At 42.8% G+C, this 127803-nt stretch overlaps 4 protein-coding genes across 7 annotated transcripts; 3 read left to right on the top strand and 1 right to left on the bottom strand.

The window, feature by feature from the left end:
* Positions 1-966: 966 nt before the first annotated feature.
* Positions 967-12354, top strand: DONSON (DNA replication fork stabilization factor DONSON; the record flags this gene model as incomplete). The annotated part of the gene is made up of 10 exons (XM_080696261.1): positions 967-1251; positions 1758-1838; positions 4181-4384; positions 6055-6233; positions 7657-7835; positions 9266-9341; positions 9454-9558; positions 10155-10353; positions 11113-11325; positions 12217-12354. The coding sequence occupies 10 exons, from the start codon at positions 967-969 to the stop codon at positions 12352-12354; spliced, it is 1659 nt and encodes a 552-aa protein (XP_080552387.1).
* A 1909-nt stretch (positions 12355-14263) lies between these two features.
* SON (SON DNA and RNA binding protein) lies at positions 14264-51547 on the bottom strand (the record flags this gene model as incomplete). 4 transcript variants are annotated; one of them, XM_080696125.1, is made up of 12 exons in its annotated part: positions 14264-14422; positions 15125-15240; positions 15349-15420; positions 18533-18680; positions 22647-22763; positions 24663-24773; positions 32679-32867; positions 33094-33240; positions 35159-35319; positions 37257-43205; positions 47055-47221; positions 51471-51547. In XM_080696125.1, the coding sequence occupies 12 exons, from the start codon at positions 51545-51547 to the stop codon at positions 14264-14266; spliced, it is 7413 nt and encodes a 2470-aa protein (XP_080552251.1). The 4 variants fall into 4 exon arrangements, with proteins under 4 accessions (XP_080552251.1, XP_080552252.1, XP_080552254.1 ...); XM_080696126.1 differs by having other exon boundaries at positions 14416-14475; XM_080696128.1 differs by lacking the exon at positions 37257-43205 and having other exon boundaries at positions 14416-14475.
* Positions 51534-91061, top strand: GART (phosphoribosylglycinamide formyltransferase, phosphoribosylglycinamide synthetase, phosphoribosylaminoimidazole synthetase; the record flags this gene model as incomplete). Its single annotated transcript, XM_080696130.1, has 22 exons — positions 51534-51658; positions 55605-55806; positions 57358-57453; positions 58734-58908; positions 60578-60689; positions 63213-63281; positions 67164-67289; positions 71054-71141; positions 71604-71689; positions 71873-72041; positions 75291-75522; positions 80177-80271; positions 80829-80938; positions 81492-81690; positions 83530-83781; positions 84230-84382; positions 85322-85528; positions 86416-86553; positions 88837-88967; positions 89575-89716; positions 90661-90776; positions 90870-91061. The coding sequence occupies exons 2-22, from the start codon at positions 55662-55664 to the stop codon at positions 91059-91061; spliced, it is 3033 nt and encodes a 1010-aa protein (XP_080552256.1). The 5' UTR covers positions 51534-51658; positions 55605-55661.
* Positions 91062-115104: 24043 nt separating this feature from the next.
* Positions 115105-116238, top strand: DNAJC28 (DnaJ heat shock protein family (Hsp40) member C28; the record flags this gene model as incomplete). The annotated part of the gene is made up of 1 exon (XM_080696456.1): positions 115105-116238. The coding sequence occupies one exon, from the start codon at positions 115105-115107 to the stop codon at positions 116236-116238; it is 1134 nt and encodes a 377-aa protein (XP_080552582.1).
* Between the last annotated feature and the right edge of the window lie 11565 nt (positions 116239-127803).

Below are 127803 nucleotides of genomic sequence, written 5' to 3' on the forward strand. Positions count from 1 at the left end.
CTTCCCCAGAAGCTACACTATTTAGTCTACTGGTAAATCTGTTCCAGGCCTTCTTATACTTTTCAAAATAACTATATATCAACCCCATTTTTAACATCTTTTTTCCTTTGCTGCCATAATTTACGCATTTGAGTACTTTTTCAGGTCTCAAAGGATCTAGTTCATAAGCACTTAAGTTTGTTTTGAAATAGTCATTCCTTCGAAGTTTCTCCTGGACAAGGAGCACAGGAACTTGCCCAATGGCAACTGCAGGGCACTTGCCTGGAGGGTTGGGGACGTCAGGCATTGGGAAAGGGGGACTTCCCTCGAAGTGTGCTGATTTCCGAGTTCTCCACTGGGGGTACGCTGGGTGGCCTAAGCCTATCACCACCTCTGGACCTGTCACTGCAAGTGATGTTTGCTTCATACAAGAGCCGTAACCCCGGTGATCACATCCTTGCTGCACACTTAAGTAGCGTTCAACCATTGCTGTGACCGACATGGCAGTGTACACCGGCGCCCTGGACCACGTGCCTCCCATCGTGGCGGCACCTCAAAACAGTACAGCCCAGAACTAGGCAGGAGCGCCAGGGTTAGCCCCAGCACCGCACTGCCAGAGTCCTCCGCGAGCCCAGGACGCCGCCGGGGGCGGGGCCTCGCGGGCAGCCCACTGCGCACGCTCGGCGGAGGCGGAGCCGGCTGGGCGGGGCCTCGCGGGCGGCCCACTGCGCACGCTCGGCCGGGGCGGGGCCTCGCGGGCGGCCCACTGCGCACGCTCGGCCGGGGCGGGGCCTCGCGGGCGGCCCACTGCGCACGCTCGGCCGGGGCGGGGCCGGCGGGGCGGGGCCTCGCGGGCGGCCCACTGCGCACGCTCGGCCGGGGCGGGGCCGGCGGGGCGGGGCCCTCGGTGCGGCGCCACGTTGAGGGCGGGGCCGGCGCGCGCGGGAAGTGCTTGTGGGCGGCCGGTCGTCCCGGCTCCCGCGCGTCATGGCCCTGCCGGTCCCCGGCTACTCGCCCAGCTTCAAAAGGCCGCCGGAGATCCTGCGGCTCCGGCGGAAAAGGGCCCGGAGCCAGGGGCCCGCCGCCTCCGCGTCCCGCGAGCTGCCCCCGGAGCCCGCGCCGCGCCGCGCCGCGCTGGCGGCCGGGCTGCCCCTGCGCCCCTTCCCCGCGGCGGCCGGCAGAGGCGGCGGCGGCCCGGCGCCGCGGAACCCCTTCGCGCGTCTGGACAACCGGCCGCGGGCCCCGGCGGAGCGCCCCGAGGCGCGGGCCGCGGTGAGTGTCCGGCCTGCCGGCCGCGGTGGCTCTGCGGCGGAACCGGCCGCGAGTCAGGGACGGGAGGTCTGCGGTCGGGGCGAGGAAGTGGGCGCAAGAAAGCCCGAAAATCCTGAGAAATCCCGGCCTCGTGCAACTTTGACGGGTAAAGGTACAAGAACCTGCGTTCCCACCGTGATTATACCTCCCTTAGCAGCCGAACTCGGGATAGGAGAATGTGGAGAATAAAATCAGACTACTAACATTTTCTTTACTATATGACTTTTTATGTCTTTTGCGCCAGAGTTTATGCATCAGTTAAATGTGCAAAGCTCTGGCTTTTTATCCCCTTGATGTTGATATTAAAGTTAAGACACAAAGCCAGAGCGAAACACTGATGCGTTTGATTTGTTCGAGTATAAATTTGAGTACACTGACATTTACTGAGAAACTCGCATACCAGGTAAAGCACTGTATACGTTTAAAGCAAACGTTATTTAAGTTTAAAAGGACTTTTTTAACCTCAGTTTTTAGATTCTAAACAAGAAAATGATTTGCAATGGGAAGAGTCATTACCAGAAAAGACAACAGTTGCAGAACTACTCGAGGTAATTTAAAATATCATTAGAATGTATAAGATTGAAAGTGATCATGTCTACCAGCGTTGAAAGCATGGCACAAGTCAAAGTAAAGAACTTGGGAAAGGATGCCTAAGCATAGCAGGTGTGGGTCATGCTTCTGCCCCCAGCGTTTTTAACACTTCTTTAGGTGGTAACTTCTCTAGCCCATCCCTCAGTAGGCAGCCCTCCAGTTTCAGCTGCTTTTTTAACTTATGCCTATAATAAATCTTCAAAACAAATCCCCAAATTACCGCCACAGATTGGCATAGCACTGAACCTCCCTGTCCCCTCCCTAGCTCCCACAAGTACTTTTGTTGTGATTGTTTCATGAATTGGGAAATTATTCCAATGGGAGCAGGCCAGAAAAGCTCCCTGAGAGCCGGCTTGGTGGCGCACGCTTGTAATCCCCTCGCTTGGGAGGCAGAGACAGGAGGATCCGCAGGTTAAGAGACCCTGTTTCCAAAAATAAAAAAATAGGTCTGGGAGTGTAGCCCGGAGGTAGAATGGCTTCCAGGAACCCCAGTACCACCAAAAAGAAAAGAAAAGGTCCCTGAGATACAATCTCCCTTCTTCACATGCTTGATTTTTGTGTGATATTACCTTTTAATGTGGATGATACTGACTTGAAGGACAACAAATCAGATTAAGTATAAATTTTATTTTTATATTTGTGTGGTACTGCCTCAGAGCTATACCCCCAGCTTTTTTTTTTTTTTTTAATTTTATTATTTTTTGGTGGCACTGGGGATTGAACCCAGGGACATTCTACCTCTGAGCTACACCCTCAGCCCTATTTTTTTATTTTAAAACAGGGTTTTAGCCAGGCGTGGTGGCGCACGCTTGTAATCCCTGCACTTGGGAGGCGGAGACAGGAGGATAGTGCAGGTTCGAAGCCAGCCATGCTGGCTTAAGAGACCCTGTTTCCAAATAAAACTATAAAATAGGTCTGGGAGTATAGCCCGGAGTTAGAAGGGCTTCCAGGAACCCCAGTACCACAAAATAAATAAATAAATAAATAAATAAATAAATAAATAAATACAGGGTTTACTAGGTTGATGAGAGTTGCACTACTTGCTGAGACTGCTCCTTTTGCAGTCTCCCAAATACAGAGATTACAAGCATGTGCCACCATGCCCAGCTCCATTTATATTATTAATTATTATTATTACTATTTATTTTTATTTTTTGGTGGTACTGGGGTTCCTGGAATCCCTTCTACCTCCCGGCTACACTTCCAGACCTATTTTTATATTTTTGTTTGGAAACAGGGTCTCTTAAGCCAGCCACGCTTTGAACCAGCTTGATCCTCCTGTCTCCGCCTCCCAAGCGCGAGGATGACAAGCGTGCGCCACCACGCCTGGCTTTATTTTATATTTTTAAGCAAGGTCTTGCTAAGCTGCTCAGGACCTCACTAAATTGCTGAGGCGGACTCAAACCTGCTGTCTTCCTGTCCCAGCATCTCGAGTACTGGGATTACAAACCGTGGGCCAGCAAATGTTTAAGGTCAGCAAATGCCCCCCACGCGCCCCCCCCGCCCCAGTACTGGAGATTGAACCCAGAATGCAAGCAATATAGCATTTCCAAGTTACATCCTCAGTCCAAGAAACAGGGTCTCACTAGGCTGCTGAGAACCTCACTAAATGGCTTAGTCTGTCTTTGAACCTGTAATCCTTCTGTCTAACCTCCCAAGTGCTGGGATTACAAGCATGGACCACCATACCCAGCTTTGCAAGTGCTTTAATTATGGCCTCTAAGGAGCCCACCTAAAATACTTGCAGAAGCAGCTTAGCCTCCTAATTTTAGAGGGATTAAAAGATACTTTTTAAAATATGGGGAAGATGTCTACTGTGATAGCAACATATATAGTACTTTAAAGAACTATAAAAAGTAAAAAGTAAGCTGTGCCTTTTTCCAACACCAAATTTTAGCTTCTCAGAGGTAACTACTGTTAATACTCTTATTTAGCTCCTTTTAGACATTTCCAGTGTATAATGTATTTTTTATACTATTTATTAGCCGGGAGTGATGGCACAAACTTGTAATCGTAGTACTTGAGAGGCTGAGACAGGAGGATCGCAGGTTCGCGGCCAGCCTCAGCTACTTAGTGAGGCTCTCTGCAACTTAGACCCTATTTCAAAATAAAGAATAAAAAATGGGCCTGGGGGTGTAGCCAGAATGCCCCTGGGTTCAGACCAGTACAGAAAAAAAAAAGGTTATTTATTATAGTTTATGTAATTTTAACATTTCAGTAAGCATGTTACCTAATAAAACCTTTAGATGGGAGGTTTTTCTTGAAACTACTAATTTTTGTGTTCTTTGTTTTCTAAAAGACTCCACATATATCATTCTTGGAATCAGATACTCCTTCCTCAGAAAGTACTGAGTTACCTGTGGACTGGAGTATTAAAACTCGACTCCTTTTCACCTCTTCTCAACCGTTTACCTGGGCAGATCATTTAAAAGCACAAGAGGAGGCTCAAGGTCTTGTCCAACATTGTAGAGCAACAGAAGTTACTTTGCCTCGAAGTATAAAGGTAATTCTGAAGTAAAATAACTTTTAACATAAAATTAAGTGTAAAATGCTCCTCTGTGTTACATTTAGAGACCAGTACTGACCATCAGTGGTGTGGGCAGCAATTGTTTGTGCTAAACCATTCTTTTCTAAGGATTTTTTTTTTTAAACTAGGGGTGGAATGCAGGGGCTTTCTACCTCCAGGCTATACTCCCAGACCTATTTTATATTTATTTGGAAACAGGGTCTCACTAAGTAGCTGAGGCTGGCTTCGAACCTGTGCGATCCTACTGTCTCAGCCTCCCAAGCGCGGGGATTACAAGCGTACGCCACCACGCCCAGCTTTTTCTAAGAATTTTTGAAAAAGGAAATGGAAAGCAGTTGACTAGGATTACAAGAGAATATGGACCTTACTTTTTTTCTCATATGGGATATACTCTGCTTTTTGTTTATGTTTGGGGAAATTTGTATTGTTTTTGTTTTGGGGTGGGTAGAGTGAGAGTGTGTGTGTGCGTGTGCGTGTGTGTGTGGGGGGGGGTTGAATAGGGATGTTCTTTCTCTGAACTATACCACTAGGCCTATTTTATTTTTTATTATGAAACAGAATCTCACTAAGTTGCAGGCAGCCCTGCTAAGTTGCTGAGGCTGGCCTCAAACTTTTGATCCACCTGTCTCAGCCTCCCAAGTACCAGGAGTACAGTTGAATGCCATCACACCAGGCTTCTGCTTTTTAATATGCACTGATTCTTGCTACCTGAATGAACAATGGTCTTTTGTATTTAGTAGAGTTAATGAGTTCCAGAATGGTTTTAGAGAAATACAGCTTCATTACTTTGAAACATCTCATCAACTCAAAGTAGGTGCAAAAGGGTTACTAAATGAGACCATGGTGTATCTTTTTCAGTATCAGCAGGATGATTTGTCATTTGCAATATCAAGGTTTGTTTACTTGATGTTTTTGAAACATATTTGGTTGGGGATGAGGTTCAACAAAATTATACACACATAAGCACACACTTCTCCTGAAGAAAGTCTTTGTGGGCTTGGTATAACATACCGGTAATCCTGGTATTTGGGAGGCTGAGATAAGAGGATCACAAGCTTGAGGCCAGCCTTAACAACTTTGAAACACTGTTTCAAAAATAAAATGGGGCTGGGGGCATAGCTCAGTGTAGAACACCCCTAGGTTCAATCCCTAGTGCCACAAGAAAAAAAATCAGAAAGACAGTCTTTGTCCTTAAGGCTAATAGAGACAGGAAATTGTCCCCATCTGTGTCTTCCTTCTTTTTTTTTTTTTTTTTCCTGGTGCTGGGGATGGAACCCAGAGGCTTTTAAAACTTCAGGCTACACTCCCAGACCTATTTTCTATATTTTATTTGGAAACAGGGTCTCACTAAGTAGCTGGCTTCGAACCTGTGCGATCCCCCTGTCTCAGCCTCCCAAGCGCGGGGATTACAAGCGTGCGCCACCACGCCCGGCTCTGTGTTCCTTCTGATACATGGTTTAACAGACTAACTGCTGACCATATAGGCTATCCCAAACAAGGATAAGCTACATCTAGCTCCTTGACTGTTGTTAATGTTTTCCAATAAAAAGCAGTACAGATTATTAGATTAATGTTTAGTACCCTCAGTCTCTTTAATCTGTGCCTCTCATGGGTCACAATCACCTGCTCTTCCCTCTGGACTTTAGGATCCCAAGCTGTCCACTGAGCTCCGTTGTGCCTTCCAGCAGAGCCTTGTATATTGGCTCCACCCTGCCATGTCTTGGCTACCACTGTTCCCTCGAATTGGAGCTGATAGAAAATTTGCTGGAAAGACAAGCCCTTGGTCACATGATGAGACCCTGCAACACGTGTTAATGAGTGATTGGTAAGATGAGTACAAAACCCCTGCAGTCCAGTGATGAGTTTTCGTGTTAGTGGTATCCTCTCCTAATTGTGCTTGTGACATGGAAATGTAAAGGATAGAAGGATCTCTTTGTCCTCAACTTTATCAGAAGTAATAACCAATATTTAAACTGTTTGGTCTTCTTTCTAAGCTCTTAACACTTTATTAATGTGAAGTGTGTGTATGTATTAGAAAAATATAAACAGGTGTGATTCTTTTAATGTTACTTATGTGAGGGAATAACTTATGTTATTCCTTTCTTATCATAAGGTACCCAGAGACAGTCAGCAACCAATTATAAGTTAAATTTTGTTGTAAGAAAATAAATAAGTGTTTAAGTCGTGTACACTATTAAGTATTGAGAAGTCATCAGCAAATCTCTACTACTAATTTTGATCCTTTAAAGCCAAGTTTACATAACTACAAAAATTCAAACCAGGCTGGGCACGATTGTAATCCCAATACTTGAGAGACTGAGACAGGAGGAGTTCAGGTTCAGGCCAACTTCAGCAGTTTAGGCCCTCCACAACTTAATGAGACTGTTTCAGAGTAAGAAATAAAACAGGGCTAGGGCTATAGCTTGGTGGTAGAATACCCCTGAGTTCAACCCCAACACCAAAGAAATTTTAAAATGTTTAAACCCACAACCAGTCATGGTGGCGCATGCTTGTAATCCCAGCATTTGGGAGGCTGAGACAAGAGGATTGCAGGTTCACAGCCAGCCTCAGCTACTTAGTGAGGCCCTCTGCAACTTAGTGAAACCCTGTTTCCAAATAAAGAATTAAAAAACTAGGGCTGGTAATGTAGCTCAAAGGTAGAATGCCTCTGGGTTCCATCCCCAGTATCAAAAAAAAATAAAAAGTTCATGCTGGGCATGGTGGCACATGCTTGTAATTCCATCATTTGGGAGGCTGAAACAGGAGGATCACAGTTGCAGGACAGCCTGGGCTACTTAGGCCCTCTGCAACGCAGTGAGACCTGGTTTCAAAACAAAAAATAAAAAATAGGGCTGGGGGTGTAGCTCCGAGGTAGAAGGCCTCTGGGTTCCATCCCCAGTACCACAAAAAAAAAAAAAAGGTCAAACCAGTATTTGAAACATTTGTTATTTTTGTTGTTGTTAAGCATGTCAGGGGCATTCTGCCTCTGAGCTACACCACAGCTCTAATTTTTATTCTTTATTTTGAAACAGGTTCTGAGTTGCAGAGGGCCTCAGTAGCTGAGGTTGTCCACAAACTGCAATCCTCCTGTCTCAGCTTCCCAAATGCTAGGATTACCAGAGAGTGCCACCATGCCCAGCCTTATGTTGTGTTTTAAACCAGATATCATGCTGAATTATACAAAATTACATTTTAAATATTTGAGTTAAATGTTTAATAATACCTAAAAACATCTTTTTGCCTCCTAGGTCTGTGAGCTTTACTTCTCTATATAACCTGCTGAAGACAAAACTTTGCCCCTATTTTTATGTATGTACCTATCAGTTTACTGTCCTGTTCCGAGCAGCAGGCTTAGCAGGAAGTGATGTGATAACAGCTCTCATCTCTCCTACAACAAGAGGTTTAAGAGAAGCTATGAAAAATGAAGGTAAAAGTTTAGGTTTAAAGTATGGATAATTACTTTATTAAAGACTTGCCTTAATAACTAAAAGTTGAGGGGGTTTTGTTTTGTGGGTCTCAGGATGGAACCCAGCGCCATTCGACCTCCGAGCTACGCCCCCTGCCCTATTTTTTAGTCTGTATTTTGAAACAGGGTCTCACTAAGTAGCAGCTGAGGCTGTCCGCGAACCTGTGATCTTCCAGTCTTAGCCCCCCAAATGCTGGAATTATAAGCGTGTGCCACCATGCCTGGCTAGAGTTGAGTTCTTTTACCAGATGATCACCACCATTATTTTAAGAAATTCATTTTTTCTATAGTTGGTTGTCTCTTTTTTTTTTTTTTTTTGTACTTGGGGTGGAACCCAGGGTCTTTTCTACCCCTGGGCTATACTCCCAGACCTATTTTACATGAAAACAGGGTCTCACTACGTTGCTGAGAGCCTCACTAAGTAGCTGAGGCTGGCTTCCAACCTGTGCGATCCTCCTGTCTCAGCCTCCCAAGTACTAGGATTACAAGCGTGCATCATCAACGCTGGCCTGAAATAATTTCTTCTTTTTTTGTTGTTTGTGGTACTGGGGTTGGAACCCAGGGGCTTTTCTACCTCCAGGCTATACTCCTAGACATATTTTATTTGGAAACAGGGTCTCATTAAATTGCTGAGAGCCTCACTAAGTAGCTGAGACTGGCTTCCAACCTGTGCGATTCTCCTGTCTCAGCCTCCCAAATGCTGGGATTACAAGCCTGCACCACCACGCCTGGCAGTTGGCTGTCTCTTACACATTAAGTTGATGGTGTTCTCTTCTCTAATTTCGAAAGTAAGATACAAAATAGGCCACTAAGTCAATACCTGAGGATACCGTTTTAGAAAATCTTTTGTAGAGTCGGGTGTGGTGGTGCTCGCTTGTAATCCCAGCATTTGGGAGGCTGAAGCAAGAGGTTCACAGACAGCCTCTACTGCCTAGTGAGGCCCTCTGCCACTCAGTGAGACCCTGTTTCAAAATGAAGAATAAAAAATAGGGCTAGGTGCGTAGCTTGGAGGTAGAATGCCTCTGGGTTCCATCCTCAATACTGCAAAAAGAAAAAAATCTTTTTAGGTAGTGCAATTACCTACTCCCCAAGTAACATAATTTTCAAATTGAGTCAGTTCATTGGTGGATATAAGTGGTTGCATTCAGCACATTTCCAGAAAGTGAATGTAGAATATAGCATAACTTATGAAACAGTATCACATGTAGTGAGATGTATTGTTTCCTAAATTTTTTGTTTCAAGGATGTGTATGTGTATGTTTGTGGACTACTGTTAAGAAAGTATGAAGACTACATTAATAGACAAGTGTAAAAACTCACTAAAAATTTCATATACTGTTAAAGGAGGACATTCTGGTTACTTTTAAAAATGTGTTGTTTTTCTCATGTAGGTATTGAATTTTCTTTGCCTTTAATAGAAGAAAACTGCCATAAGAAGAGAGAATATGGAACAAGCTTGGGACAGGAGTATGTGGTTGAAATAACTTTTTACATGGTCCAGTGACTTATGGATTTGGTGAAATTGATTCCTAAAAGTAGCAGGCTTGTGAAATGGGCACTCACTATAGCAATTTTCTAGGGATCAAGCAGTCAGTGATGAGGATGAAGAGGAAAGTTTTTCTTGGCTGGAAGAGATGGGAGTTCAAGATAAAATTAAAAAGCCAGATGTGCTTTCTCTCAAGCTGTATCCTTTCAAGTTACTGTTAACAAGAATGAACTTTCAGTTAAGTACAGTAATATCGGTGGTTTTAAGATCCTATTAAAATTCTCCATCATAGCCAGGCATGCTTGTAATCCCAGTCCTTGGGAGGCTAAGACAAGAGGATCACAGGTTCACAGCCAGCCTCAGCAACTTTTGAGGCTGTCTGAAACTTAGTAAGACTCCATTTCCAACTAAAAGTAGATCAGAGGGTGTAGCTCAGAGGCAGAGTGCCCCTGGGTTCAATCCCCGGTACCACAAAAAAAGAATCTGCTATGATATTAAATAACAAATACCTAAGTATCAATAGGTTGTGAAATATTGAACTGTTTCTAAGTGAAAGCATTCCTTCCTATATTGGTTAACTTTGCCACTTGGGGTTAGGTAATGAATTCGTTTTTGCTCGTTGTCAGTTTCTAGCAATTGCCAAGTGTTCAACATTTTTTTTCATACTTCTGAGTACAGTGAGTGATGGCAGCACTTTCGTTGTTTTGAGAAAAAGATTCTGGGCGATTCAGACTCAAGATTATCTTCCCCACCAGTGTGGGATTTGTTGCCATTTCCTTGATGGGCGTTTTCAGTCGTAAAGAGAAGCATGAAGTGCAGATGGATCACAGGCCTGAGTCTGTGGTGCTGGTGAAAGGAATCAGCACCTTTACGCTGCTCAATTTCCTCATCAGCTGCAAGAGTCTAGTTGCTACCTCGGGGGCACAGGCAGGGCTGCCACCGACCCTTCTGTCCCCTGTAGCTTTCCGAGGTGCCACCATGCAGATGCTTAAGGTAATTCAAGGAAATTTTGCGTTTCACTAATCGCCAAAACCTAGATTTTAAAGAAGTCCTTTATATTTTAGATAGGATGAATTCTTGATTTTAAAAAATTAACTCCCAGTATTTTTATACTTACTGTTTTAGTTTTGCTTTCAGTTTAAAGACATCTTTGATGTAACACAATTATATCAGAGAAACTGTGTGAAAATATATGGTTATGAGATTCCTTTTACTTGAACTATTTGAAAATGTTTATTCAATAAACCGTAATTGGCAACAAGAGCAGCTTAGTGTTAATTTCCTTCTTGCCAATTACAGAGTGTTGATTGATCTCATTTTGTTTTTATTTATTTACCAATGCAAGAACATTTCCAGAATACTCTTTACAGATCTCAAACTGGATCACTGATAAATAAAAAGAATAGCTATGTATCTGTATGGGTAAATATACATGACATATATGCTGTTAATGGCTATAAAAATGATTGTTTAGTTTTCCCAGTCCTCCATATTGACAGCCTAATACTAAATTAGATGCTATGTAAAAAAATGTACTTAAACCTAAAATCTCATTATGTGGAAAGGATACTGGTGATAACTGAGAATTTACTATGCAGTTTTACTCATATATTTTGTTGATGTCTTAGGAATGACTTTTCAATAAATATAAAAGGAAGCCTACATGAGAATGTAGTGAACACATTTTTAGCTAAGGGACAAAAGCTTGAGAAATGTAGATTATAATTTTTTTTTCTTTAACTTTTCGTGAAGGCACGAAGTGTAAATGTAAAGACACAAGCTCTTTCTGGATACAAAGACCAATTTAGTTTGGAGATTACGGGTCCAGTCATGCCTCATGCTGTACATTCTATGACCACACTACTCAGATCTTCACAGAGCGGGTCATTTTCCGCAGGACTGTATCCCCATGAGCCAACTGCTGTATTTAATATCTGCCCACCAGTGGATAAAATACTGGATAAAGTAAGTATTCACCTCTAAACACTTGTGTGGTGCTCAAGATTGAACCAGTCTTCCTCTGAGCTACATTCCCAGCCCCATTTCGTTATTTATTTTGAAACAGGGTCTTACTGAGTTGTCAAAGGCCTCACTAAGTGGCTGAGGCTGGCTATGAACTTGTGATACTTATGCTGTCTCAGCCTCCCAAGTACTAGGATTACAGGTGTGCACCACCATTCCCAGCTCTAAACAGTGTTTTAGTCGCTAGTTTCCACTGAGTAGCTGAAGGAAGTCATGTATGTTGAGCTGAATTTGCTAATTTTATCAATTATGAGGACGGAATATCTCTAAATTGTATATGTATGGTCAGTGTTATAAGTTCAAGTTAATTATTCCAGTAACAATGACTAAGAACTTTCATTACGCTCTCACATCCAAAGCTTACTGTGATTCCTTTATGGAAGCATGGGTATTTATTCAACTATATTTGACTTTAGTTTTAAACATACTTAGATTTGAGTGTTATAAACCTTGGGAACTGACAATATAGTTTGCTACTTCTAAAAACTATGTTAGGATGTCACCTTTTTTTTTGTGGTACTGGGGGTGAAAGCCAGGGGCCTTCTACCTCAGGGCTACACTCACAGACCTCTATTATATTTTATTTGGAAACAGGGTCTCACTAAGTTGTTGAAAGTCTAAATAGCCAAGGCTGGCTTTGAACCTGTGCCATCCTTGTCTCAGCCTCTCAAGTGCAGGGATTATAAGCGTGTGCCACCAGGCCCAGCTAGGATCAGCTTCATTATATGTAAATTACATAAATGTACCAGTTATTTTGTCAGTCTTCAGGGTTATTACTAAGAATTGAGTGTTCAAATACTAATGTGCTTTTTATTTTTATACCCATTTCCATAGGAGGCTGTTCATAAGGAGCTTACTAACTGCGGATTGCACCCTAAAGCCCTGGAGCAGCTTAGTCAAATGCCATTACTGGGGAAATCATCTTTACGAAATGTGGAAATGAATGACTACATATGTAACTGGAGATCCTGAACACCAAAGTAAGCCTAAAAGGAATCTTTGCGGAAAATATCCTCCTAGCAAGGAAGTCCAAGATTCTAATACCTTGGGTTTAAAGTTCATTTTGAAAGCTAAAGAAAGGAGTACACTTTAAAATACTGCAATGTTTATAAACATTGGTTTTACATTACATTTTATTATATGCACTGAGTAATCGCATTATGGTTTTAAATTGACATTTTGATTTTACTGTTTCATGCGATTTCAGATATAAATTTTTTAAAACCCAAGATAACGTGAATGAGAATTCTATTTCCCTACAGTCCACTTGTAAACTGAGTAGAAAATGAAATTAAAGTCAATGTTTCCTTACCAATGAGAAATTGAGTCTAAACCTGTAGCACTTATTTCATAGCATTTGGTGTCAGGGCAAAATATTACTTTAATAATTTGCCTGACACTACGTGCAGGTCCTTCTTTTGTAAAAGTAGACCCAAGTGTGGTGGCACATGCTTGTAATACCAGTACTTGGGAAGCTGAGACAAAACTCAGCTGAGGCTGGGTTCATGGACAGCCTTAGCTACTTAGACCCTATTTCAAAAATAAATCATAATAAATAGGGCTGGTGGTGGAGCTCAGAGGTAGAATGCCTTTGGGTTCAATCCCCAACACCACCAACACACACACACACACACACACACACGTAGAAAATAAGTGTAGGCAATACCTACGGAGCTGATATTGGTGACGTTTGTACCTTAGCCTACTTCATACTGATTTATAATTCCTCTATTCCCAAATAGACTTAAGGGTATTTTGTACTCCATAGTGGAAGAGTGTTGTGTGCACACCCGTCATGAAAAGGTACTATTTAATGTTCGTGTGTGTGTGTGTGTGTGTGTGTGTGTGTGTGTGTGTGTGTGTAAAATCGGTATTTTTTTTTTAATAAAGGTGCTTTAAAAATGAAAGCATTGAGTAAAGAAATAATAGTATTAGTGAAGACTTGTGTTTACTTTATGATCTAGAAAATAAAACACCACATTTATTCCAGAGAAGTTTGTATTTGGGCCTTAAGCTTTTGAAAATAAAGTTTAGAGACATAGCATATGAATACCACTGTAATACACATGAAATATTCTATCAGACCCTAAAAATTAACATAAATTTAAACTTTCTCATAGTCAACAAAATAGTGGCTGGTTGCCAATTTTATTAGATAAGTTGGTTACAGCATTTTAATTATCATTTACGTCTATCTAGGTGTAGCTGAAATTCAAAATGCACATCAAAGTAAAACTATATCACAACTCAAGCCATACTAATGTACTTGGTCTCTGCAGGAGAATTCTAGTCAGACTTTATTTGACTCCCTTCTATGACCCAAGTGGCTTTACTGGGAATGCAGGACTTAGTGCTGATCATCACAACATCCACTTTTCTTTTTATAACCTCTATAAAATTTTAAGGGGAGATGGTGGCCATTAGCCCTGTGGAACAGATCTTGCTTGATTACCTCAATAACACTGGCCCAGTATCTGTCCAGCAGAACCCACTGTGAAATAGTACAAGGTGCACAGCCCTTCACTGATTACAGGCAAGTGTTACAGCAGCCTAGCCATAAGGAAGGGGAGTTACATCATAGTACAAAATACAGTATAAAAGCGTTTTTAACATTCCACACTGAAGATTACGGATGCCTTCAAACAACTGTTTGGATGTTAGCCACTTCAACAAATACATCACTAAGGTAAACAATATAAACATACCAAAACCCTGTATGGTTAAATACAATTTTCATGGTACAAAAATCAAAGCCTGGAGATGTTTGTACAGATTGCTTTTTACACAATGTCTTAAATTGCCAAATATTTACAACATTAAGGAGGAAATACATTGTGATGCGGAGTAAAATTATCTGAAATGATTAATATAAAACCTCAATCTATCTACGTGAGGCACTCCTGAAGCAAGTGGCATTAGCCATGAGGTCCTTTGGTACAAGGCCCATTGCTTGAAGAACCACAGTAGCTGCTGTGGCTTTAGCATGCTTCTTATTAGGGCTGGCAAAGCTGGGCTGGTAAGCGCTTCCATTTATCAATACCTATTCAAGAAAAACATACAATTGGGCTGGTAAGGGCTTCCATTTCTCAATACCTATTCAAGAAAAACATACAATAAGAACAGCATCAAACTTTAATATCTATTAGCTTTGTAAAACTATATTACCCATACTATGTAAATTAAATTAATCTCAGCCCAAAAGCAGCAAGTAATTTGCTGCTCAAATTAAGTTTTCCAAAGTGAAACATATAATAAAAATTCATATTCGCCCTAAATTAACCCCCACACTGCATTAGAAAATAGCAACTTTTTTTTTTTTTTTTTTTTTTGGGTGGTTGTACTGGGGGTGGAACCCAGGGGCTTTCTACCTCTGGATTATATACTCCCAGACCTATTTTATATTGGAAACAGGGTCTCACTAAGTTGCTGAGAGCCTCATTAAGTAGCTGAGGCTGGCTTCACACCTGCGCGATCCTCCTGTCTCAGCCTCCCATGCACTGGGATTACAAGCGTGCGCCACCACGCCCGGCTTCCAATTATTTTAAACAGAGTATTCACAGGTCTTATTAAAAAGCACCTTCAATGCTTGAAAATCCCACTACCCACACACACACACACATATATATATATATATATAAACCCATCCCTCCCTCTCCCACTGTATTGTGCTTCTCCCTCACCCTCTGATATTATGCCATCAAATTAATAAACATATACAAATAGTACAGAAATTCATATTTACCCTAAATAGAAAATGTTTGCGATGGTCAGGGCCACTATCATGGACCAAAAGAAATTCAGGTGGTTGCCACCTTCTCTTATTACAGATTTCCATCAAGGCAGATACAGGATGTTTGCCTGCAGAGAAAAAAAATAAATGACCAGTTACGAATTATTTTTAACCACAGCAAATTATGATTTCAAGGGATAAGTAGGACAAGAGGAAATTCAAAAGTGTGCTCTTACCTGACAGGTCTTTCATTGCAGCAGAGAAGTTCCCAGACCTCTTTTGTGCTCTTTCTCCAACTGCAACAAGACCTTTAAAAAAAAATGCCAATGTTCAATATAAAACAGACAAAAATTCCCACTACTGCAGAAGCCTAAACCTCAATCTATGCTTTTCAATTATTCAATGTATTCATTTCTCTATCTTCTCTTTTGACATTTCAGTATACAAATTTTTATTTCATATTCATATACCTTGGTTAAGAACTGTATACATGTGTCCACAAAGCACAAGATTACTGTATATTAATATAGTAAAAACTTTGTTTACTGTGTATCTCCAGTCCTATATTTATAAGCTTAAGATGTAGTGATTATTTATTGCAAGTGATTGTGTGTGTGTGTGTGTGTGTGTGTGTGTGTGTGTGTGTGTGTGTGTCTTATTGCTGATGCTGGCTGCAAACCTGTAATCCTGCCTCAGCCTGTTTAGACAATGCTCAAGCTGGGCGTGGTGATGCAGGCTTGTAATCCCAGCATTCGGGAGGCTGAGACAGGAGGATCGCAGTTGGCAGCCAGCCTCAGCTTCTTAATGAGACCCTGTTTCAAAATAAAGAATAAAAAAATAGGGCTGGGAGTGTCACTTGGCGGTAGAATGCCCCTGGGTTCCACCCCAGTACTGAAAAAACTTAAGAGACAGTGCCCAGATGAGAGCATGTTACAAACATTAAATTTTGGGGGGGTTATTTTTGGTTTTGTTTGTTCCGTGTGATACTGTGAATTCAGCCCAAAGTTTTTTTTACCTCTACGACACACTCCCAGCCCTTTTTTGTTTGGAAACAGGGTTTTGCAAGGTTTACTGAGACCTGTAATCCTCCTGTCTCAGATGCCAAGTAGTGGACACCAAACCTAGCCAAAAGAATTTTAAGACACACACAAATGTGGAAAAGGCACTGTTTCTACAGGGATAAATGGGTACCTTCACCAGCACACTCTTTTGCACAACATCCTCTCCAAAACTTTATTTACATGCCCCCCCCCAAAAAAATGCACTCCCAATGTCTATGTATTCTGAAGAAAACTTTTCAACCACTTACAAGTTGACATAATAACCTTCACCAAACTTATCCTGGGAAATATTCTATTTTATGAGAACTAAGAGCCAGATCACATAAAACTGCAAGGAGAATTTTCCCTGGAATTACATATGTACCTGGTGCTCAGTGAGTCTTATTTCCAAATTTATTTAAACAATTTAATTGCTTAAATTACTTCCAAGATAATGTCTGACTACAAAAAGAAAACAAATTCCAGTTTTTTAAAAACTGGGCCTAAACAGCTATTAAAATACTGAATCAGCAGCCACTTGTGATTCCACTTAAGTTACAAACTAGCTGTGGTCTGGTGGTACTAAGTATTACATGTGCAGGCTGTACAGACCTCCTTCCACTTGCCAGTATCTAAAGATTTAACAGTTCCTAGATATGGACACCACTGCCAGCAGCTGGACTACTATTTCCCAGCCCCAACAAAATTTAACTACTGACTGAAAAAAAGGAAAAGGAAGGAAAAATATAAATCTGGGGAGGAAAAATATCAATCTTGGAAATCAAGTCAAGCTTGTGGCTGTTAAGAAAAAACAAGATGGGCATGGTGGCACATGCTTGTGATCTCAGCACTTGGGAGGTTGAGACAGGAGGGTTACAGGTTTGCAGCAAGCTTTAGTGAGGCCCTCTGCAACTTAGTGAGACACTGTTTCAAAATAAAGAGTAAAAAAAAATTGCTGAGGTTTTAGCTCAGAGATAGATAACTCTGGAATTCAATCCCCAGTGCAAAAAATGAGAAAGAGAAAACAAAATGGAAATTCCCCTTTGTAAAAATTATTTTCTAGTTGGGCCAGGCGTGGTGGCGCACGCTTGTAATCCCTGTGCTTAGGGAGCTGAGACAGGAGGATCGCACAGGCTCGGAGCCAGCCTCAGTTACTTAGTGAGGGGTCTCAGCAACTTAGTGAGACCCTGTTTCCAAATAAAATATAAAATAGGTCTGGAAGTGTAGCCTGGAGGTAGAAAAGCCCCTTTGGTTCCACACCCAGTACCACCGAAAATATATATGCTTTTTTTTTTTAAGTCAAAATTAGATATATACAGGTTGGCATTTTTAGCAACTAGTAGAAGCTGAAACCAAGCTTGGTGTTGTGGTGCTAAATTATAATCCCAGTTATTTGGGAAGTTGACACAGGAGAATTACAGATTTAAGGCCAATCTTAGCAACTAGTGAGACTCATAAATCTAAGTGAGACCATGTTCAAAAATTTAAAACAAAACGGGGCTGGGGGTGTAGCTCAAAGGTAGACTCTGGGTTCAATCCCCAATACAAAAAAAAAAATTAAATAATGAATAAAAAGCTCATACCATGGATAGGCAATGGTAGTGCACAACTGTAATGCCCGTACTTGGGAGACTAACCCATGAAAAATCACAGGTTCACTACCAGCCTCAGCAACTTAGCTTATTTAGCAAGATTCTCAACAACCTGGTAAGATCCTGTTTCAAAACAAAAAGGGCCGGGTGTGGTGGAGTCCCAGCATTTGGGAGGCTGAGACCAGAGGATCGTGGTTTGTGGACAGCCTCAGCTACTTAGTGAGGCCCTCTGCAACTCAGTGAGACCCAGTTTCAAAATAAAGAATAAAAAATAGGGCAGGGGGTATTGCTCGGAGGTTGAATGCCCCTGGGTTCCATCCACAGACCCACAAAAGGGGGGGGGGGGGCGTGCAGTATGGAGATAGAATGCCCCTAGGGTACACTTCTCCCAGTACCAAAAAGCCGGGCGTGGTGGCACACGCTTGTAATCCCAGCATTCAGTAGGCTGAGACCTGGAGGATCGTGGTTTGCAGACAGCCTCGGCTACTTAGTGAGGCCCTCTGCAATTCAGTGAGACCCTGTTTCAAAATAAAGAATAAAATTGGACTGGGGTGTAGAATTAAGAGGCAAAATGCCCCTGGGTTCCATCCCCAGTACCGCTAAAAAAAATAAATAAAAATAAAAACCTGTGTGTGAAAGTTAAGTAAGTTAATGTATTTTTTCTGACAAACAGCTGTTAATTATACAAGAAAAAAAACTCAAGTTCAGGATCACAATACTGTATAAAAAGCAATAAAATCTTAAATGTTAAGAGGTATAAAAAACATTTCCAAAAATAACTTGGTTACCTTTCCGGTCTGTCTTGAAATCAACTAAGATAGGTTCCTTATTTCCTTCTTTGTTTTTTCCTAATCCTTCTCCTTCTCTCCAGCCCATTTTTCTCATCAAAACGGCTCCCATTCCTCCAGTTACTGGGGCTGCTCTTAAGAACTGATCCTATCCAAAGAAAGAAAGGTAAAATGTCCCCATTTTATAGTTAGAACTTGAGTATAGACTCACTGGTAACTTTCTAAAAAGGAAAAATCTTATTTTTACATCTAGATCTGTTGTCAGAATTAAATGCTTCTGTACTTAATACATATTGTATATAGTATAAACGGTCTATTTTCACAGTAACAATATTTCAAAAGTCAAATGGCATTTTTAAAACATTGGCCCCTCATACCACCCTCCAAAAAAAAAATAAAAAATAGAACACTCCTGTTTTCGTCCACTATTTAGCTTCACTGGTATCTCTTCTTAGCTTGCAAAATAAAAAGAAGGCAATGTTAAAAGTCAATAATAGTAAATGTCCCAGGTGTACCTAGTTTACGAATAAAGCCCAGAAATCATTTAGAAAGTTTGGACACTGAAGAAGAGTACTGATGTCATCCAAAGTTTTCTTCCTCATTCTACTACAAAGCAAGTATAAATATTTTTACTTAGAAAATCCCTATGAAACAACTCTATAAATTTACACAGTAATAGATTGAAGATAATCACATAAAATACACCAAAATGAATTTGACTTCTCTTAAAACCTATCTCGATGTTAAAAGACTTTTAAAAAACTCCTTAAATGTTTACATACCTAGGCCTCGGTAGCAGCAGTGTTGTGAATAGTACGGCTGGCACTGACCGGGGCAAGAAGACAGCTACAAGGATTTGGCCCTGAAACAAGTTTCCATACAGAGGGGTGAAAGTTCACAGGTTATTCTGTGAACAATCATCTCTCTTGTATCCAACCCACTGAACCATAATTTCCATCAAAGCAGCAAAACCACTTAATGTCCTAAGATGCACAACTACACATTAGCATGGTCAACAAATATTTTCACATCAAGAAGTAGTCGATGCCTCTTTTTAATGGGCATCCACGTACATTTAACAAAGAGTACTGCATTCTACTACTGAATTGTATGTATCTCCAAATCGTGTCTTATTTCTCCTTGTCAATTAAATTTTAGGTTAATGTTTTTTAGCAAACCTAACAAGTTATTAACAGAGGGAGTCAAAAATGTTGGCAGCTCGTGAAATCATTTCCTTCATTGGTAAGTTAATGCTAAATATGAAAAGCATGGGTCTTTAAAAAGTAGTAAAACTGTATGATCTTTGTTTCCCAGCCTTGTAATTAAATGCTGGGGAGGAAACATGCTAATGAAATGTGACTCGACATTAAGTTCAACAAGGTGCTCTGATGGAAGGAGGCAGCTGTGGAGGTAGAAACATACCCCTGGTTCAGTTCCTTATTTGGTGCAGGCCATGCAGTGTAGATGTATAAGAGAAAAGTTAGCTGATGCTTGGATATCAACTGCCTTGATGCTACACACCTAGAATGGTTTTTACTTACTTCCAAGTTCATCTGCCCCTCTTTTCCAGGGAACACGCCTAAAAAAAAGGGCAACTGTGCAGACAAAGTACAATATAAAATCCCCAAATAACCCAGGTTTCCAATTTTGTTCCCATTCTCTAACATCTGTTTTTTTTTTCCACCCAGGATATAAACACTTCACCAAAAAGGCTGATTAATCAAACTAAAGCACACAGAACATTATCATTGCCAGTGGTTTTTAACATATGATAGTTTGGGACTAACATGAGAAAAGTCAAATATAATTTGACAAATTTCTTAATACAACACTTAATGAGTAGATGTATTTATGATATCTATTTAATTTTCGATTATGCAATGACTTCTTAATGTTCTGGTTCATTATTACACAATGTTTCTTAAATAATTGATGCTAAGTAAATATATTTTCAGTAATTCTATACAATACAAATGATTATTTTCCTAAAAGTTTTCACTCTTCTATAACTTAAAATGGGGTCTTAGGAACACATTTTGATCTTGTGATAATTATCAAAATGATTTGACTCTTAAAATGTATTTTATATAAAGTACAAGGATGAAACTGTCTTAAAGGTTCTGCTACACATTTACTTAAAAATCTGCAATCTGTCTATAAGTCTGACAGTACCCAAAAAGTTTAAATTGTGGAAAGCCTATATCAAGATAAGTGAATCAAGAGAAGATTCGCTTTGTACTGGTTATTTAACATATTTAGATAGAAACAAACATCACTACAGAAATTAAGACCAAAAGTTTACACGAGCGTGCCTTCACAAGTGCCTGCCTAGCACTGTTCATGGACTTTTATTATGTGCCTAAAACTCGTATGCTTCACATCTAACTTTCTGAAATACTGAGCAGTGTCCTTCAAGACTAAATAGTATTAGGGAATCTAGGTTGCGGGTATCGTCTAGTGGTTGAGCATGTACTTAGTATGCAAAAGGACCTGGGTTAGATCCCCAGCACCACCAAAAGAAATAGACACACTTCTGCCTAAGATGAAAACCTTTTTTTTAAAGACTACATGAAGCACTTTCATAACTTAATGTAATATAAAATGTACCTATCACTTTTCCCAACTCCAACCCCCAGAACACTACATTAAGTTTTAATTTTTAATTTTTTAATGTGTACTCACTGTACACATATTAGCGCCACTATTTCTTCAAAAAAGATGAAACAAGGATGTCTTAATTTGCTAAATGAGGATCAACAGAGATGATGCTACTGAGACTGGAATGTTATGAGATTAAAATGTCCAAAGCAACCTTTATCTCATTTTTGTAGACAGCATATCCATGAATGGCACTCATTGCAATTCTTTACAGGTACGCACCACATTACTGATTACCACTCCTGGAGGAATATTAAACACTTGTCTCCACTTGACACTTTGGGGAGACTTTGAAATTCCAAAGAATTACTTGCCCATGATCACACAAGGCGTCAGGAGTACAGCAGGATAAAGAAACATTCCCAATCCATTAGACCACGCAGCCTCCCAGTTTCAGCACTGCTATGCTGCCAGTACTCCTGAAACAAATTTCTCATCACCCATCCAACCAAAACCACAACCCTTCACCAGAATACATTCCTTCAGAAAGCCCTTCTTAACCACCTAAGACTCCCCCAACAATGAGGCAGTCGTAGGTGGAGTTCACACCTCATTGCAGGAATCAGACCAGGCGCACCTACATCTTCGTAGCATGAAGGGTCCGTCCTCTCCCTTGATTTTTGGTAAAATAATCCTGTTTGTTTCATGGAATCAGTGGTTCTCAAATTGAGCCTGTGGATCACCAGAGGCCAGCAAGGCCTAAATGGTGGTCCACAGATAGTAATCTCCATGCCCATCCCACCTCCTTTACCACCCTTCAACACTACCCACCCCACACTCCAGCCATCCTCCCCCAGCCTTCCAATCCCACAGCAAGTCCTCCACATGCAGTGCTAGTACTAGGGCCTCCCAACCCACTTGCTGTAACTAATAGTGGACCACCACGTAGGGACCTGGGCCTGGGATTCACAAGAGGAGTAAGAGGAGGAACACAGGATCTTACAAGAGGGTGCAGGCACTAAATGAGAGGACAAGGACAGAGGAAGAGAGGAATGGAATGTTAGGCGCTAGAAGGCTCTTTGGGAGGAGTAATCCACCACAAATAAACTGTAATAAAGTATCCTAATATACAAGAAAAATTTGAGAACCACTGCTTTGAAGTGATTAGTAGTCCAACAGAAACTGTAGAATACTCTGAACAGTACCTGATAGTACTCATAACACATTTATATAAAACCACCCCCACCAAAACCAGCAGCAGCAACAAGTAAAAAAATAAAATTAAAAAAGAATAACCTTATGATATAAACCGAGTGGCTCTTGAGCCATATTTATACATTTGCCATTGTCTCATGTTTCCGGTCCATCTTCAGTGTCCATCCTGAAGCATACATACATAGCAAATTTACTCGGGAACTGTGGTTAGAGTCACTAGCCTCCTCACATTTTTCATAAAACATATTCCACAGTTTGAACTCTACACTGCAACACTTTCACATATGCATATATTGTGTACCTTTTTAATCCAGGCCTGGGCACCAGTATTAGCCAACTGTTCTTGTGTCAGAACCTGTACTCCCGTACTTCCCGTGAATTGGCCAGGAATAGAGTTCAGCTGAGCCCAGGCATCAATCTAAAGAAAAGAGGGCACCCTGATTAAGTAAAATGATTTACCTAATTAAAATGCCACTGGTCAATTCACTAAAGAAAACTGGCTTAGTTCCTGAAAAAGTTAACACACTTAAATACTACTGAAGTTACACATATATAAAATGTTTTCCTAAACTTTCCAAAGTAGTTTTAAACCATTCAGTGAATCTTGTAACAAACATGAGGCTATTTCTAAAAAGCAAAGCTACAAAACTCATTCTTTAAAATGTCATACCAAAGCTGGGTGTGGTGGCGCACGCTTGTAATCCCTGCACTTGGGAGGCTGAGACAGGAGGACCCCACAGGTTCAAAGCCAGCCTCAGCTGGCTTAAGAGACCCTGTTTCCAAATAAAAATATAAAATAGGTCTGGGAGTGTAGCACGGAGATAGAAGGGTTCCATCCTCAGTACCACCAAAAAATAAAAATAAAATAAAATGTCATACCAAAGCCAGGTGTGGTGGCGCATGCTTGTAACCCCAGCATTTGAGAGGCTGAGACAGGAGGATCTGGGTTCTCTCAGCCAGCCGAAGCTACTTAGTGAGACCCTTGCAATTCAGTGAGACCCTGTTTCAAAATAAGGAATAGAAGATGGGGCTGAGGGGGTGTAGCTCGAAGGTAGTATTCCCCTGGGTTCAATCCCCAGTACCTCAAAAAAAAGTCACACCAATATATGAAAAATGCAGAGAAGAATTCAGATGAGCCAGGTGTGCTGGCCCATGTTTTTAATTCCAGTACTTAAGAAGCTCAGATGGGACAATTGAAAGTTTTTGTCCAGCCTCAGCTACTTAGTGGGGCCCTCCGCTATTTGGTGAGACACTGTTTAAAAATAAAAGAATAAAAAAGAGGTCTGGGGGTATAGCTCAGAAGAATGCCCTTGGGTTCAATATCCAGAGTGTGTGTGTGTCTGTCTCCTCTCTCTCCCCTGCCTCTTACAAACACACACAAGATGGCAAAAATATTTACATCTTCTCTTTTTACCAGTCATTCTAATAAATGCCATTACAGCCTGGAATTTTTTTTTTCCTCCTCATACTGGGAATTGAGCTCAGGGGCATTCTACCTCTGTGCCCCAGCCCTTTTTATTTTATGTTTAGAAACAAGAGTCTCAATAGGTTACACACTACATTACTCAGGCTTTTCTCAAATCTGAGAGATCCTCCTGTCTCAGCCTCCCAAATACGGGGATTACAAATGTACACTACCATGTGCCCAGCTCTGGGATATCTAATTATTTCCTTCTAGGTAATACAATCCAGAAATATATTCCTGACACATGCTTAAAGATTAATCAAAATAGAGTTTACTCAAATACATAAAAAAGAAAACAATGTGGGCTATATCACCACCATTTATTGTGATGAAGAATCACTCATTCAAATTACAATTACTGCACACCTGGTATTGTCAACAATACTGTTTCCTGTCTGAACAGACTTATTATTTCTATACAGACTTAACAATAGAGAGGTAAGAGAACTAGAAGAGCTACCCATTGTTAAAAGCAGCAAAGACTCGGCATTCAAATTCCCTGGGTTTGAATCCCAATTTCCCAACTTACAAGTTATGTTGATGGACTACTCTACCTCCGTTTCCTCAGCTAAAACATGGAGATTACTGGTACCTACAAAATTCATAGGGCTCTTCTGAGCAGTAGGCTATTTTTATATACCAGATTGTAAACTCTTTAAGTGCAGGAAATTTTCTGTATTCTTTTCTCTCACCGTGATATGCAACGAAATTTACTGAATGAAAAGGCCCAAAAGTACTTTTCAAAATAATTAAGCCAACTAATTAAGAAAAATGGCATATCACTCCTTATGATCTTATCACAACTCAACCAACCAGTCAGATTTTCACTTAGAAATTAAAACTGCTACATACCCGTTCTTGAGCTCGATTTAACATGCTCATGGCTTCAAGATCAAATGCATTCTCACTGAGTCTTTTCTGAGCAAGTGCCCGTTCGCTCATTGCTGTAGAGATGTCCACAGGCTAAGAAAGAAAACATAGATAATTATCTCAAATTACCATAGCCCCCTAAATTCCGAAAAGTGCTCCTATCTTTACTCACTGTATGTCGAGAACACCCTCACATACTGATACAAGTGGGAAGATTGAAAAAAGTAAAGTAACTCTGGTAAGTAGATTAAAAAATATCAGAAACAGAAAAACCGAACCTGAACTTTGACTAATTTCAATGTATTTCCGATAATATAACACTATACTCACAGATTAAAATGCCATTAAGAATTTAGTCTCCAGCCTTCACTTACAAAAGTCACTTATCGTACCGTAAGAATGTTTTGAACTATTGTCAATGTTTGACTTCAGCAGTTCTCATTTCCCCCTATTTATCAGCATAACCTTCTGAAGCAGTAAGCAAAGTTCTTGAATACACAAGGAGAAGACATTTCAGTGTCACTGATCACTTCTTCAATCAGTACATCTTCGCTATGTTGTAAATGGATAAAATCCGGGCTTAAAAACTGAATTTTCTTCAAAGAATAAATTCAATATATAAATAAATCTTTTAAAATGTTCAAAATGTTCAGTTTACCTACATTAACGAAGTTAAACTATTTCTGACAGCCCATAAAATCAATTAACGCCTTTTTAATGAGATACAGTTTTAAAGTCTGTTTCTTCTTTCTCTAAACAATCATATTCTACCTATTAAAACTTTATACTAAGCTGGGTGTGGCTCATGCCTATAAACCTAATGTGTGGGAGGCTGAGACAGGAGGATAACAGGTTTGAGGACAGCCTCAACAATTTAGTGAGACTATCAACAACCTAGCAGGACGTTGTTTCAAAATAAAAAGGGGTGAGGATGTAACTCAGAGGTTTAATCAGTGGGTTTAATCCCCAATACAAAAAAAAAAAAAAAAAACACACACAAACAAAAAAACCTTGTGGTAGTGCAGGAGATATAGCTGTGTGGCACAGCATTTCCCTAGCCACCCATAAGGCACTGGGTTCAATCTCCAGCACCAGCAGAAAAAAAAAAAAAAAACCCAGAAACGAAGAAAAAAATCTTAAGCTAATTAGAATCTTAACTTTCTGTGGGTACTAGGGTAAAACCCAGGGTCTTTCTACCTCTGGGCTATACTCCCAGACCTATTTTATACTTTATTGTAAACAGGGTCTCCCTAAGTTGCTGAGAGCCTCACTAAGTAGCTGAGGCTGACTTCAAACCTGTGTGATCCTCCTGTCTCAGCCTCCCAATCACTGGAATTACAAACATGCGCCACCACGCCCAGCTTAACTTTTTAAAAAAGCTATTGAACTTTGTCTAAACTCAAGCACACAAGTTTATTTCTATCAACACAGTAATTCTTGATTTTTCTTTTAACATCATTTCACCCACTAATACTTTCTAGTTATTTTATACAGAAAATTCATTTTTACAAAATCCTTAAGAAACAGAGGAAGATTTTGTTTTCATATACAAGCAATTTGGTTTTTTGTTTTGTTTCGTGATACTGGGGATAAAACCCAGGAGCATTCTAACTCCGAGCTATACCCCCAGCCCTGTTTTTGAAAAGGGTCTAAGTAGCTGAGGCTTCCTCAAACCATGATCCTCTGGTCTCAGCCTCCCGAATACTGGGATTACAAGTGTGTGCCACCATGCCCGGCCATATATAAGCAATTTGGATGACAACTGTAAGGAATTCAGTAAAATAGTTAACGTCTAAGGATCTTTTTTTAAAGTAGGACCTAGCTACATTAGCCTATATACTGGATATGAAATTATTCGTGTGTTTGTGTGTGTGGGAGTGCTGGGGATGAAATCCAGAGGCATTTACCTATGAGCTATATCCCCAGCCCTACTTTTTATTATTTATTTTTAAACAGGGTCAAAGTTGCAGAGGGCCTAAGTACCTGAAGCTGGTCTCAAACCCAGATCCTCTGGTCTCCGCCTCCCCAAATACTGGGATTACAAGCGTGCGTCACCACTCCCAGCTCGAAATAATTTTTTTTTAAATTAGACTTTTATTGTAGAGAAGACTATACGATTGACAGAATTATAACTCATGCATAATAAGGATTTACTAATTTTCCTTTTCCTACCTTCTGAAACCCTTACACCATCATTCTTGGTTTTCTTGCTGAGTCACCTAAGATTCCTTTAGCTAAATTGTTTTTCTTCCACAAAGCATAAATTCTCTTAAGTAAAATGCCTTCTTAAAATGAAAACAAAACTAAACTGAATTCATTCTCTAATTGTTTACTAGACTGTAGATCTTTAAAGCTCCTAATTGCTTAGTAAATTACCCACACAAATTAAGAGTACTTCTAAGACCTCAAAGAGTTAATCTTAGCAAAATCAAACAGAAACACTTTAAAATGTACCATGTTCACCTTTCACTTCTCCCATGAACTAATTCCCAGGACTCCACTCTGTATGGCGCCCTTGGACTTAAATTTGGGAACACAGATATTTCAGGAAAAAAGTTATACCCCCCCTAGGCCTAACTGAGATGTCTCCTAAAACTGTCAAGTGGGATTATCAAGGTAATTTTTGAAGGTCCACCAAATGAGATAAATACTGTCTCATTAACCTTCTAAGAATTAATTTGGTTTTCACAGCAATCTATAAATCTAAGTGTACTTAGGTAGAAATAGTGTTTGTTGTTGTTGTTGTTTTGCGGTACTGGGGATGGAACCCAGGACCATTTTACCTCTGAGCTACACGCCCAGCCCTATTTATTATTTTGAAACAGGGTCTCACTGAGTTGCAAAGGTCCTCAACTAAGTAGTAGTTGTAAGCTGTCCTGGAACTACGATCCTCCTGTTTCAGACTCCCAAATGCTGGGGTTATAAGTGAACACCACAACGCCGGCTAATAGTAAGTTTTTACTCTGGAAAGACTTGGATCCTGGGGAAAATGTGTCTACCCACTGTCCTAACCCCTGATTCCAAATTTCTAACTATGTATTAGCCTTATAAATTTTGATGGCTCTGGAATCTTTTCAAAAATAAAAAACTTTTTTCCAAGTGGAACACAAATGAATATACTTATTTGTGAATTCATCCTTCTAGAGACATTTCCTTACTATGTATTTTCAGGACGAAGCTTCCTTCATAACTCAGTAAAATTTCATAGAAAAATCACATATTTTAATATAGCATCCTTGATACTATAAACTTACTTTAGATAAAATTACAATTTTTTTCCAGGGTTAATTTCATTTACTTAATAATTGCAAGTTCATGTTAAAAATTTTATGTCTGCCAAGTAATTTACCTAACTTCATATTTTGTAATGTGAGAAAATATGTTGAAAATAAGATGCAGTAAGATTATCTTAACCTCTTATGAATCCTAAAAAGTTTACATCAAAAAGCCTGTTTCTGGCTTTTAAAGGTAACCCAGGTTATGCAATAATGCGTAATAGAGTCAGATAAAATGGTACTCATCAGGATTAACCCATAAAATAGCAGCTACCCTCTGCAGCAGTACTTTCCAACAGAACATTCCGCAGTGATAATTACTGAGCACTTAAAAAGTGGCTAGTGTAATAAATGATTTTTCTCAGTGGCTGGTGACTGACTACGCTAGAAAACTGGAGCATTAGAGCCAGGCGTGGTGGCGCACGCTTGTAATCCCAGCATCCGGGAGGCTGAGACCAGAGGAGCATGGTTCGGGGACAGCCTCAGCTACTGAGTGAGGCCCTCCGCAACTTAGTAAGACCCTGTTTCAAAATAAAGAACAAAAAAATAAAGCAGGGGTTGTAGCTCAGAGGTAGAATGCCCCTGGGTTCCACCCCCAACCCGCCAAAAAAAAAAAAGAACATTAGAATCTTAACTCTCCAGTATTGTTCAGAAAGAGGGAATGTGAAAAAGGTACAAAAATGATGTTAAAAGACCTTCCAAAAAGCTGAGAAAATTCTAAGATACTATTATCAATTGTCATCAACAAGTCTTATGCTTCCCTTGATAAATTATTGACTGGTTTGCTACTTATATATAAAAACAATTCTCTGGTAAATGGGTATTATTATGGAAAAAATGCTTAATTTCCCTTTTTCTAGGAATTGTTTTAAAAGGTAAGTATTCTCACATTAATGTAAACTACCTAAGCTCTTGAATTTCTACTACAACAGAAAAGCAGATTGCTTACAACATAAACACAGTGCAATCAGCACCATGCAACACACATTTCAGGTTCTGTATTATACACATCTACATGTACCTTGTACAACTTTTACTTTTTATAAATCAGTTTACACCTCTGTTGATCCAACTATTTCTCATAAATAGAACTGGTAGCTTAACAATTTTGTAGGATGTCAGTGAAAGGATGTAAAAAAGCTAAATACAGTTGTCAGGAAATCATAGTCAAATAACTCCTACAAGATGTTTTCTACACAGGAAATAGCAGATTACCACAAAAGGCACAAAAGAAAAATTTTAATAAGCAAACAAGAGAAAGCATCTAGCCTATTAATTAAAAATATTTAGCAAAAATTACTAAAGCACACAGGTTCATACCTAACCAAATAACTTCAAAAAGAAAAACTACACTAGATAATGTCTGGTATTATGTTTGGTTTCAAAAGCTGAGTTGAGTCTTTATTATACCATAAAAAACCCTATAACCTCTTGATCTAAATGAATTTTAACAGGAAACATAAACCTGTTCCTAATGGTTCAGAAAAACCCAATATAAACCAAGAGTCTCTGGGGAGAAAGCAGTGACCAGCGAGGATCAACATTACCAGGACTAGAACCTATGTGTTTAACCTCCAGTTGAAATTTTCATCTTATTCCAAGTAGTTCATTTTTCTAAACTGTGTTCATTCAGAGCTTCTAAATCTAAGAGAATCTTAATCTCATTGGGATGTGGACATATGACTCGATAATATAAGCCTAGCACGCTACTTGACATGAAGTCAACATCTAAGCAACTGCTAGAGCTGAGCCACTAAAACATTTGATATTAAACCCACAGAAATTCCACTAGTGCTCCTAAGTGTAGTTAACAATCCATCTACACCTCTGTCAACGATTATGTTTAAGTCTTTTTAACCAATAAGCCTTTGCTAACTTTATTACCAAGAATTAGTACCCCTGAGGACTGTTTTTTAGTATGTTTTTCCAACACTTATTTCATTGTTTATAAATCAAACATGGTCAAAGTACTGTAGTCATTCCTTACTCAGGATGATGCTGGCTGGTTTCTGGGTAGGTAGATGATGCTAGGGCAGAAATGCACACAGTCTGATGAGTTGCTTTTCCATAATATATGGATTTGTGTTGATCCATCCATGTCTATCCACTCAGGCCAAAAAGCACTCTCGTGCAAGATAATTGGTGGGATTAGGAATTATATCAAGGATAATTCAGCCTTAATGAGAGATAAAATCTGTGATCTTTACCTAAATGTTTTATAATCAAGACTGAAGAACCACAAACTTTTTTTTTTTTTTTTTTTTTTGTGGTACCGGGTATGAACCTAGAGGTATCTGAGATACACCCCCAGCTTTTTTTTTTTTTTTAATTGAAACAGGGTCTTGACAGGTTGTTGAGGGTCTCACTAGGCTATTAAGGCTAATCTCAAACCTGCAATCCTCCGACCTCAACTTCCCAAGTATGGGGATTACAGGTGTGCCCCACCATACTCTCAGCTTCCGTTTATAAAGATGAAAAGAACTTTCCTTTTACATGTGAACAGTTCTTTTAGTGTTTAACATTACTGCTAGGTAAAAGTACAAATTTGAAAACAAAATCCTATCCCCTTTTCTCTTGTAAATTTGGCATTTCTCTGTTTAGAATTAAAGTTAGCCTATATATCATTTGATTCTAAACTACAGTGCTTAGTGTTCTGTTGTCAAATATTTTATGTATCTTCCCAGAAGAGCAATCATCTGTTTGCTTCATTTGGCCCTCTCAATAGAGCCTCTTTTCCTTCTGGTTTAATAAATCATTTTTTCTATCAACGAAATAATTCTCAAACTTTAATTAAAATCTGATGACCACTTCTGACCTAGAAAAGGCTAAAAAGGCATCACACTGTAGTGTTAAGACTGAAAATGGCATACTAAAATTCAAATAATATAAACAAGTCCTCCTCTTGATCAAAAAGTGTAATCAGAATTTACTAAGCACTTTTCCCATGTTCAACTGAAGGAAGTCAAAATAGTCACTTATAAAAAAAATCTCTTGGAATTCCTTCACTCATCTCCCTAGCTCAATCTTTCTCTCATAATCTCCCCTAGCTAAATTTTTTCCAATTTTGTTTAAATGTTTGATCAGAAATATAGTAATTCCGAAAAGCATTCATATCGGTCTGTTTAGCCTTGTATATCATGGTTAATATTCAGCTACTACAAGAAAATAGCTGCAAATGTCAGTTAGCCTTCCTATTTTGAAATGTACACGCAGACTAACTTTGGAGATTAAAAACTGATACACTCCACTGGTTTCACTAAAATACTATCTAAACCAGTTGTCCCTCCCTCCCGTCACTGGTGATGGCACAACTTGCTTCAACTGTTGAACTCGATGTGCATACAGACCATCACTTCTGACTGAAGTTGCACTGGCTACTTTTCATATTCAGCTTCACTTTATAGAACTGGTTCCTTTTCAAAATGCCGGTCCAAAAAAACAAAAATGAAGTGTCTCCTGTGAATAGCTTAGGGAAAAATATACTGGTATCAAAAGTTTCTGATTTGGGTTCTGTTTACTTTCTGATTTTAGAAACTGGATTTGTAGAATTGTAAGTGTTTACTGAAGATGACGATATGGCCAATACAGGGAACCTGAAGTGAATAGTATAGGCCTCTCAGACCCAGAAATGCAAGAAACAGAAATCCATAAGGTATCAGGTATCTAGTCCAGTCCTTGGACAAATGTTAAGGCTTCGGAAACCAAGGGCAAAAGGTGATGACAACTAGTCTATGGTATCATTTAAAACTCCCACCTCCCCTAGTAAGTCTCCACCCTCCCAGATCCCAAGTGTGATTTTGCACAACGAGTTAAATAAAAGTAAACTGTTTATTAAAAGATACAGCAAAGGTACAGATACAGAGATACATACAAAGATACAGATATATATATATATTTACATATATATACAAGTCTTGCTGTTTTCATGTGCACTATACTTAGCAGCACATTATTTAATCAGGCGGCATTTTAAACGGGGTTGTTTAAACACTTGGCATTGTAACTGCGTCATTTTGACAAGATACAACTATAGCCATGTGGAAATTTCAAGGTGTGAATTTCACTTCTCCAACTTTTAATAGTAGCAAAGAGGGGAAGGAGAAGGGAATGGAATACCAAGGCTGACCATTAGGTTAAACACAAGAATTCCAAAGGGCCAAGGTAGCATAAGGAAGGGAAAAATTATTAAAATTAAAGGCTATCTGACAAACAACCCACAGAAATAAGTTAAAAACCATCAAATAAGGGTAATCAGCTATGTACCCAAGATGTTCACATCAGCCTACAATGACCTCTTCCAATTTAGTTCTTGTGTTGAACCTGATGATCTGCCTCTCTCCACTCAATCCCTCTACCCAATTAGTTTGCTACCACCAAAATCTAGAGCTATAGAGCCTTGAAGCAAAACGGGAAGCTAAATAGTTGTACCTTGGGCTACCTTCCCATAAGTGCAAGGAGGGCCCAATGTTGGGTAGGGATGTGACAACACTTTTCTCTGCAATTCGATGCTTTTCACTTTGTGGCTTGCTTCCACAAAGTGAATTGCATCGAGTTACTGTCAAATGAGAAGCTGCGGGTTGTTTCATCTGTCGTTTAACCCGGCCCTGCCGTTTAACCCGGCCCTAAGAAGAGTGAAACAGAATCCAAATCAGATATAAAATAACAATAAAATGGCAGATTCAGGTATAAAAAAGAAAAAATATGTAATATTTCTCTTACTTACCTCTGAGGGCAAACTGCTGCTGAAAACATTATCGTCATCTTTATTTTCTTCACCATTTTTCTCTACAGGAACCCACTCTCCATAAACACTGTCCGCTTCTTTTTTCCGATGTTGAGATCCAGATGACACAGGAAATTCTTTTGTCAATGTTACTTGGCTTTTTGGTGGAGTTGGTTTTGCTGCAGCAATCTAAAAAAAAAAAATAATGTTTAATTAAAACCCAATGATACCAACATTAAGCAGTTTCTAAAAATCTTCAACATAATCAGAAAGAAATGTTTACTTTGGGAAGAAATAATCTGTTCACTATTTCTCATAGCATATAAGCCAAATATTAATTTACTAAACTCTATGTGGGCTTAAATTGTTCACAAGCTGTACATTTCATCAATCCATAAGGAGCTCTAATACTTACATTCAAATTGAAAAAAATTGGCTTGGGTTCACTGAGCTTGAAAGGATGATGATAAAAAGGAGGTTCTTCTTCCTCTTCATCCGAAACATGAGGCTTATTCACTATTACATCATCATCTTCTTTACTCTGTGCAATCTGTTTGCATTTCTTTAAAAGTAAAAACAAACAAAAGATCAAATTTTATGGTTTATCTAGAATAACATCATTTTTATAAAAGAACCAAATTTCAAACTTTTATAAAAGAACCAAATTTCAGAAGTAAACAAGATTAGTGGTAAGTTACAGAAAGGTAATTAATTTAGCTTCTTAGCTATTATTTACACACACTCTGGCTGGTCAGTCAGTCAACAACATTTATTGAGCACCTACTATGTGCAGAGCACTGTACTGGGCACTGTCTGGGGAATGGGGGATACAAAAAAAAAAAAAAAGAAGAAAAGAAAAAGTAGAAGACATGGTCCCTGCTCCAAAGGAGCTTACAATCTAATACTAGACAGAATACATATACATCAAATAATTGAAGAAACTTTTTTTTACAGAGCAACACAATAACAAGTGCAAACTGATATAATACAAACTGAGTACATAAGTGCTAAAAGAACAAAAGCTTTAAGAGAGAATAGAGTCAGGCAGGGTTTGAAACCAAAGAATAATCCTTGAAGAATTATAAGCCTGATTTTCATAGTGAAGAACAAGAACTGGTTGGGAAAGGAAAAGTCATTCTGGTCACGTGGTGGTTTTTAAAAGGCAAGAAAAAAAGGGTTAGAAGGGAGAAGAACGCTGAACATGAGGCTAAAAACAGCAAAATATTAAGGATTTTGATAATGAGCTTGTATTTGGTAATTAAGCAATAAAAGTTTTTTGCTAAGTCATTTTTTAAGTTGCAATTCATATTGTAATAAATCTACATGAAGAAACATTAAGAAACCTTTTATGTCCCAAATATATGACAAAATAAAAGATATGAAATATTTGTGATAGGGTTAGATAGTAACGTGTCTCTCCATAAATGTTTGTAGATTGAATCTCATAAGGAACAGAACTTAAGAATGGGAAATAAGGCATGATGGAGAGGGTGCAATTAATGCAGTCTGACACATAAAGCAAAGTCAATTCCTTCTGGTAAAAGAAAGGAACAGACTCCATTACCTGGGTTTATAAAAGAGCAGAATAAATTTGGGCATATCTGTGTCTATACAAGCAGAAGAATTCATCACATCAATTGAAAATAGTACAATAGGATAAAAAGCTCAGTTAGCCAAAAGACAAGAGTGTATCAAGCATGTAACCAAGGGGAACATAATATATTGACAGTGGCAGGCTGGCATAAGGCTAGCCAGTAACAAGTTTCAATATATGAAACCGTGGTATTTCTGGATCCTAGCAGCAATATTTCAGCGTCCCCCCCAAAAATAACAATAATAAAATAAAACAAAGCCTCCCCAAAAAAGCCTCAATTGAAAAGATCAAAATCTTAAAACAAAAATAAGTGTATTTAAAATGTTACTGCCAAAACCCGAACTGCAGGAAGAACTGATAATGGCCGGCCATTATCACCAATGGCTGGTACCAAGCAGCCAAAACCCGAAATGTTGATGCGAAAGAAGTTCCTTTCAGGTAATGGCCAGCTATTCTCATTAATTTCCAAGCTCCGGTGGCAAAAGATCATTTCTGAAGATTGTCTGTGTCTTTGCGTATATGCAGTACACTCGTGGCGATCAGTGAACACGTCGTGAATGGAAACGAAACTGTAGGCGAGCTTCTGCGTGTTGCTCACTCAACACCTCCTCCATTCAAACGAACCGTCCCATTCCTCAGTCAGTTTGGCTTCTAAAACTGGAAAGCAAAAGTAATGGGAAGTAACTTTTAGCTAGCGGAGCTTAGCCATCCCGGATAATGGCCTGCTAAACAGAGCTTCTGCCGCTGCCACATCTGTATTTCGGGTTTTGGCCACTGGGTGCCAGCCATTATCAGTTCAGCCCACAATTCGGGTTTTGGCACACTCTAGAGTCAACATCCCTGGAATAATCCATTTAAGAATGAAAACAAATTCTGTCTAGCTTACCTCAGTTAGTTCTTCAATAGTAGCTCCTCCTGACTTTTTAGCAACTTTCTCTTCTATTGAAGGTGGAGGCGCAGGCTTTAGGTTTGGCGGTAAAGGAACACCAGCCTTAGCACACATGGCAGCTGCATTAGCTTTGGCTATTTCAAGTAGTTGAGCCTTATCTGTAAGAGAAAAATGTAAGGAACATTTTTCCTAAACAGCTGTGTATTTTGTATTATCAAAAGTTTCACATGCTATTAACATGTTAAAGGCAAAGATAGTGGTAATCAAACCACTTGTTAGCTCAGTTTTTAAGTGGGTGATCCCTTAAAGAATGAACTCCACACTGACATTCCCATTTAAATACTACACAAAATAGCTCACCTACTATAAAACTGTAATGATCACCAACCATACAGTCTACAGCTGGCCAAAGCCAACTTTATTTCCCAAAATTATCTCAACCTTAAAAAACTACTCTCCTGGCAACAGCCTAAGACACAAACTAAAGCACTCCTCGTCTAAAGAATCTTCATTAATTCAGATTTAACATTTCACTCCAATGTGCTCCTACAGTGCCTCATCTACAAACTATTACAGCACTCATTCATTACATTCTGCCTTTTATGGGAGTTTTACCATTTTATAAAATGAGACAAACATTTTACTCATGTCTCCTCCTTTACCAGTCATAGCTTTGGGAGTTACATACTTTGAAAAGATTTCAGAAAGCTTTTATTGGACTGAATGCAGAGTCTGCCTTACTCTTAGCATTTCTTTCCTTCTTTTTGTGGTGCTATATATCAAAACAAGGGGCATTCTACCTCCAAGATACACTCAAAGCCTTTTTTAATTTGGAAACAGGATCTCACTAAATTGCTGACAGCCTTGCTAAACTGCTGCGTCTGGCCTCAGATCTACAATCATCCTGTCTCAGTCTCTCAGATCCTGGGATTAAAGTGTGCAAACACCACACCCAGCTGCATCTTTTTCTTTACATAATCCTAACCATCCTGGAGATGTCAAATCTATTGGCAAGAGGACAAATTATCCAGCCGACAACCATGCATCCATCGAGTTTTTTCCATCTCTGCATACTATTCAAAATCAGTAAAAGGTATAAGCAATTTCTTTTTCTTTTTGTGTGTGGTACTGGGTTGAAGAACGTAGGGGCCTTCAATCTCCAGGCTCCACTCCCAGACCTATTTTATACTTGGAAACAGAGTCTCACCAAGTTGCTAAGAGTCTACGTTTCTGAGGCTGGCTTTGAATCTGCAATCCTATCTCAGCCTTCCATGTACTGGTATTATAAGCATGCACCACATGCTGGCTTTATAGAACTTATTTAATTTTGTGGTGCTAGGAATTAAACTTAGGGGCATTCTATCTCTGAGCTACACCGCCAGCCCAATTTTTTCTTCTTTATTTTGAAACAGGGTCTAAGTTTTGGAGAGCCTCACTGAGTAGCTGACGCTACCTGCGAATCCAGATCCTCCTGTCTCAGCCTCCCAAGTACTGGGATTACAAGCAAGCACCACTACAAGGCTATAGCATTTATTTTAAAAATACAGAACATATTGTGATCTAATTTCACCTTATCAATAAAAAATTTCACTTTATCAAGCTAATATCACCCACTGAGTTAAATAAATCCCAAACAGAAAATTTCCTACTCACTTCTACTACCAATATACTAATCAATTACCTTCACAAATGTTTAATAATTCTAGGTTGTCATTTTAAGATAGGTCAACTTATTAAATAAGAATCATCACAATTTTGCTCATTAGCAAAAAGGTATGTTGGAATACATTTAAGAGCAGGAGCCTAAGTAGCCTTGTTTTTAATTTAACAGGCCTCCATCTGCTTTTGCTTTCCATTTTTAGTTAAGGCAAGATGGCTCAAGAAAAATAAAAAAGGAAGCATGAGAAATCTTGGTTCTAATATACTCCAAAGCAGGTCTTCTCAACTATTACATGCAATTATTCTTGTACTTTCTAAACACAGGCTTATCACATCTAAAGCAATAATCCAAAGTATCCCATTTGATTCATGATCACAAAAACCCAGGTTTAAATCATTCTCTTTTGCAATATTACAGTTTAAAGGGCTTACTCACCCAAATCTGTTAGGCGTTTGGGTGATCTGCCTCTTTCTGAAGACCTGGATCTCTTCCGACGGATGGGGGATCTACTAAATCTTCTTCTCAAGGGTGTTCTTGATCGCCTTAATCTGACTGGTGATATACTGAAGCTTCGTCGTCTTACAACAGACCTTGATCTTCTCCGCCGGCTGGGTGTCCGGCTCCTTCGGCTGGGTGTCCGGCTCCTTCGGCTGGGTGTCCGGCTCCTTCGGCTGGGAGTGCGGCTCCTTCGGCTGGGTGTCCGGCTCCTTCGGCTGGGAGTGCGGCTCCTTCGGCTGGGAGAAATGCTAAAACTCCTTCTTCTACCCACAGATCTAGACCTTCTTCGACGACTTGGAGTGTGACTCCTACTCCGGCGACTTGGTGTTCGACTTCGAGCTCTAGCCGTTTTGCGATTATCCCGGGAGCTTGATCTTTTTCTTTTTCTTTCCCTGGACTTGGATCTGTGCTTTGGAGATCTTTTGCGTTTCTCTTTTGATACAGATCGCCTCCCTCTAGACTTTGACCTTGACCTGCTACTCCTCCTCCTACGCCTGGAACGTGACCTTGAACGTGTTTGAGAGCGATGAGACTTGGACTTGGAGGATCTCTTCCTTGCCCTAGAACGAGACTCACTGGTACGCTTACGCGATTTGTGTTCAGAAGACTTAGAACGCTTACTCCGAGACCTTAAGGAAGAGTCCCTTTTTTTCTCTTTCTCACCTTTGTCACGGTTTTTATTTTTCTTGCTTTTTTCATGTGTGTCCTTAACTTTTACAAAAATTTCATAATCATCTTTTTCCTCTGAAGAAGATTCTGAAGCTCTTTCTGGTATACTTGTCACAACTGGACTGGCACCCAATTTATCACGTTCAACTTCACTTGGAAGTGAAGGTCCTTCAATACCAGCTCTAAGGCTTGCAAGACGTTCCATGTCCTTAGGAAGTAATGGTCTCACTAAATCTGCTTCATTAATTTCATCAAGGCTGGCAGGAAACCCTGAATCAGACTGTAATTCTTTATTAGGGAGAGGTACTTCTTTATCTTCCCCACTACTTTCTTTAGGGCTGAGATCAACTGCTGTCTGGTCACTCTCTTTCACAGGTAATAGTTCTTCTGTACTCATTTTACTAATTAGATTATTAGATGGTAAATCAAGATGAATGTCTTTAGCAGGCAAGGGTCCTTCTATGTCAGCTTCACTACTACCACTGGGGCTGGTGGAAATTACCATGTCATGTTCAGTATCTTGAGTAGTTAAAGATACTTCATCATATTTATTAAGTGAACTGAGAGCAGATGCTGTGACAAACTCAATGCCCTTATTAGTTCCCATTGTATCAGGTTCCAGAGCAAGAGGACCAGTAGAAGATAGAGTTCCTCCTCCTACATCAGCTGCACTAACACCAGGGAAGGTATCCAATATTGTGCATTGCTTAGTTTCGCCAATGGGCAAAATCTTCTCTTCACCAATTTCACCAACAGGACCAGTGCTAGGAGGACATACTGTATTGTGTTCCATATCTTTAGCAACTAAATGACTGTTTGTATTAAGATCTGTATTTATACCATGCTCACTTTCATAAGAGTCACTTTTCAGGTGTCCTTCAGTATGTGGCTCTTCACCTGACTGCAAAGGAATCTCCTGCATACCAAACTCTTGAGCAAAACTTTGTTCCCCAGATAGTAAATTCCTCCCTTTCATAACATGTGATGACATAACACTAGACTCCACTATCACTGGTGTAGACATTAAAGCCATCTCAGTTGCTAGTACTTGAGTCTGCTCTGAAACCATTACAGCAGGCTCTGAAATTGTCACAGTGGCCTCCTGGACAGAAACACATGGTTCTGAAACAATCATAGTGGGCTGAAGGACTGATGCTGCTGGTTCCAAGGCAGGGACAGGAGGCTCCAGGGCAGGACCAACTGACACAGGAATGGTTCCATGCTCTGCCTCAGCCACAGCTGGCAGTTCAAGCTCAGCCACAGCAGGTGGCTCTGGGACAGCCAAAGCAGAAGGCTCTGTCACAGCCACAGGAGGTACAGGGACAGCCAGGGCAGGAGATACAGGAACAGCTAGGGCAGAAGGCGCTGGGACAACCACAGCAGGTGGTGATGGGACAGCCACCACAGGTGGTGGAGGTACGGGGCCAGCCACGGATGGCTGCTCCAGATTGCTCTCTGCTGGCTCAGGAATAGATACTGCTGGTTCCAGCAGGGACATAGATACCTCTGAGGCAACATGTCCTGCAGCTCTCATGGAATCAAATGTTTCTGCTGTCTCTGACAAAATAGGAGGCTCTGATGTTAACATAGTTGGTTCAGCTGACCTGGGAGTTTCGGATAAAGTACAAGCCACTGGTCTCTCTGGAGCAGTTTCATGTTCTGCTGCTACTACAGCAGACTCAACAGGTGTTGACGTAACTGAAGACTCTAGCTCTAGTTGGGTTTCTGGAACAGTCACAACAGCCTCTGATGCTAACACTGAGGGCTCTGATCCCGACACTGAATAATTAGTAGGCATCGCTGAAGGCTCTGAAATCTCACTCTGACTCACAGGAGGCTCAGGTTGTGATACACATTCTTCAGAAGGTAATGTTGCCACCTCTGTAGGCCAAGTATTTTCAGCTGTTAATGTCGACTGCTCAGTGGATAATGTTGACCCTTCTGGTGGTTCCTCGGGAGGCAATGGTGGTGTCATTGGTGGCTCTTCAGGTGGCAATGGTGGCATTGTTGGTGGCTCTTCGGGAGGCAAAGGTGGCACCATATATGCCTCCGTATATGTATCAGTGTAAGAATCAGTGTAAGAATCAGCTGCCATAGACATCATTGAACGATCAGTATAAGATGACATCATAGAGCGGTCAGCAGCAGAGTACGATGACATCATAGAACGGTCAGCAGCAGAATACGATGACATCATAGAACGGTCGGCACCCATGGACATCATAGATCGATCAGCCATCGGGGACATCATGGAGCGCTCGTATGCTGACATCATAGAGCGCTCATAAGCTGACATCATAGAGCGCTCAGCCATAGGAGACATCATAGACCGCTCATAAGCTGACATCATAGAGCGCTCATAGGCTGACATCATAGAGCGTTCAGCCATAGGAGACATCATAGACCGCTCATAAGACATCATAGAGCGTTCATAAGATGACATCATGGAACGTTCTGCAGCATAGGACATCATCATAGAACGTCTAGATGCTAACATCAGGGGTCTAGGTGCTAACCTATATGGCCTAGGCGCTATTCTGTAAGACCTGGGTGCTATTCTATAGGGTCTAGGTGACATCCTATAGGGATCAGGAGTTAGTCTGTAGGGATCATGGCCTAATCTATAGGGGTCCTGTCCTAATCTGTAAGCATCATGACCTAACCTGTAAGCGTCATGACCCAACCTATACGGATCCTGAGCTAACCTGTAAGGATCCTGAGCTAACCTATAGGGATCTGGAGATTTTGAACCCAACATAGCAGAATCCTGGGTGCTAGATGCTAACATTTGGGCATCCATGGTGCCAGAAGCTAACATCTGAGCATCCATGGTGCCAGAAGCTAACATCTGAGAATCCATAGTGCCAGACGCTAACATCTGGGAATCCATAGAACTAGTTGCTAACATCTGGGAGTCCATGGAGCTGGTTGCTAACATCTGAGAGTCCATGGAGCTGGTTGCTAACATCTGAGAGTCCATGGAGCTGGTTGCTAACATCTGGGAGTCCATGGAGCTGGTGGCTAACATCTGGGAGTCCATGGAGCTGGTGGCTAACATCTGGGAGTCCATGGAGCTGGTGGCTAACATCTGGGAGTCCATGGAGCTGGTGGCTAACATCTGGGAGTCCATGGTGCTAGACGCTAACATCTGGGAGTCCATGGTGCTAGAGGCTAGCATCTGGGAGTCCATGGTACTAGAGGCTAGCATCTGGGAGTCCATGGTGTTGGACGCTAGCATCTGGGAGTCCATGGTGTTGGACGCTAGCATCTGGGAGTCCATGGTGTTGGATGCTAACATATGGGTCTCCATGGTGTTAGAAGCTAACATATGGGATTCTTGGGCCATCAAGGGATCCACTCCTACTGTTACAGAAGTCTCCCCCACTAATGTAGTAGGCAGCTCCTGTGCTACCGTATTGTAGGATTCCAGCGCTGTCGTCGAGGGCACCTCCAGGGACTGCGACACGGTCATCGTTGACAGCTCCGATGTTGTCACCACAGACTGAACAGAGATCTCCAGCGCCACAGTTGCCACAGGCTGCCCAGGCAACTCTGGCGCCCCAGGCTGCCCTGGCAACTCCAGCACCCCTGTTGCCAGAGGCTGCCCCAAAAGCTCCAGTGCTCCAGCTGCCCCAGACTGCCCCGAGAACTCCAGTGCCCCAGCTGCCATCAGCTGCCCAGGCAACTCTAGTGCCCCAGCCGCCACAGACTGCCCTGACAACTCCAGTGCCCTAGTTGCCGAAGAAAGCCCTGGCAACTCTGGCACCCCAGTCACCGAAGGCTGCCCAGGTAACTCCAGCGCTGTTGTTGCCACTGGCTGTCCTGGCAACTCCAGCACCATCGTTGCCTCAGGCTGCCCCAGCAACCCTGCTGCCGTTGTCACCTCAGGATGCCCAGGATGTTCCATCGTCGTCATCCCCACAGGCTGCTCGAACTCTGTCGTCGTCACAGGCTGTTCGGTCAACTCCATTGCTACCGTTACTGCAGGCTGCCCTGGCAATTCTATTGTTGCTGACACTGCAGGCAGCCCTGGCAACTCCTGTGCCATCACAGGTGGCTCTGGTACCTCCTGTGGTGGCTCCAACCCCATGGATGGTGCTGGAGGCCCTGGCAATTCCTGTGACAACTGTGGCACTGGTGTCACAGAGGGCCCCGGCAACTCAGGCACTGCAGTCGCAGGGGGCCCGGGCAACTCGGGCACTGGGGTAGAAAGGGGCCCAGACAACTCTGGCACTGGAGTAGCAGAGGGCCCAGGTAACTCCAGCACTGGAGTCACAGGGGGCCCCTGCAACTCCCGCATGGAGGTCGCAGGTGGCCCCGGCAACTCCAGCGCTGAGGCCACCGACGACTCCGGAAGCTCCAGCGCTGTGGTCTTAGACAGCTCCAGCATCTCCTGCGGTCTTGTCATGGATGAATCTGCAATCTCCGATGGTGCTTCTACAGGCTGCTCTGGCAATCTTAGCGCTTCAGTTGCAGATGACTCTGGAAAATCCATTGTTGTTGATGTGCTTGGTTCAGGGTGCACCTCAGTAGGTGTCTCTGATGCTATCACAAGGGTTTCTGATGGCTCTAGTACTTTTGCTACTGGGGGCTCTACCAACTTGCTCTTTGATGGTTCTGGAGATGTGCTTTCCCAAGATTTCAGCACAGACTTCATCTGATACTCCACTGATGTTACAACTGGCTCTGATGACTTCAGCCCTACCTTTGAAGTAGGCACTGGTACAAAGGAATCCATAATCTTTGTCACAGATGGTTCCGATGTTACTGCCACAGACTGCTCTGACTGCTCTGAGATTACTGATGTAGATCCAAGGGCAACTTCTACAGTTTTTGGAGCTGGCTTCAGAGTTTCTAAGATGTGTGGCTCTGAAACCTCCATTGATACCACTGGAGGTTCGAACACAACTGCAGGGGATTCACTGGATTCAGGTAGGCCAAATGCTCTTACAGGATGCTCCAGTGCCATTGCTGAAGGTTCAGAATCAAACTTTAAAAGTGAATCAGCTTCTAAATCTATGCTCCCATCATGATGAGATTTCGGCTTTGACTCAGATTCATCTGGCTGTCTTTTATATTTTTTTTCTTTTTCTTTCTTCTTTTTCTTCTTTTTGTTTTTGTGCTTTTTATGTTTCTTTGATTTTTTGGTGGGAATTTCATCAGTAGGATCTGTTTGTACAGATACACATCTACTTTTTCTGGAGGCCTCTTTCATGTCTGAAATAATGGAAATTAGTTTTGTCAGAAACTCTCCAAAGTTGACTGACATACATTATAAAAACCAATACTCTCATTCCAAATGAAAACATCACAGTATAATATCTCATGTTAAATGGAAACTTATCAAACAAACTATTTCCCATAAACCAATTAATCTAAAGAGTGAGACTTTTTCAATCTTCTTTCTGCAATTAAATCCTTGGTTAAAAATAAACTCATTACAAGCCGGGCGTGGTGGCACACGCTTATAATCCCAGCATTCAGGAGGCAGACACTGTAGGACCCCTGTTTTCGGACAGCCTCAGCTACTTAGTGAGGCCCTTTGCAACTCAGACCGTTGAAACTCAGACCGTTTCAAAAATAAAAACACTAAAAATAAATAAATAAATTATAGGGCTGGGGGTGTAGCTCAGAGGTACAATGCCCCTGGGTTTCATCGCCGGTATCAAAAAAAAAATAAATAAAATATAAAAAAAGAAACTCATTACAAAATATCCTTACTTTCAGCAAGCACAAAGCCCTGGGTCTACTCACCAGCACCACATTAAAAAGAAAAAAAAAGAAGGTGTTATTTTGGTTTCTTTTGTGTACTGGTGATTGAACCCAGAGGTGTTCTACCTCTGAGCTATACCACAAGCCCCAGTTTTATTTTATTTTCAAACAGGGTCTACCTTAGTTGCTAAGAACCTAAGTTACTGGTGCTAGGCTTGAACCTGTGATCCTCCTGTCTCCGCACCCAAGTACTGGGAACAGGTATGTGCCATAATGCCCGGTTCAAGAAATGGTTTTAATAAATCCTATTAAAATGATTTTCTGCAGTTCTCAAATTGTAACAAATGGTTTTTAAACTGCATCTATCAATGAATATATTTCATATTTGTTATAATTGTTCCACATCAAATTTTTTTTTTTTTTTTGCAGTACTAGGGATGGAACCCGAGGTATTCTACTTCTGAGCTATACCTCCAAACCATATTTTTTATTCTTTTCTTCTCTTTTTTTTTCTTTTTTGGCAGGTCTGGGGATGAAACCCAGGGGCATTCGACCTCCAAGCTACACCCCCTGCCCTATTTTTTATTCTTTATTTTGAAACAGTATCTCACTAAGACACGGAGGGCCTCACTAAGAGGCTGGCTGCGAACAGAGATCCTCCGGTCTCAGCCTCCCAAAGTGCTGGGATTACAAGCATGCGCCATCACGCCCAGCTTATTCTTTATTTTGAAACAGGATCTAAGCTGTAAAGGTCTAAGTAGCTGAGGATGGCTGTGAACCTGTGATTCTCCTGTCTCAGCCATCCAAGCACTGAGATTACAAGAGTGTGCCACCAAACGCAGCTCACAACAAATATATGTATATTTTGGTGGTACTGGGAATGAAACCCAGGGGCCTTCTACCTCCAGGCTACACCTGCAGACCTATTTTATATTTTATTTGGAAACAGGATCTCACTAAGTAGCTGAGGCTGGCTTCAAACCTGTGTGATCCTCCTGTCTCGGCCTCCCAAGTACTGGGATTACAGCATGCACCACCATACCCAGCTTCACATCATATAATTTTTAAGAATGATTTTACTGTTATTTTCAAAGCAACATAGCACAGTGCTCTGGAACAGAATGCCTACTTTTGTATCCTGAATCAGTTCATCATCCAGTAGATGAACAACCTTGGACAAATTACCAACTTACTATGTAAAGTTAGAGGACAAAGTAAGTTAAATCATGCTAGTACATAGAACAACAGCTAGCATATATGTGCTTCAAAACAGAATATAAATATCTGTATAACAAATGTAACACATAAATATCTAAATCAAATTTCATCTTTTCATACCTATATTACATTCCTTTTTTTTTTTTTTTTTTGCAGGTCTGGGGTGGAACCCGGGGCATTCAACCTCAGAGCTATACCCGCTGCCCTGTTTTTTATTCTTTATTTTGAAACAGGGTCTCACTGAGTTGCAGAGAGCTTCACTAAGTAGCTGAGGCTGTCCGCAAACCGTGATCCCCCAGTCTCAGCCTCCTGAATGCTGGGATTACAAGCGTGAGCCACCACGCCCGGCTCATACCTATATTACATTCTAATAAAAATATTTTCCCCTGAAGACTCTTCTAGAATTACTAAGAAAAGAGGAGGGAATTCTTAATAGCCTTTAACATGTAACTGGAGATGTAGCTCAAGGAGAGTACTTGCCCAGCATGCACAAGGCTCTGGGTTTTATCCCCAGATTCCAGTTCCCTAAAAAATAAAAGACATTTCAATTTGCATATCAGAGAGAAGGTGGTTTACATTCCACTATACAACCAGATGGGTCTTACACTAAAACCAACACTAAATTAGGTAAATCCTAGAAATCTCAGAAAAAGTGAATAAGACACCCTGGCCATTAACACAACATAAAAAGATATTATTCAGCACATGATACAAGACATACGACAAAAGAAAAGTATTTTCTATTGTTTATTTCACAATACCAATTATTAGTTAAGTTACATTTTAACCAAAAACAATTCCTAAAGCCACAAATCTAAGCAAGGCTAAAGTGCCTAATCTCTCTCTTTTTTTTAATCCCCCCTCAGTACTGGGGATTGAACCTAGGGGCATTCTACCTCTGAGGTATACCCCAGCCCTATTTTATTTTGAAACAGGGTCTTACTATGTTGCTGAAGGTCTCATTAAGTTACCAAGACTGGCCTCAAACCTGTAAGCCTCCTTCCTCAGCTTCTCAAGTACTGGGATAACAGGCCTGCACCACTATGCCCAGCTAGCGTGTTTTAAAAACAGTAACTTAAGAGTCAGGCATGGTGGCGCATGCTTGCAATCCCAGCACTTGGGAGGCTGAGACAGAAGGATGGCACAGGTTCAAGGCCAGCCTCAGCTACTGAAGCTCTCAGCAACTTAGTGAGACCCTGCTTCCAAATAAAGTATAAAATAGGTCTGGGAGTATAGATCGGAAGTAGAAAAGCCCCTGGGTTCCACCCTCAGTAACACACACACACACACACACACACACACGAAGAAAAAAAAACCCGCAACTTATAAAGGAGAAACCATATCTATCACATACCTAATTCTTCAACTAAATGAAGACAATGCCTTATTTTCGTATTTAATCATAAATCCTTCATTATTTAATCAATTCCACAATAGCTCAATATTCCCACAATGACTCTTTATTGCATTTTTGTTTCTTTTGTTTTTGTGGCACGGGAGGTTCAATTAGGAACACTTTACCTCTGAGCTACACCCTTAGTCCTATTTTATTTTTATTTGAAAGCAGGGTCTCACCAGGTTTATGAGTTGCACTACTTGCTGAGACTGTCCAAAGCACCTGCAATCCTCCTGGTCTCAGCTTTCCCAAGTACTGGGATTTTAAGTGTGTACCACCACACCCAATTTCATTGCACTTTTAAATTGGGTGGATATACAAACAAGACAATCCCTAAACTTAGGCTTTAAAATAAAACCTCCAGCCAGACTTGGTGGTACACACTTGTAATCCCAGAATTCAGGAGGCAGAGAAAGGAGGATGATGGTTCGAGGCCAGCCTCAGCTACTTAGTGAGGCACTCTACAACTTAGTGAGACCCTGTTTCCAAATAAAGAATAAAAAATAGGGCAGGGGGTGTAGCTCGGAAGCAGAATGCTCCTGAGTTCCATCCCCAGAACAACAAAAAATAAAATAAATTGATACATATGACTGTTCAATGAAAACCCATATTTAAATATCCTGGCAATGAGATACAAAACTGAATCAATCAAAGACAAAAATTAAAGTAATACTATTCCTTCAAATTTCAAAAGAAAAACTCTTAAAACAAAAGTTTTGAAATACTTATCTCCAGCTTACCTGGCTTGTATCGTAGTTCTGTATCTAAGACCCCAGAAAGCACTTCCTCTATCTTCTGCACTATTTCTTCATTCGGTAGGCTCCTGGCAGAGGCACCTGTATCACCTGCCTGGTTCCCTTCAACAGGTGTTTGCGTTTCACCGTTCAGCTGGCCTTCACTCCTTCCACTTAACAAGAAAAGTTATTCAAAACTCTCATTAATAATTTCACACCATGTAATGAGTCCATAAATATTAACAATTCAATTAACACATCATGTTGTCCACATTTTGTACTTCTATTTTAGATGCTTACCATTGACAGTGGTTCCTTAATGCTATATATTCATAGCTAGGACACTGTCATTTCCAAAAGTTTTCTAAAATGAGAAAGACTATAATGCCATGTTTATAAGCATAATCCTTTTTAAATGAAACAATTCCCATCATATTTAAGCTTTGGGTTACATATGCATTTCTCTCCAGGTAGAAATATTAACAAGTGCTAATAACAAATTAAAAAATAGATGACATACCATTATTGAAGAAACTATAGCCACAATAAAACCACTGCACAGCTCACAACAGACAGTATCAAGAGACTCAAAAGTTAGTCATAAAGAGTTAATTTGTAGCCCCTGTTCAGATTCAGATTGTTACTAAAATGCCATAAAATTTAAAGTGAAATAGTATTTATATAGTTTATATCTAATTACCAAAAACCTTCCTATTAAAATTGTCTGCTATAATTTCACATGGCAATATAACATGGCAATTTATCTACCCTAACAGTAAAATGATGGCTTAACATTCAACTCAAAGGACCAGAAGAACTCATTCAAGTCTTAACCATTTTTATATAAATTTGCAAAATTTTGAAAAATCTAATCATTTCAACATATTCAATTTTAATTTAACCTCAACTTTAGCTAACTGAAAACACAAACAACTACCTGACAGAAGTCTGAATGGCCAAGCAGAGTGTGTGGTGGTGCATACTTGTAAACCCAGTAACTTGGGAGGCGGAGACAGAAGAATCGCAGGTTCAAAGCCAGCCTTAGCACTTAGTGAGGCTATCTGCAACTTAGACCATTTCCAAATAAAAAATAAAATAGGTCTGGGCATATCTCAGAGGTAGAATCCCCCTGGGTTCATCCCCAGTAACACCTCCCCCCTAAAAAGGCATCTGAATGGCCAAAAGTCAATAGTTAACTAAATGCTAAGAAACACTTGATTTTCTTATACAATGAATCATTTAATAAGTACTTCTTTACTATCCGGGCCTGGTAGAGCTTGAAATCCCAGTACTTGGGAGGCTGAGAGAGAAGGATCATAGGTTGGAAGACAGTAGTAGACTACCAACAACCTAAGGAGACCCTGCTTAAAAATAAAAATAAAAAATAGGGCTGGTGGTATAGCTCAGTGGTAGAATACCCCTGAATTCAATCCTCAGTACCAAACACACACAAAAAAAGAATGATATACTAGTGTCACATCACTCTGCATTTTTTACCTCATTTAACCCTAGTAAATCTAAGATCACCATTTTTTACTTTATAAACGAAGGATATGAGGCACAGAGAAGAAGCTTAGCTGAAGGGATATACAAGGCTACTAAGAAGTGAAGCTGGTATTCAAAACCACAGCCAATACTCTTGAGAAAATCTATAACATAATAGGTATATGTAAGCTTGTTTTTGGGGGGCTGGAAAGTACTAGGGATTGAATCCAGGGGCATTCTTCCTCTGATATATCCCCAGCCCTTATTAACATCTCACCAGTTTGCTGAGTCTCACTAAGCTGCTGAGGCTAGCTTCACAACTTAGATCCACCTGTCTCAGCCACCCAAGTTAGGGGATTACAGGTGCCACGCCCAGCCAAATGTCAGCATTACCAAACACTGATGAATGTAAAAGCAGGTAAGGGAAAAACAGCTTACTAATTTGGCAAATATTAAATAGTTTTACACTAATAATGCATTAATATGTTTTGAGAAGCTGCATATTTCTCTAGTAATAAATTGTTTCAAATAATACTTTCAGACTTTGTTTATGGAACACTTTACACTCTTCCTAAGCACTTACACATATATAATTATTATTAATTTTATTTTTCAAAAATGTATGACTTTTTTTGGTGGTACTGGGGATGGAACCCTTCTACCTCCTGGGCTACATTCCCAGACCCTATTTTATATTTTATTTGGAAACAGGGTCTCTTAAGCCAGCAAGGCTGGCTTCGAACCTGCACAATCCTCCTGTCTCTGCCTCCTAAGCACAGGGATTACAAGCGTGTGCCACCACACACGGCAAAAGAGAGTATGACTTTTAAAACACCTATAAGCCAGGCGTGGTGGCACATACTTGTAATCTCAGCCTTTGGGAAGCTGAGACCAGAGGATCACGGTTCACTGCCAGCCTCAGCTACCTGGTGAGGCCCTCTGCAACTTAGTGAGATCCTGTTTCAAAATAAAGAATGAAAAATAGGGCAGGGGGTATAGCTTGGAGGTCAAATGCCTCCTGGGTTCCATCCCCAGACTCACACACACAAAAAAGAAAAACAAAAAAAAAACTATAAAGAAGTAATCAGAATTTCCTCTTCAAGCAACAAAGATATTAACTGCAATTAGTAAAAAGCAGTAGGATTTTTTTCCTTTTTTTTTTGTGGTTCTGGGGGTGGAGCCCAGGGACTTTCTACCTCCAGGCTATACTCCCAGACCTATTTTATATTAATTTATTTGGAAACAGGGTCTCACTAAGTTGCTGAGAGCCTCACTAAGTAGCTGAGGCTGGCTTCGAACCTGTGCGATTCTCCTGCCTCAGCCTCCCAAGCATGTGGATTACAAGCATGCTCCACCACGCCCTGCTAGCAGTAAGATTTTTAAACCAACAAATTTTTCAACAATATATTTCTACAAAAGAATCACATGCAGTCATGAAAATGCTCCCCAAACTGAGGCTGTGATAAACAAATTTGTTCACAGTATATTAGTCTGAAAAACAATAAAACACAAAACGATCATGTTCACAAAACCCATTCATCTGTATGCATAAGGAAAAACTGAAAGGACATAAATCACTAAATGGTAGTTTTTCATTCTCCTTTCTGGTTTTATAATTTTCTACACCAAAAAGCACTCGTTTTCTAATAGAATGACTCCTAAAGTTACAAAAATAAGGCATATTAAACTGACCAAACATATTACTTACTGCATATTACTTATTGCAAACACATTACTCACTGCAAAAAAGTTTTCAGGACAATAATGTTCCCTCAGCTCAGGTCTTCTGCCATCCTAAAAGCACTAGCACTATCACAAAATGTAGTGGGCACATATATTCCTCATTTTAAAAAGCATTCTGCAAAATTCCTAGCATTAATACATAATCATCTCCCCCAGTAGGTGTATGTTAATTTGGCCACCCGATTTAAAGCTGCGTTTTCAACTGACTTTCAGATTCATATACTGCTCTTACTCTCATCGTTTAAAATACAATTAGCAAAGGCATTTGAACTCAGAACAAATATTTACTTGCAAGTTCCCTTCCCTATCGCTGTACTTTAAAGCAATACGCATTGTATAAAAAGCAAAAATAAAGAAAACCACTTAACAGCATCCTTTCTGAGTAAAGCACTTTTTTGGAAATCCCTTTCCCTTAAAATCTCACGGAGCCAAGGGTAACCTATGTAACGTCTACCAACAGTAACAAAAACAGCGCGTTGGTCAAATATGTCAAGGCAGTACGAGTAATAAGAAAAAATAGACCTATAAACAAAGTTCACGTTCCGCTCGGTAAAATTAAGTAATCGCTAGCATTTCAAAGTCCCCTCCCACCCTCTTCTCGAATACTGCATCAAGTGGCTAATATTCATCTGAGGCGTTTTAAGTCTCGATTAGAATGCTGCCTGGTGGGAACCACGGGGCCCTGGGGCCCGAATAGCAGAATTAATGGCTCCCGACCCCCAAACGGCCTGAAGCCCGCAATAATTAAGTGGATTTAAGATTACCCAAGAAACGGCCGTTAGAGACCCTTTCCGGTTCCCGACACCGGCCGGCGAAATCGGCGGAGGCGGAGAGGGGGAGGGGAAGGCGGCGCCGGAGGAGGAGCCGAGCGCGGAACTAGGCCCGGCCCCGGGGCGCCCAGGCCGCCCCGACCCGAAGGGGCGCGGGCGCCGCGCGGGAGCGAGGGCGGGCGCCGCGCGTCGGCTCACGGCGGAGGAGTCGGGGATTGCCAAGGGGAAAGGCCCAGTTCTCGGGGAACGGGAACCGGCGGGGGGACGGCCGGGGGGAGGGCCCGGAAAATGGATCCCAGGCCCAGGCGGGGCCGTAGCGGGGCCCGAGCCGAGGGACGACGGCGTCTGTGAAGAAAGGGCCCCTGGAAGGCGAGGTGCCGCCCCGACGGCCCGCTGGGAGCACAAGGGTCTGGGGGGCGGTTACCTGGAAAGCTCCTGTTGAATTTCCCGGAATTTACTGACCACGAAAGACCTGAAAACCTGCTCGATGTCGGCCGCCATGGCGTCCGCTCCGTTCTCTCAACTCCTCCTCGCTAGTCCTCCAGGCTCCCAGCATGCCTCGGGAGGCGGCGCAGCGGCCAATTCCTCCTCTCGCTTTGCTGATTGGCTCTGATAGGAGCGGCCGGGCCGGCCAGCTCCGCGGGCGGGCCAATCAGGGCGCGCGGCGCCGCCCCCCTCCTCGGTGCCCGAGCGGCTGGGGGAGAGGTGCTGACGTTTGCGCCGCGCACGAATAAGTCCGCCATGTTAGTGTCTGACGCAGGCGCCATTACACAAGTCTCTCTGGAGGCCGCTGTGTCAGCTCCGGGGCTCGCCCCTGCAGTGCTGGGGGGCTCGGAGGAGCCCGGCCTAGCGGTCAAGCGCACTGAGGTTAAGGGCCAAAAGGCACCGCGCTACTGGACGCAGGGTCGCCCAGGGCGACGACCCGGGTTTCCTCTAGCTGTGTCCGGGGAAGCACCCATCGCCCCGGGCCCGCTGTGGCGTGGTTATGAAAAGCACGTTTCGATGCCGCCCTCCCACGGCCTCGCTTTCTCGGGTAGCAAGGCGGCCCTGCGTGCCCAGCCCGGCCGCTCCGCGGGGGACGCGCGGTCACGAGGCCTCCGCCGGCCGGGCTCGGGCGGCCGCGGCTCGGGGAGGAGCGGAGGCCGGGCGGACGTGGCGCCCGCTTGACAGCGTCGCGCGTCCCCGCGAGCCGAGGCCGCGCCCAGGGGGACGGGGCCGGCCCCACGGTTCCCGGCCGCGGGGCCCGGCGGACCAATGAGCGGCGCCCGCCGCGGGCGGCCGGCCCGGACACTTCCGGCGGGCGGCCCGAGCCGGCGCGTGGCTGCTCCGCCGCCGCGACCGCCGCCATCCCCCGGCCTCGGGGCTCGGATCGGGATCCCAGGGAGGCTGCAGAAACCGGCCGCACGGTAGACATTGTCGTCTGGCTTTTAAATACGGGTGTGTGTGTGGGGGGGGCACGTGCTGCTCACTGTTCACGGAGGTTGCCATGTGAGCTGTCGCTTGCCCTGCTAGCCTTGTTGTGTTCATTTTATGTGTGTGTGTGGTCCTGGGGGTGGAACCCAGGGGCTTTTCTACTTCCAGGCTACACTCCCAGACCTATTTTATATTCATTTATTTGGAAACAGGGTCTCACTGAGTTGCTGAGAGCCTCACTAAGTAGCTGAGGCTGGCTTCGAACCCGCGCCATCCTCCTGCCTCAGCCTCCCAAGGACCGGGATCGCAGGCGCGCGCCGCCGTGCCTGACAAAGCCCCCCAGGTCTTTATCCTTGTGCTGTTTTGGACCAAAGCCCTAAACCGATGTGCTTATTTTATCGCTTTTTCGTTATGGATCTACTGTCGCTCGCAGATTATTTGGTCTACTTTTGTATTAGGTTTCTGCTTTATTCAATGGCTTTTCCTGGCTCACTTGTTCTCCTAAGTCACCCCTCCAAATGACAAGCCCAAAGCCAGGCGTGGTGGCGCACGCTTGTAATCCCAGCATTCGGGAGGCTGAGACTGGGGGATCGCGGTTTGAGGACAGCCTCAGCTACTTAGGTCCTCGGCAACTTAGAGCCTGTTTCAAAATAGAGAATAAAAAAATGGGGCTGGGGATGTAGCTCGAAGGTAAAATGGCCCTGGGTTCCATCCCCAGTACCAAAAACCCTAGGTTTCCCAGCCAGTTGAGTGGAGGCATTGTGCTTCTGGAACCCAGGCCTCCTAACTACTACTCCCGCGGGTATCTTCCTGGTAGCTGGTCCTGATGTTTCAGCGACTCTGTCTATAGTCGGCGGGAGACTTAGCTTACTCTACCGCCCTCTCCAAACTAAATGTGTAATATTTTCTGTAGATTTAAAGATGTGGTTGAGGTATTTCAGTCGTGATGGCATGCAAAATGTCTATTTTACACTGAGCTAAGTTAGCTTTTTTCCTTCTGAGACTGTAATTTGTCTTTTATCAAACTTGTAATATCTCAGTTCTTATGAGGAAAGTCCCTGAAGCAAAAGGGCTTCAGGTAGAATACAGGTGAGACACCCACTTACCTGTGTGGCCAACAGCAAGTTATAAGCTATAGAACCTCTCTGGGCTTGTATCTCTTATTCCTGAAGTGGCAGTGATAATGGTATCTACCTCATTAAAAATCTTGGAAAATAAATAAATAAATAAATAAATAAATCTTGGAAAAATGAAATGAGGTAGGTCACGAAAAGCATTTAGAATGGCACCTGCCATGAGGTAAGTACTCAGAAAATGTTTGTTTTTATATTGTCAGCTTAAACTTTTCTTTAAATGTCTTTTGAAAATTAATCAGTTAATGTGACAAGAATCTTATTTTTTGGTGTTGGGGATTGATCCCCAGCTGCTTGCATACTAAATTCTCTACTACTGAGCCAAGCCCCCAGCCTCCCCCCCCCCTTTATTAATGTAACTAATTGGTAACCATTTCTGTTCCTAAAGTATCAACCTAAGAAAAGAAATATTTATAATTAAGGTTATGATTTGATAACTTGTTTCCCAAAAGTATCAGCCTAGGTAAAAGAAGTAATTATAATTAAGGTAATGATTTGATAACTTGTTTCTATTCCTAAAGTATCAACTTAGTAAAAGAAGTAATTATAACCAGTTAGCATTTACAGTACTGACTGTTATAAATTGCACTAATATGTAAATGTAGTTTCAATCGTGACATAGCCAGGGTACACACAAATGTCAGAACTAGTATGTTGTGTTCAGATTTGTTTTCTTATCTCCTCTACCAGATTTATAACATGCCGCACAAACTTCTTAACTCGGGGGTCAACAAACTATGATCCACATGCCAAATCTTTCTACTACCAGTTTTTGTACGGCCCACTAAATATAAGAATGGTTGGGGGGCAATAATGTTTTGAGCCAAGTTTGATTGTGCATGCTTGTAATTCCAGTACTCGGGAGGCTGAGACAGGAGGGTTGCAGGTATGAGGACAGCCTCCGCAAGTAGGGACTCTCAGCAATTTAGCAAGACCCTGTTTAAAAATAAAAAGGACTGAGAATGTAGCTCTGAGGTAGAATGCCCCTAGATTCAATCCTTAGAGCTACAAAAAAATAAAATAAAACCTCAAGATTCATTTTTTATTGAGATTTAATGACTATAAATCTTCTAAAAGTGAAGCCACAGAAGGGAGATTATTTCTCAGATACAGGGCTACATTTATCTGTTTTCTCTTAATTATAATACTACAGACCGAGGATGTTATAAAGAAAAGAGGTTTGTTTGGGTTCACGGTTCTAGAGGTACGAGATCACGGGGTTCCACTGGTGAAAGGCTTCCTTAAGTTGCACAGAGCATCGCACAAGAGAACCTCGCGCACGTCTGTGTGTCTGGTCTCTCGCCCTTAGGTGAAAACCAACTCTGGGGCTCCACTCTGGTGACCTTAGCTAAACATAATCAACTCCTAAAGCCCCTACTTCTTTCTTCTTTTCTTTTCTTTCTTCTTTTTTTTTTTTTTTTTTTTAATAGTACTGGGGCTGGGACCCAGGGGCATTTTACCTCCACAATACACCCCGCAGCCCTATTTTTTTTTCTTTTTTTTTTTTTAATTATTCTTTATTTTGAAGCAGAGCTTACTAAGTTGCAGAGGGCCTCATTATGTAGCTGAGGCTGTCCAAGAATTGCGATCCTCCTTTCTCAGCCTCCCAAATGCTAGAATTACAAGCATGCGACACCATGCCTGGGTAGCCCTACCTCTTAGCACTGTAGTTGGATTAAGTTTCTACTCGCTACATTTTTTAAATTGCATATCTCAATTTTTCAAAAATGAATTTCTGGGTGAAAATATCATTTGTATGAATACAAATTATTGTCATATTTAGAATTTGTGTGTGTGTGTGTGTGTGTGTGTGTGTGTGTGTGTGTGTGTGGTTCTGGAGATTGAATCTGGGGCATTCTACCTCCAGGCTACCCTCCTGCCTCCCTTTTTCTCTTTAAACAGGGACTCATTGTTGATGCAAGCCTCACTGATTGCTGAGGCTGACCTCGAACCTGTGCCCCACCGCACCTGGCAGAAAATATGATTTCTGAAGTCTCTGCATTCTAAACAAGCTGGCTTTCTTCTTACAGGTTTTGTTTTCCTTTTGAATTCCTGCTTTGCAGACAACAATGGCAGCCCGAGTGCTCGTGATTGGCAGCGGAGGACGGGAGCACGCTCTGGCCTGGAAGCTTGCACGGTCCCATCATGTCAAACAAGTGCTGGTTGCCCCAGGAAATGCAGGCACTGCCTGCTCAGGAAAGATTTCGAATATTGGTAATCATGTTTGAAAGTACAGAATAACACTATCTGTTAATAAGTTGCCAATCTTATCTGTCCTTCATAATAATAACGGTAATAATAGAGGACAGTGAACATTCAAGTTTGGGTGATTTAACTTTAAATTTTATGTTGCAATTAGCATGTTTGCCTTTTGTAAACTCTAGGTATCCTGTTCACAATGTGGCTTTTTCTTATCTTAAATAATTTTAAACCTTATAAAATACATTCATTGATTACCTTTACCAATTAAAAAGGCATCAATTACCTAATATAGGTTAAATGCATTTTTATGTGTATTTTTGGAAATGAAAGTCTCACAGTACTACCGTATGTAAGCGATTATAACTTCATAGTAGATCTCAGCCCTTTGAGACTTCTTTGAGTGGTAAGAATGAAAACCTTTTCTGAACCTGTACTATTTTTACTTTTCTATAGTCCATCCCCGTCCTTCTCCCAACCCGCACTAGAATATAATCCCTAGGACGTAAACTCTAGGAGGGCAAGAAACGTTTCTGTCTTCATTTGCTCTGTGTGTGCAGAATCCCTACATGGCATGTGAGATACATGGACAGAACAACATAGAACTAACACACCACACACTGGGAGGACATAATTGCATGTAATTTAATACTGAAAATGATTTTTTCTTAAATACAAATAAGAAAGTACCTTTTTCCTGGGATCTTATCTCTGGAGGCAAGATACTGTGTTTGTGTTTTGAAGAACCAGCACATTTTATCTACATACAACTGAGGTCATACCAATAAGCCCATGTGAATCTCCCAAATTGTCTTGAGCTACTGAGGTTAGGGGTGTCCTCTTGTTGCCCTCTGCCACGTTGATTTAATTGGCCTAGCTCAGCCTACCTGTGTTTGGAGCTATTAATCCAAGGTGCATGGACCTCCATCATTAATATGCTCGGGCAGTTTCTTTATACTGAGAACCTGACCTTCTCTGCACTTGAAGACAAGAATTGCATCTGGCTTAAAATCATTATGCATTTCTTAGCTTAGATTGTTCTGCCTTGGAGACCCTGTCTCAACCAGAAATCACCTCCCAGTTCACCTCATATCAAGTCTCATATTTGCCTTTTGTTTGTGTGTTTAATTTCCAACATTTTCATGGTGGATTATAAGCATCCTAAGCCTAAGGACCCTATTTGTGTTAACATTTTAATGCCAGGCAGTGCCTGTGGCAATAACCTAAAACAGTGGGCCTCAGTAAATCTTGAATGGATGATATTAAGCCCCAACTTCTGAGTACTTTGTATGGTTTGCTTGTATGCTCTAAGTCAATCCTGGTGACGTAGACAGCCACGGTTTATAGGTTTGGGTGAGTTGACTGACAGTTTCATCACTTAATTGTCGATAGAGAGAGCTGTCATCTGAGCATTGTTGCTTAGCCTAACGCCCTCTATTCTGAATTGCTCATGGTGAAATTTACCGTTTGTACCCATGGAAGAAAACCAGCAGTGAACAGGCAGGCGTGTACAGTACTTAGTTTACTGGTTAACAAACAGGCTGTCTTGGTGTTTTCTGTTCACAGCCGTCTCGGTCAGTGATCACGCTGCCCTCGTGCGGTTCTGCAAAGATGAGAACATCGAATTTGTAGTTGTCGGACCAGAGGCACCTCTGGCAGCTGGTAAAGTTCATTTCTATTTATTAAAAAGGCAAATAAGAGAATATCTTTGCTAGAATCATATCTCTAGAGGCAATTATTGTATCTGTTACAGATGAAGATATTTTTTTTTCTTTTTTGCGGTACTGGGGACAGGACCCAGGAACATTCTACCTCCAAGCTACACCCCACACCCCTATTTTTTATTCTTTATTTGGAAACACGGCCTCACTGAGTTGCAAAGGACCTCACTAAGTAGCTGAGGCTGTCTGTGAACCGTGATCCTCCTATCTCAGCCTCTCAAATGGCTGGGATTACGAGCTTGCACCACCACCCACAATTTACAGATGAGGATTTAATGTGGTGCTGAAAAAAGAACTTTCACCCTCTTAAAATTTATTGATTCTAAGTTGTTGTTGTTGTTGTTGTTGTTGTTGTTGTTGTTGTTGTAACAGAATTGAACCCAGGGGTGTTCTACCTCTGAGCTATACCCCCAGCTGTATTTTATGTTTTATTTTGGAACAAGATCTCACTAAGTTGCTGAGGCTTAGTGAGGATCCCAAAACTGCCATCCTCCTGTCTCAGCCTCCCAAGTACTGGGATTATAGACATGTGTCACTATGCCCAGCACTAAATCTTTTTCATTATTATTTCTTTTTAATCCTGGGTATTGAGCCCAGGGGCATTGTATCTCCAAGGTACACCCCTCCACCCTATTTTCTTATTTTTAAAGTCTTGCTGCTTAGGCCCGCTTTGAACCTGCAATTCTCCTATATCACCCTCCAAAGTAATGATATTATAGGTGTTGTACCATCACTCTAGGCTTTTTTTTTTTTTTTTTTTTCTTTTTTGGTACTGGGAATTAAACCTAGGGGCATTCTACCTCTGAGGTGCACCCATGTCCCTTTTTATATTTTTATTTTTACACAGGTTCTTGTTAATTTGCCAAGACTGGCCTCAAACTTATGATTTCCTTGTCTCAGCCTCTAAAGTACTCTGATTACAGGTGTGCCCCACCACACTCGGCTTTTTTAAAATTATGTCTCACTGTGTTGCCTAGTGTGGTTCAATCTTGTGGACTTAGCAGTCCTACCTTGACCTCCCTAGTAGCTGGGATTATAGGACCTTGCTGCTCTGCCTGGCTCTTTTGTCCGATTTCAATCTCTTAGTAACGTATTTATAAATAGTAGACAACATTAAAAATGTAGCTCTCAACTTCTGCCAGGCATCTACCTTATCTAATGTGGATTTAGTCTAATCCTGGTTCACATCCTGGGTACCTAAGCAACCATTTGCATCTCTAGGAATTGTAGGAGACCTGACCTCTGCAGGAGTGCGATGCTTTGGCCCCACCGCAGAAGCAGCTCAGCTAGAGTCCAGCAAAAAGTTCGCCAAAGAGTTTATGGACCGACATGGAATCCCCACGGCACAGTGGAGAGCTTTCACCAAACCTGAAGAGGCTTGCAGCTTCATTATGAGGCAGGTAGAAGGCTGCCTGTGAAAGGCTGCTGTTTTAAAAGATATAAAGTCACATTTATGTTACAATAATAATGCCTGGTTCTTAGGCTATTATAAATTTATAGTAAGATTATTATGGAAGAAAAGTTCTCAGTAAACATTAGGTAAGTTACCTTTCTCCAACACCAAAATAAGATGAGATTCCATGCAAATGTAGTTTATGTAATACTGTAGCCTTATAAAAAGATGAAATTCTGGCATTTATTATTGAGTAGTTCCTAGGGAGAAAATATACTGGGTTGGTTTTTTTTTTTTTTTTTTTTTTAATAGAACCCAGGGGCATTCTACCTCCAAGCTATACCCCCAGCCCTATTTTTTTATTCTTTATTTTGAAACAGGGTTTCACTGAGTGGCGAAGGGCCTCACTAAGTAGTAGCTGAGGCTGTCTTTGAACCGCAATCTTCCTGTCTCAGCCTCCCAAATGCTGGGATTACAAGCGTGCGCCACCATACCAGGCTTAAAATATACTGGTTTTGCAAGTCATTCTCTTTTCACAGCCACATTGACAAATACAGCTGCATTTCAAAAGAATGTTTATTGATTTTTATCATAAATAATTAAGAGCAAAAAATCATCAGTTGGTCCCTACCATTATTCCATTTTAAATCTTAAAATTAACCTTTCTAAATTTTATCATTTCAATCAACACTGTCACTGCTGTAATCCAAAACAACTAAACATAAACTAAGAGAAGGGAGGATTTATTTGCTCACAGTTCTGTCGATTCCACCAGGCTAAGTGGGGCCTGGTCTGCGGAGCTCAGGGCTTGGTAGCAGGAAGCAGAGAGGGAGAGGGTAAGTCCCCTCCTCGCAGGCCTGAAGCAGGAGAGCAAGCAAGCAGCTTCCAGGTTACGAGCCAGCCCCTCCGGCCACACCACAGGCCCACCTCCCAGACACACCATTGCAACCTGCAGGACTTAATTATATCAGTTCTGAGCATCACTACCTGAGCCTTTCAGGGGACATTCTGTATCTAACCATAACACCTCTATCTGGAAAACATTGAATATTTAGTGGACGTCGATAGACATCTTCTGCCCCCTTTTTGTTGTTATCGACGTTCCTGCTACCTACTATATTTTCCTTCGGTTGTGTCAAGTTCATGCTTTATTCATTCTTCATCCTACAGGGTTTCTTAGACACTGAATATTATTATTTCCTAGTAGCCAGATGCCTTGGGTAAGTAACAGTTTTGTTGCTTACTTTGGGTAGCTCTCCTTGCAGATCCGCAGTCCTATTCCATAGTTTCTTAGGTGTGCTTCCAGAAGTGCTCAGTGTGTGTCCATACTTATATCAGTTTTCATATGGATACACCTTTAAGTGAGATTCACTGCTTTCTGTCTTAAAGATGATTCCGTATCCTATACCTCTGCTTCTTATTCCAAGGTTTTGCCTACATCTCACTATAAGTGGAAAAAGCAAAATTCTATATACCGTGTGATCACAACTCTAGAGGAATGTATAAGAAAAGAAATCCTTGCAGAAAATAATTTCTGAATGCCATTAGAATGATGAGGATTTTTTTTTCTGCTTCAGTTGTTGTTATGAAATATTATTACAAAAGCCTAAAACATTTTAAAATTTGTGTAGTAAAGGCTTATTGGATGTTAAAAGTTGCTCTTTCTTCACAGTGCGGACTTCCCTGCTTTGGTCGTGAAGGCCAGTGGTCTTGCAGCTGGGAAAGGAGTGATTGTTGCAAAGAGTAAAGAGGAAGCCTGCAGAGCTGTGCAGGAGATCATGCAGGTAAACTGCTTCTCTGTTCACAATGGATAAATACTCAGTTCATAAAATGTACCTCAACATAAGGAAAACCTGGGGCCAGCAGTGTGGCTCAGTGTTAGAGCACTTGTTTACCAGGCCACGGCAATGGGTTGGATTCACAGTCCCACACACAAAAATAAATGAGGAAAACCTATGTAACACACAAGTTGATTTTTTATAATACTGTGTATTCTAGTCCTCTATAAAACGGTTATTACAGATCCACACTAATAACTAACCCATAATTTATTCTTTTGAAGTTAGTTTTAAGATCCTTTGTTGTCTGCTACTGAAAAGTAGAAAATCCTCAGACTATAACACCTACAAATAAATTCTCAAACCATCCTTGAGAACCAAAGTATCTGCCCCATGTGTCCCAGATCTAAGAGAAGTGGAGCAGTAGATCAGTTGGTTTTTTCTCTCATGATCCATCTTGGTTGTGATCATACTCCCTTAGAGGACTCTTCCACAGGCGTGTTTAATGTAATTATTAGGCGAACATATATGATCATAATCAAGGTGAAGATTAAGTGCTGATAATGAAACTGAAACGGGGGTTTCTTGAGAGGAAACCCGGCGAGTTCTTGTCTGCGGTGAGCGAAGAATGACACCCACAGACCTCAGGAAGGGGAGTAAAAGGTTTATTGGAAGCAACGGGGGGGGGGGGAAGGGTGGCTGAACACCCCCAAAGGGGCTGGAACTCTGGGTCCAGCAGCTGCCTTCAGGACAATACTTGAGAGTAGCCCAAGCCGAATTGCCTTCAGGAGCAGGCTGCTTTCTTCCAGAGTCCACACGATCTGCCAGAAGGGAATAGAGAAAAGTGGCCAAACACCCCATAGGGGTGGTCGGAACTCCGGGGTCCAGTAGCTGCCTTCAGGGTCACTACCCGAGTGTCGCCCGAGCCAAGTGCCCATCAGTTGCAAACTACTTTCTCCCAGAGTCCACGCGATCTGCCAGAAAAGAGGTGCAGGTCACCCCTAGGGGCCTGGCCAGCCATGATGTCCAGCAGAGGCCTTCAGGTCACTACTCGAGAGTCGCCCGAGCCACGTGCCCTCAGATGCACTCTGCCTTCTCTCAGGGCCAACACAACCTGAGGTGGGGGGGACAACTCCCCAAAAGGGGAGGGGGTCCTGAGCAGGAAAGTCCCCATTTTGCCATCAAGTCTGCTTATGGTTAGGGTGACTTTTGGGATTCCTAGGAGAATTTGCATAGGGTATTTGCAAGTCCTTTGAAGAGTCTCCTTTCAGGAATGCCAGACTTGCTCAGTGGGTTTGTTGATTAGTAAACAGATGGCTTTGTGAAGCTCTGGCCTTCTTATCTCTGAGCCTTTGGAGTTTCAGGCATTTGTCAGGAAACTCAAGAAATTAACTTTTTTTCTACAGAGGCCTTTTCCCTATCTGCCTATTTCCTTTCTATCTCCTCAAAACATTTGTTTTTCCTTTATTAAAAACTAGAGTGCCAGGCATGATGGCACATGCCAGTACTGGGGAGACTGAGACAGGAGGATCACAAGTTCCTGGCCAGCCTCAGCTACTTAGACCCTGTTTCAAATAAGTAATAAAAAATAGGGCTGGTGTAGCTCAGAGGTAGAATGCCCCTGGGTTCTATCCCCAACATCGCAAAAAGAAAGAAACTAGAAAGCCAAATTCTCAGGAGAGTAGGGGGAACAATTGGTAGCAGTGTTAGCTCTACATTATTATCACACTAAAAATAAGAAAACTTGAGGGCTGGGCGTGGTGGCGCACGCTTGTAATCCCTACATTTGGGAGACTGAAATAGGAGGGTCCAGTTCAAGGACAGCCTCAGGTACTTAGTGGGGCCCTTTGCAACTCAGACTGTTTCAAAATAAAGAATAAAAATTAGGGCTGGGGGTGTAGCTCGGAGGTAGAATGCCTCAGGGTTCCATCTCTGATAATATGAAAGGAAGGAAGGAAGGAAGGAAGGAAGGAAGGAAGGGGAAATTAAAGAATAAAAAGATAGGGTTGGGAATGTAGCTCAGCGGTAGAATGCCCTTGGGTTAAATCCCTAGTTCTGCAAAGAATAAATAAATAAGGACAAGCCTTTTTATTCCAAGCTATGTTATTATATTAAATGATTGTTCCTAAAGTTAATTTACCCATGTCAATCTGCTTTATTTCTAAATATCAAGAAAACATAAAGTCTGAAAATCAAACATGTGAGGCCCAGTTTCTGCCTCTGAGCTGGGGTATAGCTCAGAGGTCGAATGGCCCTGGATTCAACCCAGCACCACAAAAAAGGGGCAGGGGAGAACAACTACAATATTTGGGGTTCCTGGAAACTCTTCTACATCCAGGCTACATTCCCAGACACCTATTTTTTATATTTTTATTTGGAACCAGGATCTCTTAAACCAGCGAGGCTGGCTTTGAGCCTGCACAATCCTCCTTTGTCCACCTACTAAGCATGGGGATTACAAGCATGCTCTGCCATACCCAGGAAGTAAATATTAAATATACTAAGCTTTTTTTTTTAACTCATAATTAGGAGAAAGCTTTTGGAACGGCTGGAGAAACAGTTATCATTGAAGAACTTCTTGAAGGAGAAGAAGTATCTGTACGTATGTTCATCTCTTTGAGTTTTACAGCATATGTGATGTTATCTGACCAGTTCACCCAAAGATGACTTACTTTATTCTGCTTGCTTCATCTAAAAACATAAACCCAAGCCGGGCGTGGTGGCGCACGCTTGTAATCCCAGCATTCGGGAGGCTGAGACCTGGAGGATCGCGGTTCGCGGACAGCCTCAGCTACTTAGTGAGGCCTTCTGCAACTCAGTGAGACCTGGTTTCAAAATAAAGAATAAAAAATAGGGCAGGGGGTGTAGCCCGGAGGTCAAATGCCCCTGGGTTCCATCCCCAGACCCGCAAAAAAAAATAATAATAATAATAAAAAATAAAAACATAAACCCATTGGGTACAAAATAATGTGTGGGTAGTTAACATTTGGACTACAAATGGAAAAAAAAATCCCTGGTATCTTAGTGGAGGCACCTAGACAGGCTGGATTGATTCATATGCTCACATTTTTTCTTTCACATAGTTTATTATACAATAAATGATGAAATGTAACCACTTAAGCAGTTTTTGGTTTTAGTTTTTTGGTTTTTGTTTTTTTTTTGGTGGTACTGGGGGTAGAACCCAGAAGCTTTCTACCTCCGGGCTATACTCCCAGACCTATTTTATATTTTATTTGGAAACTGGGTCTCACTAAGTTGCTGAGAACCTCACTAAGTAGCTGAGGCTGGCTTCAAACCTGTGCAATCCTCCTGTCTCAGTCCCCTAAGTGCGGGGATTACAAGCGTGCCCCACCACGCCCGGCTTAAGTAAAACTTAAGTAAAGTTTTTTGGGTTTTTTTTGTTTTGTTTTGTTTTGTTTGTTTGTTTGTTTTTTGGTGCACTGTATTCATACATCATAATGGGATACAAACTTTTGTAGACATACATGCACACATCACCCAGTCTGCCCCCACCCGATCCCCACCCCATTCTCTCCCCATCCCTCCTTCCCATGCTTGGCTTAGTGGTTGACATCTAGTATTATAGCAATTTATCCAAAATTAAAAATGATAATCTCACATAACAGTTTCATTTGTCTGATACCAAGCTTTGATGACTTAAAGATAACATTTCAATATTTCTTTTTGCTTTCTTTCTTACCAGAGGATATTTTTTTCTATTTTTTTAGGTGAAACTATCATATATTTATATATTTATTTTTCAGAAAGAAATCTATCCTAATATGGAATATGGATTCTAGATACCCAAAACGATCTTGGAAAAGAACAAAGCTAGAAGATATATATTTTCTGATTTCAAACCATATAAAGCTACAATAATTGAAACAGTGTAGTACTATTCTAAAGGCAGATATATAAACCATTGGAGTTAAATACAAGCCTAGAGCTAAATTCTTCCCTATATTGTCAAGTTATTTTTGACAAGGTTTCCATGAACATTTGGTGGTGGAAATAATAATCTTTTAACTAATTATTGTTGAAAAATAATAATTACATGGAAAAGAATAAAATTGGACCCTTACCTAATCCCATATACAAGTATTAACTCAAAATAGATAAAAGACCTAAATATAAATCTTAAGACTATAAACTTTTAGGAGAAAATCTGGGTCATAAAACCTCACAACATTGAAATTGGCAGTGATTTCTTGGAAATGATTTCAATGGCACAGGCAACAGAAGAATATACAAACTCCCTAAAAAATAAAAAAAATATTGTATATCCAAAGACAATGTAAACAGAGTTAAAAGTTACTAATAGAATTGGATAAAATATTTCCAAATGCTATATCTGAAGGTATATTAATATTCCAACTAGAAATCCTAAAAATTAACAACAATAAAGGCAAACAATACCATTTAGAGATAGGTAAGAGACTAACATAAATAATGAATCTCCACATATAACCAATCTTAGTTGTCTGTTGGATGGAAAATCTTGTTTCTCTGGTTCTGGTGTGTGTTACCTATTTCTTCTTTGTAGTTAATCTCTTTGAGTATTTTCTCTAGTGCTGGTTTTGAAGACATAAATTCCTTCAGTTTCTGTTTGTCATGGAAGCTTCTTATTTATCCATCTAATTTGATAGAAAGTTTTGCTGGGTAGGAAATTTTTGGCTGGAAGTTGTTTTCTTTCAGAGTTTGGAATATGTTACTCCAAGCCCTTCTGGCTCTCATGACTTGGTTTGGGAAGTCTGGAGTGATTTTAATTGGTTTGCCTCTGAATGTCACTTGGCCCTTTGTTTTTGTTGCCTTTAAGATTCTCTGCTTGGCTTCCACATTGGTCATTTTGACAATTATGTGGCGTGGGGATCCTCTTCTCCGATCCTGTCTAAAGGGAGTTCTATAAGTTTCCTGGATCTGTGTATCGACCTCTTGCTCTATGTTTGGAAAATTTTCTGCTATTACTTCCTTGAAGAGATTGTTGATCCCTTTGCTATCACTTTCTTTTCCCTCCTCTATTCCAATTATTCTTAGGTTAGCTCTCTTAAAATGGGCCCATATTTCTTCAATATCAGATTCCTGCTGTTGGATATTTTTTTCTAGATTAGAAACTATGCGTTCATTTTTGGAATGATCATCTAAGAGCGAGATTCTGTTCTCCATGTGGTCTAATCGGTTGTTTGTGCTTTGAATTGAGGCCTTTACTTCACTAATTGCATCCTTTATCTCTTTTTGGCTCTCTCTGAGTTCTTTTTGAAGCACCTCTATTATTTCTACAGTTATTTTCCTGATTTGATCTTCTAGAAATCTCTGATTTTCTGTTTTATCAGGTTCTGATGTTGTGGGGTTGTGGGCATTCATTGCTCCAGTGTTATTCCTCTTTCCCATGATTTCGGAAGTTTGTGCCTTCTCTGGGTTCTTCCCTTGGGTCACTATGACTTCACTTAAGGTGCTCTGGATCTCGAGTCTGTAGTATCTCTGACCCCACTACTCCTTTACTGGGTTGTATCACAGAGTCTCCGACCCAGGGAGTCGATAGAGGCTGCTTTAAACTATGGGGGGTGCCAGGTTGCACGTTCTCCTATGGTGTGATATCTCTGCCACCGCCACTCCCCCACTGGGTCAAGTCCCAGGGAGTACAGTACTGGGATTTCTCCTCTGTGGCCTGCAATTTGACTCACTGTTCTTGAGTACGCAGATGTAGCTGTACTAGACTCGGTGAATTCACTGCTGCTGCCGCCGGTGGCAATATGGCGCCGTCGCCACGCCCTCAGCCGTGAGGCTGGTGTATTTTTTCTTCTCTGGTTTTGAGTTCCACTTTGAGTCCCTGCAGCGTGTGCTGAGCTCAGCCACTGGGAGCTTTAAATACTATCTGCACGGAAAGATCCCGACTGGCTGTTCCGCAGCAGCTCACCTCGGCTTGCTGTAGCCATCTGGTGAATTCACTGCTGCCGCCGGCAGTATAGTACTGCTGCCGCGTCCTCGGGCGTGAGGCCGGTGTATCTCCTCTGTGGCTCTGAGCTCTGTTCTCAGTCCGCTTTCTCTCTGGAGCCTGGTGGGTTTTTTGTTTCTCTGGTGATGGTGTTTTCTGGCTATGAAAGGCGCTGATTTTGTGGTAATGGAGATTGGTTTTTAGCGGGGCTCTTAAGCCCCACTTTTCTCGGTCGCCATCTTCCCGGAAGTCCTTAAGTAAAGTTTTAATATGTGGAAGCTTCCAAGGAAAAAGGTTAAAGTATTTTACTTGGAAAATAGCATGTTTTTTTTTTTTTTCTAACTTAACCTCAAAAATGGCAGAGCTGCTAGAGAGTTGAGTATACAAGCTCTGTAGCTTAGTGTTATTTAAGTATCAGGTTTTATTTAAAAAAAAAAAAAAAAACTTGTATCCTAAAAAGAGTTAAGGCTATATATAATTTACCTTCTTAGAATATTTTCTTACTTTTTGGCATTTAACCTAAGTGGACTAAGCTGTTTTCTCCCTAGTGTCTGTGTTTCACTGATGGGAAGACAGTGGCTCCCATGCCACCAGCACAGGACCACAAGCGACTACTGGAGGGCGATCACGGCCCCAACACGGGGGGAATGGGGGCCTACTGCCCCACACCTCAGGTACTATAACAGTTGTGAGCCCCTAAATGGTGCTTCTCTGTTTGGGTTTGGGTTTGTTTCTGTAAATTCTGTTACCAGTTAGCAATCAGATTCTTTTGTTATTGTTTTGTTTTGAGGTGAGTCTCACTCTGTTTGCCAGGCTGGCCTCTTAACTGGAGATCATCTCTGGATATCCAGGGACTAGCTCATAAGTACAATGTTTATGTGTGTGGGTGGGGGGGATCGCATGATCGTATGGCACATGCTGTAATCTCAGCTTTTGGGACGCTGAGACAGAAGGATCCTGGTTCACGGGCATACTCAGCTACTTAGTGAGGCCCTCTGCAACTCGGTGAGACCCTGTTTCAAAATAAAAAATAAAAAAAATAGGAAGCCAGGCGTGGTGGCGCACGCTTGTAATACCAGCATTTGAGGCTGAGACTGGAGGATCTCGGTTCGCGGACAGCCTCAGCTACCCTCCGCAACTCAGTGAGACCCTGTTTCAAAGTAAAGAATAAAAAATAGTGCAGGGGATGTAGCTCGGAGGTCAAATGCCTCTGGGTTCCATCCCCAGACTGGCAAAAAAAAAAAAAAAAAAATAGGGCTGGGGATGTAGCTCAGAGATAGAATGCTCCTGGGTTTCATCCGCAGTACCTCAAAAAAAAATATATAGGGCTGGGGGTGTAGCTCAGAGGTAGAATGCCCCTGAGTTCCATCCCCAACAACGCAAAAAAAGAGGAGGGGTGTGGGGAGGAGTGAATGAATTGTGAAACAGTTCGATAACATTTCCAAACAATGAATATCTTTTTTTTTCTTTTTTTTTTTTTTCAGACCTGAGGGTGGAACCCAGGGGCTTTTCTACCTCCGGGCTATACTCCCAGACCTATTTTATACTTTATTTGGAAACAGGGTCTCCCTGAGTTGCTGAGAGCCTCACCAACTACCTGAAACTGGCTTTGAAACCTGTGCGATCCTCCTGTCTCAGCCTCCCAAGCGCTGGGATTACAAGTGTGCACCACCACGCCCGGCTAATGAATATTATTTTTATAAGAAACCCACAGTATTGGAATATAAGTAAATTAGCACTCCAGAAACTTAACTGTTATTTCTTTTCAAAGAACTATCTCTAATTTTCGCAATTAAATTAGTAAATTTAGATATATAAATACATAGGCTTGTGAAATGTGTGTAGTGTACACTGGAAGGGTACAGAGAACAATCTCAGGGTAAAAAAGGCGTTTTTCACTTTCATTATTACATTTCTCTTCTTTTTGTCTTTTTTCTTTTTGTGGCACTGGGAATTGAACCCAGGGGCATTGTACCTCTCAGCTACACCCCTAGCCCTATATTATTTTTATTTTAAAATAGGCTCTAAGTTACAGAGGGCCTCACTAACTTGCTGAAGCTGGCCACAATCCTGTGATCCTTGTGTCTCAGCCTCCCAAGTACTTAGGATTACAAGTATGCACCACCATCCCTGGCTCGTTATTATTTTTCAAGAAACTGAAGATTGAACCCAGTGGCTCTCTACCACCCAGTTACATCCCCACTCCTTTATATTTTTTATTTTAAAATAAAGTCTTGCTAGAGCCAGGCGTGGTTGCACACATTTGTGATCCCAGTACCTGAGAGGCTGAGACAGGAGGATCACACAGGTTCTAACCAGCCTCAGCAGCTTAGTGAGGCTCTCAGCAACTTAGTGAGATCCCTGTTTCCAAATAAAATATAAAATAGGTCTGGGGGTGTAGCCCAGAGGTAGAAGGCCCCTGGGTTCCATCCACAGTACCACAAAAAATAAATAAAGTCTTGCTATTATTGCCCAGCAAATCTTGGAACTTTGAATCCTTCTGCCTCAACCTGTAGAGAAACTGGGATTATCAGACACGTACCACCTCTTACCATTAATTCTATGAAGCTTCGAAAATACACACCCTAAGCCATATGGTGGCACATCCCTGTAACACCAGTACTTGGGATTATGAAACAAAGCAACAACATCAACAACAACAACAAATATATAAACAAAATTTCTCTTTCTCCATCTCTGTCTCTCTCTCTCCCACCTGAAGCTGGCCGTGATGGTACAGGCCTGTAATTCCAGTTATTAGAAAGCTGAGATAGGATTGCAGGTTTGAGGCAAGAGTACAGAAACTTAGCAAGACCCTATTTCAAAACTAAAAATAAGCCAGGCAGACGTGGTGGCACACACATGTAATCCCAGCATTCGGGAGGCTGAGACCTGGAGGATCACGGTTCGCGGACAGGCTCAGCTACTTAGTGAGGCCCTCTGCAACTCAGTGAGACCCAGTTTCAAAATAAAGAATAAAAAAAATAGGGCAGAGGGTGTAGCTCGGAGGTTAAATGCCCCTGGGTTCCATCCCCAGACCCGCAAAAAAAAAAAAAAGCGGGGCATGGTGGTGCACACTTGTAATCCCAGTACTAGGAGGTTCACAGGTTCCGGGACAGCCTCAGCAACTAGTAAGACTCTAATGGACCTAGCGAGATCCTGTTTCAAAATTAAATAAAATAGGGTGGGGGCATAGCTCAAAAATAGAATGCCCCAGGTTCAATCCTCAGCAGGACACACAGAAAAGAAATTAAATATAAAAAGGACTGGGAATATAGCTCAGTGGTAGAATCCCACCCGCATCTCCAGATTCAGGAGAGAGAGAGGGAGAGGGAGAGGGAGAGGGGGAGAGAGGGAGAGAGAGAGAGAGAGAGAGAGAGAATGAGAGAGAGAGAATGAGAGAATGAGACAGATACAATGGTGTCCACTCCTAACAGAGGCTATGGTAGGAAGGTCACAAGTTGAAGTCCATCTGGGCAATTTAGCTGGACTCTATTTCAGTAATGAAAAGAGCTGGAGATGTAATTTAGTGTAGAATGCCACTGAGTTCAATCCCTAGTACCACAAAAAATAATATGATGCATTTTAACAAGTTCTCTTTCTCATAAAATACTGGTTAGCACTTATCTTTTATTTGACGAGGAACATATAATTTAGCCTCTGCTCGTGATAATTTACCATACTGAGAGCATTTATTATTTAAAAATTAAATTTTTAGTGTGTTTGGTGAAGTACTGAAGGATGGTTTAAAAATGAGGATATACGTTTACACTGTAAGCAAAGGGAAAATAGTGCCGTTTTCTAACTATGTATATGTCCTTGAATGTCCAGAATTTTTTAGCTCTTTTAGTTCTTCTATGAAAGTAGTGTTGGGTGCAGTGGTCATGCCTGTAATCCTAATACTTGGGAAGCTGAGACAGAAGGACCTCGGGTTTGAGGCAGCCATCAGTAACAACTTCAGCAGCTCACTCTGTTTCAAAATAAAAAATAGAGCCTATCTTGCACTCACAGTACTTGGGAGACTGAGACAGGAAGACCACAGGTTCACAGCCAGCCTCAGCAGCTTGTGAGGTGCTCTGCAACTTAGTGAGACTATTTCAAAAGAAAGAATGAAATAGGGCTGGGGGTGTCACTTGGAGGTAGAATGCTCCTGGGTGCCCATCCCCAGTACCACAAAAAAAGGATTAAAATAAGAAAGACTGGGGATATAGGTTGGAAGTAGAATGCCCTGGTTTAATCCCCAGTACCAAATCAGAGTAATAATAATGCTAAAGTACCCACGTGTTATGAACATTGTAGGAAATTTCTTAGTTTATGAACTGTGTTCGGCCAATCCTGGTAGTGATAGTTCTTGTTCCACTTCATTGTCTTATGTGATACCACTTAGGAGATGATTTTTTTCAAACAGCAGTTGTATTTAAGTATTTCTGTTCCCCAGGTTTCTAAGGATTTGTTGTTAAAAATTAAAAATGCTGTCCTTCAGAAGACAATAGACGGCATGCTGCAGGAAGGTACTCCATACACAGGTAAGCACCGTGATGTTAGGACATCATTTATAGAGTTGCTTTTTTTTTTTTTTTTTTTTTTTTTTTTTTTTTTTTTTTTCAGTAATGGGAATGGAACCCAGGGGCATTCTACCTCCGAGCTACACCCGCACGCCCCCAGCCCTATTTTTTATTCTTTATTTTGAAACAGGGCCTCGCTAAATAGCTGAGGCTGGCCACAAACTGCAGTCCTCCTGTCCCAGCCTCCCGAATGCTGGGATTACAAGCATGTACCACCACTCCCGGCCATAGAGTCACTTTTGATAAAAATTTTTTCCCGTTTCGTCTTTTTACCACCTTTTAATTGGCCACTGTCGCGATGTTTATGGTTATTCCAAAACTTTGAGTATTAGAAGTTTGTGTTCTTATTTTTATACTCACAGCACAATATCCTCATTTCAGATACCGTTTCTCCCTCCCTCTCCTTTTTCTCTTTTAATAAAGGCATTCTTTATGCTGGCATAATGCTGACCAAGGATGGCCCAAAAGTTCTGGAGTTTAATTGCCGTTTTGGTGACCCAGAGTGCCAGGTGGGTAACAGTTATTAAAGATAATTATCAATTGTAGAAGGTGTGTGTTGTTACAATCTCACCATTTGTTAGCCTCGAAATAATTTGGAGAAACATGCAAAATCTTCTAGTGCCCCAATGGATAAAATGTCAGGAAGAAAACTAAAATTTCTCTCTCCTGCCACCTCGATTATGTTTCTCCAGGTAATCCTCCCACTTCTTAAAAGCGATCTGTATGAAGTGGTTCGGTCCACCTTAGACGGCCAGCTGCACACCTCTCTGCCCACTTGGCTAGAAAATCACAGTGCCCTAACTGTCGTCATGGCAAGTAACGGTTATCCTGGAGCCTACACCAAGGGTGTGGAGATAACGGGTGAGCACCAGGGGACCGCAGGCCTTCCTCTTTTGCAAATACCTGCTCATGTTCTCCCTGTGAAGCATGTGAAACCTTTGTTTCCATCAGAAACCTGTCAGTGTGTGTGTCACTAGCAATGAAACCCAGGGGCATTCTACTGAGCTACACTCCCAGCCCTATTTTTATTTTTTTTTTTTTTTTTTTTTGGTGGTGGTACTGGGGTTCCTGGAAACCCTTCTACCTCTGGGCTACACTCCCAGACCTATTTTATACTTTTATTTATTTGGAAACAGTGTCTCTTAAGCCACCACAGCTGGCTTTGAACCTGTGCGATCCTCCTGTCTCCCAAGCGCAGGGATTACAAACATGCACCACCACACCCGGCTCCCAGCCCTGTTTTATTATTTTATTTTGAAACAGGGTCTCAGTTGCTGAGCTGTCCTTGAACCTGTGATCCTCCTGTGTAAGCCTCCCAAGTACTGGGATTACAAGCATGTGCCAGTATACCCAATGTGTGTGTGTGACTCAGTTACTGAGGGTTGAACCCAGGGACATTATAACTCTGAGCTATGCCCCCCGTCCCTATTTCATCTTTTATTTTGAAACAGTCGCTGAGACTTTCTGCGAACCTGTGATCCTCCTGTCTCAACCTCCCAAGTATTGGGATTACCAGCACACACCACCATGCCCAGCTGTGTGTTTGATTCTTAGACCCTAATAACTTCTTGCCTGGACAGTAAGACCATTCCCTGTGAATACTACACAAGGCAACTGGACAGTTAGGAATTGGTTGCTTTGGGAAATGCCCAAAGAAAGATGAGATAGAACCCAGATCCTTGGTATCAGTGAAATTTCCCCAAGATTGAAGAGGTATGGATCTTACAGAACCAGCAGTGCTTGTGACTGAATGGCTCTGTGTAGTCAGAACACTCAAGGAAGATTGTTTTTGTTTTTGTTTTTTTTGTTTTACCCAGGGGCGTTCCACCTCTGAGCTATACCCTTAGCCCTATTTTTTCATTCTTTATTTTGAAACAGGGTTTCACTGAACTGCATAGGGCCTCACTAAGTATCTGAGGCTGTCTGCGAACCGTGATCCTCCTGTCTCAGCCTCCCAAATGCTAGGATTACAACTGTGGGTCGCCACGCCCAGCTGGGAATATGCATATTATCAAACTACCAAATAGATAGAATACTAAAAACATATGGAGAAGGGGGGAAAGACAAAGTGGAGATGTGGATTTCCTTCTTTTTTTTTTTTTTTTTTTTCCTTAATTTAAGGTCAGTTTTTTATAAACAAACTTCTTGAATCATTTTAAAATTTAAAAATAGAATCTAATGTTTTAAATGCAAAATTACGTCTGAGAGCTGGAAAATGGAGAAAATATGACTCCATCGATTTTCAACCAACTTCAAAATTAATTTAAATCAAATTTGTCTTAAGTTGTTACAATCATTATTTAGAAAAAATATTACTTAGTATATTTCCATTGTAGTAATCCTGTTGAGGTTTTTTGTTTGTTTGGTTTGATTTGTTTTGGTACTAGGGGTTGAACCCAGGGGCATTCTACTTCCAAGCTATACCCCTAGCCCTATTATTTATTCTTTATTTTGAAACAGGGTCTCACTAAGTAGCTGAAGCTGGCCATGAAACTCCTGCCTCAGCCTCCCAAGTACTGGAATTACAAGTATACACCACCATGCCCAGCCTGTTGGTTTATTTTTAAAAGCAACTTTAGTGTGTGACTATGATAAAGGAAAACAGGTCCTAAGAGATAGGTGTGGCCAACTGCAGGATTTATTGAGTGGTGTTTATTATATCTTCCTTTTTATTTTTAACTTTACTTACTTATGAGGGCTGATATCTCAAGATGGACCCCAGGGCCTTGAATAGACGGGGCAAGCACTCTGGCACTGAGCTACATTCCCAATCCAGTGTGTGTAAATGGGAAGACGCTAGGGATTGAACCCAGGAGCATCCTCACTCGGATGTACACACCCAGCTCTATCTTTTTGTTTGTTTGTTTGTTTGTTTTTTGTCTTGAAAGACGGTCAGATGCTCAGCTGAACTAAAACCTATAAGCCTCCCGTCTCAGCCTCCCAGGTACTAGAATAATAGGCATGTGCCACTGTGCCTGGCTCCAGCCCAATCTTTAACTTCTTGTGAAGAGAAAGTAACTTTGTACTTTTTTTTTTCCTTGTGGTACTGGGGGTGGAACCCAAGGGTGTTCTGCCTCCAGGCTACACCCCCAGCCGTATGTTTTATTCTTTATTTTGAAACAGGGTCTCACTGACTTGCAAAGGGCCTCACTAAGTAGCTGAGGCTGTCCTCAAAACACAATCCTCCTGTTTTAGCCTCCCTAATGCTGGGATTACAAGCATGCATCACCACGCGCGGCTCATATATTTTTGTGTATGTGTGTGTGTGTGGTACTGGGGATGGAACTATACTCCCAGACCTATTTTATACTTTATTTGGAAACAGTGTCTCACTAAATTGCTGAGAGCCTCACTCAGTAGCTGAGGCTGGCTTCGAACCTGTGCGATCCTCCTGTCTCAGCCTCCCAAGCGCTGGGGTTACAAGCGTGCACCACCACGCCTAGTGCAGCTTGTACTTTTAATTCTAAAACAGTTCTGAGCTGGGCATGGTGGCACACACTTAATAATCCTAGTACTTGGGGGGCTATGACAGGATGATCTCGGGTTTAAGGACAGCCTCAGCAAGTAGTGAGACTTTTATCAACCTAGAGAGACCCAGTCTCAAAATTAAGATAGGGCTGGAGATATAGCTCAGTCCCTAGTATCAAAAAATAAATAAATATAACAATTTAGGCCATAGCTTTTTTTCTCCCCTTCCTCATTGAAATAATAGTTTTATAATGAAATTTACCATAACATAAGGTTTTAGGACTATAACTGTCATCCTAAGAACAGACTATCTTTAGGGGAAATTTCCTGATAGGAATTAAAAAAAACAAACTTAGGCTAGATGTGTTGGCATACGCTAGTAAACCCAGCATTTGGGAGGCTGAGACAGGAGGACCGCGGTGTGTGGACAGCCTCAACTACTTAGGCCCTTTGCAACTCAGTGAGACCCTGTTTCAAAATAAAGAACAAAAAAAAATAGGGCTGGGAGTGTAGCTTGGAGGTAGAATGCCCCGGGGTTCCATCTCCAGTACCACAAAAGAAAACTTGAGGAAATTGTAAATCTCTTCACAGTGTGAAATCTTACTGTGATTCAAATTGTGCATCAAATCTCTTCTCTTACAGGGTTTCCTGAGGCTCAGGCTTTAGGACTAGAGGTGTTCCACGCGGGCACTGCCCTTAAAGATGGCAGAGTAGTTACCAGCGGGGGTCGGGTCCTTACAGTAACCGCCATCCAAGAAAGTCTCCTCTCAGCTCTTGAAGAAGCCAAGAAAGGCCTCGCGGCTATCAAGTTTGAGGGAGCAGTTTATAGAAAGGACATCGGCTTCCGTGCCATAGCTTTCCTCCAGCAGCCCAGGTAAAAATCTCCTGGGGTGGTGGGAGCACGGATTAAGACCTGGCGTAAACACTAGCTAGGAAACCCTTAGCCCTGCACTAGGTCATTCTTAGGCTTTTCTCTGTGGAACGATCTGAACTTGGCCTGGATTCGGTTTGAATCATAGGTGTTTCCAGCAATATTCAGAGTGAATAGAAAAACTGTGGTAGTTCCTTTGCTGATAGTGGTAATGAGGATTTTTATTCCTTTTGTTATCACAGATAAATATTGTTCTGAATCATAATGCCAGTTGCACCAAAGAGCCCCAGGTGGGCATATTGGTCGCCCGGCCTTGTAATGTCATCTGGCTGTCCTGAATTGTGGTAGTCTCGTTTTCTCACTGCAGTTCTACCTATTTCTAAAAAAGTTTTTGACCCTTATTGATTGCTGATATGTACAACTATTCCTTTGTAAGATCAATAAACTTCTGGTTCCAGTGTCTTTGATTTCTTAAAAGCATATTATCTTTACTATTATTCTTCAGACCCATGTATGGATAATAAGTATATTTTAGGACAAGACATTTTTAGCAATTTAATTCAAGCTGTACTGCTAATCAGGAAATTTTTTAGCAATATATATTTATATATATTATATATAAGTAATATATAATATAAATATATATATATATATATTTTTTTTTTTTTTTTTTTTTTTTTTGGTGGTACTGGGAGTGGAACCCAGGGGATTTTCTACCTCCGGGCTATACTCCCAGATCTATTTTGTACTTTATTTGGAAACAGGGTTTCACTAAATTGTGGAGAGCCTAACTGAGTAGCTGAGACTGGCTTCGAACCTCTGCGATCCTCCTGTCTCATCCTCCCAAGTGCTGGGATTACAAGCGTGCGCCACCACACCCGGCTAGGGAGGAATTTTTTTAAACACTGAAGATTTTCTTAGAATCAATAATATTAAAATGTTGTGCTAAAAATTTATTTTTTCATTCGAAAGTGACTGGATTTCATGGAAATGACTTCTTTCAAGGAACTATAATCTTCTGAGTTCTTTACGTTAAACATACAACCAAGATGACACAACGACATTGCTATTTTAAGCCAGTAAGACTCTGATTCCCATCTGAGAGTGACTCCGGGCTGCTGCCCTTGTCAGTGCCAGCCCATTCACCCTTCATCGTACCCTGGTGGTTGGTTTGGTTTGGTTTGGTTAGTCCTGGGGATTGAACCCAGGGGCATTCTGTTTTATACCCCAGCCTGTCTTCATTTTTATTTGGAAAGAGGGTTTCATTAAGTTGCTAAGGCTGATCTTGAACCTGCAGTCCTCCTTCAACCTCCATCGCACTAGGATTACAGGTGTGTACCATCGCACCTGGGTCAGATAGTTGTTTTTTATTTTGTGTAGTTTGCGGGACTAGGGATTGAACCCTTTCTCCAAGCTATGCCCCAGCCTGATTTTTATTCTTTATATGGAAACAGGGTCTCATTAAGTTACAGAGGGCCTCCCTAAGTAGCTGAGGCTGGCTGAAAACCTGTAATCCTCCCATCTCCGCCTCCCAAGTGCTGGGATTACAAGTGTGCACTACCACACCCGGCTCTGACAGCTGTTTAATTTATTATTTTTTTTAATTTATTTATTTATTTATTTATTTATTTATTTTGGGGTCGGTACTGGGGATAGAACTCAGGGGCATTCTACCTCTGAGCTATACCCCCAGACCTATTTTTTTAGTGTTTTTATTTTATTTATTTATTTATTTATTTATTTTGGTGGTACTGGGATTCCTGGAAACCCTTCTACCTCTGGGCTACACTCCCAGACCTATTTTTTATATTTTTTATATGGAAAAAAAGGGTCTCTTAAGCCAGCCAGCGAGGCTGGCTTCGAACCTGCGCGATCCTCCCGTGTCCACCTCCCAAGCGCGGGGATTACAAGCGTGCGCCACTGCGCCCGGCCTAGTGTTTTTATTTTTGAAACAGAGTCTCACTGAGTTGCAGAGGGCCTCACTAAGTAGGTGAGGCTGTCCGTGAAGTGCGATCCTCCAATCTCAGCCTCCCGAATTCTGGGATTATAAGTATGCGCCACCATGCCTGGCTCAACAGCTATTTTTAATAAAATACATTTCTTCAGCCATCACTGCATCCCCGTTTGCTATAATTCTCACTTTCTGCCAATTGCCACATTCACAAACTTGATCTCTAAAAATGGTGCCTTAAAAGCCAGGTGTAGTGGTACAAAAATGCTGGGAGGCCTCCCAGTGCTTGGGAGACTGAGATAGGAGGATCACAGATTTGAGGCCAACAGCCTCAGCAATTTAGTGAGATTCTCAGCAATCTAGCAAGGCCCTGTTTCAAAAACTAAAAAGGGCTGAGGGTATATCTCAGATGTAGAATTTCTCCAGTTTAAACCCCTAAGACCATATACACACACAAAAAAAAAGTGTATTGACTATCATTACCTGGTTATTTTTTTACTTTTTTTTTTTTTTTTTGTGGTACTGGGGTTCCTAGAAGCCTTTCTACCTCTGGGCTACACTCCCAGACCTATTTTATATTTTTTATTTGGAAACAGGGTCTCTTAAGCCAGCTGAGGCTGGCTTCGAACCTGTGTGATCCTCCTGTCAGCCTCTCAAATGAGTGTGCGCCACCACACCCGGCCTACCTGGTTATTTTTTAATAGTATTTAATATTGCTTACTATTCTCCTTAACTATAAGGAAACTGATACAGTTAGATATTCTTGGACTAAGAACTATTTGATTATTTAGAGATATTTTTATAGATTTTTTTTGGTTTTTTTTTTTTTTTTTTTTTTTTCAGTACCAGGGCTGGAACCCAGGGCCATTGTACCTTTGAGCAACACCCCCAGCCCTATTTTTTTTAGTCTCAGTCTCTCTCTCTCTCTCTCTCTCTCATGTGTGTGTGTGTGTGTGTGTGGTACTGGGGATGGAACCCAGGGGCTTTCTACCTCTGGGCTACACTCTACTTTATATTTTATTTGGAAACAGGGTCTCACTAAGTTGCTGAGAACCTCACTAAGTGGCTGAGGCTGGCTTTGAACCTGCACAATCGTCCTGTTTCAGCCTCCCAAGCGCTGCGATTACAAGCATGCACCACCACACCCGGCTAGTCTTATTTTGAAACAGGGTCTCACTGAGTTGCAAAGGGCCTTGCTACGTAGCTGAGGCTGTCTGCAAACCGGATTCCTCTGGTCTCCACCTCCCAAATGCTGGGATTACAAGTGTGTGCCACCAGGCCCAGCCTTTTTACAGAATTCTTATAACTCTAATATTCCCTTTTTGTTTTGTTGGAGATCAAACCCAGGGTCTCATGTGTGCTAGGCAAGTGTTCTACCACTGAGCAACACCCCTTTCCCTATTTTCACTTTTTAAAATTTGTTTTGACACTGCCTATACTGAAATTAAACCAAGAGAGGTTGTGGCAAAATACCAAAAATAGAATAGAGGTTTCTAGTTTTATAAGACGAAAAGGAACCAGGCATGGAGGCACACACTGTAATCCCAGTACTTGGGAGGCTGAGCCAGGAGGGTTACAGGTTCAAGGACAGCCTTAGCAAGTAGTAAGACTCATCAACCTAGTACGACTGTTTCAAAATAAAAATAAAACAGAGCTGGGAGTGTTAAGTCAGGTAGGAGGCCCTGGTCTCGATTGCCAGTGCCACAAAAAAAATAAATAAATAAATGAAAAGAGTCAGAGGTAAATGGTGGTGATGGTTGTTGTACATTATGATTATTTAAACCACTGCACACTTAAAAATGGTTAAGGTCATGCCAAACATGGCAGTGCACACGTGTGATCCCAATAGTTGGGAGACTAAGGCAAGACGATCGCAAGTTTGTGGCTAGCGTGTGATAAATAAGCAAGACTCTGGTTTCACAATAAAAAGGGTTGGGGGTGTACCTTAAGTAGAATGCTCTCAAGTTCAATGCCTAGTACCAAAATATAAATATTTGGGGTAGAGGCTAAGAGGGTAATTTTGTGTTATGTGCATTTTGCCACAATAAAAAAAAAAACATATAAAAATATCAGTAAGCCAACCAGGCATGGTGGCATATCTTGTAATCCCAGCATTCAGGAGGCTGAAACCAGAGGATCGCAGTTCGCGGACAGCCTACTTAGTGAGGCTGTCCACAACTTAGTGAGACCCTGTTTCAAAATAAAGAATAAAAGAATAAAAATAGGATAGGGGGTGTAGCTCAGAGGTCAGATGTCCCCCTGGGTTCCATCCCCAAACCTGCCAAAAAAAAAAAAAAAACATAAAAAATAGGGTTGGGGGTGTAGCTGAGAGGTAGATTGACCCTGGGTTCCATCCCCAGTACTGCAAAAAAATGTGTGTGTGTGTGTGTGTGTGTGTGTGTAGCAGCCTGTGAGAAGTACTTCTGGACGGAATAAGTAATAAAGTTAGAGCAGTGCTTCTCAATAGAAATGATGCAGTGGGGTCAACTGGGGAGGTTATTTAAAGACATCCCTGGGACCTGCCCTAGACCAAATGAAATAGAATCTATAAGGATGGAGTCTAGGCATTGACTTTAAACAAATTTTTAAGCACCCTAGGGAATGTACAAATCCTTGAAATATCTTCTGCCTGAATATTTTAAGATTAAAATAATTTTTTCTGGTATTCAATGATGTTTTAGTTGTTAACTGTTTACACTTCTTTAGGGGCCTGACTTATAAGGGATCTGGGGTAGACATTGCAGCTGGGAATATGCTGGTTAAGAAAATACAGCCTTTAGCAAAAGCCACCTCCAGACCAGGTAAGTCAGATTCTATACTTGGCCAATTCATTAACTGACGGATATAATTAATGTAGGCTTTATATTAAAGTGAGAAGTTTTCCAAATGAGTGCCAGATTCCATTAAGTCTTGCCCTACTTAAACCAAACCCATAGTCATCCGTATTCTTGTCTCTTATATTAAGTAAAGCATTTTTTTATCTACAATGTTATTATTCCCTTGATAAATTTCTTGAGCATATGGTACTCTCCCATTCTCAGGAAAAACTGTTTATTTTAACTGTTCTTGTGAAGAAGTAGTATGAATATTCATGTTTAATTGATGTATTAAAATATAATAAGTAAGCCGGGCGTGGTGGCGCACACTTGTAATCCCAGTGGTTGGGAAGTGAGACAGGAGGATCACACAGGTTCGAAGCCAGCCTCACCTACTTATGAGGCTCTCAGCAACTTAGTGAGACCCTGTTTCCAAACAAATTTAAAATAGGTCTGAGAGTATAGCCTGGAGGTAGAAAGCCCCTGGGTTCCATCCCCAGTACCTCCAAAAAAAATGTTAAAAATAGTGTCTTCTCCAACAGGCTGTGATGTTGATCTGGGAGGTTTTGCTGGTCTTTTTGATTTGAAAGCAGCTGGTTTCAAAGATCCTCTTCTGGCCTCTGGAACTGATGGAGTTGGAACTAAACTGAAGGTAGACACCAATGTGAATAAAGGCATGTTGTGAAAGATAAGAATGAAATTATGGTGTATCGGATACATTCTTTTCTCTTTTGATATACATGACCTAAAAAGAACTAAACCTAGTACCATGTAATATGGCTAAAATATCTGTTCGTTTCTAGCAACAAAATATTGTTGGGACTATATTTGAATAGAAAGCTATTTTAGGGCATAAAAAGGGATATGGGAGCCAGGCATGGTCGCACATACCTGTAATCCCAACACTTGTGAGGATAAGACAGGAGCATCATGGATTCAGAGACACCCTCAGCAACTTAGTGGGACCCTGTTTCCAAAGAAAAAATAAAAAAGGGCTGGGGGTGTGGCTCAGAGGTAAAGTGTCCCTGGGTTCAATTCCCAGTACTACACAAAAAAGGAGGGGCGGGACATAGGTTGACACCAGGTAGCTCACGGGATCTAATGTCCTTCTGTCTGGAGGTGTTAAGGGCTAGCCAGGTCCGCAGCCTTCGCTCGCTTTCCTGGAGCTCATTCTCTAACGCAGATCTTCATGCTGTTCTTCGTAGATTGCCCAGCTGTGCAATAAACACGATACCATCGGTCAAGACTTGGTTGCAATGTGCGTCAATGATATCCTGGCTCAAGGAGCAGAGCCCCTCTTCTTCCTCGATTATTTTTCCTGCGGAAAACTTGACCTGAATATATCTGAAGCTGTTATTGCTGGAGTTGCTAAAGCTTGTGGTCAAGCTGGGTGTGCTCTCCTTGGTATGGTAATCCATTGAATGTCTTTCTCCTTATTTTCAGTGCTAGGGAGCTGGACCTAGCACTTCGCCCATGCTAGGCAAGCTGCACCCCCAGCTCCAGCTCCTGGTCGTGGCCCTCCTTTTTTTTTTGGTACTGGGGATTGAGTCCATTGACGTGGAATCACATCCAAGCTACACCCCTAGCTCGTTTTTATTTTGAAACAGGAGCTAAGTTCCTAAGCATCCTACTAAGTCCTGAGGCTGACCTCAAACCTTCAATCCACCTGTCTTGGCCTCCCAAGTACTGAGATTATGGATGTATGTCACCATGTCTAACACCCTTCAATCTTTTAGAGCACAATTTCTAATTTAGACTGCCTGCCGAGCACTTTTTTTCTCTTCATCTGATATGATCACAAAGTATACTCTGTTACACTTTGTGACCAGGGCATTTGGAGTTGGGAAATCTGGCCAAATTACTTCTTTAAGCCTGCCTCTACCATTGCCTATAAGGTGGAGTGATTTTTTTTGTTTGGTTTGGTTTAGTTTGGTTTTTGGGTTTGTTTGTTTTTTTTTTTTTTTTTTTTTTTTTTTTTGGTGATACTGGGGATGGAACCCTTCTACCTCCGGGCTACACTCCCAGACCTATTTTATATTTTTACTTGGAAACAGGGTCTCTTAAACCAGCGGCTGGCTTTGAACCTGCGGGATCCTCCTGTCTCCGTCTCCTAAGCGCAGAGATTACAAGCGTGCACCACCATGCCTGGCAGGTGGAGTGATTTTAAAGATGAAATGTAAGCCCGGCATGGTTGCACACGCTTATAATCCCAGCATTCGGGAGGCTGAGACTGGAGGATCGCGGTTTGCGGACAGCCTCAGCTACTTAGTGAGGCCCTCCACAACTTTCTGAGACCCTGTCTCAAAATAAAAAATAAAGAATAAAAAATAGGGCAGGGGGTGTAGCTTGGAAGTCGAATGCCCCTGGGTTCCGTCCACAGACCCACAAAAATATAAATAAAGATGAAATGTAGCCAGGCGTGGTGACACACACTTGTAATCCCAGTACTAGTGAGGCTGAGACAAAAGGATTGCAGGTTCGCAACCAGCCTCAGTAACTTAGTGAGGCCCTCTGCAACTTAGACCCTGTTTCAAAATAAAAGAATAAAATAGGGCTTGGGATGTAGTTCAGTGGTAGAATGCCTCTGAGTTCAAACCCCAGTACCACAAAAAAGGATCAAATGTATATGAAAACATTTCTTAAGCTGTTACAGAAATGTAGGCAGCTAATACAGGATATAAGCTGGGCGTGGTGACGCACGCTTGTAATCCCAGCATTTGGGAGGCTGGGACCGGAGGATCGTGGTTCACAGACAGCCTCAGCTACTTAGTGAGGCCCTCTGCAACTTAGTGAGACCCTGTTTCAAAATAAAGAATAAAAATAGGGCAGGGGGTGTAGCTCAGATCAAATGCCCCTGGGTTCCATCCCCAGACCTGCCAATATATATATATATATATATATATATATATATATATATATATATATATATATGATATAACCACATGTTTAACCAGTCATGTTAAAAGTAGCCGATGTCTCCAGGCACGGAGGCACACTCTTCTAATCCCAGTATTTGGGAAACTAAGACAGGAGAATCTCAGTTCACAGACAACCTCAGCTACTTAGTGAGACCCTGTTTCAAAATAAAGAATAAAAAATAGGGCCGGGGGCATAGATTGTAGGTAGAATGCTCCTGGGTTCCATCCCTCGTACAAAAAAAAAAAAAGAGTAGCTGATGCCACTGTTTCCTGAGCAGATTTATAAATACAGTGTGAGTTCTTTGCTTTTGTCCTAACCTCCCAGGAGGTGAAACAGCAGAGATGCCTGACATGTATCCTCCTGGAGAGTATGACCTGGCTGGCTTTGCCGTTGGTGCCATGGAGCGGGATCAGAAACTCCCTCACCTGGACAGGATCGCCGAAGGGGATGTTATTGTTGGAATAGCTTCATCCGGCCTTCACAGCAATGGATTTAGCCTCGTGAGGAAAATCGTGGCCAAGTCTTCCCTCCAGTATTCCTCTCCGGCACCCGATGGATGTGGTGACCAGACTTTAGGTAACTCGTTTGCATTTAAACTGTCCTGCTAGCCGGGCATGGTGGCGCACGCTTGTAATTTCAGCATTCGGGAGGCTGAAACTGGAGGATCGCGGTTCGTGGACAGCCTCAGCTACTTAGTGAGGCCCTCTGCAACTTAGTGAGACCCCGTTTCAAAATAAAGAATAAATAGGGCAGGGGGTGTAGCTTGGAGGTCAAATGCTCCTGGGTTCCATCCCCAGACCCATGGAAAACACACACACACACACACACACACACACACACAAATAAACTGTCCTGCTTGGAGATGTCCCAGCAAGCACACAGTGAATTACATTATCCTATGATTTTGCTGATAAACTTTGTGTGTCTTCACAAGGTCACACTTATTGTCTATTTCAGAATTGTTCTGTATGCTTTGGGTTTGGTTTTGTAGGCTAAGTTCTTGTCCTACCTTTTCAATTTCTAGGCGATTTACTTCTAACGCCAACCAGAATCTACAGCCGCTCTTTGTTACCTGTCATTCGTTCAGGACATGTCAAAGCCTTTGCTCATATCACTGGTGGCGGATTGCTAGAAAACATTCCGAGAGTCCTCCCTCAGAAATTTGGGGTGGATTTAGGTAAGATCACCAAAGGAGATTTGTGCTCAAAAACCCATTAAGGAAAAAAAGGTACTGGGGGAGAAAATCCTTCTGGGCAGTTGGTGCTCATATACATGGATAATTCTTAGTCATTAAGGTTTCTTGGGAGGAATGGAGAATTGAGGTGACCCTTTTCTACTTCTTTTTACTTTATTATCCATATGTATAAGGCATAAGATTCTGTCATGTATTTGGCTTATGTAAGGATTGCAGTGCTATCAACAGATCCTCCAAAGGAGTCGGTAACTTCTTAGGGCACACTTTGGTCATCGCTAAGACCCAGCTAAGCAGTCACAAAAGTTTGGTACATCAGCTTTTGTTGGAATTCAGCTCCTACTACATCTAGTCCAGCAGGAGACTTCTGAGATCCCTTGAGTTAATGCAGCACAAAGCTTCTATTGAATGTGATGCTGCTGGGTGTGGTGGGACATGCTTGTAATCCAGTACTTGGGAGGCTGAGACAGGAGGGTCACAGATTCACAGGCAGCCTCGGCTACTTAGTGAGGCCCTCTGCAACTTAGTGAGACCCCGTTTCAAAATAAAGAATAAAAAATAGGGCTGGGGTGGGGTGTGTAGCTCTGAGGTAGAACGCCCCTGGGTTCCATCCCTAGTGCCGCAAAAAAGAAAGAAAGAAAGAAAGAAAGAAAGAAAGAAAGAAAGAAAGAAAGAAAGAAAGAAAGAAAGAAAGAAAGAGAAAAGATGTGATTGTTGGTCTAGTATGTCTAAAGTACAATTAAATCCTCCCCCCAAAAAAAGATAAGACAAAAAAAACTTCTGAAAGACCAGTTTGTAGTCTTGCCCCATATAAGATGGCAGCGCCTGACTGTGTTTTCTACATCTTTGTATAAACAGTTTCATACTTCCTTTGTACTTTGTGTGAGGCGTTAAGTTAACCAAATGGCTCTTGCTTGTTTGCAGACGCCCGGACCTGGAGGATCCCCAGGATCCTCTCATGGTTACAGCAGGAAGGACAGCTCTCCGAAGAAGAAATGGCCAGGACATTTAACTGTGGGGTCGGAGCTGTCCTCGTGGTGTCAAAGGATCAGACGGAGCAGGTTCTGAGTGAGATTCAGCAGCGCCAGGAAGAAGCCTGGGTGATTGGCAGTGTGGTAGCATGTCCTGAAGGTAACTCCTTACTTGTTTTTAGACATCCCGTCTAAAATGCAGCCGAGCCCTGTCTCAGCAGCTCTTAGCCCACCTCTTGTTGCAGCCATTGCTGTGGCATCTGTCTTTACCTGACAGCGCCCACCCCAGTGCGGTTTCCACCTCAGGCCCCGACAGCCCTGTGTAGCATGCTCGTGAGCGCAGCAACACCCTGCACTTCTCCCGCGTACTGTCCTGCACAGAAGCCTGCGGCTCTGCCTTGGGGTTCAGCTCAATTCAAGGACAAATGATGAACACTGGCAGTGTTCTAGCACTGTGAAGAAGTGCTAGAACTTGGCAGAGTGGCAGAAAATCCACTCAGATAGCTACTAAACGTGTCAGCGCTTCCAGATCTTGCCTCTCTACCTTTCTTTCTGCTGTTGTATTAAGTTTCATTTTTAGGCAGCTTCTCCAAACACTGAAAAGATAACAGCCTTCAGCTAATATGGCAATTAAAAAAACCCTCTTTTTCAGCATCTGTCAAAGCTTTGAATGGCCTTGCTGGGTCCCCTGCCTCCCGTTGAGGCCAGGAAGTCATGGCATTATCCTGAGTAGTCTTAGGAAGATTTGAGGATTAAGGGGCTGAACACCGGCAGGCAGTAAATATGCCACTATGGTTTCAATACAGTGATATGCTCTATGATATGCTCTATCATTCTTCGTTGAAGGAGGTGATTATATATGTCAGCCTTCAGGAATATTTTATAGAGGAGTAATGTTAAGTGATACAAACCTGCTAGTCATTTTAGTCCCGGCCTAGCTTATTTACATATTAAAATACAATACTCTAAAGCTTTCATGAAATATTTTATCATTCTTGTTAATTTAAATTGTTCTTTACTTAATTTTTGGCTATGTGTGAAATGAAGGTTCCCCTCGTGTGAAAGTCAAGAACCTGCTTGAAACCATGCGAGTAAGTGGGTCAATGTTGGTAAATGGCTCCTTGAAAAACCATTTGTCTACCCAAGCAAAAAAGGCAAGAGTGGCTGTCTTAATATCTGGAACAGGTGAGCTGTGAGTTCCTCTATATTGTAGAACTTTCCCTTCGTCCCTGCCCCACCCCCAAAGCAGACCCTCTTTCAAATTGTAAGGGTGCCCTCAGCAGAGTGGGGGTCACTAAGGGCTGTTGTCGTTTCAGCATCCATAGTCTTCCCACTTTTCTTACGAACTTGGGACAGGAAAAGGTAGAGGAGGTGAGGAAAGTGGCTAAAGAGAAACCAGAAAAGACAGGAAGGAAATTCCAGCTTCTTTAGTGTCATAGCTTTGTCACCAAAAAATCTTTAACAATTTAAGGCTTTTACTGTGACTAGTATTAAGAAAAAGAAATATATGTTTAACCTTTGTGGATAAGGATATATTCTCGGATGGATATAGCATGATTTTTTTCCTCTCATAATTAACATTGTTATGAACATTCTTACAAATATGCAATATCTTCTTTTTTTTTTTAATTTTTGTGTGGGGGGGGGGTTGAGGATGGAACCCAGGGGCATTTGACCTCTGAGCTACACCCCCAGCCCTATTTTTTATTCTTTATTTTGAAACAGGGTCTCATTAAGTTACGGAGTGCCTCACTAAGTAACTTAGGCTGTCTGCGAACCACCATCCTCCCTCCGGTCTCAGCCTCCCAAATGCTGTGTTTACAAGCGTGCACCACCACACCCAGCTATAAATATGCAATATCTTAAATGCATATCTGATTATTTCATTAGGATATAGTCTCATAGGTGTTGTTTTGGGTTTTTTTTGTTTGTTTTTTTTTTTTTTTTGGAGGTCTGTGGATGGAACCCAGGGTCATATGACCTCCGAGCTACCTCCCCTGCCCTATTTTTTTTTTTTTTTTTTTGTGATACTGGGGTTCCTGGAAGCCCTTCTTCCTCCAGGCTACACTCCCAGACCTATTTTATATTTTTGAAACAGGGTCTCTTACGCCAGCACGGCTGGCTTCGAACCTGCGCGATCCTCCTGTCTCCGCCTCCCAAGCGCGGGGATTACAAGCGTGCGCCACCACGCCCGGCCCCTGCCCTATTTTTTATTCTTGATTTTGAAACCGGGTCTCACTGAGTTGCAGAGGGCCTTCGTAGCTGAGGCTGTCTGCGAACCACGAGCCTCCAGTCTCAGCCTCCCAAATGCTGGGATTACAAGCGTGCGTCACCACGCCCAGCCTCATAGGTGTAATTATTTTCTTTTCTTTTTTTTTTAATTTTCTTTTTTTTTTTTCTTTTTCTTTTTGTGGTACTTTGGATGGAACTCAAAGGCCTTCTTTCTACCTTTGCACTATACCCCCAGGCCTATTTTACTTCTTATTTATAAACAGGATCTCCCTAAGTTGCTGACATCTTCCCTAAGTTGCTGAAGCTGGCTTTGAACCTGCAATCATCCTGTCTCAGCCTCCAAGTACTGGGACGACAAGCATTTCCACCATGCCCGGCTTGCTAAATTTTCAATGTTTAGGCCTCAGTTGATGATAAAACAAAGAAACTATTTTTTTGTATGATTGAACTCAGGGACATTCTACCTAGCAGCTCCCCAACCCTTTTTTATTCTTTATTTTGAAACAGGATCTCACTATATTGTGGGGACCTCATCAAATTATTGAGGCTGACCATGAACCTACAATCCTCCTGTCTCAGCCTTCCACATACTCTGATTATAAGCATATGCCACCACTCCCAACTGCAAAGAAACTATTGTAGGAGCGAGCCAGAGTAGTTTATTCTTCCTGAGAAGTCATTGCTCTTTCTTAATTGGGCAACTTACCCTTCACTGATAAGTTACAGTGCTGATTCATAAGACTTTTTTTCTTTTTTTTTGCGGTACTGGGGATGGAACCCAGGGGCATTCTACCTCTGAGCTACACCCCCAGCCCTGTTTTTTATTCTTTATTTTGAAACAACCTCACTGAATTGCAAAGGGCCTCACTAAACTAAGTAGCTGAGGCTGTCCCCAAACCACGATCCTCCTGTTTCAGTCTCTGATACAAACCTGCTGGGATCACAAGTGTGCACGACCATTACCTTTTTTTTTTTTTTTTTTTTTGGCAGGTCTGGGGATGGAATCCAGAGGCTTTTGACCTCTGAGCCATATCCCCTGCCCAATTTTTTATTCTTTATTTTGAAACAGGGTCTCACTGAGTTGCAGAGGGCCTTCGTAGCTGAGGCTGTCTGCGAACCACGATCCTCCAGTCTCAGCCTCCCAAATGCTGGGATTACAAGCGTGCGCCACCACGCCCGGCTGTAAGATGATGTTAAGAAGTGTGAGCTCACCTGTATTTTTTTTTCCCTCTTCAGGTTCTAACCTCCAAGCACTCATAGATAGTACTCAAGATCCACATAGCTCTGCACACATTGTCGTTGTTATCTCCAACAAAGCTGAAGTGGCTGGATTAGATAAGGCGGAAAGAGCTGGTATTCCCACAAGAGTAAGTCACTTGGGAAAATATCAGACTGTTTTGTTTTGGAGTGCGGGGGAAGTAACCCAGTCCCTTATGCATGTTCACCACATAATCTACTGTTGAGCCACACCCAGCTCCTGTGGGTTGTACTCATTATCTGCCCACAGCACCCAGATCTGTGGGCTCCCTGGTCTTTGGACTTCTTTATCTTGGGTGGGTGCCCAGCCTGCCTTTCCACTCAGTCCTGTTGATTCCTCAGTAATCTGTTGCGCTTGTCTTCATGAAGAAGTGAAATAATCTTATCTATGCAAAGGTTGTGCTTAAAATTATTTTTGGTGCCAGGCGTGAGGAGGCTGAGACAGGAGGATCGCATAGGTTGGAAGCCAGCCTCAGCTACTTGGTGAGGCTCTCAGCAACTTAGTGAGACCCTGTTTCCAAATAAGATAGAAAAATAGGTCAGGGAGTATAGCCCAGAGGTAGAAAGCCTCTGGGTTCAACCCCCAGTACCACGGATGGATGGATGGATGGATGGATGGATGGATGGATGGATGGATGGATGGACGGACGGACAGACAGACAAAATTATTTTTTGTAATTTACTGAAAAAAGTGCTGCTTATCTTTTTCTGTTACAGGTAATTAATCATAAACTATATAAAAACCGTGTGGAATTTGACAGTGCAATTGACCAAGTCCTTGAAGAGTTCTCCACGGAAATAGTTTGTCTTGCAGGATTCATGAGAATCCTGTCTGGCCCTTTTGTCAGAAAATGGGATGGTAAGCAAAAATTATTTGATATTGAATTGAGAAATCAGCTGCAAATGGGCTCAGGGTGGTAGACTTACCAAAACTTCTCAGCAGTGAAATATTTACTGTGACATTTTTCCTAGCACAGGTCAATTTAATTTATTGCTTTAGCCTAAAAAACTGGCCCAGTGGTGATTTATATCGATTTTCATTGGCTTGCTGTCATCAGTCACTTTTCACAATATAGTTTAGTTTTGCTTCACACTACTGCAAAGATAATATTCCATCTCTTGATTATTTATATTTGTAGACGCAAGAGAAAGTGAGTACGCACCAAAATGCAGAGGCTCCTCTCTTAGGAAGTGCCATTGCCAGAGACGGCAAAGAAGGCCCTGTCGTTGCCAGAAAACACAGCCTACTTTGTGTTCTCGCCTTTTTCTCCAAAAGCTTTGACTGCATCCAGTTTTCCATTTTTGTGCACACACTTGGGAAATTAGTGCACTTTCTGTCCCAGAGTTTGTTTTCTTAGGTGAATATAGTGAGAGCACTTGTGTGATATAAAATGGGCGGTTCCTTCGGTGACATAGGTACCCAGGGCCAGTAACTAATCTAGCATCTGGTGGGCACGTCTTTGCGCTTTGAAGTTGAGCTCATAGACGCTCTGCAAGAACCTCTTGCTTCTTCCAAATGGCATGTACCAGCTACAGGCCAAACTTTCCTCGAGAGTCCTTCTGTCTAGCTCAGACACCCTACCGACCCCTGGCTTCCCATCGCTCCCCAGCGGGCCCGCGGGCAGTTGCTCCTTGGACAAGAACTTTATTTTTCTTTACTTCATGTCTGTGTTTTACAAAGAACCCACATCCCAGTGTTCCAGCTCCTCTTGAGTTCTCATTCCAGACAGAAATACATACATTCCTGTAACAGAACACACGGGCTTTTAAATTTCTGACCGCTCTGCTTTTTTTTATTTCTAGGGAAAATGCTCAACATCCACCCATCCTTGCTCCCTTCTTTTAAGGGCTCAAACGCTCACGAGCAAGCCCTGGAAGCTGGAGTCACAGTCACAGGGTGCACCGTACACTTTGTAGCTGTGAGTATATCTTTTTCTGCCAAAATAGTAGTGTTTAGATATAAATCACACTGGCTAGAAAATAAAGTTAAATACTTTTGGTTTCTTTTCCAGGAAGATGTAGATGCTGGACAAATTATTTTACAGGAAGCTGTTCCAGTGAAGAGGGGCGACACTGTTGCAACCTTGTCTGAAAGAGTGAAATTAGCAGAACATAAAATATTTCCTGCAGCACTCCAGCTGGTGGCCAGTGGAATGGTTCAGCTCGGGGAGAACGGCAAGATCTGTTGGGTCAAAGAGAAGTGAAGTTTCCCAGCTGAGGAATGGAGCCAGTTTTGAAAGAACTATTTAGTCCCTTGGTGCCTTTTTTTCATAGACTCAAGCCTAAAAGAAAACTGCTGACTAAAAAGATTTCACTGAGCCAGGTGTGGTGGTACACACTTGGAATCCTAGAATTGGGAGGCTGAGACAGAGGGACACAGGTTCAAAGCCAACATAAGCAACTTAGTGAGACCCATTTCTAAATAAATAAAATCGGGCTAGGGTTATAGCTTGGCGCTAGAATGCCTGAGTTCAATCCCCAGTACCAAAAAAAAAATTTTTTTTTCACTGTTACCTCTTTGGCCTTTTATTGTGCTGGGGAGGGAGGTGGATATGTAGTTACTCGGGAGTGAAAGACCTGTGCTGGGCACGGTGGCACACTCCTGCAATCCCACTACTTGGAAGGCTGAAACAGGAGCATCACAGGTTCAGGGATAGCTGGGCAACATAGTGAGGCTCTCAGCAACCTTAGTCACACCCTGTCTCAAAACAGAATAGGAAAATCAGGCTGGGGATGTAGCTCCATTCCCAGTACCACAAAAAATTTAAAATTAAAAAAATACAAGACTTGTACACCATATCTAAGACATTTCCATGGTATGTGTATGGTACTGGGGATGGAACCCAGGGGCATTGTACCTCCCAGCTACACCTCCAGCCCTATTTTTTAGTCTTTTTTTTTTTTTTTTAAACAGGGTCCCAGTGAGTTGCGAAGGGCCTCGCTAAATAGCTGATGCTGTCCACGAACCACAATCCTCCTATCTCGCCTTCCCAAATGCTGGGATTACAAGCCTGCACCACCATGCCCAGGTTTAGTTTTAGCTATTTAGTACTTTGATGTTTTATTATCAAATTGGTTGTCAGTAATTAACTTTCAGCCAAACAAGATACCAAAACCCTTAGTCTTTCCTACATGCTTTTTCTCACCAGTATCTTCTCCATTCTTCTAAATTACATATTCCGAGCTGGGCATGGTGGTACACACTTGTGATCCCAGTACTTGGGAGGCTGAGACAGGAGGATTGCGCAGGTTCAAAGCCAGCCTCGGCTATTTAGTGAGGCTCTCAGCAACTTAGACCCTGTTTCCAAATAAAACATAAAAATAGGTTTGGGAGTAAATAGCCTGGAGGTAGAAAGCCCCTGGGTTCCATCCCCAGTACCATAAAAATAAAAAGAAATGTTACATACTCTGTAATCTTTGCTTACATGTTGTGAAGCCCTGGCTGCTGAGTGTGTACAGTAGGTCAAGGAAATGCAAGCTGCCTAGTGTATCCCTGGCTTCTGCTCATCTGCTTGCCATGAGTGAGTGTAGCCTCACCTGGTCATTGTCAAGAGAATGTCTGTGCTAATGTTGAGTATCTGCTGATTTGAGATGTCTCTGATGATCCTGGTCATGTGGTGTCATCAGATTTCTGAGTAGCTCCCGTCTGAGGAATATTGTCCTTTGGAGTTTTGAATTATCATTAAATATTCTAATTATTGATGGCTCTGGAATACTTGGATCCTAGCTTCACACATATGCTTTATAAATCACCAGAGGGTTAAAGGGACAGTTTGGTTACTTTGAAATTCAAGCATAAAACTGGAGACACATTACCCATCCCCTCAGTCTCCGTTTCTTCATCAATTTTAATATCTCAGTCATTTTGATAACGAGCTTGAATACATATGACACACTAAGTACACTGCTGGGCAGCGGGAGGCACGCAGAAGTTAGCACTTTTTATTTCATAGTTCCAATTATAAAAATTATTATAATACATTATTCAAGGACTAAATCTTGAACCTAAAATCAAGAACGGTGAAATATTGGAAGTGTGTTAGGTACTGCCTGGGAGGGAGGAGGGCAAGTGGAGGGCAGCCTCAGGTAAGTAAAGGGGAAGCCAGATGCAGTGACACTCACCTGTAATACCAGGACTTGGGAGGCTGAGACTGGAAAATCAAAGATTCCAGGCCAGTGCGGGCTAACTTGGCAAGACTGTTTCAAAAACAAGATGGAAGTCAGGTATGGTAGCACACGCTTATAATCCCAGCATTCGGGAGGCTGAGACAAGAGGATCATAGGTCCACAGCCAGCCTCCGCTACTTAGGCCCTCTGCAACTTAGTGAGCCCTTGTTAAAAATTAAAAAAAAAAAAAATAGTTGGGGGTGTGACTTAGAGGTAGAATGCCACTGGGTTCTATCCCCAGTACTGCAAAAAAAAAAAAAAGGAATAAAAGATAGAACTGGGGCCAGGCGTGGTGGTGCACACTTGTAATCCCAGCATTCAGGATGTGGAGACCAGAGGATTGTGGTTCGCAGACAGCCTCAGCTACTTAGCGAGACCCTTCTCAATTCAGTGAGACCCTGTTTCGAAAAATAAAAATACTAAGAAAAAGTAGGGCTAGAGGTAAGAGTTTGGAGGTAGAATGTCCCTGGGTTCTATTCCTACTGTTACAGATTGGGAGAATATGGTTTGAGGAAACTGTTCCCTGGGAACCCCTGCGAGGGTTCCGGACACACTTTCCCAACCCATAACAAAAGCCAAAAACGACCAAAAACAGATTACCGTGGGTTCTTGTCCGAAGTTAAGAATAAATAATGCATAGCTTGGACAGTTGCTGACGATTTAAAGAAGTTTATTAAAAGATAGAAATACAGCCCCATGCCAAAATGGCATGGGGGGGTGACTCGAAATGAATACACCACAGGGCTTACACGTGGACTCAGCCCTTTGTACTCATGACCTCCATCTTGTTTACATGACTCTGACTTAGTGAACATCCCTGTAAGGTACCTCCCCTTACCCTGTAAGGTACCTCTCCTAGCAAGGTGTGGTGAGGTGTCTCCTTTCATGAAGGTCGACCCCTCCTACCATCTTAGCTAGCTTATCCAATCTTGTAGATCTGTCTTTAGAGAAAGGCCTAGTTCTCTCTTAAGATCTGTCTTTAGATAAAGGCCTACTTCTCCTCTCCTATTGACTGGTTAATTACTTTGAGCTAGGTTAATTTACATTGGAATAGCTGCCTGTTTTAGGCAGAAATCAAGTCCTTTCTTTACCCATGTCTGCCGCCATTTTGACACAACTATTTTGAAATATACCAATTATTTTCTTTTGAAATATATTAATCAGAGCTTTCCCAAATCTTCCTAGGCCATTCCAATACTGGTACACTACTACCACACAATCAGTAAATAAAATATTTTTCTGGGTGCAATGGCACATGCATGTAATCCCAGTATTTGGGAGGCTGAGACAGGAAGATCACAGGTTCAAAGACAGCTTCAGCAAGTGGTGAGACTTTCATCAACCTAGTGAGACCCTGTTTTCAAATAAAATCAGCTGGGCGTGGTATTGCACGCTTGTAATCCCAGCATTTGGGAGGCCAAGACAGGAGGATCGCGGTTCGCGAACAGCCTCAGCTACTTAGTGAGGCTCTCTGCAACTTAGTGAGACCCTGTTTCAAATTAAAGAAAAAATTGGGAGGGGGTGTAGCTCAGAGGCCAAATGTCTCTGGGTTCCATCCCAAGACCCGCAAAAAATAAATAAATAAAATCGGGTTGGGGGTGTAGCTCAAAGGTAGAATACCTCTGAATTCAATCCCCAGTATCACGATATATTATTAAATAAAAATAAAATAGGGCTGGGGATGAGACCCTCCTGTCTCCACCTCCTGTTAGATGAATTAGGTTCTTATTTCAGATTACCCCCCCCATAAGCTAAGTCTCCTGAAAGGCCCTGGTCTGACCAGTTATGCTACCATCCCCCTCTGGCCGCACCTGGTCACTTACCTGGGAGACCTGCCCCCTCCTGGTGCCCTTGGCCAATCAGTGAAAGGAACATTTCCCGCTGACCCCAAGCCAATTACCTAGCCACAGGACCTCCTCCCATGGGACTCTAGCCAATTAGTTCAAAGGGCATTTCGCCTAGCCTATTGGCCCCCAATCTGTAACCCCAAGCCCCTATATAACCCTGATCCCAGCACGCGCTCCCTCTCTTCCCGGATTCTTCTTTCTCTCTCTCTCCCTCTGTCTCTCTGCCTCTCTCTTTCTCTCTCTCTTTCTTCCTTTCATTCCGGCCCCTCCAATAAATCTCTTGGCTACAAGGTGGTCTCTGGTGTGGTCAAACTTTGTCCTTTCACCTCCCAAGTACTGGGATTTAAATGTGTACCACCACACCTGGAATCTGAGTCTTTTAAGTTTTGGTGTTACTGAGGAATTGAGCCCAGGAACATTCTACCTCTGAGCTACACCCCTAGTCCCATATTTTTATTTTTTATTTGGAAACAGGATGTCGCTAGGTTGCTGTGATTCTTGGTGGTACTGGGGGTGAAACCCAGAGGCTTTCTACCTCCGGGCTGTACTTCCAGACTTTTTTTTTTTTTTTTTTAAATATTTTGTTTGGAAACAGGGTCTCACTAAGTTGCTGAGAGCCTCACTAAGTAGCTGAGGCTGGCTTCGAACCTGTGCGATCCTCCTGTCTCAGCCTCCCAAGCGCGGGGATTACAAGTGTGCATCACTGGCTTGATTCTTGAAACCTGAAAGAATTTACAACACAGAGCTGTCAGAGAGACCTGGGATCCACCAGTGCTTAGGCAAGCACTAAAGTCATAGCCCAGGGGCAGGAACCCAGGCTGGGAAAGGGGATCCTGCAGCCGTCAGATGAGTTGTGCAGGAGTCAACACTTGGGTCCTCACTCTACACCCAGCCTGTGACAGACTCCAGCGGATGCTGCTTGCTCCATAGTCCCATCAATGAAGGTTGCTGCTCCAGGCAGCTTCCTAAAAATAGTCTCACACTAAAATGACAGGGAGTCAGATGTGATAATTTGGAGAAAATTACATTTAATATCCGGGAGAGCTGGGCGTGGTGGTGCACGCTTGTAATCCCAGCATTCAGGAGGCTGAGACAGGAGGATCGTGGTTCGAGGCCAGGCTCAGCTACTTAGTGAGGCCCTTTGCAACTTAGTGAGACCCTGTTTCAAAATAAAGAATAAAAAAATAGGGCTGGGACCAGGCGTGGTGGTGCACGCTTGTAATCCCCGGGCTTGGGAGGCAGAGACGGGAGGATCATGTAGGTTCAAAGCCAGCCGCGTTGGCACAAGAAACCCTGTTTCAAAATATAAAATAGGTCTGGGAGTGTAACCCAGAGGTAGAAGGGCTTCCAGAAACCCCAGTACCACAAAAAAAAAAAAAAAAAAAAATAGGGCTGGGGGTGTAGCTCAGAGGTAGAATGCCCCTGGGTTCCATCTCTAGTACCACACACACACACACACACACACACACACACACACACACACACACAAAATAGATCTCTCTCTCTCTCTCTCCATATATATATATATATATATATATATATATATATATATATATATATATATCTGAGGTTGAGGTAAGAGTTAGCTGACAATTTTCCTGACCTCCTGCGGCCAATGCCTTTTATTTATTTATTTATTTATTTATTTATTTATTTATTGTTCTAGGGATTGAACCCAGAAGCATTCTGAGGAGATAGAAAGGAAATAGGCAGATAGGGAAAAGGCCTTGGTAGAAAAAAGTTAATTTCCTGAGTTTCCTGAGGGGCGACAAATTCCTGAAACTCCAAGGCTCAGAGATAAGAAGGATCAGAGCTTCACAAAGCCATCCTGAGTTTCCTAATCAACAAACCCACCTAGCAAGTCTGGCATTCCTGAAAGGAGACCCTTCAAAGAACTTGCAAATGTCCTATGCAAATTCTCCTTGGAATCTCAAAGTCACCCTAACCACAAATGGACTTGCAAGCGGTCAGGCATCGGCCAGTCAGATGGCAAAAGCGGGCACTTTCCCGCTCGGGACCCCCTCCCCTTTTGGGGAGCTGTTCTCTCTCTCGCAGGTCGTGTTGGCCCTGAGAGAAGGCAGAGTGCATCTGAGGGCACGTGGCTCGGGCGACTCTCAAGTAGTGACCTGAAGGCCTCTGCTGGACATCATGGCTGACCAGGCCCCTAGGGGTGACCTGCACCTCTTTTCTGGCAGATCGCGTGGACTCTGGGAGAAAGTAGTTTGCAACTGATGGGCACTTGGCTCAGGCGACACTCGGGTAGTGACCCTGAAGGCAGCTACTGGACCCCGGAGTTCCGACCGCCCCTTTGGGGGTGTTCGGCCACTTTACTCTATTCCCTTCTGGCAGATCGTGCGGACTCTGGAAGAAAGCAGCCTGCACCTGAAGGCAATTCGGCTTGGGCTACTCTCAAGTATTGTCCTGAAGGCAGCTGCTGGACCCAGAGTTCCAGCCCCTTTGGGGGTGTTCAGCCACCCTTGCCCCATTCCCTGCTGCTTCCAATAAACCTTTCACTCCCCTTCCTGAGGTCTGCGGGTGTCATTCTTCGCTCTCCATAGACAAGAACTTGCCAGGGTCTTCTCACAAGAAACCCCCATTTCAATTCTACCTCCAAACTACCCCCTCAGCCCTATTTTTTATTCTTTATTTTGAGACAGGGTCTCACTAAGTTGGAGAGGGCCTCACTAAGTAGCTGAGGCTGGCCACAAACCTGTAATCCTCCTATTTCAACCTCCAAAGTACTAGGATTACAAGCCTGGGCCACCACACCCAGTTTATTGAGAGTATAAACAAAGCAATCCGCTAAGAGATCACAGGTTAAGTTTAGAATTACAAGTTAAATTTTAGGGAAGGCAATCATGAGCTATGTTTAGGAGTGGCAGTCACAAGCTAAGCTCAGGGAGGAACCAGGTAAACTTTTCAAGGAGAATAGGAGGTCATCAAAATCCACCTCTGAGTCCTATCTGGTCCAAGGAAGTTATCTGCTTGTGGACAATTTCCATTTAACATGTACTGTGTTTATGGTTAAGCTGGTCCAAAATGGTGACCTCATCATGTGGGCTAAGATGGCTCCCAGCACCAGCCCAGAACTTTTGTGTGTTGGGGTGCGGGCGGTGTACTGGCGACTGAACCCAGGGGGAGATCTACTCAGCTATACCCAGCCCTCTTGATTTTTTGTTTCAGAACAGTCTCCCTAGGTTGCTGAGAGCTCTCCTCGAACATGTAACATTGAGATCATAGTCATGTGGCCCCATAACCTTGAATTCAATTTCCAGTCCCAAGAGAAAGAGAGAGACATTGATTTTTTTTTTTTTTTTTTTTTTTGGTACTGGAGATGTAACCTAGAGTTATTTTACCTCCAAGCGACACCTCCAGCCCTATTTTTTATTCTTTATTTTGAAACAGGGTCTCAATGAGTTGCAGAGAGCCTCACTAAGAAGTAGCTGAGGCTGGCTGTGAACCACGATCCTCTTGTCAAAGCCTCCAAAATGCTGGAATTACAAGCATGCGCCCCCATGCCCGGCTTAGAGAGATTGATTTTGATAACTATTTCAGTACAATTTGTGATATTATTTATGTGTTAAACATTATTAAAACCTAATGCTGAGAAAGAGTTTTAGGTAATATCAGAATACCTAAAGGGTCAGTGGCATGGAAAACATTAAGAACCCCCGTTCTACGGGCATGGTGACGCACATTTGTAATCCCAGCTCTTGGGAGGCTGAGACAGGAGGATCACACAGGTTCGAAGCCAGCCTCAGCTAAGCTTAGTGAAGCTCTCAGCAATTTAGTGAAACCCTGTTTCCAAATAAAGTATAAAATAGGTTGGGCCGGATAGCCCGGAGGTACAAAAGCCCCTGGGTTCCACCCTCAGTAACACACACACACACACACACACACACACACACACAAAAAAAAAAAAAAAAAAAAAAAAGAACCCCCATTCTAATGCATGTTAGTCAAGGTATTTGACCACAACAGAAAACAAACCTAGTAACTTGCAGAAAAGAAAGACACTGCAAGAAGCTGGACGTGGTGGTGCACACTTGTAATCCCAGCATTTGGGAGGCTGAGACAAGGGGATCCTGCTTCTCCGAGGGCTTCAGCTACTTAGTGAGGCCCTTTGCAATATGCCGTGCCTTCTTCCCAGTCTAAAACTGAGCAAGGCTCCTTTTAGCAGGAATGCTGCACAGCAGAAATTCCCTGGAACGGAGGACGCGCAACATCTCCTTCTGGGGAATAGTATTAGGCATGGGTATTTGGGGATTTTTTTTGTGGGGAGCCATTAAGGCTTTCCCCTAGATTAGTGTCTCTGACTTAGCTGACTGTCCTTTGCCCAGAGTCAACAAGGTTTGGGGAGAAGATCAGATGGTGATGGCACGAGGGTGCTGATTAACCTATCTGTAATTTATGTGTTTTGTATTGGTCTTTATTGTATTCTGGTGGTGGTGTATTCATGAGGATATTGATTGACCTGTCACTGTATAAATACCTCTGGAAAAACAAACCCAGCGTCAGCACAATAGAGAATACTGACCCAGATGTAGTCGTTGACCAGTAGGAAATACTGACCCAAGAACAGGGGCCGGCCAGTAGAGATAGTAGGCTGGCGGCTCCCCTACGTTAATATAAATTAAATATTCTGAGAATCAAATTCTTAGAGATAAATTCTTCATCCTCACACCTCTCTTTAGAACCTGTACTTTTGTCGGCTGGCTCCGGCAAGTATTTGGGGATTTTTGTGAAATTTGCCTTGTTATCAAAAAGATACTTGAGACTTATGTTATTAATGGCCCCAAATTGTTTAAAATAATTCAAGATTTACTCCCTGAAGCTTTAACATTTATGTATGGATTATACTTAAATTTCCAAATAAACGATCTAACAAAAATTCTATAAAGACTCAGACAATAACAAGCAGAACAAGCCTTAGAGGCAACTGATCCTCCCCAGGCTTTTCCCAAGCAAATATTAACAATAAACCTAAAACAGAGCCAAGACAAGTTGTTCCCGCCTTCATAAATTCTAAAAGGCCAGCATATGTTATCAGAGGTAGGCTATGGTAGAGTGGCTACTGACCCCCCAGGAACCCTACCCCCTTGGTTATACAATGGGTACGTGGACAGCAGCAGAATAGATGGGTCCCCAGGCACAGCCTTGGGACATGGGAAAATATGAGATGTTCCTCTCCTTAGTAGTGCCTATTGATTAAAAGACAATGATGTATATTAATCAGAGTATAATGCTTAGCATAGGATATTATTTTGATATTACATTAGTAGTTAATAATAAACTTCTGATCTTTTCCATGGTTGCTTGTAAGAGGAAATGTTCCCTTAAAAAGGAAACTGGCCGTCTGTCACCTTGCCTTGAATGCAGAAAATTGGAAATTAATCCCACTTTCTCACCCTGCACAAGGGTCAATTCAAGATGGATCAAAGACTTGGAAATCAAACCAGAGACCTTGAAGCTCCTTGAAGAGGGCATAGGTCCAACACTGCAACACATAGGCACAGATAAACACTTTCTCAACAAGACCCCAAAGGCACAAGAAACTAAAAGGAGGATCAATACATGGGATTACATGAAACTGAAGAGCTTCTGTTCAGCAAAGGAAACTATCAAGAACCTCAATCGAGAGCCAACAGAATGGGAGAAGATTTTTACCACCTACACCACCGATAGAGGACTGATATCTAGAATATACAGAGAACTCAAGAAACTCAACAATAAAAAAGAAATCATCTAATAATAAAATGGGCAAGTGAACTAAATAGACACTTCACAAAAGAAGAAATTCAAATGGTCAATAAATGCATGAAAAAATGCTCAACATCATTGGCAATCAGAGAGATGCAAATCAAAACTACCCTGACTTTGCCTAACTCCAACTAGAATGGCAATCATTCAAAACACAAACAACAACAGATGCTGGCGAGGATGTGGAGAAGTGGGAACTCTAAGACATTGTTGGTGGGATTGCAAATTAGTGCAACCACTTTGGAAAACAGTATGGAGAATCCTCAGAAGAATGGGAACAAATCTACCATTTGATACAGCAATACCACTTCTGGGTATCTACCCAAAAGAAAAGAAACCAAACTACCAAACTAATGCATGTGTATCTATGTTCATAGCTGCACAATTCACCATAGCCAAACTATGGAACCAGCCAAGATGTCCATCAACAGATGAATGGATTACAAAACTGTGGGATATGTACACAATGGACTTTTACTCAGCCATTTAAAAAACCTCAGTTACATCATTTTCAGAGAAATGGATGGAACTGGAGGACATTATGCTAAGTGAGATTAGTCAGTCACAAAAAATAAGAAATCGGATGCTTTCCCTAATATGTAAAAGCTAAGGAGAAATGGGCCATTGGAGGAACTCTAGATGAAAAAGGAAATCCTATAGAGCAGACAACTTAAATGAGAGGATGGGAGGAGAGAAGAAGGAAATTCTCTAAAACACACAATGTACTTAAACAAATCGAAGTCAACCACTAAGACAAGCAAGGGAAGGAGGGATGGGGAGGGATTGGGGTGGGAATTGGGTAAGGGTTAAATCGGTGATGTGTACATGTATGTACACACAAGTTTTTTACCCCAATATGATGTATGAATATAATGCACCAATAAAAAATTTTACAAAAAAAATCAATTAAAAAAAAAAGAAGAAAGCCAGGCAATGTGCCATGGTGGCTCACACTTGTAATCCCAGCACTTGGGAGGCTGAGACAGGAGGATCGCACAGGTTTGAAGCCAACCTCAGCTTCTTAGTGAGGCTCTCAGCAACTTAGTGAGACCCTGTTTCCAAATAAAGTATAAAATAGGTCTTGGAGGATAGCCCAGAGGTAGAAAGCCTCTAGGTTCCACCCCCAGTACCACCAAAAATAAATAAAGAATAAAAAATAGGGCTAAGGGTATAGCTATGAGATAGAATGTCCTTGTATTGCATCCAAAATACTAGGAAGGAAGGAAGGAAGGAAGGAAGGGAGACAAAGACACTGTAAAAGCTGGGCATGGTGACGCATGCTTGTAATCCCAGCTTTTGGGAGGCTGAGACAGGAGGATTGCAGTTCGCAGCCAGCCTCAGCTACTTAGTGAGGCTCTCTGCAACTCAGTGAGACCCTGTTTCAAAATAAAGAATAAAAAATAATGCTGGGAGTGGTGGCGCACACTTGTAATCCCCGCGCTTGGGAGGCGGAGACAGGAGGATTGCGCAGGTTCAAGGCCAGCCGCGCGCATGCTGCCTTAAGAGACCCTGTTTCCAAATTAAAAAGTATAAAAAATAAGTCTGGGAGTGTAGCCCGGAGGTAGAAGGATTTCCAGGAACCCCAGTACCACCAAAAAAAAAAAAAAAAAAAAAAAGAATAGAAAGTAGAGCTTAGGTGTATCTCGAAGGTAGAATGCCCCCAGATTCCATCTCCAGTACCAACAAGAAGAAGGAGAAGGAGAAGGAGAAGAAGAAAGACACTGTAAGGCCTCTTGAGACCTTGTTTCCAAATGAAGAATAAAATATAGGGCTAGAGGTATAGCTCGGTAGAATGCACTTGGATTGCATCCCTAGTACAAAGAAAGGAAAGGAAGGAAGGAAGGAAGGAAGGAAGGAAGGAAGGAAGGAAGGAAGGAAGGAAAAGAAAGACACTGTAAGGCATCAGGGGCCACGCCAAGTTGTGCCCCAAGGAGGCATGCAGACATCACCACCACAGCCAAGCCAGGCCGCACCACCCCACCTGCAGGGGCCACTCCGTCTGCAGCTGCCCCCACAACCAAAATGAACTCTTGACCTCCTGTGTCCTTGGACCACTCATCCAGATTTGCAGTCCCAGGCAAGATGACCTGATTGGCTAATGGTCACCTACCCTGTTCTTTGGTATTTGTTTGGTTTGTTTTGTTTTACAGCACTGTGGATTGAACTTAGAGGCATTCTACCTCCAAGCGACAGCCCCAGCCCTATTTTTTATTTTGAAACAGGGTCTCACTAAATTGTGGAGGGCCTCCCACAAGTTGCTGAGGCTGTCCAAAAACTTGCGATCCTTCTGTCTCAGCCTCCCAAGTACTGGAATTACAAGTGTGCACCGCCATGCCCAGCTCTACCCTGCTCTTGAAGCCTGGGTCAGAGAGAACAGGAATGTGGCTGTTATGGTATATATATAGAAAGTCCCAAGCCGGGTGTGGTGGTGCACACTTGTAATCCCGGCACTTGGGAGGCTGAGACAGGAGTATCGCACAGGTTCAAAGCCAGCCTCAGCTACTTAATAAAATATAAAATAGGTCTCAGAGTGTAGCCCAGAGGTAGAAAGCCTCTGGATTCCATCCCCAGTACCACAAAAAAAAAAAAAAAAAAAAAAAACCTCCAGTTGTTCCTGCTAATTGGCAATCCCAGGAGAGTCCAGGAAACAGCATCTGGGACCCAAACTTAGGAGGAGACTCAAGGAAGGACACTATGCAAATCCCAGGAAACCACCTCTGAGACCCAACTGGAAAAGGAAACTCCAGCATATAAACCCCTAGACAAGCCACTCTAAATGGCTATCTATTCCAGGAGCCCCTCCCTCCGGGGAGCTTTTCTCTCTCTATCGGTGTTGGCTTGGAGGGAAAGTCGTGTGCAGCACTCCTCGGGCAACCCCCGCCTAGTGACCAGAAGACACTGCTGGACACTGAGTCCAATGAGGTCTCTGGGTGCAGCCTGCAGATCTCTTCAGTGGATTGTGCGGATTTGGGGAGAAAGCGGTTGTAATTGATGGCATGTAGCTTGAACTACTCCTAAGGAGTGTCTAGAAGACGGTGGCTGGACTCCAGGGTCCCCACTGACCACAAGGGTGTTCTGTCTCTTTTCCCATCCCTGTTCTCATTACAATAAACTCCCTGCCTGCCTTTCTTTTGTCTGTGAGTATAATTTTGTGTATGAGTGTGGTACTGGGAGTGGAACCCAGGGGCTTTTCTACCTCGGGGCTATACTCTCAGACCTATTTTATACTTTATTTGGAAACAAGGTCTAAGTTGCTGAGAACCTCACTAAGTAGCTGAGGCTGGCTTCAAACCTGTGTGATCCTCCTGTCTCAGCCTCCAAACTGGGATTACCAGCGTGCACCACCACGCCCAGCTGAATATTTATTATTCTTTGTATTTCATAGACAAGAGTCCTGGTAAGGAAAACGTCTGTTTCATTGTGGCCTTGGAGACTCTACTTGTGCCTTGGATAGTCCTTTTTGTGGTTCTTTCTCACTTCTGGCCTCCATGATAGAAGATCTCGCATTCCCTCTTCTCTCTCCTCCCCTTCCCCCTCCCCTCCCCTCCCTCCTCCTCCTCCTCCTCCTCCTCCTCCTCCTCCTCCTCCTCCTCCTCCTCCTTCTTCTTCTTTCTCTCTCTCTCTCTCTCTCTCTCTCTCTCTCTCTCTCTCTCTCTCTCTCTCTCTCTCTCTCTCTCTCTGCCTCCTGCTGTCATGCTCTGAGCTCCACTGACATAACCTGACCTAACATGGACTGAGCCCCTGAACTGTAACCAAATAAATCCTCCTTCTTTTGAGTTGCGTGTTCAGGTGCTTTGGATTACAGCAGTGACAATGCTGGCTGTAACAGTGGCTTTTGAGTCCTTATATAGAACGGTGTATGATAAAGCTGTTCACCCTGCTGGGCGTGATGACGCACACTTGTAATCCCCGCGCTTGGGAGGCTGAGACAGGAGGATCGCACAGGTTCGAAGCCAGCCTCAGCTACTGAGTGAGGCTCTCAGCAACTCAGTGAGACCCTGTTTCCAAATAAAGTATAAAAAATAGATCGGGGAGTATAGCTTGGAGGTAGAAGGTCTCTGGATTCCACACCCAGTACCACAAATATATATATATATCTGTTCACCCAAAAAAGATAACTTCTTCTCTGATACTGTAAACAAACAGAGACTTTGGAATGCATAAAGATTACATTTAAAATACCTCATATTCAACATGAAGTTTCTTTCTTTTCTTTCTTTCTTTTTTCCTTTCTTCCAAACTGGGTATTAAATCCAGGCACACTTACCTCTGAGCTACATCCCCAACACCCCCACCCCCATTTTTTTTGTGTGTAGTACTGGGATTGAACCCAGGGACGTTCTACCTTTGAGCTACACCCCCAGCCCATTTTCATTTTTATTTTAAAACTGAGTCTCAATAGATTGATGATAGCCTCACTACTTGCTGGTGCTGTCCTCGAATCTGTAATCTTCCTGTCTAAGCCTCCTACTGAGATTACAGGTATGTGCCACCACATCCGGCTCCCAAACCCTTTTTAAAACTTTTCATTTTTTGTGGTGTTTGTTGAACCAGGGACAGTCTACGTTTGAGTTACATCCCCACCACTTTTTACATCTTATTTATTTATTATGGTACTATGGTTTGAACCCATGGGCAACTGACCTCCAAGTTACACCCCAACCATGTTTATTTTTTTGTTTTGAAATAGGGTCTCACTGATCTGTTGAGTCCAGCTAAATTTCTGAGACCAGCTAAAAAAACCTGTGATTCTCCTATCTTAACCTCCTAAGAACTGAGTTTATAGACACATTGCACAATACCCAGCTGCCCTTTTTCTTTTTAGAAACAGGATCTTGCTAAATTGCTGAGGCTGGCCTCAAACCTGTCACCTTCCTGTCTCAGCTTCCCAAGTAATGGGATTACAGGTCTGTGCCATTGTGTCCAGCAAACCTTGTGTGTGTGTGTGTCTGTGTGTGTGTGTGTGTGTGTGTGTGTGGTACTGGGGATTGAACCCAGGGGCATTCTACCTCTGAGCTATACCCCCAACCCTATTTTTTTTTTTAAACAGGGTCTCACTAAGTTGATGAGAGTCTCACTAAATTGCTAAGGCTGTCCTCATATCTGCAGTCCTCCTATCTCAGCCTCCCAACTACTGGGCTTACAAGTATGTACCACTACACTGGACAGAACTCTGTCTTTTAAATGAGTTCTGGTAGAATTTCAAGCTTCATAACAGAAATTAAATTAACGATCCTCTGAGCAACAAGTCTAATCCTCAAATCCTCCATCTGTTAACCTGGTAATCCTCATGAATAAGCTTATTAAATGTACTAACTCCTGAGCATTGTAACCCTCCTGTATTCTGAGCATTACAATAAAGACATGATGAATTTGATATTTTTAATTAATTTTTTTATTTTATCATTTCAAAGTACTGCCGGTTGAAAAAGGAAGCATTATGTGTACAAATTTGTTTTGAAATGTCTGTCAAAATTCTGGTAGTATCTTTAATAAAGATGTTTGTTTCCAGCATCCGAGAAAATTTTAAAAAAAATTTTTTTCCTTTTTTTTGTGTGTGTGGTACTAAGGATTGAACCCAGAGGCATTCTACCTCTGAGCTACACCCCCCCCAGGCCTCTTTTTATTCTTTCTTTCTTTATTTTGTGTGTGTGTGTGTGTGTATGTGTGTGTGTGTGCGTGTGTGTGTGTGTTACTGGGGATTGAACTCGGGGTGTTCTAACCCTGAGCTACACCACAACCCTATTTTTTTATTCTTTATTTTGAAATGAGTCTAAGTTGTGGATGGCCTCACTACATAGCTGAGGCTGGCTGCAAACCTGCAATTCTCCTGTCTCAGCCTCCCAAGTACTGAGGTTACAAGTGTGCACCACCACACCTGGCTGAATTTATTTTACAGAAAAAAGTTCATGAATTAAAGTCTTGTGCACACTGAAAATCACATTGCATTTAAAAATTTTCTACATCACCAAGCTTATGAGCAGTGCTTTCCCTGGAGCTGCTGGGGGCAGAAGAGGGAGCTCGTAGGGACTCTGCCGTGAAATAGTTTCTTATTATTAGCACACTTGTCATGTGATAATTTAGACATAAGAATATTTTTTTTTCTTGCAGTACTGGAGATGGAACTGGGGTGGGGGGCATTCTACCTCCGAGCTACCCTTCCAGCCCTATTTTTTTATTCTTTATTTTGAAACAGGGTCTCACTGAGTTGTAAAGGGCCTCACTAAGTAGTAGGTGAGGCTGGCCTCAAAACTGTGATCCTCCTGTCTCAGTTTCCCAAATGCTGGAATTACAAGTGTGCACCACCACGCCTGGCTAGACATAAGAATATTTTTGTGCGTGCCTGTTGGGACAGGAGAATCACAGGTTTGAGGCCAGCCTCGGCAACTTAACAAGACCCTGTTTCAAAATAAAAAATGAAAAGGGCTGGAAGTATAGTTGGAGGTAGAATGCCCCTGGGTTCATTCCCCAGGTCCAAAAACAAAAAGACTGTTTCTAAGAACCTCAGTAACTAAACAAAGACCTGATATCAATTACTCCAGTTGTATTTATTTATTTATTTATTTATTTATTTATTTATTTATTTATTGTGGTACTGGGGATGGAACCCAGAAGCATTCTACCTCTGGGCTACAATTCCATACCTTTTTTTTTTTTTTTTTTTTTTTGCAGTATTGCAGATGGAGCCCAGGGATATTCTAAATCTGACCAACACCCCTATTTTTTTTTTTTTTTTTTTGTGGGTCTGGGGATAGAATACAAGAGTATTCGGCTTCTGAGCTACACCCCCTGCCCTATTTTTTATTCTTTATTTTGAAACCGGGTCTCACTGAGTTGCAGAGGGCCTCACTAAGTAGCTGAGGCTGTCCGCGAACCGGGATCCTCCAGGTCTCAGCCTCCCGAATGCTGGGATTACAAGCGTGCGCCACCACGCCCGGCTAACACCCCTATTTTTTATCCTTTTTTATTTTTGTGGGTCTGGGGATAGAATACAAGAGTATTCGGCTTCTGAGCTACACCCCCAGCCCTATTTTTTATTCTTTATTTTGAAACCAGGTCTCACTGATTTGCAGAGGGCCTCACAAAGTAGCTGTGGCTGTCTGCAAACGGCGATCCTCCTGTCTCAGCCTCTCGAATGCTGGGATTACAAGCGTGCACCACCACGCCCGTCCACACTTGGGGCTTTTGGGGGGCTAGGAAGGAAGGGAGAACAGGAACAGTAGTGTATTCCTCTGATTGGCGGGTTGACACCGGGCTAGATTTCGGTAAACTTATGGGCTGGGGCGGGAGATGGTTAGGGGCATTTCTCTCTGCTTTCGGCTTTTCCTGCCATTTCTTGGGTTTCTTCGTGCTCTTGGTTTCCTCCAGCAAGACGTCACAGTGCCCACAGTTGTAGCCATTAGAAAGCATATATTTCTCCGGTGGTAGGTATGTTTATATTGTTGTGTAATCTCCGGAACTTTATCATCTTGCCAAACCAAAACCCTACACCCATTAAAGAAACACTTCCTCCTTCCCCCAAGCCCTGGCCACCACTATTTCATTTTCTGTTTCTATGAGTTTGAGGACTCTGGACCACACATATAAGTGAACCAATACAGTATTTGTCTATTTCTGTGACCAGCTTATTTCACCAACATAATATCTCACAATCCATCCAGGTTGTAGCATTTGTCAGAATTTCTTCCTAACGAGTGAGCAATATTTCATAATGATCTCCAGATTCTTCCATCTTCTTATGAATGATGTACTTCTGTTCTTCTTTATTGTTCAGTATAATTCCATTGTGTGTATTTCCCATAATTTTGTAACCATTCATCTGCTGATGAACATGTAGGTTGGTTTCATGGTTTACAGAATGGGAGAAGATCTTTACCAGCTATCCCTTTGATAGAGGGTGAATATAATAAGAACTTAAAAGACTTTATACTAGAAAAACAAATAACCCAATCAAGAAATAGACAAACCTTTCATGTCCTGGAGTGTGTGTGTGTGTGTGTGTGTGTGTGTGTGTGTGTGTGTGTGTTCCTGAGGCTCAAACCCAGGGACATTCTACCTTCCAGGTACACCCCCAGTCTTTTTTATTTTTCATTTTATTTTATTTTATTTTTTTTGCAAGTCTGGGGATGGAACCCAGGGGCATTTGATCTCCGAGCTACACCCCCAACCCTATTTTTTATTCTTTTTTTTTCTGTCTTATTTATTTATTTATTTTTGTGGGTCTGGGGATGGAACCCAGGGGCATTCGACCTCTGAGCTACACCCCCAGCCCTATTTTTATTCTTTATTTGGAAATCGGGTCTCATTGAGTTGAGAAGGGCCTCACTAAGTAGCTGAGGCTGTCCCCGAATCGCTATCTTCCAGTCTCAGCCTCCCGAATGCTGGGATTATAAACATGCGCCAACACGCCTGGCTCTATTTTTTATTCTTTATTTTGAAACAGTGTCTCACTAAGTTGCAGGGGGCCTCACTAAGTAACTGAGGCTGTCTGTGAACCCTCCAGTCTCAGCCTCCTGAATGCTGGGATTACAAGCGTGTGCCACCACACACCAGCCCTATATTTCGTTTTTGAAACAGGGTCTCACTAAGTTGCTGAGGCTGGCATTGAACCTGCGACCCTCCTATCTAAGACTGGGATTACAGGTATGAGCTCTTATACTTGGCTGGAATTTATTGATTGATTATTTTTGTGGTATTGAATCCAGGGGCATCCTACCTTTGCGCTTCACTCAACCCTATTTTATGTTTTTATTTGGAAACAGGGTCTCACTAAGTCGCAGAGGGACTTGCTAAGTAGCTGAGACTGCCTTCGTTCCAACCTGCAAACCTCCTGTCTCAGCCTCCAAGTACTGGGATTGCACGTATGTGTGCACTATCACGTCTGGATGGACTTGTGTGTGTGTGTGTGTGTGTGTGTGTATCTGGGGATGGAACCCAGGGGCATTCGACCTCGGAGCTACACCCCCTGCCCTGTTTTTGTTTTTTGTTTTTGTTTTTATTTTGGTGGTACTGGGGTTCCTGGAAACCTTCTACTTCCAGGCTACACTCCCAGACCTATTTTATACTTTTTATTTGGAAACAGGGTCTCTTAAGCCAGCGAGGCTGGCTTCGAACCTGCGTGATCCTCCTGTCTTCGCCTCCCAAGTGTGGGGATTACAAGAGTGTGCCACCACACCACCTGGCCTGTTTTTTATTCTTTATTTTGAAACAGGGTCTCACTACATTATGGAAGGCCTCACTATACAGCTGAGGCTGTCTGCAAACCGCAATCTTCTGGTCTCAGCCTCCCGAATGCTGGGATTACAAGCATGCGCCACCACGCCCAGCTTTGGGTGGACTTTTTAAATTATCAAAATATTCTGAACAGCAGGGTGTGGTGGCACACACTTGTAATCCCAGCATTTGGGAGGCTGAGACAGAAGGATTGCAGTTCGCAAGTAGCCTCAGCTACTTAGTAAAGCCCTTTACAACTGAGACCCTATTTCAAGATAAAGAATAAAAAATAGTATTGGGGGTGTAGCTTGGAGGTAGAATGCCCCTGTGTTCCAGCCCCAGTAACAAAAAAAAAAACAAAAAAAAAATTCTGTGCTATACTCAAAGTCAGGAACCCCAGGGTGACAGAGACCACCAATAATGCAAAAACAAGAAGGGGGTTATTGGGAAACTAGCTCGAGCTAGGGTTCGAGTCTTATCCAGTGAAGTGGAGTCTTGACAAGGACCCGAGTCTTTGTTCCAAGGCAGTTTTATACATTTCAGTCACTCGGGCTGTGATTTACAAAGGAGTTATCTTTAAACCAAAAGGAATTTTTACTGTTGTTATCTCAAGCAAGGACAGGATACTTGGTGCCTCCCGTTTGATTCGTGCCACCTGGGGTTCGTTGGGAGTTTTTCTCCCTGACCCAGGTGCCAAAACTGGAACTTAACTGTTAATTGTATTCCTGAGAAACTGAAACTTAGGCCTAGCGTTTTTGCTGAATGGATGAAGCCTTTTATGGCTCCGCTTTGGTCCTACATCTGAAGGATAAGAGAAGCAAAACACAGCTGTGTCTTAAAACAGTCATTTCATGCTGGGGGTGGTGGTGCACGCTTGTAATCCCCACACTTGGGAGGTGGAGACAGGTTCGAAGCCAGCCTCACTGGCTTAAGAGACCCTGTTTCCAAATGAAAAATATAAAATAGGTCTGGGAGTGTAGCCCGGCGGTACAGTGATTTCAACAGACATGCTGGGTAAGGTTCAGGCCTTGACTCCTGGGTGGCCCGTGTGCGTTTGCCCCTCCCTCAGCACCCAAGAACCTGCAATTAGAGGGAGGAACATCCATTACTCAGAATATTAAGAAACAGAAAGTGTGTAGGTCAGCACCTATGAACTGCAGACCATTCAAGCTCAGTGACAAATCACCTCAAGGCTAGGAATGGAAATGAGACCTCTGGGTGGAAGAGGGGAATTTACCATTAGCAGGTTTCCAGGAATCCCAGACATGGCCCTTACTGAACCAATCATGGCTGTCAGCCCAGATGAGAGAGGATGAAAGGTCCAAATGGGTGTAACTCTTCTGTGTGTTTGGGGTGGGGATGTTGAGGATTGAACCCAGGAGTGATCTATCTTTGAGCAATATCCTCAGTCCGATTGATTGATTGATTGATCGATTGTAGTACTGGAGATACTAATTTAGCTTAATTACCTCCGAGCTATCTGCAGCCGTATTTTTTATTTATTTTTTGAAACAGGGTCTCACTGAGTTGCAAAGGGTCTCAGTAAGTAGCCGAGGCTGCGAACTGCAATGGGATACAAAACCAATCAATCAGTCAAGTTCTCATGTGTAAGACTACTGATGAATTCAAGAGAATAATTACTAGATTTGTGAAAAATAATACAATGAAGTTCTCTGTTTTAAAACGGGGTCTTGCTGAGTTGCAAAGGGCCTCACTAAGTAGCTGAGGCTGTCCGTGAACTGTGATCCTCCTGTCTCAGCCTCCCAAATTCTGGGATTACAAGTGTGTACCACATTGCCTGGCGACCTCCAAGTTTCTTACAGACACATGCCACATAAAAAAAAATTTCCTTTTTTTTCTTGTGGTACTGAGGATGTGGTACTGAGGATGTGGTAGCTGAGGGTGTCTGCCAACGATTCTCAGGTCTCCGCCTCTCCAGTGCTAGGATTACAAGCATGCACCACACTTTTTTATTTGTTGAAACAGGGTCTCGCTGGGTTTTTGAGGGGCTCCCTAAATTACTGAGGCTGGCCTCGAACCTACGATCTTCCTGTCTCAGCCTCCAAAATTCTGGGGACTACCGGCAAGCGCCGCCCCACCTGGATACTGCAGCACTTTTGACAGCCCACGTCCTTGGACAAGGTGCAACGCCGGGGACAACCGCGGTGCCCTGGGAACTACAACTCCCACAGCCCAATCGGCCGAACCACCTCCGCTCAGGGAGGGGTGGCGGCGGAGCTGGTCGGCTTGGGGCAGAATGGAGCCTCCCAAAGCCTTATGTATATGTCCTCCTGAGTAGAGTTTCGTTTAAAAAAGAACGAGTTTCCCTGGTAAGATAGTCTATCCGTGTCATTCAGGTACGATTCTAGCCCCCATTCCCCCTAGGTTCCCCTCAGCAACGTGGCAGATGGTGCAGCCCGGCCGAGGACCCGGCCACCCAGCTGAGGGGCGGTCCGCGCAGGCGCAGGCGCAGGCGCACGGGCACGCATGCGCACGGCGCGGCCCGGGGCGGGGGCCGCGGAGCCCCTCACCGCTGCTGGCGGAGGTGAGTACCGGCCAGGACCCAGGTGTGGTGGGCCCTCCGGACACTCTTCTGTTACCGCCCGGGAGACAGAGCCACTTCCATCTCAGCCAGCGCTGCAATCCGTCGACCGCAAAAGTTTATCAAGTAGAGGTTCTCATGAGCTCTGCCTTAGCGTTTAGCTTATACAGTTCCCACTTTCAGTTAACCACTTCCAGTATTTCATTACCATTGTCTGTGAACACGTCTTTCTCCTCTGCTGGACCATGCATTTTTATTATTTAGTTTAATTGGTCTATTTTATGGTGCTAGGGATTGAACCCAGGGGTGCACTGCCACTGGATTACACCCCCTTTTTATTTTTTAATTTTATTTGTTTATGTATTTATTTGTTAATTTTTGCGGTACCGGGGACGGAACCCAGGAGCATTCTACCTCTGAGCTACACCCCCAGCCCTATATTTTAATTCTTAATTTTGAAACAGGGGCTCACTGAGTTGCAAAGGGCCTCACTATGTTAGCTGAGGCTGTCCGTGAACCGCCATCCTCTGTCTCAGCCTCCCAAATGCTGGCATTACAAGCGTGCGCCACCATGCCAGGTTCTATTTTTAGTTTTTGAAACAGGGTCTCCCTAAGTTACCACATACCGGCCTTGAACTTGTGATCCTCCTGCCTCAGCCTCAAGTATGGGGATGGCCCGCGGCACCAACACCTGGCTTGGCCCCTCAGTTTTAAAATAGCAGGGAACATTTGGGAAAGGTTCGCTCACCTTGCATTTTGGTTTCCCCAGCACCTGGCAAATAGCTCCTTCCTAATGAGCTATGAAGGGTAAAGTCTTCTGATCACTTTAGTCTGCTCAGTCTAGTTAGTATCACACTAGGTACATACCTTCCAGTGTTGTCTTTCGTTTATAAACATCTTATGAGAAGGGTCCTTGAAATAATGAAGACCATGATACAACTGAAAATACTGTGTTCTCCCCCACCCCACCCTGTACTGGGTATTGAACCCAGGGGCAGTCTACCTCCAAGCTACCACCAGCCATTTTTATTTTTTATTTTAAAATAGACTCTTGCTGGGCTGTGGTGGGTGGCACACTCTTGTAATCTCAGTACTTAGGAGGCTAAAATAGGAGGATCACAGGTTCGTGGCCACTTAGTGAGGCCCTCCACAATTTAGTGAGACCTTGTTTTAAAAAAAGAGCCGGGTATGGTGGCCCACACTTGTAATCCCCAGCTTGGGAGGCAGAGACAGGAGGATCGCGCAGGTTCAAAGCCAGCTGTGCTGGCTTAAGAGACCCTGTTTCCAAATAAAAAAGTATAAAAATAGGTACTGGGAGTGTAGCCCGGAGGTAGAAGGGTTTCCAGGAACCACAGTACCACCACCACAAAAAAAAACATACACACACACACAAAACACAAAACAAACAAAAAACTGCTCAAAGGGAAAATGCCCCTGTGTTCAACCCTCAGCACTAAATAAATAAATAAATAAATACAAATAAAACAGGATCTTGTTAATTTTCTGAGACTGGCTCCCAACCTGGGATCCTTCTGTGTCAGTCACCCAAGTACTGGGATTACAGACATGTGCCACCACGCCCAGTTAAAATATGATGTTATTAAGTTTATTATCTGAGGATATCATTAAATGTCTTTACTGTGCCCTAACCTTAACCATTTTGCCTACAGCTTGTTCTATCAAGCTGGTTAAATTGCTTAACCTTCTGACCCTTTATTTTCTCATTAAATGTGAAGATTGTATTAGCTAATCTCTTAAGAACTTTCCAGCTCTAGAATTCTGTGGATAGCGAGGAGGAGAGTCCAGATTATGTCACAATATGTTGATGCTAAATATCATCAAATTCCAGTTCTCTGCTAGCATCAGTAAAATACAGCTATAAGAACTTTGGAAGCCGGGCGTGGTGGCACATGCTTAGTGAGGCCTTTTTGTAACTCAGTGAAACCCTATTTAAAATAAAATAAAGAATAGGGCTGGGCATGGTGGCACACGCTTGTAATCCCAGAGCTTGGGAGGCTGAGACAGGAGGATCCCACAGGTTCAAAGCCAGCCTCAGCTGCTTATTGAGGCCCTCAGCAATTTAGACCCTGTTTCCAAATAAAGTATAAAATAGGTCTGGGAGTACAGCCCGGAGGTAGGAACAGCCCCTGGGTTCCACCCTCAGTACCTCCCTTTTGTGGTTCTTTGGAATTGAGCCTGGGGAGTTCTCACTCTGAGCTACACTTCTAGCCCTTCTTATTTTTTGTTTTTCAAATAGTGTCTCACCGGCTGGGCGCAGTGGCGCACACTTGTAATCCCAGTATTTGAGAGGCTGAGACAGGAGGATCGCGGTTTGAAGACAGCCTCAGCTCCTACTTAGTGAGGCCCTTTGCAACTCAGTGCGACCCTGTTTAAAAAACAAACTAACAAACAAAAAAACCTAGGGCTGGGAGTGTAGCTCGGGGTAGAATGCCTCTGGGTTCCATCCCCGGTACCGCAAAAAAAAAAAAAAAAAAAAAATGCGTCTCCCTAGGTTCTGAAACCTGCCATCCTCTGTCTTAGCCTCCCACATACTGGAATTACAGACACATGCCACTGTGCCTGGCTTCAACCCTGTCTTCTTCATTACTGAAAACAAGAAATTAACTGATAGTGCAGCATTGTTCAGCCGTACTTGTCGTTTTGTAGATCTTCTGAGGAAGAACTCTGGGCACAATAATGAACGCAGTGTCCGTGACAATGGCTCGGATCTTCAGACCTCATCTGCCAAACGCTACCCTGGTTCCGAAGCACGTGAAAGTGCTCCCGTCCCTTGGCATCACTGGAAAGAGGATGATAGCAACCCAGAAGTCCAGAAAGATCCGAGAATGGTACAGGCTACTAAATCTGGATGAAGGATGCTCCGCGGACGAGGTCAGAGAATCGTTTCGCAAGCTTGCCAAGCAGTACCACCCGGACAGCGGCTCCAGTACGGCTGATGCTGCGACCTTTATAAGGATCGAAGAAGCTTATAGGAAGTTGCTTTCCCACGTGATAGAACAAACCCATGCCAGACAGAGTAAAGTCGAAGAAGCGGAAGAGGAGGAAAAGGTCAAATATAATACGCCTCAACACCGGCATTATTTAAGTTTTGAAGGGATCGGTTTTGGGACGCCAAGTCAGCGAGAGAAGCAGTACAGGCAGTTCAGGGCAGACCGTGCGACGGAGCAAGTCATGGAATACCAAAAGCAGAAGCTGCAAAGGCAGTATTTTGCGGAGAGCGTGACCGTGAAAGATGTGAGACAGAGCAAGCAGCAAAAGATAACGCAGGCGATCGAGCGCTTGGTGGAGGACCTCATCCAGGAGTCCATGGCAAAGGGAGACTTTGACAATCTCAGCGGGAAGGGAAAGCCCCTCACAAAGTTTGATGGCTGTTCGTACATCGATCCCATGACTCACAACCTGAACAGAATACTGATAGATAACGGATACCAGCCAGAATGGATCTTAATGCAGAAGGAGATAAAGGATACTATCGAGCAACTCAGAGAGGCCATGTTAGTGTCTCGGAAGAAACTCGGGAACCCACTGACACCAGCGGGACAGAAACAGTGGGATGAGCTTTGTGAGCGGTTTCGAGAAAACATCAGAAAACTCAACAAGCGCGTCGATGATTTTAATTTAATCGTCCCCATCCTGACCAGGCAGAAAGTCCATTTTGATGCCCAGAAAGAAATCATCAGAACCCAGCAAATATATGAGACCTTCATGAAAACACAAGAAGCCGCGGATCAAAACCCTAATGACATGAGTCAGGCAGAGGAAGAGAAGGCACCTGGGGTCAAGACGGGGCTTTTGAACTGGACGAATCTGTGGAAATTTATTAAAATATGACCATTTTGCGGTTCGCCTTCACAGTAGTGCTCCAGTTCGTTTTCGGTTGTACTGACATCAAACATAGTGGCCGAGTTTTATTGCTAGACCGTAAGAATTTGAGAATTGGGTGCCCCTGTACTTTCACAAAACCACTCGCAGCCCTGGTGATGGGTGAGAAGATGCTAAGGACAGAGTAAGAAAATTTCAGTCAGCTTCGGGCTGAGGACGTAACAGGAAAAGGGGAATTTACTTCTACAGGACACAATTTAACTCATTTCAGATTTTCATCTTATTTGTGGCTCTGGGGATTGAACTCAAGAGCATTTTACCTCGGAGCTACACCCCCAGCTCTGTTTTTTGTTTTTTTTTTTTTTTTTATTCTGAAACGGTCTCACTGAGTTGTGGAGGGCCTCACTAAGTAGCTGAGGCTGGCCACGAACCTGCGATCCTCCTATCTCAGCCTCCCGGGTTCCAAGTGTGTGCCACCACACCCGGCTCCCATTTCAGATTTTATTCTTTTATTTTGCTTTATTTTATTGGTCATGGGGATTGAACCCAGAGGCATTCTACCTTCGAGCTGTGCCCAGCCCGACTTTATTTCTTATTTTGAAACAGAGTCTAGCTAGGTTGATGAGAGTCTCTCTACTTGCTGGGGTGTTCCCCTAACTTGTGATCCTCCTGCCTCAGCCTCCCACATACTGGGATTATAAGTGTGCTTCACCACACCTGGCTCTGTTTGAGATTTTTTTTTTTTTTTTTTTTGTGGTACGGGGGGGTGGAACCCAGAGGCTTCCTACCTCCGGCTATACTCCCAGACCTATTTTATATTTTATTTGGAAACAGGGTCTCACTCAGTTGCTGAGAGCCTCACTCAGTAGCTGAGGCTGGCTTCGAACCCGTGCGATCCTCCTGTCTCAGCCTCCCAAGCGCGGGGATGGCAAGCGTGCGCCACCTCGCCCGGCTCCTGTTTGAGATTTTAAATGTGTCTGCAGGTAAGAGAAATGGGAGCTGAGACTCAGCCTTTGGTATCGTTCAGGGTATTCCAAAAGTCTAAATGCAGTTTTAAACTCTAATAACTTAAAAGTAGTTACTGGTTGCCATTTTTCCAACACAAGTCCTTAAACAGCAACAAAACCAAAATATGTGCCGTCGAAACACAAAACTGCAGAAGTATAATGAGATTGAACCAAACCTCTGAATGATTTTTTTTTTTTTGCAAGTTTGCTGCGTTTATTGCCCTGAGTTTATTAAAGCTCAGAACTAATCTAAGACATGGAAAGCCCACATCAATGTTAAGGTTGGGAAGTTTGCCTAATGGAGTTTTAGACTTCTTTTATTATAAAAACGTTCGTGGGAACTGAATGAAGAAAACGCCAACATCCAAGTTGTACTTTTACCTGTCTGGCTCCACAGTCCATGGGCTGCAGAAATCACACAGGCAGCTGGGCAGGGTGGCACATGCCTGGAATGCCAGGATTTAGGAGGCTGAGACCAGAGAATCACAGGGTCGAGGCCAGTCCCTGCAATTAGTGAAACCATACTTTAACCTAAACATAAAATAGAGGATGTAGCTTGGAGGTAGAATACCCCTGACTTCAATCCCCCATACAGAAAAAAAAAAAAAAAAAAAGTTAGAATACAGGCAAACTAGTTGATTTAAAAATAGATTCCAAAGCCGGGGGTGTAGCTTGGAGGCCGAATGCCCCTGGGTTCCATCCCCAGTCCCGCAAAAATAAATAAATAATAAAAATAGATTCCAAGCCGGGTGTGGTCACACACACTTGTAATCTCAGCATTCGGGAGGCTGAGACCAGAGGATCGCGGTTTGCGGACAGCCTCAGCTACTTAGTGAGGCCCTCTGCAACTCAGTGAGACCCGGTTTCAAAATAAAGAATGAAAAAATAGGGCAGGAGGTGTAGCTCGGAGGTCGAATTCCCCTGGGTTCCATCCCCAGACCTGCGGGGGGGGAAAAAAATTAAAATAGATTCCAAGCTGGGCGTGCTGGCGTATGCTTGTGATGCTTGTAATCCCAGTACTTGGGAGGCTGAGACAGGAGGATCATGGAGGTTCAAAGCCAGCCTCAGCTACTTAGTGAGGCTCTCAGAAACTTAGTGAAACCCTGTTTACAAATAAAACATAAAATAGATAGAATGCCCTGGGTTTCACCCCTAGTACCGCACACGCGCGTGCGCGAGCACACACACACACACACACACACACACACACACACACACACACTCTAATCACAGTACTTGGGAGGCTGAGACAGGAGGACCGCAGGCCTGAGACCAGCCTCAGCAATGTAGTGAGACTCTCAGCCAACTAGTGAGACCCTGTTTCAAAACAAAAAAAAATTTTTTAAAGGGCTGGATTATGTATAGCTCGAAGGTAGAACGCCCCTTGGTTCAATCCCCAGTACAAAAAAAAAAAAAAAAATCTGAGTTTTGTGCATTTGCAGTTTGGCAAATGATAAGAGATTGAAATTCATGAGGTGGTTGTATCCCATTCATTTTCAGAAAATCGGACTTTTAAAGGTTTGGCAATTGCTTTTGCCACAGAATTGGTTATCCAGAGGACACAGGACGGTGAAGAGGAGCAGTGTGGTGTGGACGTGGCTGAGAAGCCCAGCACCCACCTCCACTTTTAGAACAGGATACCTTGTAAAGCACGTACAAGTTAAAACAGCAAATGCGCCGTGTCTCCAGTGGAAATTCGGAGCCTTTCTTCCCGTACATGGAGCCTCACTTAGCACAAGGCGGGTCTCTTAAGTGCGTTACTTGGTTTCTGCAATGATAGTGGCGTATTACTATAAATAAAATTGTAAACAATATAAAGAACAGCTTTATGTTAAGAGCTACAGATCCAAAACACTTTGAAGATTGTTATTTTGTGAATCTTGTTAAAAATGGGAGTTAGATATAAGAAACCTAATTGCATTGCCAACAGCACATAGGAAATACTTTTCAGTATCAGAAAATGAGATTACCAGATTTCGGCACAATGCACTTTACGTTTGTAAATCTCTGTGTTAAAGTTATCTGAACGATTATTTAATGAGTCATTGTATAATATGCTAATAATTATATTTTTGTCTGATTACTTCAATAAATAAATTATAAAATCTTTTCTTTTTCTTTTTCTTTTTTTTTTGCGGGTTTGGGGATGGAACCCAGGGGCATTTGACCTCTAAGCTACAACCCCTGCCCTGTTTTTTATTCTTTATTTTGAAACAGGGTCTCACTACGTTACGGAGGGCCTCACTAAGTAGCTGAGGCTGTCCGCAAACCGCCATCCTATGGTTTCAGCCTCCGGAATGCTGGGATTACAAGTGTGCGTCACCACGCCCATCTTATTAAATCTTTTTGATTTAATGATATCAAAGCTGACCATGACAGATATTTCAAAATGTTAAAAGGGCAAATACTTTAATGTAAAAACAGACTCATTTATTTAAGTATCCAAATTTCAGGCCAGAAAAATGATTTGAGACAGCTTATCAGAGTTTGTTAAATTGGAAGTCATAGTTATGGTGCTGCATTGATCTTTTTTTGTAGTTTTTTTTTACCTTTTCACTGTCTTCTCTCAGTTTTCTTTCCTCCCTTCCTCTCTCCCTCCCTTCTGTCCTGTATTGAACCCAGGGACATTCTGTCTCCAAGCTACATTCTCAGCCGGTTTACTTTTTATTTGGAAACAGGGCCTTGCTAAGTTGCTGAGAGCCTTGCTAAGCTGTTGAGGCTGGCTGGTTTCAAACCTGCAATCTTCCTGCCTCAGCCTCTCAAGGTACTGGGATTACAGGCATACACCACCACAACCATCTTGTTAAGGTTTCGGAATTCACTGATAGGCAAGTATCAAGCTTTGCTTGGTTATTACCTTAGTGAGGCTCTGTGTGTGTGTGTGTGTGTGTGTGTGTGTGTGTGTGTGTGTGTGTGTGTTTTGCTGGGATTGGACCCAGTGGCATTCTACTTCTGAGCAACACCCCCAGCACTATTTTTTCTTTTTTTTCTTTTTTCTTTTTTGTGTGTGTGTGGTACTGGGGATGGACCCAGGGGCATTGTACCTCCAAGCTACAGCCCAGCCCTACTTTTTATTCTTTATTTTGAAACAGGGTCTCACTGAGTTGCAAAGGCCTCACTAAGTAACTGAGGCTGTCCTCAAACTGTGATCCTCCTGTTCTAGCTTCCCAATTGCTGGGATTACAAGCGTGAGCCACCACACTTAAGACAGGGCTCTGATCCCAAACCTTGTGGCTAGAGTCTCAGGCCACTGTGGCTTTTCTTTCCCAGCGGTGGGAGTGGCTTTAGCCTTTGTTCTCTTTTTTTTTGGGGGGGGGGTCTGGGGATGAAACCCAGGGGCATTCGACCTCTGAGCCACACCCTCTGCTCTATTTTGCTTTTTTATATTGAAACGGTCTCACTAAGTTGCAGAGGGCCTCTAAGTAGCTGAGGCTGGCTGCGAACCCTGCTCCTCCTGTCTCAGCCTCCTGAATACTGGAATTACAAGTGTGCGCCAGCACGCCGGGCACCGCCTTTGTTCTGCACACCTGAATCGTGAGTCTTGGCCTCAGTAGCTTCTCAGGTAGGTCCGGACTAAAGTTGCAATCCCGTGAGAGAACATCTGTGCTGCCCTTCATCATTTTGGCCCATGATACAGCTCAGTTCTTTTCTCAGCACTGAAGATTGAACCCAGGAGCATATTACCTCTGAGCTACACCCCAACCCGATTTTATTCTTTATTTTGAAACAGGGTCTCACTGAGTTGCAAAGGGCCCCACTAAGTAGCTGAGGCCGTCTGCGAACCCGGATGCTCCAGTCTCAGCCTCCCATGTACTGGGATTACGAGCGTGCGCCGCCACGCCTGGCGGGCATACTATTTCTTAACATACGGCCCTGTTTCTAACTGCCTTAGCGCCTTTTGGAACATTCCAGTCCCCCTCCCCGTCCCGTTGGCGGGACTCTTGCTGGTTTGCTTGTTCCTGCAGACAGCTGCCCTTTCCCTTTGTTCCCTCAACAGACATTTATTGAAGTAGTGAAAGGGACTATCTGATTGATCGAATTATCCAAGGGGGGCGGGGTAAGTGCACCCCTCAACCTCTGATTTGTCGAATTCTCTAACGGGGGCGGGGTAAGTGCACCCCTCAACTTCCAGGGTAACCCTTGGATACTGACTTTGCTTGGAATTACTGCTGCCATTACCACCCTGGCTGCAGGCAGGGGGATACTGTGCCCCTCTGGCCTGAGGGCAGACCCACAAGCGCCATAATCCCCCTGCCTGGCTGAGACCCAACTGGAGCCTTCGGATATCACTTTCTCAAAGCTTGGGACGGCATGAAGGGGAGGAAGACAGCCCCTAGGACGGGACACCTTCACCTGTAGCCCTTTCTAGTTTGTGTACAAGCCCAGCTCCCGGCCTGCGTGGAGCTTTACAGAGCCCACTAGTCCTCCATCTGGGGGATACCCATCAAGTGTCCTGAACATCCCTCCACGCCCCTAAATCTAGACCCAGAATGTAGGGCCTACCGACACATGGATTTGCTCTTTTGCCAAGACCAACTTCTGATGTGTGTGCTGGTCCCTGGGCCTTTTTTTTTTTTTTTTTTTTTGAGAACCCAGGGGTATTCTATCTCTGAGCTAACCCCCGGCCCTATATTTTATTCTTTATTTTGAACCATGTAGCTGAGGCTGTCTGTGAACTGTGATTCTCCTGTCTCAGCCTCCCAAATGCTGGAATTACAAGTGTGCGCCACCATGCCTGCTCCCTGGGCCCTTTTAAGAGAGCTCCTGCCCAAAGGTTTTATTATTTATTTATTTATTTATTTATTTATTTTTGGTGGTAATGGGGGTGGAACACAGAGGCTTTCTACCTTCGGGCTATACTCCCAGACCTATTTTCTATTTTCTATTTTACTTGGAAACAGGATCTCACTAAGTTGTTGAGAGCCTCACTAAATAGCTGAGGCTGGCTTCGAACCTGTGCGATCCTCCTGTCTCAGCCTCCCAAGCGCGGGGATTACAAGCATGCGCCACCACGCCCGGCCTGCCCAAAGGATGAATGTATCCAAATATAGTCCCTGAAAGCTTGGCACTGTTCTGAGAGAGACCTACCCACAGTTGTGGGGAGGAGTCTTGCTTGGTGTACAAGGGTAAAGAGAACATCCGGGCCCTTAAGACCTTCTGGCAAGGCGCTTGGTCTAGTAGCAGCTCTGCTCTGGCCTTTGTAGCGGGGTCTCTCCATCCTAGATGATGAGCCTGGTTCCAGGGCCTTGTCCTCTCAGCTCTCCCATTCAGCCGTGGTGTATTAATCTGCTTGGTATTACTACAATTAAGTACCTGAGGAGGGTTGACTTTATAAATAAAAGAGGTTTCTTTAGCTCATGGTTTTGGAGGTTCAAGGGAATGGCACTGACATCGCTTAGCTCTGGCGGGAGGTAAACATTGGTTTACCTCTTGGTTACATTTTACCATGTCAGGAGCCCCTGTGTGAGGGAGAGAGCTTAATCTGGAAGGAAGCCAGAGAGAGACTGGGTGGGGCCAGGCTCAGGCTCGCAGAACAACCCTTATGCCAGAGCATAATGAGGAATACATTAATCCTTCCCTAGCTTAAGGATTCCCCACTAGGCCCCACCTCTTAAAGGTACCACACCAACTCCCAGGAGTATTACCAACACATGAGGGAGGGGCACACTGTAAGTACATTCAAACCATAACATACAGTTTTACACCACGATTTGCCTGGTTGAGCCCTAAGATGCTCTGAGCTTTGCTTAAATGATGTAGCAGACAGCTGTCATACTTTTGACCACCTGTCATCTTCAAAGGACCAACATTTATGGTGACAGCATTCATGTGCAGAGGATGTGGTACTCAAGCAGGAAGCCAGACCTTTGGAGCTGAATTTAGCAGAAGATAAAATCTCTATTTTTTTTCTTTTTTAGTGGTGCTGGGGATTGAACCCAGGAACACTCTACCTTTGAGCTACACCCCCAGCCCTATTTTATTTGGAAACAGAATATCACCAAATTGTTGAGAGCCTCACTAAGTTGCTGAGCCTGGCCTCGAACTTGCAATCCTTCAGTCTCAGCCTCTCAAGTATTGGAATTACAGGCCTGCACCACCATGCCTGACTTCTCCAACTTTCTTTCTTTCTTTCTTTCTTTCTTTCTTTCTTTCTTTCTTTCTTTCTTTTTCTTTTTCTTTTTTCTTTTTTCTTTTTTTTTTTTTTGGTGGGTCTGGGGATGGAACCCAGCCCTATTTTTTATTCTTTATTTTGGAACAGGGTCTCACTAAGTTGCAGAGGGCCTCACTAAGTAGCTGAGGCTGTCCACGAACCGCAATCCTCCGTTCTCAGCCTCCCGAATGCTGGGATTACAAACACGGGCCACCACGCTCATGGTGGTACATACTTGTAATACCAGTACTTGGGGAGGGTGAGACAGGAGGATCGAAGGTTCACAGCTGCCTCAGCTACTTAGTGAGGCGCTCTGAAACTTAGTGAGACCCTGTTTAAAAACAAAGAATAGCCGGGCGTGGTGGCGCACGCTTGTAATCCCCACGCTTGGGAGGCGGAGACAGGAGGATCGTGCAGGTTCAAAGCCAGCCGCGCTGGCTTAAGAGACCCTGTTTCCAATTTAAAAAAAGTATAAAATAGGTCTGGGAGTGTAGCCCGGATGTAGAAGGGCTTCCAGGAACCCCAGTACCACACACACAAAAATGATAATAATAAATAAAATAAATAAAATAAAGAATAAGTGGGGCATGGTGGTGCATGCTTGTAATCCCAGCATTCAGGAGGCTGAGACAAGTTAGTGAGACCCTGTTTCAAATTAAAGAATAAAAAATAGGGCAAGGAGTGTACCTCTGAGGTAGAATGCCCCTGGGTTCCATTCCCAGACCTGCAAAAATAAATAAATAAATAATAAAAAATAGGGCTGAGAATATAGCTCAGAGGTAGAATGCCCTTGGTTTCAATCTCCAGTACCACAAAAAAAAAAAAAAAAAGCTCCCGATTTTAGTTTGATTTTAATTTTTTAGGTAAATTCAATTTTAGGTTGATTTCTCCTTTTCAAGTAATGTCTTTGGGAACATAAAAAAATAAGAGAACTGTTTGAGTCATGTTAAACTTAAAAAGGACCGTTGATGGCTTAAGAACTTAAATTTAGATGCTTAGCTGGGTGTGATGGTGCATGCCTGTAAACTCGGTACTTCAGAGGCTGAGACAAAGAATTGTAGGTTCAAGGCCAGTCTCCACAATTTAGCAAGACCCTCGGCAACGTAGTGGTATCCTGCTTCAAAATAAAAAATAAAAAGGGTTAGAGTGTAGCTCAGAGGTAGAATGCCCCTGGGTTCAAGCTCCAGGACAGACCAAACGAAACACAATAAAACAAAATGCACAGAGGCTGGCATTGTAGCGCCCAGCTAGAACCTGTGCCTCCCACATGGAAGGTCCTAAGAAAAACAAGAACAAAGTAGCAGGAAATTGAGACAAAATCGCATTTATTTATTTTATTATTCATTCTGTGGTCCTGGGGGTGGAACCCAGGGGCTTTGCTACCTCTGGGCTATACTCCCAGACCTATTTTATGCTTTATTTATTTATTCATTTATTTTTGGTGGTACTGGGTTTCCTGGAAACCCTTCTACCTCCGGGCTACACTCCCAGACCTATTAAAAAAAAAAAAAAATATATATATATATATATATATATATATATATGTTTTTGGAAACAGGGGCTCTTAAGCCAGCACAGCTGGCTTCGAACCTGTGCCATCCTCCTGTCTTCGCCTCCCAAGCGTGGGGATTACAAGCGTGCGCCACCACGCCCGGCCTTTTTTTTTTTTTTAATTTTAGTGCACCTGCATTTTATTGTGTTGTGGTGGTGGTGAGGAGATAGAAAGGAAATAGGCAGATAGGGAAAAGGCCTTGGTAGAAAAAAGCTAATTTCCTGAGTTTCCTGAGGGGCGACAAATGCCTGAAACTCCAAAGGCTCAGAGATAAGAAGGCCAGAGCTTCACAAAGCCATCCTGAGTTTCCTAATCAACAAACCCACCGAGCAAGTCTGACATTCCTGAAAGGAGACCCTTCAAAGAACTTGCAAATGTCCTATGCAAATTCTCCTTGGAGTCACCCTAACCACAAACGACTTGCAAGTGGTCAGGCATCAGCCAGTCAGAAGGCAAAAGTGGGTCACTTTCCCACTCGGGACCCCCTCCCCTTTTGGGGAGCTGTTCTCTCTCTCGCAGGTCGTGTTGGCCCTGAGAGGAGGCAGAGTGCATCTGAGGGCACGTGGCTCGGGCGACTCTTGAGTAGTGACCTGAAGGCCTCTGCTGGACATCATGGCTGACCAGGCCCCTAGGGGTGACCTGTACCTCTTTTCTGGCAGATCGCGTGGACTCTGGGAGAAGGTAGTTTGTAATTGACGGCACTTGGCTCGGGCAAGACAAGAACTCGCCGGGGTTTTCTCGCAAGAAACCCCCCCCCCATTTCAGTGGTGTGGGAATTGAACCCAGGGCCTCACACATGCGAGGCAAGTGTGATACCAGTGACTTATTTCCCATCCCCTTTATGCTTTATTTAGAAACAGGGTCTCACTAAGTTGCTGAGAGCCTCACTAAGCAGTTGAGGCTGGCTTTGAACCTGTGGATCCTCCTGTCTCAGCCTCCCAAGTGCTGGGATTACTAGCGTGCACCACCACGCCTGGCTGGTGTTTAATTTAATATACAAAACTTTTTGTGTGTGTGTGGTCTTGAGGGTGGAACCCAGGGGCCTTCTATCTCTGGGCTACACTCCCAGACCTATTTTTTATTCTTTGTTTTGAAACCGGTCTCACTGAGTTGCAGAGGGCCTCACTAAGTAGCTGAGGCTGTCTGCGAACCACGATCCTCCGGGTCTCAGCCTCCTGAATGCTGGGATTACAAGCGTGCGCCGCCACGCCCAGCCCCTGTTGAATTTTAGAATGAAAAGTTTTGTATAAAGCCAGGCGTGGTGACTCACACTTGTAATTCCAGCTCTTGGGAGGCTGAGACAGGAGGATTGCAAAGGTTTGAAGCCAGCTTCAGCTACTTAGTGAGGCTCTTAGCAACTTAGTGAAACCCGGCTTCAAAATAAAAAATAGGGCAGGGGGTGTAGCTCGGAGGTCAAATGCCCCTGGGTTCCATCCCCAGACCCCCCCCCCCCCAAAATAAAAACCTCTCAACAGGGCTAGGTGTGGTGAAGCACACTTATAATCCCAGTACTTCTAAGGCTGAGATAGGATCGCAGGTTTGTGGACAGCCTCAGCAACTTATTGAGGCTCTTAGTAACTGTAAAAGACACTGTTTCCAAATAAAAAATAATAAATTAGGGCTGGGAGTATAGCCCTGAATTAGAAGGCCCCTAGGTTCCATCTCCAGTACCATAATGACACACAAATAAATAAATAAATAAATAAATAAATAAATTTCAACAGGTAATGAAGGGGAGTAATTAAGATTTCAATTCCCAGGCAGGTGTGGTGGTACATGCCTATAATCTCAGTATTTGGGAGGCTGGGACAGAAGGATGGCAGGTTTCAAGCCAGCCTCACCAACTTAGTGAGATTCTCAGCAACCTAGCAAGACTTTCTTAAAAAAAAAAAAAAAAAGACTGCCGGGCGTGCTGGCACACGCTTGTAATACCTGCACTTGGGAGGCTGACACAGGAGGATTGCACAGGTTCAAACCCAGCCTCAGCTACTTAGTGAGGCTCTCAGCAACTTAGTGAGATCCTGTTTCCAAATAAAATAGGTCTGGGAGTATAGTCCAGAGGTATAAAGCCTCTGGGTTCCACCCCCAGTACCACCAAAAAATAATAATAAATAATAATAAGAATAAATAAAGAATAAAAAACAGGGCAGGGAGTGTAGCTCGGGGGTCGAATGCCCCTGGGTTCCATCCCCATCCCCACACCCACAAAAAAAAAAAAAAAAGACTGGAGGTGTAGCTCAGAGAGATAGAATTCCCCTGGGTTGAACCCTCAGTTCAGTTACACACACACACACACACACACACACACACACACACACACACACACCCTGGTACTGGGAAATAGCCCTAGTATTGATTCCCAATGAAAATGTAAAACGCGGTGAGAGCCTGGGTGCTGTGTAAACAGTGTTGGCCTGTTACACTTCAGAACTTCCCGCTCCCTCTTCTTTGCCCTGAGTTAACCCACAACAAGAGTGTAGAAGCAGTCAGAGCCTTAAAAATGAAAAAGCAATTCGAAGCCCCGATACCTGGCACATCTTAAAACTGTAAAGATAGCAAAAGTCTTACATGCAGCTGCACCGGCTGCAATCAGTACCTCTGTCTCCCTTTTCTCTGTGACCTGGCCTTGGTGTATGGGTATAAAAATCCAAATGCTACTTCAAAGCACCCCTAATTGGTAGACAGTGAAGACAGCAGAGACAGGGAAAACGGACTATGGGTACCTGCTGTTAGTAGCTAAGATAGTAAGTGGGACAAGATAGCACCACCTGCATGGGAGAGTGAGTCGCTAGTACGGTTGACATGATAACCCAGATAAGGAAACACTAGAAATAGCCCATATTTAAGAGACAGAGCTCCAAGGA

Source organism: Muscardinus avellanarius (genome assembly GCF_963383645.1).
Source record: "Muscardinus avellanarius genome assembly, chromosome: 5".
Lineage (NCBI taxonomy): Eukaryota > Metazoa > Chordata > Mammalia > Rodentia > Gliridae > Muscardinus > Muscardinus avellanarius.